Here is a 144,179-nt window from a genome sequence, read left to right as displayed (position 1 = left end):
TGATTCATCTTGGTGGTGTGTTAAGTGGTTTTCTGATTGAAAATCAATGGAAAACAAATATATTTTTATATTCCCCAGGAAATTAAGGCAGGCAAATGTTTTGTTATCTTCTCATAATGTATTATGAAAAAAAAATTCCAGGAATTGGAGATGTGTGGGATGCATGAGTTTTCCTATTTCATTAAAAATCATGTAAACCTCTAAAATAGAGTTCCCAGTTTAAAATAAAAAAAAAATTATCTTCAAAATGCCATTAATACCATACGCTTATTTTCAGTACCTTCTAAATGTAAGCATTTTCTTTATACAGAGCTGGCTCTGTTTTTAGTATATGTTCTCCCAATTGCCTATTTCTTAGAGACGTTAGAAGTCAGAAGACAATACACTTCTGAACCAGACTAAATCATTTCCCTTCATATTTTGAAGATGGATCTCAAGTTCAGAAAGATTAATTACCAAGTTTATGAAATAATGCCTTGGCATATTTTACCCAAAAGCTATCTTTTTCAGTGCATGAATAAATTAATATTATTTAATTCTTTCATAATTGGCATGGAATACATTTTTGCTCTTGATCCTTCTGTTGGTTAAAGACCCAATGCTAAGTCTCTACCCTTTTGCCACGATGTAATATATTTTGAATAGAGGTGTAAAGCCACTCTATGTGAACAATGACCTTCATATCTTGGTTTGTGCAGTCAGCATGAATTGTAGAGACATAATTGTAGATAGAGCATCTTGATGCTATGGGTTTCTTATACTTTATGTTTTCCACCATTTTTAACAAACATAATTTTGCACATTTATTTCATTTGAACTTTCAGATAACTCTGTGAGAGGTATACAGAACAGCTATTATGAGAGAACAGAATTTGTGGGGTTACAAAACCTGGGAGGAATTTAGGAATGCATTTTCAGATACTCTCAAAGTTTCTTTTTCTCTTTTATTCTTTGAAAAAGCAGAAACATATTTTATGTAGAAGTATATTTATTATACTTGTATGTGTGTACGTAAGGTGTGGACATTAAGAATGTGCAAATCCCAGCCTGGCCAACAATGATGAAACCCCCATCTCTACTAAAAGTACAAAAATTAGCCGGGCTTGGTGGCCTGTAATCCCAGCTACTCAGGAGGCTGAGGCGTGAGAATAGCTTGAACCTGAGAGGCAGATGTTGCAGTGAGTCAAGATCACACTACTGCACTCCAGCCTGGGTGACAAAAGTGAGACTCCATCTCAAAAACAAACAAACAAACAACAACAAAAAGGGGCAAATCCCTTTTATAATGAGCTATTTGCCACAAGTATTCAATATGTCCAACATGTTTATAAGCCTCTTATAGGAGCTTGTTTATGACAATCTACATGGTCTACCAAGATATATCATAATCCAAGAGAACCGAGAAACACTGTTGATAATGCAAGTTTTGGAAGAGAGGACTAGCTTTGCCCAAAGCATGAAGACAAAACAGATTTGTTCATCTCCAGTGATTTGTGTCTCAGTGCCTTTGGAGAAAATTTGCTAGAAAATAAAGCAAAACAAAAAGAAAACAAAACCTAATGTAACTGTTGTCACCCAAGAGTCTTCTTTAAAGCGATTATTTCCCTTTCATGAGGCACCAACGATGATAGCATCCAGGAACCTTGTAGTAGCAATGCCATCAAGAGTGCCTGGATGCATTCAGGGATTCCTGTTGAGCTAGTGGGCACCACTAGGGTTGGTTTTATGTTTAGGGAATTTCTTGCTGATCAGTAGAAACACAAGAGGCCACAGAGTTTGAGAAAACTTGTCCATGGAACACAGGAAACATCTACAAATCAAGTGAAAATGATTTTTAAGACAGTTTCAAGTCCTACACCGAAAGGCAGAGGCTAGAGCCAGCTGACTCATGTAATTATTAATAAAATTTAGCCTTGTTTTGTCTCTTATTGCAGTAGCGTAAAGATAGTGAAGCTCAGTATATCCTAAATACAATAGATAAGAATAGCTTCAAAAATACATTACAAAGCACTTTTTCATGCTTTCCTCTATTTAATCATATAACATTACAACATAGAGGACAACTATCTTAATACATTTTAAAAGATAAAGAAAACAAGCTTCCAAGAACACATTGACATAGTTGACACATAAATGGTAAATAATGAAGCATGGATTTAAAACAAGAATTGAAGTCAGAAAACTTCATTTCTGATTCTTAATTTACTACTTTTCCAATTTTGTAAACTCTACTACATCAAAAATCATAAGCTTAGCATTAGCAATTTTATATTTTTTAACAAGATGTAATTTTTATACAACTCAGTTTTAAAAACCATGGGGTAATTAAACACATTTAGTGTACAAAATTCAATTTTTGAAATTCATAAAAACCATAGTTTTTTCCATTATAAACATCATTAACATCATATAACATCATATAAATTATATTATGTATATATTAACATCATGTAACATCATATAAACATCATTATAGCATCATTATAAACATATAAACATCATACAAAGATTCCAAACCATATGGGAAGATTATATATTGAAAAGTAAGAGAGCCAAAGCACCACAAACTTCAGAAAGGACTTAAACAGTCTATTGTGGATTTGTGCAAAGTGTGTTTTATGCACAGGCAATTGTATTTTAACACATTATCAATCAAACATTGTGTTACCTTTTTTTCTATTTAACAATTTAACAAATAATCATAGACATATTTCCATATACATATTTATTGATGCATGTTTATGTATATATTTTTCTACTTTAGAGAATGTTGTATTCAGAATTGCTCTATATGATTTCAATGGAAGTATAATCAATCATAGAATAAACTCGTCAAGGTAGAATTTTTGGGTCCAAGGGAATGTGTGTTTTAAGTTTTGGTAGTTATTGACAAAAGTCACTCCAATTATGTTTAAATTTCATCCACAGAATATGAGAGCAGTTTTTTTCTTTAAAACATCTTGTGTATATATGTGTATATATACATATGTATGTACATGCATGTAATTATATACATACATAAAGTTAATATTTTATTAATATACTATGAATGTATTTAATGGTAAGTCAAGTCTCAAACAAACAGAGCATCTTTTGATGATATTTTGGGCATTCGTCCTTTTCCCTGTGAAGTACATGATATAAACCTTGAACAAACACACCCCCAACCTATTTATTTAGAATGGATATTTTTGTTTTTATATTTATGAGTTTTGCGTTATATAATAAAAGTTTTGTGTATATTATTTTTTTCAAATAACAATCATAATTTTCTTTAAACATTGTGAAGATGAAAGTGCTATTGCTTTAATTTATCCACTTATTTAAAAATAATAAAGTCGACTTTATATTTGGTAATCTACTTTTTATTGTTTTCTTTTTATTCAGTAGCTTCTGAGTCTTTAGAGGCACATTTACTCCTTTAAGTGTTACAAAAAATACAGTAGAATCCTTGTGTCTTTCCAGTATTTTATATTTTATGTTTAAATCTTTGGTCTATCTGAAATTTTACTTTTCAGTTAAAAAAAAATAAGGTAGGGGATACAACTTTTCTCCTAATGTTCTCTCAATATATTATATCTTTGCAACTTCACCATGAGTAGAACAAACCAAACAGTTGTGTCTTTCAAGTAGTAATCATCTATTTGGAAGTACCAAAGCTCATAATTTCATTTGTGTAACTCACTCAGAAAATGTACTCCAATTTTGCATTCTTGTCATGTGAAACTGACAACCAAACCTTTGCCTAATAGGCTTTTTTCACTGAAATAGCACCATCATTTTTATATCTAGTTTATTTTCATATTTTTATTTTTTGTTTTATGTTTGATTGATAAATAACTATATGTATGTATTTTACTGTGCAATGTGATATTTTGATACATATATACTTTTTTTTATTATTACACTTTAAGTTCTAGGGTACTTGTGCACAACGTGCAGGTTTGTTACATATATATATATACATGTGCCATGTTGGTGTGCCACACCCATTAACTCGTCATTTACATTAGGTATATCTCCTCATGCTATCCCTCCCCCCTCCCCCATCTCCACAATAGGACCTGGTGTGTGATGTTCCCCTTCCTGTGTCCAAGTGATCTCATTGTTCAATTCCCACCTATGAGTGAGAACATGCGGTATTTGCTTTTCTGTTCTTGCGATAGTTTGCTGAGAATGATGGTTTTAACTCTTGATCTGACATCACTACATCATTGAAATGTAAACTTCATTCATCCTTCCTGTTTTTTTCTTTCCTTGCTAGTTGTTGTTTTAATCTGATTCATTCTTTAGAAAGCACTTTTAGAAGTTCTAAGATTCCTCATCTTCCTAACACTGAAAAACATATGCATTTAGAGAATGGAAGTGATTTTAAGCTAGAAATAAATGTAGATAAGTACCTATACAATAAAGACACATAGAATGTCACCATGATTCTTACCGCTTTTTAGGCATAGACTGAACAAAAATATGTATTTGTGAACTTCATAATTCTAGACCTGTTTGGAATAGCCCTATCACCTGGACCTACTTGGTAGGATATGAATGCAAGCTGAGGCTCAGGTGATTTAACTTATTTCATTTTTGCTTTTCTCACCCATCATTGCGTTACAAAGGATTTACTGGGCTCTCAAGAAGACTTCCTTTGGTGAGATAGAGGTGTCATACATTATAATACTGCCTCTGTCATTTCCTATAAGAGTCTTTTCCCCATCCTAGAGAAGAGTATGCCTTCTTGACTTTTTCACACATTTTTCACAAATCCAATAAGTAAGTGGGCGATCAGAATGGCTATAAAGACATGCACCTCAAAATGCTCAGTCTCACAGACTACACATGCAGGAAGTTTAGAAGCAGGAAACACATCCCAGTGTGTGGTTCACCTATCCTCTATAAAAACACAAGCTGTGGTGCTTGTTGGAAAGCGGGGCAACTTTAGCTGAACTTGAAGTGCATTGTACTTTTTAATACAATGAAGTGGTTTTTGTTTTGTTTTGTTTTGTTTTTTCGTACAAGTCTGGTGAAAGAACATTTATTATAGCCAGATAAGAAGTAATGCGTTGGCTGTGATTCAGATGGATTTGAAAAGTATGATTTTCTTGGAATAAAAATGAATCCCTTAACTGTTTTTTCCTGCCACCACCACAGCACTAACAGTGATTTACAGCAGCATGTTGCCTCATGTTCCATCTGCATATTATTTGGAAGGGAAAAATTATGGTAATGCAATGGGCAAATGAATTAAAGCAGAATTTGTTTGCTTTCTTTCCTGCCTACACAATAATCAAGGTTTTCTTATGTGCAATGCACAGAATCTCTTTGGTTAGTGTATAAGCTATGTTTCACTATGAGTTCCAGTGTCTTTCAGAACCAAGTCACTTAGGAAATTTTTAAGTATGTATTTTAGGTAAAACACCAGGAGAAAGCATGTAAGGTAGGTAAAATGAATGGCAGCTTATTAACTATTCTGTCAGAACAGTCAAAGGCTCTTATATTCTAGACAGTGAATATGGGGGAAAGTCCTGTGATTATGTCAATGTAGATTGTAGTAAGAATAGAAAGTAATTTTCTAAGTTAGTAGGTTTTAGCCTCTCAAGGATTTGGAAAGTAGAACAAAGAGGGTGGGGTTGTTTCTTCAATAACCAACTCTTCAATTAGATAGGTTCCTCTTTTCTCTCTTTCATGTATTGGAAACAACTTTTGTGTACATTTGTCTGTTTTTCCTTTAAAAATTGTAAAAACTATTATTATAGATGCAATAACTAAAATCATAGACCAAGCATAGAGGTGAAGTCAGCCTGCATTAGGATTTTTAAAGAAATACCAACCTCAGAATGTGAGGGCCAGGTCTGTACAGCATGCACCCTCTTAAATTAATGCTACCAATAAAGAGAAAATATTCATCAGCATAATACAATCCCCATCTTTATTTGGAGATACAATTATGAGTCATTTGACATTTAGTCCTAAAAGTGGCAGTTTTTCTGATGCAACAAAGAAACAATGCTAAATGAAAAGAAGTTGAATTCTACTCATGTCTTTGTATCCCATTTTTTTATGATGAAAATAATATTGTGGGCAGGTTGAATAATAATTAGTGCTTTATATTTAATAAGTTATTTTCTTAAAGTCTTACACATAATTATTTACTTCATGTCTTTTTGTAAGATTAGTAAATAATATAAGAAAGAGGTAAATTAGATATTATGTATTTGAAAAATAGAATTCCATTGAGTGAGAAAGTATCTGGTAACCTCATTTTGCTGTACTGCCTTAATTAGCAGCCAATTTCAGAATTATTTGTTTTAGCTCTGGATACAGCCTGTCATAATCAAACAATTTTTATGCCAAGTGTTCTGCTGCCTAATGGAGACTTCACTTGTGAGAGAGCCCCCTGGCTTGCTGGAAAGGGGATATGGCACTTCAATATTTCTGCAAAGTCTTCAGTAATTGATATACAATGTTGCATATGTGTGCTGCCTACATGGCCTCATTTCACATACGCTGCAAAGGCAAAAGGTATAACTACTGTATGGAAACTAGAATTATTGGCACAGAATCACATTTATTGTCTTTAATTTAAGGAAAGGTGATTTTGGCTTGCAAAGTAACTAGAAATGACAAAGTGTTGACATTGGTTGTATTTTAGCAGAAAAGTTGGCAGTTTATTCACTCAGAGTTTTCTGAGGTATTGCTGATTTTCATTATTTTTTCCTAAGAGTCCATTTGATTTTTTTGTTCTTGTGGATGCAGTTAGTCCTGCAGCTCTGTAAAATCCATCTAAACCTACTAGCTACATTATGAATAAAAAGAATAAAATAACACTGCCTTATCCCAGTTCTCCAGTCCAGTATATTACCCTTTTACAGATATGCCAAAGCATTGGGGAAGTGTGTTGGTCTCTGGTGAAGCCTTCTGGAGCCAGGAACATGTCAGGGAATGTGATCAATGGTTGATCTAGGGATACATGAGTCCTGGTTCATCTGCCTGATACATCAATGGATAAAGGCTATCTCTTCCATTTGGCTTTATAATATATGAATAAATTCTAAGTAGTTTTTCTGTCTCAGATCTGCATGGTTAACATTAAAACAGCTAATATTGTATCTAGACAATACCATCATTTGTAAACTTAGAATTTAACATCTCAAGCATAGACTATACTCTGAATTGTTTGAGATTCATAATAATAAAATTATAACCAAATTGTATTTTTTTGTGAAGAAATTAAACTTGAGCTTGGCTAAATCAATCAAATAATTTTATGTTGCATATCTAAATATTCAGGGAGAAATTCCCTTAAACAGGAGTTCTTAGCCTAAGATACAAAGATGTAATTCAATGAGCTCACAAAACTTCCAAAATAAAAACTTCATGTATATGTTGTATATTTTGTTCCTTCCTTAAAGGAAGAGACCGTGGTTTTTATTAGCACTTCCTTTTCACATGGCTAAAAAACCACTGATCACTGAATTGTAATGATTCTATCATTATCATTAGCAGTAGTACCAGTAGTAAAATTTTGCTGGTGAATCAAAATGGAAATTTATAAAACAAATTACTTAATAACAACAGGCATTTTCAAGTTTATGACAATTGTAAAAAGAGTCTCAACATATTATCCCATCTGACACATATCAAGATTACAACATACATTCCAAAATATTCCCAAGGCAATCAAATGTTTCCCCAAGGCTTTGTGTGCTTTATCTCCTTGTTTTTCTTTTTTTCCAATTGGTAATCAGCAGGACAAAATGTCTATTAGACAAGAGAGAAGACAAGGTTCTAAAGATATGAAATGATAGCAATAACAATGTTACATAGTGATTCCTCGTTTTCTGACACTATTTCACATGTTTTACACATTTCACATAATTTAATCCCCCAAGTAATATTATAAATTAGGTACTATTATTTTCATGCCAGTTTTACACATGATGAAACCCACACAGAGTAATTTGTATACAATACCTACATTCAAAGAGTTAGTAAGTAGTCTGACTTTAGAGTTTACAAATTACCGATGTAGCTATGCCACCTTAAGAATCAAAGATAACATATAAAGAACAGAACATATTTCAAGGTTCATGTCTTGGACTGAAGTGACACTGAGACCCCTTTAACATTTTCTTCCTATCGGCAATCTCAGATTCTCCCAACTCCTATTTCCACGGTAGATCTCAATCTCTCAGTCACATCAGCAACTTTCATGATGTGGAGTATGTTTCACTGCCTCCACCTTTTTCCTCAATCTTTTCTCCAGAATAAAAAGTATTCTTCAGTCAACGTTATAAATTACAGTGGTAATCAAGTGTAAACTGATACTTCATTCTTGTTTCCCTTAAGCTGTGGCAGGAGGGGACACCATACTCTGTGTTTCATAGTTCAAACCACAACAAACATACCTGAAATATACCGTTGTGGGAAATTCAGCTTACATTCTAACTTTTGCAAGTTAACTTTGGTAACTGATTAATGGGCAGAAAATAGAAAAAGTAGAGTAGCTGTATTATTTAATGATGTCACATTAATCATGTCCCTATATCTGTTTCCTGGGGAATAGAAATTCAGTCCGACTACATTCGAAAGTAATTATTCACACCAAGGAGAATAGAAGATTTTTTGCTCTCCATCGCTGCAGTGTGGTTAAGAATACAGATTAATTGCAAAAGAGTCAAATAACAGACAGGCTGAGTCTTCCAAACTCAGCTTGCATACTTCTCTAGTGAAAAAATGAAATAGGCATCCAGGAATTGACAAGTCATACTGAAATAAATTAAAGCCTCTTTAAAATTTGAATATAGAGGCTTTTCTTTGTGTTATGATGACTTTCCAATTATCAGATAAGAGTATATATACACAAACACTTTCAGCAATTGCTTTAGCAAAACTTGAGGACCACATGAAAACGTTAAAAAGACCGTTGGGACAAGGAGTGATAATTCTCAGTACATCTGGCATGAAGGAGAAAATGCGTCATACACAGAAATGAAGGGGAGTTGGAGGCTGATGTAAGAACATCTTACTCTATCTTAGTGTGTTTTTTGTATTTGAATTTTGTTATGTACTTTAGAGAACACAAAATGTAATCTGTGGTCATTTAAGTCAAAACTATAATAATACTTGATTTGTACTAAGTCAAGAAACATGTCCTTTGTAAAACTGATCTATTTTAATCACAAAAGCAAAGATCTCTTGATAATTAAAGAAAACTAAATATATGTTATATTGACAGTATAATTAACATAGTTATAGATTTGTATAAAGGTATTTTATAAACTGCTTCCAGATTGCTCAATTTATATCAATAATCTAAATTATCAATGACTATTTTGTAACAGCTGATATGTAAGACATTTCTCTCAGTGTGACTTTTTGTTACTGTGAAGATAATGCTTGAAGATACCGATGATGTATGCCATCAATACAATGTTAGCAAAAAGTTTTGACATAAAATTTCATTTGCATATGTAAGAAATTAAATATATGCACAATTATATATGAATAGATTCACATAATTTTCAAATTCAGGTCCTCAGAAAGGACATCTACAATGCAAGCCAGAATATCAATAATGCTTTGAGAAATTCTAAAGCAATGCAAATGTAGTCCATGCATCAATTATACTTTCAGGCAATAAGTAAAGGAGATAGGAGTATGAGATGTGTGTCAATTATTGTTTATGTGTTGTTATTTCTAAATAATCTGTATTAAAAACTCATGAGATTGTTATAGTAAAATGAAGATAGATTACTTAGAAATTTAAAAAATAATAATTGACACACTTCTCATACTGCTAACTCCTTTACTTGTTGCATGAAAGTGTAATGGATTGCCTTTACATTGCTTTATATCTTGGACTTTAGAGAATTTACTATGGTTTTGCTGTGTTTTTGACACACCAGATTGATGCTTAAAGAAAGCAGGAATCTCCATGGCAACATGTGTAAAATTATTCCTAATATTAAACTTTTATTTTCAAAAATGCTTAATAAAAATCATAGCAGAAGTTGCTTTCTGTTAATATTGAGCATCATATCAAATCCAGTATTTTAATATACATAGATCTGCATGTATAATATACCACCACATGGGTTTATTTCATGGCTACAATTATTGTGGAATAGGGCTTTCCACTTCAGTATGTACTAAATATTTATATATATATACACAAAAAATATTATAAATGCTGTATTATTAAATGTTACATATATATTATTTTGTATATATATATTTACAAATAAAACCTTTAGTACATACTGAAGTGGAAAGCCATGCTATTCCACAATAATTGTAGTTATGAAATAAACCTGTATGGTGGTATATTATACATACAGATCTATCTATCTATCTATGTATCTACCTATCTAAATATACATATATAAATAGATATCTATCTATAACTATCTATATATGTATGTGTGTGTATATCTTATTACTAAGTTTATCACTCAGTATGATGTAATATACTGTTTTGCCAAACATTCAATTTTTAAAATATTGAATTGAGGAAAATATGAGTTTTTTTATCCCCCATTTTAGCTAAACACTTGGATGCAAATCAGTCTGGATAGAATTCTGTACAAAATGTTCCTGATGACCTAGAATTTTAATGTTTGGACAGTAATTTTTCTGTAGTTACATTAGCTTTAAGGTTGGTACACTGAGGTTTTGAAAACAGATGGAAGGGACTACTTTTATAGATACTTGTCTCTGTGCTCATATGAAGAATCAGTTCAATAGTGTATGAAAGCAAGCCACTGGATGGATAAGGAGGGTAAATAATTATAGGGGTCCAGGGCCATTATAAGAAGATTATGTGAGCAAAAGACGAAGCAGCCTGGGAGAAACAACCCAGACTGAATTCATAACATAAAATGTTAGCTATTAATAACAACAAGAACTACTATTTAAAAACAGATGCAAGACTCAGCCTTAAAATAAGCAGCAATAATTATAATGCTATTTACAAAGTATATATATTTGATCATCACTAGAAATTTTGCTTATCTTAGCAAGAAAGTATTATATATATATAAAATAAAATATCATTTTCTATTCTAAATTAAAAACCTCAAAATTAATTAGGCATATAAACATAACTTATGGGAATAGAATTAGAGCCATAAGTATTGCTCCATATTCTAGATACATTTGTAATTTACTAAGCACATATACACACATACATGCACCAACCTTACAATGCGGCAAGTCATTGACCAAATATTTCTAAATATAGATTATCTTTTCAAGCATCAGGTTTAACTTAAATGTAACCACACCTATCCTTAAAATACATTTTTATACTAAATTAGATTCTGACTCTCAGAGAATTTTCTGTATCAAATGCATGCATATGTAACACATTGCAAAAGAATAGACTTGCCTTTTAAGGAGAAACCAAAATCCAGAATGCTGTGTCTACTCTATTGCTTATAATTCACAAAGCATGCTAAAAACCAATAAGTAAAACTCAAAACCTGGATTATCCTACTGAGAAAAAACTGGATAGCTACAAACAATCAGAAATATCCATACCATATGAATATCAAATTGATGTTCAGAGAAGATAATACACGTATAAGAAATGATGTGATTCTACTTAGTCATAATTAAAAACACTGCAGAAATCATCCATAAAAGGTATGTGGTAACAAGGTTTGTGGTAACATGAGATGGCTCACTTGGAGAACTATCATAATTCAGGTTTGGCATTTGGCCTTGTGTTGGTCACCAAGTCTGTTCTAGGTTGTTATTGCACACTGTAAGTACTGAGTTGCAGCAATGATAGAAGCCAGTTTCCGTATTAGTGCTAATTGACCATTGGCTTGGGATGTACCCTAGATCCTATTAAAAAATGACCTTATATGGACCACTGGATTTGTATCATCAAAAGATTTTACTTTCTTTTGCTGATCTCATCAGCTTGAGCATGCATACACACACATACACAAAGCAGGAAGCTTGCCAAAACACTCTAAAATAATACCCCTAATTAAAGTAAGTCACCTTTATCATTTAATATACAAACTGTTTCTTTTACAAGGTATATTAAAAAGAGATTATATATTAAATATCAAAGTGAATTTTCTTATTCTGAGCTCAGATGGTATTTTGGGATTTTATGTTGGCATTGTAGATGGTGTGGAATGGGTGTGTTTGATCTTTTTATATCTTTGGATCTTTGGATAATTTACAGTTATTGATGCTGACAAACCACAAAATAATGTGAAAATACCAACTTCAGGACTAAGCTAAGCTAATTCGGTTTAGTCTCATTTTCATTTTTACTTTTTAAATGCACTCTAATGTATTTTTCCCGATCTTGAACTTAAATTTATATTAAAATGTTGAGTTTCATTTCTTTAAGTTACATAGCCTAAGAATGCAGTGGTATATATATGTTTTATATCTAACGATGACTATTAAATGACTCGCTGCTATTCCAAATCAGATGTCTTATGGAAACTTCTTTTTCATACATATGTTGTATATTAAATGATAAATTTCTAAACATGATTTAGATTCAAGCCATGTATTAATATGCTCTGTGTTATGGTACAATGGACTTTCTATTGAGTCTGCATTTGGCACTACATTATCTATACAGCATTGTCTTGAGGTAAAGATTGACTCTAGTGGCAGGCACTTTTTCAATTCCATGATCATGTAAAGGTTAGATGATTTTTTGTTTTAATCAGATAACAGAAATTACAGTCTGCTACTTATGATTACTACCCATATTTACAAGTGATAACTAAATTTTTAAAACTACTTTAAATTAAATATTGCAAGCAGATATTGAGAACCTAAATAAAAAAAAACCATTTGCTATAAAATGAAACCCCGTCTCTACAAAATATTGTAGATGGATGACAGCATGTGTACCTGTAGTACCAGCTACTCAGAAGGCTGAGGCAGGAGAATTGCTTGAACCCGTGAGGTAGAGGTTGCAGTGAGCTGAGATTGTGCCACTGCACTCCAGCCTGGGTGACAGAGCAAGACTCTGTCTCAAAAAAAATAAAAAAATTGTCTATTTTAATACTTTAAAATTGCTTAAAAAGATAACAATAAGAAGTACTTGAAAGATATGTCTAAGAGAGTGTTTCTCAAATTTTATTCTGCTTTAAATTTTGTTTATATATGTAAATCACATCTGAACAAAACACTTCTCATTATTTTCAGAAATGATCAGTAATGGGAAAGTGTGAAGTGCGATGATGTTTCCTTTGGACATGTAAAAATACCAAAGCAAAATTATAAGTCACTACTCCTCTCCAAAAGATGATAATACAAAACATTACAGTGCCATTACTTTTCCTGGCCCTGACCTTGAAATAATCTATTCGTGAGGAATATTCAAAGTGTTAAGTAAATATATCCAATGTGATAAGCAAAAATTGTATTTCTGACTCAGATTAGCCAATTATCAAGAAATTATAATATATAAGTATGCCTCAAATATTATCAAAAGTATTGATGCAAGATTTTTCTCGGCCACTTTGCTGACCAAGGGCCTCCCCAGCCAGCAATGGCCACTTCACCTGGGTCTCACTCAGCCTCAGGCCTCCTGCTGGAGGCACCCACCCACTTTTCCTGCCTGTGTCAAACCTGGCTTGTGCACTGGCTCACCCATGGCTGGGCCAGGCATGCTCCAGCTCATCTGTGTCTTAGCTTCTACCTGCCTTCTGTGGTTCCTAAAATGTTGTCCTATGTCAAAAAAGAATGAGGTTAAGCTGACAATTTGAAGGGTAAGGAGAGTGGAGAAGAATTTTATTGAGTGACAAAACAGCTCTCAGCAGAGAGGGGGTGGGGGGAGGGGTCCCCTACCCCCACAGTCAGTTGGTTTCTCTGTCAGTGTGGCTGAGTCCAGGGCTTTTATGGGCTCAGAATAGGGAAGTGCATACTGATTGGTTTGTGAGTATTCAAAGAAAGACTAAAGCAAAGGCACCACTCAAAGGTGGGTGCAGTAGTATAGAAAAACAATTAGTAAAGGATAGGTATATGTAAAATAGGTGAAGGGTGAGAAGCAATCAGAGAAAAGCATGCCAAATGGGAAGACAGGTTCTTAATCTGATCTGTGGATTTGACTTGTAGGTTGGCTTTCAGGCTTGTCTTCAGCTTATAGGTGGGATTTCACCCTATCTGCCTAGGGATTTGTCTGCCTCCTGCTCTCAGTATTCCAGTTCTGAGTGTGATAGAGTAATCATACTCAACCCTGCCATTCTGACACAATGAAGCCAAAAATCCTAAACATAAAAAATACATGTGGGCTCCAAAAAGTAAATCGCAAAGTATCTGGGCTGAACAACCATGGTTGGAGGTAACACTAAATCAGTAGTGAAGTCACCTATATATTTTTTCTCCAGGATTTGTTGGTCTGGAATCAAGGACACCTACAACGGAAGGGGACATTGGCACATGTAGAGCCTACTTCAGGAGTTGCTGTCTAGTTCAGGCCTGAGGAGACATAAAGAGGTTTCCTAGAAGCCAAAAAGGCAACAAGAACTGTGGGAGGTGGACATTCTTCTGATGGGAGTAGCTATAATCTCAAGTGTTTATGGCAATGTTCTGTTAATCTTTTCTATTTCTGTCCACCTGACATTGGCCATAAATGCAGGCACAATGACAAGGAATGAACAGCAGTACACAGTGTATAAAATCCCAGCAATCTAGCTAGAAGATTAAAAAGGTGACTTGCAGAACATTAGAAGGTCATAAGGATATCACAGAGAGAAACTTGAGAAAACCAATCTATAAAGGTAATTTAAAAGTCCTGGGATTTCCCCTCTCTTGGCCCCAAGGTATGCACACATGTCTTAAACAGCAAACCAAAAACCTTGAGAATTAAACTAAGAGACAGATAACCACCCAGTTCCCAGACAATTTCAGTGTCTAGCACACATTGGAAATAGACAACAAAATTATACTGAAAACACAATTCAGATAGTTGGTTGGAAATTGTGCCATAAATCCAGTCAAAGTTATTGTCTATAAAGAAGTTAAAAATCCACCAATTTTTTTAGAAGAGGTAAGTCTCATAACACAATATTCAAAACTTTCAAGATGCATTAAAATTATTCATTATACAAAAAACAAGGAAAATACCAACAAATATATGATATAATAATCAGTGTATATCAATGATGAGATGACACACGTGTTGGAATTATCTGACAAGACTCTAAAATAGCTATTAAAAACATTCCAACAAATAGTAAAAGTGGACATTCTTGAAATGAGTAGAAAACTAGAAAACATCAGCAAATTAATAGAATACATAAACAAGGATCAAATAGAAATCTCATAACTAAAAAATACAATAACATACATTTTAAAACCCCCTACTGGGTAGGCTTAATTGCATAATGGAATTGACATAGAAAAGAGAAAGTGAACTTGATGTAGATGAATAGAAATTATCCAAGCAGAGACAAAGTATATTAGGAAAAAATGCTCAGTGCCTAAGGAGCATGTGAGATAATAATAAATGGATTCAGAAGAAGACAAGGAAAAGTATAGTGCAGGAAAAATATTTGAAGAAATATTGACTGAGTACTTTTTCAATTTTTTGAAAGAAATAAATCTACAGATTCAAGAAACTCATCAAATTTCCAACAGAATAAACCCTAAGAAATCTGCATTTACACCAGTTGTAATTAAAGTACTGGAAGTTAAAGATGAAGAAAAAATATTTCAAATTAGCCAGAATAAGTAACATGTTCATTGTAGGAGAATAATAATTTGAAGATTGACAAATGTGTCCTCAGAAATAATTTATAAAATAATTAATGAAACAAAAATGTTAAAGTTTTGAATAAATAAATAAACTTTTAGTTTGTAATTCTATATCCAGTGAAAATATTATTTAGGAGTGAAGGAGAAACACATTTTCAGATAAAGTAAAAACAAGAGAAGTTGTGACCATCAGATGTGCACAAAAAGACCTACTAAAAGAAGCTTTTCAGTCAGGACACCGGAAATAAACTTGGAATATCAAGGATGAAGGAGCATCGGCAGCAGAAATAATAAGTGAGGCAGTGCTCCTTTCATGGGGGCATTAGCTGTGGGGAGGACTGTTCCTGCAAACCCGTGATTCGGCGATGGATGCATAAAACATACACTGACACACAGATATTCTGCTCTGCCAGTCCAGCTGAGGGTCTGAGCCGCTTATGGGCTCCAAGCTGAGTTCTGTAAACAGTTGCAACTAGGCCTGATCAGATAGTCAGGCTTGCATTTATTCAGTAAGACTAATGAACAAAAGTTGTGAGTAAACACCACTAAAGGATAAAGATTAAAGGTTAGGTTCCCAGGCCTAAAGCAAACACCATTGGTGGGTAATAAACTTCTGTGGGCCCCGACCCCTCCCCACAGTAGGAGGCAGTAAAGTACCTGTGGTAGGACAAAGGTTAGTCTTAAGCCCATATAAGTAAACAGGTTAGTAAGAGAAAATTCCCTTTGTTTACTACTCTAATCTATTTAATTAAAGGTAATGGGACCAGGCTGCCTTCAGCCGGGTTTATTACGGAAGTCATGTGAAAACCCTCAGGCCTTCCAAAAGGGTTTTGTGGCTATCATAACTAATAGTTTTTCCACCAGCCTGATCGAATCCCAACATCTTCCCCTTTTTTGTTTTCTACATTAATTTTTTTTTTTTTTTTTTTTTTTTTTTTTTTTTTTTTTTTTTTTTTTTTTTTTTTTTTTTTTTGAGATGGAGTCTCACGCTGTTGCCCAGGCTGGAGTGCAGTGGCGCGATCTCGGCTCACTGCAAGCTCCGCCTCCTGGGTTCACGCCATTCTGCAGGAGAATTTTTTTTTTTTTTGATTGGAGAACGCAGGTATGTGTAGCCATGGGTTTGTTAGTTGATGAAGAGTCACTGCTCTTAATACAGTTTTGCATCCTAGGATTAGCAAACAACATAAAACAACCATGAGCACAATTAGCAACATTATTTTCCAGTCAAAGAGTGACCACCAGGAATGGGTATCTAACCAGGAGAGATGATCTTGTGCACCCTTCCATATGACTGTTCGTTGGGTGTGCAGATCTATGGTGTGAAGGGATTCTAAAATTTTAGTTTTAGGTTGCTTCACGTCTGCTGTTAAATTGTCATGAAAGGTTCTCCAGAGGTGTTGTTTCACCTCATCTCAGCTATGTATTGATTGATTCCATGGTAGAGAAGTGACACACATATGTTTATGTTCCCAGTCACAGTTTAATTGTTGACAGAATGCTACTGCACCCTGTCGCTTTCCCACATATTCTAAAGCAGCCTCGAGGGCTTGCAGATGTGCAATAATTTTTTGATATATACCTTGCTGTAAGAGAAGTTCATTAGACACATTTTTGGCCAGATTATCTACAAAAGAAGCTGCTTGTGCTGATTCAGTAATAGATGCAACAGCAACGCTAGCAGTTGCCAGGATGACTATGGCTGAGACTATAAAGGCCATAAGTGTAAACATGAATCTTTTGTGTCTGACCTGGGACAGGGCACATTATAAGGTGGCAAGGTCAACGGAACCTTGCCAATCACGTGTCAAACTGACAGGTAGAAATACCTCAGATTTTTTCCTTAATACCATGACACTAGCAATGTTTAAATTAGATATATTGTGATTAGTGAGTGATACATGAGGCCAACCAAGCCTGTCCCCGAACCTGGGTTATAAACATGAGTTTCAGGGTGTAATGGAAATGTTAACACCCATAAGGAAAGCATATGGATGGGTAGTGAAAATCAGACACAGATCAGTGTGATTATGAATAAAGGTTATAGTATAGTTGTGACTGGAATTATGATATGTCTCATGCCAGGTGTTAAGGGAGGTGTTAAGATGTCCTAGGCACCATAAGGTGCCTTGGGTTGGCATGGACTTTAATCGAGGTCTGGGATATCCCATCCCTCCTCGGCCCAAATTATAGGGGAAAAAGATGTGGCTACGAAACTCTGATTGATGATATGATGGACGAAGACATAAGTAAGACTGCCTTGCAATTGACCGTGGAGCCTCCAATCTAAGATGTTATAATTGCCAAAATGGAGGCTATGGGCTTATTTCCTGCAACAGATGTCCCAGCTAAATTGGAATCCATTACTTTCTCAGCTTTGTTCTTTAGCACGGGAAGGAATGTTTGGGAAGGCAGCATGGACTGTATTGTCCGGTTTGAGGCTACCTGCAGCTAAAAATGTTAAGACATTTTATTTGATATGATTTAGGCACAGTTGTCTTTGAGCAGGTACACAGTAAGGGTTAGAGCCTTTATAACTTACACACAGTGGGAGGATAGTGGAGTGATATGTGGTGTTATCTGAAACTTTAGTCCAATGTATGCCATTATTGAGGGACACCGCTGGGGGTAAATCTATCCCTCTTAGCCAAGCAGTCACATTATTATAGGCTTGGAAGGGAGTGTCTGCCCAGGAGACGGGGTGAAAGAAAGGTGGGTTAAAGATACGAGCCCAATAGAGCATAACAAGTACAGGTTGCAGACAAATCGAGAGCGTAAAAGGGATTAATACCCTACATGAGTTGCCATGTACAACAGAAAGCATAGCAAGAAACAAATTATCTGGAATAAATGGTGTCTGTGTCCAGAGCAGGATTTGTTTAGCCTCTTGAGTTGTCCTTTTCAGCATCCCTCAGGTAATGTCTGGAGCTTGTGTTGTTCGTGGAAGCCACATCCTTTGGGACTGTGAGTCTTGCAGGGTTAATGCCTTCATTTCTGATACTGGGTTGGATCCTAGCCATGCCATGGTATGGTTTGATGCATCATGCTAGAATCCAAAGAGGACCTGAGGGGAGTAAACAGAAGCATACACTCTTCCCCACATTAATAATTCACTAGGACCACACCATTCATTACTGTTTACATCTTTCCATAAAACTGCAGGTTTTATGCCTTGCGAGGTTTTAGCAAATTGCTTTTCAATCACTGATTGAAATTTATCATCTAAACTTTAAAAACTGAGGGTAAATAAGGCTTGTGCCAGTAGTGTTGCAGGGTCCTTACCTATATTCCCCTTATCTGTTTCTTTTTTTTTTTTTTTTTGAGCATATTTTTAAGGGTGAAGTGCGCTCATTCTACTATTTCCTGTCCTTGGGGGTTATATGGGATGCCTGTAGAATGCTGAATATTCCACATGTGACAAAATTGTTGAAATTGTAAGCTGGTATAAGCTGGACCATTATCAGTCTTAATTTTTGTGGGTCACCCCATAAATGCAAGTTAAAAGAAAATGTTTAATGACGTATCGAGTAGACTCTCCGGGCAAAGCATGTGCACTAATTAAATGAGTGTTGGTATCAATGGATACATGCACATATCTTAGTTTCCCAAATTCAGAGATGTGTGCAACATCTGTTTGCCATAACTGATTAGGTTCTAGTCCTCTAGGGTTGACACCTGTAGAAGGAGGGGATGTGCCTGTGAGCTGGCAATCTGAGCATTGTAAGATAATTTGTTTAGCCAGCCTCTGGGTAAGTTGAAATTGTTTAGATAAATATCTCCAATTTTGGTGGAAAAATTGATGCGATTGGGTGACTTGGTTAAACAATGATGTCATAACCGGAAGGTCTGCTTGATCATTGCCATAAGCCAATAGGCCAGGCAGTGAGCTGTGGGCTCGAATGTGTGTAATAAAAATGGGATGTGTACGTTGATCTAGCAATTGCTGAAGTCGGAGAAAGAGAGTAAACAGGGCAGTCTCCAAAGTTGACTTAATTAAAGCTGTTTCAAAGTTTTGTAATAAATAAACAGAGTATGCAGCGTCGCTAACAATAGTGGAAAAAGTTTCCAAGGCCAGAATCAGAGCCCCAATTTCAGCTCTCTGAGTGCTAGTAAACCCAGATCAAGTGATTGAATTGTGTGGTCTCTGTCACAAGCGTCCGTGTGAGAAGACCACCAAACAGGCTTTGTGTGAGCAATAAAGCTTTTTAATCACCTGGGGGCAGGTGGGCTGAGTCCAAAAAGAGAGTCAGCAAAGAAAGATAGGGGTGGGGCCATTTTACAGGATTTGGGTAAGTAGTGGAAAATTACAGTCAAAGGGGGTTGTTCTCTGGCGGGCAGGGGCAGGGGTCACAAGGTGCTCAGTAGGGGAGATTCTGAGCCAAGAGAAGGAATTTCACAAGGTAATGTCATCAGTTAAGGCAGGAACCGGCCATTTTCACTTATTTTGTGATTCTTCAGTTACTTCAGGCCATCTGGATGTATACATGCAGGCTTGGGCTCAGAGGCCTGACAGTCTCCACCAGACTGTCGCTTTCCCATGTTTACCAGACCCATCAGTAAACAGTGTTAAAGCATTAGGTATGGGGCAGTAAACTATTTTTGTAGGCAATATTACTGGAGTGTGAGATAAGAATTTAAGAAGTTTATCAGTAGGGAGGACATGCTCTATTTGCCCTGTGTAATCAGAGAAACCTGTCTGAACATCTAATGACAAAGGTAATACTGTTTTGAATTGCTTTTTACTTAAAGGAATGATGATGACATCAGGGTCATAACCTAGTATCTGATTGCAACATTTACAACCTCAATAGATGACTTTATCAAATAACTGAATATAGGGAGATGGTGTTTTAGTCCTGGTGTGTGAGGAAAAAAACCCGTTCAAAGAAGTGTAGCCAGGGAGTTATTTGTCCTATTAACCCTGTGGGGAGTGTTTGGTGGGAAAGATAAACAGCTGAATTGAATACCATGGATCAATGCAATCTACCTGCCTCTGAGAGATGGCTTGCTTGATTTCCTTGATTTCCATTTTTGCTGCAGGGGTTAAATATCTGGGAGAATCTAGGGCTGGATTGCCCTTTAAGATAAGAAATAAGTTTTGTAGTTTATTAGTAGGGTTTCCCAAAATGTGATGCAGCCAATTGATATCTCCCAGCAATTTTTGATAATCATTTAAGTGTGTAAGTTGCTAGTACCTATTTTAACCATTTGAGGTCTTACTGACTGGGAGATTAACAAATAGCCAGGATATTTCCAAGGAAAGGACATTTATACTTTTTCAGGTGCAATGACTGTAAACCTCTTTGCTGGGTATTCTTTACAACAGAGGTAAACAAATTTAAAAGTATTGGCTCTGTTGGGGCTACTAGTAGAATATTATCTATAAAATGAATAATTTTACAGTCAGGAAATTCTTTTCTACTAGGGATCAAAGCTTGATTTACATGATACTGACACATGGTGGGACTGTTTAGCATTCCTTGAGGAAGCATTTTCTAATAAAATCGAGAAGCTGGCTTTTCATTATTTATAGCTGGTATTGTAAGCACAAATTTTTCTCTGTCCTGTTATGCTAGAGGAATCATATAGAAACAATCTTTTAAGTCTGTAACAATTATAGGCCAATCTTTAAGAATTGTGTCCAGAATTTGTTCCTTCTGGTGGGTTCGTGGTCTTGCTGACTTCAGGAATGAAGTCATGGACCTTCTCGGTGAGTGTTACAGCTTTTATAGGTGGTTCGGACCCAAAGAGTGGGCAGCAGCAAGATTTATCATGGAGAGCAAAAGAACAAAGCTTCCACAGCATGGAAGGGGACCCAAGTGGATTGCTGCTGCTCGCTGGGGTGACCAACTTTTATTCCCTTATTTGTCCCTGCCCATGTCCTGCTGTTTGGTCCATTTTACAAACCTCTAGCTAGCTACAGAGCGCTGATCAGTGCGTTTTTACAGAACATTGATTGGTGCATTTTACAAACCTCTTGTAAGACAGAAAATTCTCTAAGTCCCCAGTCAACCCAAGAAGTCCAGCTGGCCTCACCTCTCAATCCCCCCTCTAAATAGGACACCCCAACTGCTATTGAGAATTGGGCAATGACTGCTTTAGCTACTTACTGCTGGATAGGGATGAAGAAGGGGTCCTGCAGTGGTACTGTCCTCCAGAGGGGAACTCTCTAGACCAAAGGTCCAGTGCGTTGATCCAGGGGTCCTCAGTAGAAGTTGTGAGTTGATTTCATTTGGGGTTCCATTTGTAAGACCATTTGTAGCTTGATGGCATCAATCTTGGAGAAAACAAATTTGACTAGGAGGCTAAAAACACAGGGCTCAAAGGCAAGTAATAGCAAGATGGCTGTCATGGGACCTAGAAAGGGGAGAAGCTGTGTCGCCCAACTTCAGAGGTTGGTATGAGTTTGAAAGGTGTTGTCTAATTTCATAATCCTTTTCCTGTAAATGCTGGGTGGTGTCTCATACTATCCCTGACAGGTTAGTGTAAAAGCAACACTCTTCACCTAAGAAGGTGCAGTCCTCCTTTCTCAGCAGTGAGGAGGTCTAGGCCTCGGCAGTTTTGGAGAGTCACTGCACCAAATAGTCTATTTGGGATTGTAGAGTAAGGATAGATTTTGTTATTTCTTGTAAACTGTCCAAGAAATCCTTTGAGAGTGTATGGTAGGAGGATGGCGAAGTAGATAAACTGGTTATTCCAGTTCCTGCAGCGGTGGCCATTCCTAAGCCTATAAGTAGAGGTATTAGTTGTATGGCTCTGTGCTGGACAGACTTGAGCTTTGAGGGGCACTGATAGGATCTGATTTCCACAAGATTAGAAGTTAGGATAATGCATGTTACACTGTTAACTTTTAGCAAAATTTACATTTGTTGAAAACCTTGTAAGTTTGGGATTTCAATTATTCTTTGCTATTAATAAGACCTCGTTCAGTCCATATTAACTTAGAATTGGTATAGATGGCTCCTTCCTGATTCTATAAGTACTTTAAGGTTCGGTTTAGTGCAAACAACTTGCATGTTTGAGCAGAGCAATTATTAGGCAATTTTAATACCTACCATGTGCCGGGAAGGAATCATCTATCTCCTGTCCTGAAGGGAGATCCTCCTAGGTCTAGTCAGACCTTTGTATGGCAATTAAGATTTAAAGCCCCCGTGAGGAAACCTGCTGGGTTAAGGATTTTTGATAGGAAAGCTGCGGGTTGTCAGTGGCCTCAGTGCTTTCGGGCTATGCCTTTGTTTACACTGACAAAAGGTGGTATTGGAGTGTTATAGGGTTATGGAGAAGACCTTCAATTATCAATTATAGGTTTTAAAGGTACCCTGGCTTTTAAAGGAATAGGGTACACTATTTTTTCTTTACTACTTCTCTCTCTTTCTTTGAATTTCTGTCTTTCTCTTTCTTTCTTTGACTCGCCCTTTGTCTCTCTGTCTCTTCCTCTCTCTCTCTCTCTCTCTCTCTCTCTCACTCTCTCTCTGCCCCTCCTCTCTGATTGTCTTTCCCTGCCTTTGCCAGCCACTTATGCTGCTGGTCTCCCCTCTCCTTCCCCTTTTTGATGACTTCAGCACTGTAAGACTGCTACCTCCTTGAGTTTTTGCACTGCATGCAATAACTCCATGATTTCCTTGAGGTATTTAATGGGGGTCCCCCAGAGGTTAGGAACTGCCTTTCTTTCCATATTGCAGCATTGGCATGTAGGATTATACAAGCATCCTTGCTATCTGTATACACATTTTTTCTCTTCTCCTTTCCCAGTTTTAAGGCTCAGGTAAGCACCACTAGTTCTACTAACTGGGCACTGGTCCCTGAGGGAAGAGACTTACTTTCAAGTACTGTTACATCACTAACTATGGCATAACCTGCCCTTTGTATCCCATTCTCCACAAATCAACTTCCATCAGTATATAGGTTAAGGTCAGGATTGGCTAATGAGACTTCGAAGACATCCTCTTGGGCGGCATAAGCCTAGACTATAATTTGTTGGTAGTCATGCTCGATTGGTTCCCCATCCTTTGGGAGAAAAGTGGCAGAGTTGAGGGCCACACACATGCGTATTTGAAGAACCATTCTATCAAGGAGTAGCACCTGGTATCTAGGCAGGTGGTTGTCTGATATCCATAAACTTCCTTTGGCACCTAGTATGCCATTTACATCATGAGTAGTCCAGACAGTGAGATCCTTTCCTTGTATTATTTTGGTAGTCTCTGACACTAAGACAGCCACCGCCACAACTACCTGTAAACAGTGAGGCCAGCCTTTTGCTACTATATCAATTTCCTTACTTAGATATGCCACTGGTTGTGGGGTTGTCCCATGAGTCTGAGTAAGGACTCCAAGAGCTATTCCTGCCCTCTCTGTGACGTATAAAGAGAAATTTTGTCCTGTGGGAAGGCTTAAGATTGGAGCTTATACTAGGGTCTGCTTTAAGGTTTTGAAGGCTGTTTCTGCCTCTGGTTCCCATTCCACTAGATGAGTATTTGTCCTCTGGGTCTCCTTGATTAGAGTGCAGAGGGGCCTGGCCATCTCACTGTATCCAGGGATCCACAGTCAGCAAAATCTGGTGATTCCAAGGAACCCCCGCAAATGTTTTAATGTATTAAGGTGAGGATAAGCCAATATAGGCTGTATTTATTCCTTGCTGAGGGCCCTGGTTCCTTTTGATAAGATTAGGCCTAGATATATGACTTCTTGTAGGCAGAGTTGGGCCTTCAATTTAGAAGCCTTGTACCCTTGACTAGCTAGAAGGTTTAAGAGATCTAGAGTAACCTGCTAGCATGAGGCTTCCGAACTGGTAGCCAAAAGTAAATCATCCATATACTGAAGGACGAGAGTGCCTGTACTTGAGAAGTGGCCTAGATCTTGGGTCAGTGCCTGACCAAACAGATGAGGGCTATCCCTAAACCCTTGGGGCAAGACCGTTTTACATAAGTTGGGACGTGTGGTCTGTAGTATCCTCAAAGGCAAAGAGAAACTGGGAGTCAAAGTGCAGAGGAATACCGAAGAAGGCATCCTTGAGGTCCAGAACCAGGAACCATTCTGCTTCCTCTGGTATTTGAGAGAGCAGAGTATGGGGGTTGGATACTACTGGATATAGAGGAATTACTGCCTCATTGATGAGTCTAAGATCTTGCACTAGCCTCCACTGACCATTTGGTTTTTGTCAGTCTGGAATTTGTTCCTTCTGGTGGGTCCGTGGTCTTGCTGATGGGGCAGCTTGTTTCTTGTTGGACAATCTTTTTTAAAGTGTCCTTGCAAACAACACTGATAACAAGCTCCACTGCGTGGTTGGCCTGCTCCATTTTCTGTCCTCTTTGAACCACCAAGATTTGTTTGTCTGAAGGTCATGACTAAGGCTGTGACCTTTCTCTGATCTCACTTTTCCTTTATGGCCTGTTCCTCTTGGTACTTATTATAGAATACCAAGGTTGCCAGGTTGGGGTGTTGCAGGGACTGCTGCATTTTCTTACTAAGACTTGAGCTTTTAAATGTCTAACAATATCCTATAATCCTTTATGAGCTTCAGGCCTTAGGGGATATAGCCTTTGATAAGGAAAAGTGGTGGGGTCTTTTAGCCTGATTTGGACTGGGTGGGCATTTTTTGCGCTTCCGAATTGTCCTTCCCATACCCAGACTTCAGAGTTGATTCCCTCCTCAAGCAGGAGACAACAAATGGGTAACTTGTTCCCCATATTCATGTAGATAATAGCTCCAGGTTTGGCTAATAGGTCCCTCCCTAATAAGGGTGTGGGACTTTCAGGCATAACACGAAAGTCATGTGAAAAGAGCAAAGTCTCCCAATTACAACTGAGGAGGTGGGAGAAATACCTGGTTACAGGTTGTCCCAGGATTCCTCAGATGGTAATAATGGACCTTGAGTACAGCTGTCCAGGACAGGAGATTAACAGTGAGAAAGCCATGCCAGTGTCCAGGAGGAAGTCAATTTCCTGGCCCTTAATGATTGAACGTACCTGGGCCTCAGTGAGGGTGATAACATGAGCTGGCACTTGCTCTGGGCACTGTCAGTCCTGTTGTTGGATCATCTTGCTGGGGGCTTCTGGCCCAGAGAACCTTTGTCCTCTGGAGCAGTGCACCTTCCAGTGATTGCCTCAGCATAGTGGACATGAGTGAGGGGGCAGGTCGCTTCTTGTTGGACAATCTTTTTTAAAGTGTCCTTGCAAATGACACGGATAACAAGCCCCACTGGGTGGTTGGCCTGCTCCATTTTCTGTCCTCTTTGAACCACCAAGGTTTGTTTGTCTGTGGGCCATGACTAAGCCTGTGGCTTTTCTCTGATCTCACTTTTCCTTTTCGGCCTATTCCTCTTGGTCCCTATTATAGAACACCAAGGTTTTCAGGTTTAGTAATGCCTCCAGATTTTGTTCAGGGCCCAGGGCTTGCTTTTGGAGCTTTCTCCTGATAACTGTGGCTGATTGGGTAATAGACTTATCTTTTAGTATCAACTGATCCTCTAGGGAGTCAGATGACAGGGGAGTATATTTTCTTAGGACCTCCCATAGCTGCTCGAGGAAGTCGGAAGGATTTTCTTCTTTTCCCTGAGTTATTGTGGACATCATTGAATAGTTCATGGACTTTTTCCTAATTCTACTTAGTCCTTCTAGAACACATGTCAACAGATGTTTGTGACTCCAGTCTCCATGATCTGAGTCAAGGTCCCAGTGGGGATCCATACTAGGGATGGCTTGCTGACCAGTAGGGAATTTGTCCCTTTCTTTGGCTGTCATTCTATCATTAACTTGACTAAGATACCAGGTATTTCCAAACTCTTCGACTGCAGCTAAAGCTGCATTCTTTTCATTAAAGGCCAGGGTTTGATCTAACAATAGCAAGACATCTCTCCAAGTGAGGTTGAAGGTTTGCCCTAGACCCTGTAGGACATATATGTACCTATCTGTATCATCTGAAAACTTCCCCAGGTCTACCTTGATCTGCTTTAATCAGAGAGGGAGAAGGGGACATGTACCTGGATTGCACCAAATTCCCCTCCCCCTGCAGCTTGAAGTGGACATAACCGATAGCTCAGGGGTTTTTGTGGTCCCTTGGAGATTTCTTTGCATGTTTCCTTCTGAGCAGCGGAGATTAGAGGAGGCTTATTTTTCATAGGAAGTGGAGCTATGGGGAGGCTAGAATATGGGGGCAGCTGAGAGGTCCTCTTGTGGGATGTAAATTGCAAGCTTTGCATAGTTGTGGATTCTCCTTCAATGAAAAGAAAGCTTGGACATAAGGTATTTCACTACTTTTGCCTTCCTCTTAAAGAAAATGTCAAGCTGCAGGATAGTATTGTAATTTATATTTCCCTTAGGTGACCATTTTTCCCCCTCTGAGAGAGAATATTGGGGCCAGGCCACGGTGCAGAAAAAAAAATGAGCCACCTATTTTTCAGGGTTTCCAGGTTAAATTGGTCCCAGTGGCTTAGGATGCATTTCAAAGGTAAGCATGTTGATACCTGAGTGTTTCCCATCTGAAAGAAAAAAAATGGCCTTGGTTTTGGTTTGTTTCGTTTTACCCCACTGCCCAAGTACCCACAATGGTCCCAGGACCTTACTGATTGGAATAGTTGTGCTCACCAATGCAGCAGCAGATCCCCCTTCTTGCCCAAGAACCTGCAACAGTCCCTGGATCCTGCTGATTGGAATAGTTGCACTCACTGAAGCAGCAACAGAAACACTAGTTTTCCTCCTAGACCAAAAAGAGGACTGAGAAAGGTCAGATTTAGTGGCCTTAACTGATGCATTCTCGAAAACCTGCACCCTTGCCTTTTCTCTTAGACCACAAAGAGGACCAAGAAAAATCGGATTTAGTGTCCCTTACTGATGCATTCTCAAAAACCTGTTAGAGTCCTAAGCATTTTCTCCTGTTAGCATTGGGACCTTACCCCTGCCTTTAAAGAAGATATGCCCCAAAAATGGAGTGGAGGGCCATACCCTGAGGGAGGAAAGCGATCTCCAGGGTTGGAAGAGTGATGACTTTTGTCCTCACTTCTCATCATATGAATAGGAAGGATATAATTTCTGAAGCTCCCCATATCCTAGTTTCAGGAATAGCCTTTGTTAGGCCTGCTAGTCTGAGGAGAGATCCTAAAAGGATAGATGGTCACCCCTCTGACGGGGCTTTGGGCAAAAATTATGTCTTTCTGTTTGGTGAGCTGGGTGCCTAAGGAAAGGAACAGAGTCCCAAAATTTATACTAGAAACCATTCTTATAGGAGAAACTAGAAGAGCACTAGAGACAGGGAGTAGTTTTTAGAAGTGGGACTAGCCTCGGAGAAGAGAGGCAGGAGGAAGTTTGTTTGACAGGCATTAGGACCCAGGAGGCAAGGGTCAGGATAGATAGGATAGATGGGTGAGTCTTGATTGGGCGACATGACTTTGAGAGTTCTGCTCATGGCTGCAGGGTCAACCAACTTTTTGTTGGGACCCTGGAGCTGAATGGCTTTCCTCTCTGTCAACCCTTGGCTCAGCCTGGAAGTACAGGAAAAATGCAAGCTGGTTCCAGGCAAACCGATGCTCCCAACTCTTTAGCCCCCAAATTCTAACGAAAAATAGGACAGAATAGCATAGCAAGACAAGCACCCAAGATGTGTCCAGAGTCTGTTCCTTCCAGTTAGTTCATGGTCTCGTTGACTTCAGGAATGAAGATGTGGACCTTCACAGTGAGTGTTACAGTTCTTAAAGCAGGTGTGGACCCAAAGAGTGAGCAGCAGCAATATTTATTGTGGAGTGTGAAAGAACAAAGCTTCCATGCGTGGAAGGGGACCTGAGAGGGTTGCTACTGCTGGCTGTGGTGACCAGCTTTTATTCCCTTATTTGTTCACACCCATGTCCTGCTGATTGGTCCATTTTACAGAGTGCTGATTGGTCCATTTTACAAACCTCTAGCTAGCTACAGAGCGCTGATTGGTGCGTTTTTACAGAGCACGATTGCTGCATTTTACAAACCTCTAGCTAGCTATAGGGTGCCAATTGTGAGTTTTTACAGAGCACTGATTGGTGCATTTTACAAACCTCTTACAAGACAGAAAAGTTCTCTCAGTCCCCACTTGACCCAGGAAGTCCTGCTGTGCTCATCTCTCAGAATTGCCTTGGGGGAGGGGAGGCCCTGTTAAAGGGGTCCCAGGGTCTGTAAATTAGCATTAATAGTATGTAAGTCATATAAAAGCCTCCACTTCTCAGACTTTTTGGGAAAAATGAAAATAGACTAATTTCAGGGGCTGGTAGAACATTCAAGATGTCCAGCCTTTAACTGTTCTTCAGCTAACTCATGATCCCTCTGTAATTTCTCTCCCTTCAGAGGTCACTGTTCTACCCAGACCAGATCTTGATAGAGCTACATCAGAGATAGGGGAGGAATAAGAAAAATGGCCATTGTTAGCAAGGTGTCTTCAGAATAACCCCCCATTGGGCTAATAGATCCTGTCCCCAAAGATTAACAGGGATGGGCATGATTAGAGGTTGTATAACTGCCTTTGTTCCTTCTAAATCACAGCATTTTAGGTGGCATGTGCTCTGTTTGTCTCTGTACACTTTCCCAATGCTGACAATCTTCTGTTTCTGATTGACCCAAGGCCAAGGTTCTGGCTAATTCTGATCACTAATGATTGAAATGTCTACCCCTGTGTCCAATAAACCAGTAAAATTATTTCCAATTTTTAATGTAATCATGGGTCTCTGATCAGTGATTAATTTATTCCAATATATTCCTGTGGCTCCTGTGCTTACAAAACTTTCCTTTCTTCTTTCCTTCCCATGGGCATTGGGGATCCAGTATGGTAAAATCAGTAACTGAATTATCTTTGATCCAGGGGGAAGAATATGCAGACCTTTACATTTCATCTTAAGCAATATCTCACTTTGATAATCACTATTGATTACCCTAGGTAGCACATTAATTCCATTAATGGATAGACTAGATCTCCCCAGGACTAATCCTATGGTTCCTGGAGGCAAGAGGCCCCAGATCCTGGTTACAACCCTTTTAGGGTCCTCTCTTTCTTTTATCACTAATTCATGGAGCAGAGTAAGTCCAGTCCGTGCTCCCAGTAGTGACCACTCTGAGAGAGAGGACTGTGGGATTTCCACCTGACCAAGGAAAGCCATTGGCATTGCTCCAGTTGGGAGCAGGGACTGGGGCTGACCCCTCAAGAAGTTTCCAGACTGATTTCCTATGCGGTTGTCATTTTTATCAAATTTAGACTTTCTTTAATTTGCCCAGTGTTTCCCCTTTCTACATTGGGTACATATATAAGGGAGTTCTTTCTCTGAGTTATCTTGGTCTCCACTATGGGAGCATTCCCTCTTCATATGACCTGGCTCTCCACATAGAATACACTTTTGGTTTCTCTCCCTTTTCACTTCAGGAGGCCTTAATGCCATAGCTAATATTCTGGCCTTGTGTATCTCAGTTCCTACCAGTTGACATGCTCTTATCAGCTCCCCAAACATGGTTTCCTTTCCTCTGATTGCATACATTGCCTGCTGGCAATCCACATTAGGTTTTCAAAAGCCAATTGCAACAGTAAGATATTAGCAGCTTGGGCCTAACTAATTTGTCTCTTAATAGTCTGAATTAACTGATTGATAAACTCAACAAATGGCTCCTGAGGCACTTGTCGAACATTTACAACAGACCCATGCTCAACTCCACTCTCAGAAATTCGGTCCCAAGCTCTGAGAGTGCACAAAGACACTTGAGCATAGGCCTAGGGATTAAAATTTAGTTGTACATCGGCATGAGGATCACTCCCCTGGAACGTAGCAGCTGTTATATTTTGCCCTGCCACCTGATTCTAGTTGGCTTGTGGTTCACACAATTCATCATATTCTGCCTTCCAGAGGAGGTGTTGGCTAGGCTCCAGAGTTGTTTTAGCCAGCATTGACCAGTCCCATGGGGTCATACAGAAGTGGTCTGCTAAGGCCTCAATTATTTCTTTTGTAAATAGGCTAGCAGCTCCGTTTTCTTTAATGCTTTTTCTTAGTCCTTTAAAAGTATCAAATGAAACAGGTTCATGTACTTGATTACCATGTCAGTCTTGCATTACCAGGCAGGCTAAGAGCTCCCCTTCTAATGCTGCTTGCTAAAGACAAGGTCCCATAGCTGAAGTATGTTTCTTGTCTTTTTTCTTACTTATTGTAGGAGGGGGTTCAGGCAAACCCTCCATTCCCTCTTTGTTATCTTGACCTGGTGATAGCCAGATTGAGGGAAGAGGAGGTGATAAGGCAGGTGACATTTCCTCCTCCTTCCCCCTTTTAGGCTCTTCTGTGTATAATGGGACTAAAGCCATCCTTCCTGAAGCCCATAGTATTAAAGCTGAGGCTGAGACCTATTGCCTTTGCATGTAATATTGTTTAAGATTTCACCCTACTTGTTCCTAGAGTTCTACCTCTAGTGTTCCTTCTTCTGGGAGCCACAAATTATAAAAGACCACATTTCGCCTTAGTTCCCTTAATTGAGCCTGCGAAACTGGTACTCTGCTAGCCTAAAGCAAGTGTCTTAACATTTTTATATACCATTTCTGTTGAGCTGATAACTGTTGTCCCATGATGAAACCTCAGCTTGACCCAATTTCCCCTAGAACTTGGTAACCTTGAATGGGCACCAATGACTTACTGATTACTCACTGACTTGACTGCATGGTTCCTTTCTTCACCTTTGTTTTCAGGGGGTCAGTCATGTTTCTCATGCTTCTTTCACATCTTTCCTCACTTTGCAGCTCTCCTCACACTTTCTTTGCAGCTTGTCTTACGAGGGGCTCCAACTGTGTGGGGGGGTCTGTTTCTGACTGTCTTCACACGGGTTTCCTCACCCTAGGGCACCAGTTGAGGCAACGCTTCTTTCACAGGGGCACTAGCTGTGGGGGAATCTATTCCTGCAGACCCCTGATTAGGTGACGGATGAATAAAACATACACTGACACACAGATATTCTGCTCTGCCAGTCCAGCTGAGGGTCTGAGCCCCTTACTGGCTCCAAGCTGAGTTCTGTAAACAGTTGCCACTAGGCCTGATCAGATAGTCAGGCTTGCATTTATTCAGTAAGACTAATTAGCAAAAGTTGTGAGTAAACACCACTAGAGGGTAAAGATTAAAGTTTAGGTTCCCAGGCCTAAAGCAAACACCATTTGTGGGTAATAAACTTCTTCTGACCCCCTCCCCATGCCCCCAAGTAGGAGGCAGTAAAGTACCCCTGGTAGGACAAAGGTTAGTTTTAAGCCCATGTAAGTAAACAGATTAGTAAAATAAACTTCCTACATTCCTTTGTTTACTACTCTAATCTATTTAACTAAAGGTAATGGGACCAGGCCACCTTTGGCCAGGTTTGTTACTGAAGTCAGGTGAAAACCCTCAGGCCTTCCAAAAGGGTTTTGTGGCTATCCTAACTAATATTTTTCCCACCAGCCTGATCAAATCTTAACAGATAAGTAGTTGGGTAAATATACTAGATTATTCATCTCTGTTTGTGTTCTTTAAAATATATCTGATGGCTGAAAGAAAACTAATAACATTATCGGATGAAATGTGAATGCATGTAAGGTTAACATATGATACATTTATTGTAAGGGGAGAGGTAAAGCAAAGTATTTTTTGCTAAGATTTTTATTTTCACTGGAGGTAATAAAACATTATTTCTAAGTAGAATGCAAAAAGGCAAGTATATAAGTTGTAAATCCCTAGGATAATCCCTAAAATAAGTATGCAAAGATATAAAGAAAAACATGAAATAAGTTTAAATAAAATACAAAGATGTTCAAGTAACTCAAAAGGAGACAGGGAGGGGAAATAGGAAGAAGTAAACAACAACAAAATGCTAGACCTAAATTGAAAGATATCAATAACTGCAGTGAATTCAAATTCCCTAAACATGCCAATAAAGAGGGTGTCAGAATATATTTTCAATATGCAAAAAAAATTAGATTCTGCCTGTAAAAAGTCACTTAACGTAAAATGATATAAGGACAGCGATTCCAGAATGGTAGTATGAGTTGTATCATGGAACTTCTCAATGAAACAACCATAAATAGTGAAAACAACAATTTGAAGTCTGAAAAAAAGTCTTAAGGAATTTCAGCAAGTGGATAAATGATTCAATGAAATATACTAAATCTTAGTGTGAAAAATGAGTCTCTGACACTTGACTCACTAACTCTTTCCCCACCAACTATCAGTCTAGAAATTACTGTTTCTACCTAGCCATCATCGTTTCTCATCTCCCTGACTTGATCTAGTTAGGTATGTGTCACAGAAGCTGTATTCCAGGCAAGTACCGCCAAAATGTCTGGTGCTTCATTTCCTACCAAGTCCCCACTCTTACAGATGAAGCTATATATAAGATATGGTAGGCTGAGAATACTCTGCCCCAATCATTCTAGCACCAGCTGACATTTAGAGCTGAGTTTCCACACTATGAGAAGTAAGCCAGAGGAAGGGATACCATTGTTGACAAGCACCCCATCCATAGCTCAGAATTGTCACTTCAAGAAAAGTGGTTGTGCAAAAGGAGGGGCATGAGGGTTCTGCCCAAGAGCAGAGACAGGTCATAAAAACAGAGAGTTCTGTAGCTTTCCTAAGGAAACTATGTAGATGATCCCAGATGATAAATCAAATCCATAGGAAGAAAAAGAAATCAGAAATTATAAATAAGATGCTTAATATGACAAACTGTATAAATATACACTATTTCTCTTTTCTTCTGTCAGTTTCTTTGAAAGACACAAAATTATATAAAGCAATAATTATAACAATGTATTGTTGATTTTTTTAGAAGATGTACACATAATATGCATAACAAAAAGCACCCGAACAAGGAGAGAAAGGAGTAGCCCTATAGGAGTATAGGAGTAGCATTTTCTATAACTAAGTGGAATAAAGTTAGTATAATTCTGAAGCAGATTCTGATAATAGGCACATTGAAAGCTGCAGAGAGACCAAGGAGAAAACTCAAAAACACAGTAAAAGAATCATTAAATGAATTAAAATGTTACACCAAAAAATATGCAATTAATAAAATAAAAACAAAAACAAAAGAAAGCACAGGTTACTAAAATGCATATGAAACATAAAAAAATTTAAAAAATAACTAACAGAAATCCAATCATAATAAAAGCATTACATGTAAATAGATGAAACAATTCAATCAATGATGGTTATTTTTTTTTTCCTATCTATGCTTTTTAAAAATAATTATTTTTTAAGGCAAGGTATAAGTGTAGTAAATAGTATGAAATTCTGTTATGACCTTTAAAAATTATATGCAAGTTTATTTATCTGAAGTTAATAGAAACAATAACAACAAAAAATGAACTAACCAAATCACAAAATAATGCATGCTAGTTTCAATTTGTATAATCTCAAGTGTAAATAGTTACAAATATTTCCAGGTTTTACATATTTTCCTTCAACTGGACTTTTTTTATTATTATACTTTAAGTTCTGGGGTACATGTGCAGAATGTGCAGGTTTGTTACATATTTATACACATGCCATGGTGGTTTGCTACACTCATCAACCTGTCATCTACATTAGGTATTTCTCTTAATGCTATCTCTCCCCTAGTTCCTCACCCCACTACAGGCTCCAGTGTGTGATGTTCTCTTCCCAGTGTGCATGTGTTCTCATGGTTCAACTCCCACTTATGAGTGAGAACATGTGGTGTTTAGTTTTCTGTTCTTGTGTTAGTTTGCTGAGAATGATGGTTTCCAGCTTCACCCTTGTCCCTTCAAAGGACATGAACTCATTCTTTTTTATTGCTGCATAGTACTCCATGGTGTATATGTGCCACATTTTCTTTATCCAGTCTATCATTGATGGGCATTTGGGTTGGTTCCAAGTCTTTGCTATCATGAACAGTGCCACAATAAACACACGTGTGCATGTTTCTTCATAGTAGAATGATCTATAATCCTTTGGATATATATCCAGTAATGGGATTGCTGGGTCAAATGGTATTTCTGGTTCTAGACCCTTGAGGAGTTGCCACACTGTCTTCTACAAGGGTTGAACTAATTTACACTCCTACCAACAGTGTAAAAGTTTTCCTATTTCTCCACATCCTCTCCAGCATCTGTTGTTTCCTTAATTTTTAATGATCACCATTCTAACTGGTGTGAATTGGTATCTCATTGTGATTTTAATTTGCATTTCTCTAATGACCAGTGATGATGAGCTTTTTTTCATATATTTGTTGGCTGCATGCCAAGGCCAGCTTGGTCATCGAGATCCTAACCCAGTGCCACTAGAGGAATTAAAGACACACACACAAATATAGGATGTGGAGTGGGAAAATAGGGGTCTCACAGTCTTCAGAGCTGAAAGCCCCAAACAGAGATTTATCCACATATTTATTGACAGCAAGCCAGTGATAAGCATTGTTTCTAAAGATTATAGATTTACTATAAGTATTCCTTACAGGAAACAAAGGGATGGGCTGAAACAAAGGGATGGGCTCTGGCTATTTATCTGCAGCAGGAACATGTCCTTAAGGCACAGATCGCTCATGCTATTGTTTGTGGCTTAGGAATGCCTTTATGTGGTTTTCCATCTGGGTGGGCCAGGTGTTCCTTGGGCTCATTTCAGTAAACCCACAACCTTCAAGCGTGGGCATCATGGCCATCACGAACATGTCACAGTGCTGCAGAGATTTTGTTTCTGGCCAATTTTGGGGCCAGCTTATGGCCAGATTTAGGGGCCCATCCCCAGCATGTCCCTCTTCTTGTTTTTTTTCAGGGCAATAAAAGTAAAGGCAGCTTTATCACAGCGAGCTACTTTTCACAGGAGTTGGGATATGCATCTGCAAACTACATGAAGACAAACAACACAGATTAATAACATAATCATCATCGAAATCACAGAGCTTCCAAGTGTTTTTTAATCTATTTTAATGGGTTACTAGCTGCTAATCTGTCTGAAGCTCCTTCAAGCACTCCACTTCCTGGCATTAAGGTCAGGTGTGCCTGGGATGCTATAAATATTTGTTCTTTTAATTTTGCAATATCTGAAGGCAAGTTTGTAGAGTGTCCTTCTAGATGCTTTTTATTCTTTCCCAAATTTTGATCTTATTAAGAGCCATAATAGTTTCCACAAATCCTTATGTTTAGCTCCTACAGCAGGCCATATCATATGAAGTTGAGGTGCCATTGTACTGCCATGTTTACAGATAATAGGAACTCTTGTCATATTTTCTAGTATTTCTACCATCTGACCATTTTGTTTAGACCAACTGAGCACAGTGTGGCCATGCCATGCAGACTGAGAGGTGCAATTCAAGCTAAACATCCCTTTAGGGGACCAATCAATAATGATTCCATAGGAATCATTGCCCAGAACCTCTGCCTGTTCTGCAATGCTATCTTTCCAAACAAGTATGTTCATTATTTCTGGCCAGGTCCAATTCTGTTTACTAATAGGTTTTTGAGGGTAGTATTCCTCAATTATAGGAGCAGATTTATTATGGTAAATACTAAGATCAGAAAGCATGTGTAACTGTCATAGAGTGATTACATCCAAACATTATTGCCAGCCAAGATTGATAATTATACCCAATAAGTATAATTGCTCTCTGTGTCAGCCCTTTTTGAAGAAATACTCATGGCAATGGTGATCAGCACTATCATAGCTATCATTACATTACTCATTATGACTGGTTATCCCACTTTCCTCAGATTTTCTTCACAAAATCTCTTCTTCAGCATCTGGCTCATGATAAGATTTCAGGTGTCTTGATGATATCCAAATCAGCTGTTTGCTCTGGCCTGGAGAAACACAAGCATAACCTCTACCCCAAGTTATTATTTTACCTATTTCCCAACTTTTTGTTATCGGATCTCTCCACTAAACCAGTTGTTCTGCTTCTGTCTTTGAAGCTGGTTTCTGTAGATGCTGTTTAGCTGCTGATAGCATCCGACCTTTAGGCAAGCTCAAAAAATTTAAAGTCAATAATGCTAGATTCAGTTGTACATGAGGTGTCTCGTAATCCCTGTTTCCCCCTTTTTGCTTTTGCAACTGCTGTTTCAGGGAGAGATTAATCTTTCTATAACATCTTGTCCTTGAGAATTATATGGGATGCCAGTAATGTGTTTAATATTCCATATAGAGAAAAATGGAGCTAGAGCTTGGCTAGCATAGCCTGGGGCTTTAACCATTTTAATAGAAGTTGGAATGCCCCCACTGCAAAATACTGCAAAAGGGGATGTTTAACACAGGCAGAAGACTCTCCTGACTGCCATGAAGCCCAGGCAAAGTGAGAAAAGGTACCCCTACATATATTTTCATAAGCTAGTCTCCCAAACAAGGGAACGTGTGTGACATCCATTTGTCAAAGAGAATTAGGTTCCAATCCTTGAGGATTAACTCCTCCTGTAAAAGATGAGGAATGCACCATTGGGCATCACTGGATAACAGCTTCAGCTTCATTCCAGGTAAATGTCATATCTGCTTTGAGACCAGAGGCATTAACATGGGTTAAATTGTGAAAGTGTCTAGCATTAGATATTGCTTAGCAACTAGGTGATCAGCCATTTGATTCCCTGCAGTCAAAGGTCCTGGAAGAGGGTATGAGTCCTAATGTGAGTGATGTAAAAAGGGTGCATTCTACTCCTGACTGCTGTTTGCAACTGGGTAAATAAAGTCATCAGTTGTTCATGTGTATGAAATTGTAACTGATCATTTCAGTTAATTGTGTGGATTGAACCATGTATGAAGAATCAGAAATCACATTAATAGGTATACTAAGAGCAGTCAATACCTCAATTAGAGCTACAAGCTCGGCTTTTTGAGCTGACGCATAGTGCATCTGAAAAACTCGCACCTTTCAAGCCAGAATAAGAAGCTTTACCATTACTAGACCCATCTGTAAAAACATTCTCAGCACCTTCAATTGGTTTAAATTTAGTTATTTTAGGGAGAATTAGTTAATTACAGAAATTGAAATAATTTCATTTTAGAAAAATGATTATCAAGAATACCCACAAAGTCAGCTAAATGGGTTGGCCAAGTGAGACTATTTATAAAAGCTTACTGTATTTGTGCCTTCATGAGAGGGACAATAATTTTTCCAGGATCATATCCATGTAATTTAACAATCCAACTTCTACCATTTCCTATCATAGTAGCTATTTGATCCAAATAAAGAGTTAGAGTCCATGACTTAATATGTGGAAGAAAAAGCCATTCAACTAAGCCTTGTTCTTGGACAATAACACCAGTAGGTGAATGATGAGTTGAAAAAATTAGCAAATCTAGAGTCTTCTCTGGATCTATTCTATTTATTTGGGCTTAATGGACTTGCTTCTCAATTAGCTTTAATTCTACCTTGGCCTCCTTTGTTAATTCTGAGGGCTAGTGAGACTAGGATCTCCTCTAAGGATAGAAAATAGATTACTCAGGGCATAGGTAGGAAAGCCTAGAGCAGCTCTTTTCCAGTTAATGTACCCTAGTAATTTTCAAAAGTCATTTAATGTTTTCAATTTATCCCTACATATGGTTACTTTCTGTGGCACAATGATAGTGTCATTTACTAAGGTCCCCAAGTAGGAGTAAGGAGTAGTAGTCTGAATTTTGTCAGGAGCTATAATTAAACCAGCATGAGAAGTTGAATTTTGCAAGTGATTGTAACATTGGAGTAATATTTCTTGAGTGGGGGCAGAACAAAGGATATCATCCATATAATAAATAATGTAACATTGTGAAAAAGTTTTATGAGTAAGTTCAATTGCTTGCCTTACATATGTCTGGAAGATCATTGGACTGTGTGACATGCTTGTGGCAACACTTCCCAATGAAAATGCTTAGCAGGCTGCAGGTTGTTTACTGTAGGAATTGTAAATGCAAACTGTTCACAGTCTCGCTCAGCTAAGGGGATAGTAAATAAACAGTCTTTTAAATCTGTGACTATTAAAGCCCAAGTTTTTGGAATCATAACAGGAGAAGGTAGTCCTGGCTGCAATGTCCCCATAGGTTGTATAACTGAATTAATGACTCTTAAGTCAGTTAACATTCTCCACTTACCTGATTTTGTTCTTAATTATGACAACTGGAGAATTCCAAGGGGAAATGTTGGAGCTGTTTCCTTTTTCTAATTGTTCAGTAACTAAGTCCTCCAAAGCCTCCAGTTTCTCTTTACTCAGCGGCCATTGTTCTATCCAAATTGGCTTATCTGTTAACTATTTTAAAGGTATAGGTTCTGGAGGCTTAACAATGGCCACATCAAAAATGATATCCTAAATCTTAGCAGGAACTTTGTCTTTCTGCTTGAAGTGGTTCCTTTAAACCTTGCAAATTTTTCCTAGTCCCATACCAGGGACATACCCCATTTCATGCATCATTTGTTGACTTTGAGGGCTATATAATTGTTCTGTAATTAAAGCTTGTGCTCCCCATTGTTGTAATAAATCTCTTCCCCATAAATTTATAGTTATGGATGTTGTAATTGGTTGAATAGTCCCAGGATGTCCATCAGGCCCTTCACAATGCAAAATATAACTACTTTGATATACTTCAAGGGCTTTATCAACTTCAACTATGTTAAATTGAGCAGATTGAATTGGCCATGCAGACAACTAGTGCTGTAGAGAAATGATTGAAATGTCCACTCCTGTATCTACCAAACCTTTAAATTTCTTTTCCTGAATAGTTATTTCACAGGTAAGACATTTGTCAGTAATTTGATTCACCCAATAAGCTGCTTTGCCTTGTTTACTTCTGTTTTAAAATCCTCCTGTTCTTTTAATTTCACTTTCCCCATTTCCACATATGACACAATCAGGAGTTGTGCTATACACTCTCCTAGCTCTGCTTTCCAGGGAACAGAAGTAGATATAACAATTTGAATTTCCCCATTGTAATCTGAATCAATGACTCCTGTTTGTACTTCTACTACTTTTAAATTTAAATTAGGACTGCCTAGAAGTAATCCTATCGTCCCTGCTGGCAAGGGTCCACAGACCCCCATTGGAACTTCTTGCAGGGGTTCCCCAGGCAGAAGGCTCACAGCTTTTGTGTAGCATAGATCTACTGTGGCACTACCAGCTGTGGCAGGGGACAAATATTGTACAGGGGTGAGGGAATTGTCTGAGCTGGAAATGCCCTGCTTTGAAATGGGTCCTGGGACGGGCCCACCATGGTGTTTCCTGAATTTAAAATGAAAAGGCTCAAATGTAGCTATAATATTTCCCTGCTGATCTGGGGGGTGTATCCTAAAAGGGAACTGCCAAACCTCTAAATCACCCCCTCTTCTAGCTTGCTGGAATCCTGCCTGAATAGAACTAAGAGTGGTCACTTGAGGCACTGCTCAGTCACTGGGCCAACTACTTTTTGCCCAGTGTCCTCCAGAAAAGAAAGATCTGCAGGGTCAGGCCACTCTTTTACTTCAAAATAAGGAGGGGGGTGCAGAAGGGTAGGGATGAACCTCTCCCTCTTTTATAGCTTCAGCTTTAGCTGGCAAACAAACATGCCCTGTCACCTCTTCTGTTCCTTCATTATACAATCCTTCCTCCTCATCATTATTGTGAAAAGTTTCCAAAGTGGAATGAACCAGAGCCCACACTTGTCCCATTGTTACCCTGGTGCTTCCAAGCTTCCCTTCTTACTCACCACGGGGATGGCTTAAGAGTAGTTGGTTGTCCTCCAGCTTAGTTCCACATTCCCCAACCATTGCCCCAGTGACCCTTTGACCTGGGTTAGAGCCCCACATATGGGCACCACTTGCCGAGACCAGTTCAGTCATGGAGACCCTAACCCAGTGGTGCTAGAGGAATTAAAGTCACACACAAAGAAATATAGGGTGTGGAGTGGGAAATCAGGGGTTTCACAGCCTTCAGAGCTGAGAGCCCTGAACAGAAATTTACCCACATATTTATTGACAGCAAACCAGTGATAGGCATTGCTTCTATAGATTATAGATTTACTAAAAATATTCCTTACAGGAAACAAAGGGATGGGCTGAAACAAAGGGATGGGCTCTGGCTAGTTATCCACAACAGGAACATATTCTCAAGGCACAGATTGCTCATGCTATTGTTTGTGGCTTAGAAATGCCTTTAAGCAGTTTTCCACCCTGGGTGGGCCAGGGGTTCCTTGCCCTCATTCTGGTAAACCCACAACCTTCACCATGGGCATCATGGCCATAACGAACATGTCACAGTGCTGCAAAGATTTTGTTTATGGCCAGTTTGGGGGCCAGTTTATGGCCAGATTTGGGGGTCTATCCCCAGTACTGCATAAGTGTCTTCCTTTGAGAAGTGTCTGTTCATATCCTTCACCCACTTTTTGATGGGGTTGTTTGTTTTATTTCTGGTAAATTTGTTTAACTTCTTTGTAGATTCTGTATATTAGCCCTTTGTCAGATGGATAGACTGCAAAAATTTTCTCCTGTTCTGTAGGTTGCCTGTTCACTCTGATGATAGATTATTTTGCTGTGCAGGAGATCTTTGGTTTAATTAGATCCAATTTGTCAATTTTGGCTTTTGTTGCCATTGCCTTTGGTGTTTTAGTAATGAAGCCTTTACTCAGGAAATATATTTAATATATTTTATCTAAAACAGTAGGTATTTAAAATTACAATGTTCATATGCTTAAACTATGAGAATTTTTACTTTCTAATTCTACAAAACTCTTCTAGGATTCTTTTTTTGTTTTGTTTTGTTAGGGGTAGGGGAAATGTCTTTGTATATGTGTGAACTCTTGCTTCATAAATTTCCCTTTCCACAAGTAATGGAATAGAGATGCCCTCTCCTGCATATCACTCTAAAATTTTACCAAAGTTTGTGTTTATCTATATATTTACAAGGTATGAATTTTTTGGAATACTAAGAAAAAATTACTCATCTTTTAGAATAATTACATTTATGATTTAAGGCCTTAGATTTAATACAGAAATATGAGGTACATTTTGTGAATGCATGAGCTGTGCATAAAAAACAATTAGAGACAGTAAATATTCAAAATAAATTATCTGCCATTTTACAAAGTAAAATATTTAATTCATTTGTTTTGGTATCTGATTGAAATTATGCTGACAAGATAATTCATTTTCTGTATCAAATGTATTTGGCCTTATTTTATTGCCTTTTATTTTATCCCCGCACTCCCAGATATTATGATTCAAAACACAGTGAGGTGGACACCCACACCTCATGATATGGGGAGTAATATCACCCCCATCTCTCCCCCTGGATATTATGATCCAAATCCCAGGCGGGTGGACAACCCCGTGATATAGGGAGTAATATCACCACCCTCAGCCCCCTGGATATTAAGATCCACATGGCAAGAGGGTGGACAACTACCCTGCGATGTAGGTAACAATATCAACCCCCTTTCCCCGCTGGATATTATGATCCACATTGCAGGGGGGGTGGACACCCCCATCCTATGATATAGGGAATAATAACACCCACCTCTCCCCCTTTGGATATCATGACCCCCGTTACATGGGACTGAACCCACCCACGCTGTGATATGGGGAGTAATATCACCCCCTTTCCCCCCCTTGAATATTAGGATCCACATTGCTGGGAGGTGGACACCCTCACCTTAGGATATGAGGAGTAATATCACCCCATCTTCCCCCATAGATATTATGATCCACATCACAGGGGGGTGGACACTCCCACGCAACATGGAGAGTAATATCACCCTCCTTCTCTCCCCCTGGATATTACAGTCCACATCACAGTGGGGTGGACAGCCCCCCAGGGATGTGTGCAGTAATATCACTCCCTCACCACCCCTGGATATTACGAACCACATCACAGAGGGGTGGACTTTCCCCAGCAATGCGGGAAGTAACATCAACCCCTCACCATCCCTGGATATTACAATCCACATAGCAGGGGAGTGAATGTCCCACGCCCCCCCAGCAATGTGGCGAGTAATATCATCCTCCTCTCCTCACCTGGATATTATCATCAACATCACAGGGGGATGGATAACCCACCCCCTCCCCCCGACAATATGGGGAGATATATCACCTCCCTCTCCTCTCCTGGATATTATGATGAACAATTCAAGGGGGTGAACACCCACCAGCAATATGGGGAGTAATATCACCCCCCATCTTCCCCACTGGATACAAAGATCCACCTTGCAGGGAGGTGGACACCTCCCACAATATGGGGAGTAATATCACCTCCCTTTTTCACCATGGATATTATGATCCACATCACAGGGTGGTGGACACCCCCAGTGATATGGGGAGTAATATCACCCTCCTCTCCCCTCCGGATATACGATCCACATTGCAGGGGGGTGAACAGACCCCACGATATGAGGAGTAATATCAAACCCCTTCCCCCACCCTGGATATTACAATCCACATCGCCCCTGTGATATGGGGATTAATATCACCCCCCTTTTCCCCCACCTGGATATTAAAATCCACATCGCAGGGGGTGGACATCCCCGTGATATGGGGAGTAATATCACCCTCCTCTCCCCCCGTGGATATTATGATCCACATCGCAGGGTGGTGGACATGCCTCCAGCGATATGCGGAGTAATGTCACCCCTCTCTCCCCTCCTGGATATTATGATCCACATCGCAGGGGGTGGACACCCCCCATTGATGTGGGGAGTAATATCACCCCTGTCTCCTCCCTGGATATTACAACCCAAATCGCAGAAAGATAGACACCGCCCCCGCCCCAGGGATCTGGGGAGTAATATCCCCTCCTCCGCCACTGGATATTACAATCTACATCGCAGGAGGGTGGACACACCCCCAGCGATGTGGGGAGGACTAATAGCACCCTCTCCACCCCTGGATATTACAATCCACATTGCAGGGGGTGGATACCTGCAATGTTGGGAGCGATGTTGGGGGTAATATCACCACCCTCACCCCCTGGATATTATGATCCACATCACTGGGAGGGTGCACAACCCCCCAAGGATGTGGGGAGTAATATCACTCCACTCGCCTACCCTGGATGTTAAGATCCACATCACCATAGCGATGTGAAGAGTAATAACACATCCCTTCCCCACCCCCGCATATTATGATCCACATTGCAGGGTGATGGACACACCCACTGCGCGATTTGTGAAGAACTATCATCCCACTCTTTCCTCCTGGATATTACAATCCATATCACAGGGGTGTAGACACCCTCACCCCATGATATGCGGAGTAATATCACCCCCCTCTGCCCCTCTGGATATTAGGATCCACATTGCAAGGGGGTAGACACCCCCCTGCAATATGGGGAGTAATATCACCTTCCTCCTTCACGTGGATATTACGATCCACATTGCAGGAAGGTGGACATACCCCGTGATATGTGGAGTAATATCAACCCCTTTCATCCCCTGGATATTAAGATCCACATGGCAGGAGGGTGGACACCCCCCCGTGATAGGGGGAGTAATATCCCTCCCCACTCCCTGGATATTACAGTCCACATCACAGGGGGATGGACACCCCCTGCGATATGGGGAGTACAATCCATGGAGGACACACAGCGTATTTATGATATTGTTAATAATATATTCTCCCCCTCTGTAGATTACGAACAATATCGCAAACGGGTGTACAACCTCTGCAATATTGGGAGTAATATCCTTTCCCCCCAGGATATTAGGAACAATATTACAGGTGTGTTTATATTTCCCGATGGGAATAATATCATCCTCTCCCACCTTGAAAATTAGAAAAAAATCACTGGGGGCGTGTACTATCCCTGAAATATTGAAAGTAGTATCTTACTCTTCCCTCCTCCATCATGGGAACAGTATCACTGGAAGGTGTACACTTTCTGCGATATTGGGAGTAATATCATCCTTTCCGCCTTTAAATATTAAGGAAAATATCACGGGGGGATGTGTACACCCCCTGAGATATTGGGAATAACATTATCCTCTCCCCTCCCTGCATATTAGCTAAGATATCACAGGGTGGGTATACATGTCCTTCGACATGGGGAGTAATGTCATCTTCTCCCCTCTAGGTATTAGGAACAATATCACAAGAGGGTGTACACTTTTGGCGATACTGGGACTAGTGTCAAACTCTCTGCTTTTGAATATTAAGAACATCACAGGGTGGATGTACACTTCCTGCGATATTGGAAGTCATATCAGCATCTCTGCCCCCTAGATATTAGGAACAATATCCCTTCTGCTATGTGGGGAGTAATATCATCCTCTCCTTTCCTGGATATTAGGAACAATATCACAGGGTGGGTGTACATGGCCTGTGATATTGGGAGTAATATCATCCTCTTCTCCTCCAGATATTAAAAACAATACCACAGGGGTGTATACACCCACTGCAGTGTTGAAACTAATATTATTTTCTACCCCCTGGATATTAGGAGCAATATAACAGGCGGGAGTGTACACTCTCTGCGATATTGTAAGTAATATCATCATCTTTCCTCATGGATATTAGGAAAAATATCACAGGAGGTGTGTACATCCCCTGTGCTATTGGGAGTAATATCCTCCTCTCCCCCACTTATATGATGAACAATATCAGGGGTGTACACACACTGCGCTGTTGGGAGTAATATCATTCTCTGGTCCTCTGCATATTAGGAACAATATCACAGGCGGGGTGTACACAACCTGCGATTTTGCTTATATCTTTCTTTTACAACCTGGATATTAGGAACAATATAACAGGGGGGATGTACACCCTCTGCGATATGGGGAGTAATATTACCTTCTTCCCACCTTGATATTAGGACCAATATAACCCCCTAAGATGTAGCTCATATTATCCAGGTGAGAGAGGGTAGTGGTAGTACTCCCCATATCGCGGATTGTGTCTGCCCTTCTGCCATGTGGATCATAATATTCAGCGGGCGAGATGGAAGTGATATTACTCCCTCTTCTCACCTCCTCAGAGGTGTTCTTTCTCTGTGATACGATTCTTAATATCCAAAGGGGGAGATGATACTACTCTCAAAACGGCAAGGGTAGTACACTTTCTGGGATACTGGGCATATTGTCATCCTCTCTGCCTTTGAATATTAAGAAAAATATCACTGGGGGGGTGTAACCCTCTGCGATATTGGGGGCAATATCATCCTCTCCCCCGCTATATATTAGGAACAATATCACAGGGTGGGTGTACACAGCCTGCGATATTGGGAATAGTATTATCCTCTTCCCCTCCGGATATTAGGAGTAATATCACAGAAGGGGTATACGCTCCCTGCGATATTGGGAGTAATATAATTCTCTTCTGTGAATGTAGGAGCAATTTCACCGGCTCAAGGTACACCCATTGCTATATTGTTAGTAATGTCATACTCTACCACCTGGATATTAGGATCAATATCACAGGTGGGTGTACACCCCTTGTGGTATTAAGAGTAATATTATCTTCTCTTCTCTTAGCTATTAGGATCAATATCACAGGGTGGAGGGGTGTACACTCCCTGCACTATTAGGAGTAATATCATTCTCTCTTTTTCTGGATACTATGATCCACATTGCAGGGTGGTGGACACCCCCGCGGTATTGGGAGTAGTATCACCCTCATCTTCCTCCCTGGATATTACGATCCACATCGCAGAGGGTTGGACATCCCAGAGATATGGGGAATAGTATCACCCCCGTCTCCCCTCTTGGTTTTTAAAATCCACGTCGCGGGGGTGTGGACCCTCCCACGATATGGGGAGTAGTATCACCCCCCTTTCCCCCACTGGATATTATGATCCACATCACGGGGGTTGGGGGGAAAGCCCAGAGATATGGGGAGTAGTATCACCCCCCTACCCCTCTGGATATTGCGATCAACATTGCAGGAGTGGGGGTTGGACACCCCTGGCGATACGGGGAGAAGTATCACCCACCTATGCCCTCCTGAATATTATGATCCACATCGCGGGAGGGTGGACACCCTTGCAATATGGTTAGTAGTATCACCCCCCTCTCCTGCCCTGGATATTATTATCCATATCCCAGAAGGTGTCCACCCCCCAACAGCCTCCCCCCGCCCGCAATATGAGGTGTAGTATCACCCCCTGTCCCCCTCTGGATATTACGATCCATATTGCGGGGGTGTTGGATACCTCCACGATATGGGGAGTAGTATCACCCCTGTCTCCCCCCTTGGTTAAGAACCACATCGTGGGGGGGGTCCACACCCCCCGCGATATGGCGAGTAGTATCACCCCCCACATACTGGATATTACAATCCACATCATGGGGGGTGGACAGCCCCGTGATACAGGGAGTAATATCACCCCCACTCCCCGCCTGGATCTTACAATCCACATCCTAGGGGTATGGACACCCCTGCCATATGGGGAGTGGTGTCACCTACCCCTCCCCCACTGTATATTACCATCCGCATCATAAGGGGTTGGACACTCCCCCATGATATGAGGAGTTGGGAAGTAGTAGTATTAGCCCCCCACCAAGGTATCCAAACCAGGAGTATCCCAGCGTTTTATCTCTTCTCTGAGTTTATGACATCTTTGAGGATAATATCTGTGAAGTACTTTTAGAAGATCCCATTTTCCCTAGTGCTCCATAGGTTCTCAATAAATAATTGATAATTAATGAATAATAATAAAAAGAAAGTGAATGCAGGGCATTCCTACACATAACAAATGAAAAGATTAGGGCAAAAGCTTCAGAAGTTCTGTACTGGAAGAACAATTTAAACATGATTCTTATACCTGTATAAGCTACAGTACTAAACAAAAGAAAGCACCCTCCTCATCATCACTAAGTAGGAGAAAATAAGACTGCTGAGTCTCTACTGAATTGTAGAGAAGGGATAGACTCTGATGGGGTGGCTGGAAGAATAACTGCTGAGCTAAACGGGAATCCTGACTGTTTAAGGTAAAATGGATAAAGATCCACATTATAAAGTGGTACAGTTGTGGTTTACTACTGCTTTGGGACTTTGGGTCTCTACATGAAGATTCCTCACATGAAAGAGTTTCTTGGAATATAAATAACTTGTTTCTCATTGTAACAGCAGCAATATCTGTTTTGCTTGTTAATGTTTTCAAAGGACCTTCATGAGTTAGTTTAGCTCATCCTCAATATAATATGTAATTAATAGGCTTGTGTAATACTTATCTCTAGAGGAAAGTTTTAAAGGTGGAGGAGAGTGTTTTTAGAACTGTAACATGAAACAAATAATCATATTACCTAATAAGTATTGTTTCTATATGTATACCAGAGTAAAAATGGGAAATGTCATATGAATAAGAGCTCTACGTTAATGGTTTTCCATGAACAAATCTATGCTGAGATTTTCATGTGGCAGCAGTAACAAGAATGGGCAAAACAACAACAACAAAAGATCCATCCTTCATTCTAAGCTCTGTCTTGTCTTTACTTAGAGGTCAGTGGTAGGTGGTAGGGGTTAAAATATTCTTTCAATCCATAACAGCCTTTTTTTGTAATGGAAGAAATGGTGTGTGAAAAAAAATTTCAGCAGGAATATAAATAAATTTCTGCTGAATACCCATACAGTGGCCTGTCAGAATGAAAAAAAAAAAAAAACTGATAGCTTCAACAAAGTAAATGAATCTCAAAGATATAATGTTGAATAACAAACAAGAGAGAGAAAAATAAAAGCTGAGACCATTTAGATAAAAGTTTAAAAGCAAAAGTAAGAAGTCCTAGCCAGAGCAATCAGTCAAGGGAAAGAAACAAAGGCATCCAAGTAGGAAAATAATAAGTCAAACTACCTCTCTTCACAGAGAATATGATTCTATACTTAGAAAACCTCAAAGACTCCTCCAAAAGGCTCCTGGGGCTGATAAGCAATTTTAGTAAAGTTTCAGGAAACAAAATCAAAGTACAAAAATCAGTAACATTTCTTGTACACCAACAACATTCAAGGTGAGAGACAAATCAAGAATGCAAACCTATTTACAATAGCCCCCCAAAAAAGAAAATGCTTATGAATACATGTAACCAAATAGGTGAATGATCTCTACAAGGAGAACTACAAAACACTGATAAAAAAAAATTAGATGACACAAATGAGTGGAACAACATGCCATGCTCATGGATTGGAAGAATCAATATAATTTGGTCATACTGCCTAAAGCAATTTGCAGATTCAATGCTATTCCTATCAAAATACCAATGACATTCTTTGCAGAATTTGAAAAAAAATTTTCTAACATCAATGTGGAGCCCAAAAAAGAGCCCACATAGCCAATGCAATCCTGAGCAAAAAGGACAAAGATGGAAGCATCACATTACCCAACTTCAAAGTATACTACAAGGCTATAGTTTACAAAACAACATGGTACCGTTAAAAAATGAATAAATAAAGACACATAGACCAATGGAAAGGAATTGAGAATCCATAAATAAAATCACACACCTATAGCCATCTGATTCTCTGTAAAGTCAACTAAAATAAGCAATGAGGGAAGGACTCCCTATTCAATATATGGTGCTGGGATAGCTGGCTAGCCATATGCAGAAGAATGAAACTGAACACTTAAATTTCACCTTATACATAAATTAACTCAAGATAATTAAACATTTAATTTTAAGGCCTCAAACTACAAGAATGCTAGAAGACAACCTAGGAAACATAATTCTAGACATTGCACTTGGGAAGAAATTTATGACTAAGTCCTCAAAAACAGTTGAAACAAAACCAAAAATTGACAAATGGGACTGAATTAAACTAAAGAACTTCTTCAAAGTGAAATAAATAATCCCATCCTGGCTAACATGGTGAAACCCCGTCTTTACTAAAAATACAAAAAAATTAGCCGGGCTTGGTGGTGGGCTGTTGTAGTCCCAGCTACTCAGGAGGCTGAGGCAGGAGAATGGCGTGAACCCAGGAGGCGGAGCTTGAAGTGAGCTGAGATCGTGCCACTGCACTCCAGCCTAGGTGACAGATGGAGACTCTGTCTCAAAAAAAAAAAAAAAAAAAAAAAAAAAAAAAGCAAGCAAGCAAGCAAGCAAGCAAGCAAGCAAGCAAGAAAGAAAGAAAGAAAGAAAGAAAGAAAGAAAGAAAGAAAGAAAAGAAATAATAAAGTAAACAGACAACAAACTACAAAATGGGAGAAAATATTTGCAAACTCTACATCTGACAAATGTTTAATATGCAGAATTTGTTAGAAACTTAACTCAATAGGTAAAAAACAACTCTGTTAAAAATTGAGCCAAGGTCATAACAGAATAACAGACACTTCTCAAAATAAGATCTACAAGTGGCTTACACACATTTGAAAAAAATGCTCAACATCACTTATCATCAGAGAAATGCAAATCAAAACTACAATGAGATAGCATCTCATACCAGTCAGAATGGCTATTATTAAAATGGCAATAACAGATGCTGGCAAGGCTATGGAGAAAAAGAAATGCTTATACATAGTTGGTGGGAATGGAAATTACTTCAGCCACTGTGGAAAGGCAGCTTGGATATTTCTCAAAGAACATAAAACAGAGCTACCATTCAACCCAGAAATCCTATTACTGGGTATTTGTCCAAAAGAAAATAAATTGCTCTACCAAAAAGACACATGCACTTGCATGTTCATCACATGTCAGCTCTCTAAATTTCTTCGGTAAGATTTTCAGTTCCTTTAACCCTGACATTTGGCAATCTCTGCCCACAGTATGTTTTTTGAAAAAACTAATTTAGAACAGGTTAAGTTCACGATAAAATTAAGAGGAAAGTACAGAGATTTCCCCTGTATCTCCTGCCCCGCATATATGTAGCCTCCCACATAATCAAAATCTCCCATCAGAGTGCTATGTTTACTACATTAATAAACCTACATTTATATAATGTAATTATCCAAAGCCCATAGTTCACATTAGGGTTCACTCTTGGTGTTGTATGTTCTATGGGTTTGGACAAATGTATCAATCATTACATTTATAAATATTGATTTTACTGCCTTAAAAATCCTCTGTGATCCACCTACTTACTCCTCCTTCCCCTCAACCCTTGGTAACCACAGAGTTTGTTATTGTCTCAATAGTTTTGCCTTTCCTGGAATGTTGGAATCATAGAGTAGGTAGGCTTTCAAACTGCTTCTCTCATTTAGCAATAAGCACTTACATTTTCTTCATGCCTTTTCATGGCTTATTAACATATCTGGTAAATGGTAAACAATATTCTATTATCTGGATATATCACAGTTTATTTATTCAACTAGTAAAGGACACTTTGGTTGCTTCTAAGTTTTGGCAACTATGAAACAAGTTGCTATAAACATCTGTGCACAGGTTTGTGTGTGGATACAAGTTTTAATTCCTTTGGGTAAATATCGTGGAGCATGATTATTGCATCATATGGTAAGAATGTGTTTAGTTTTGTAAGAAACTACCAAACTGTCTTCTGAAGTGACTATACTACTTTGCATTCTCACCAGCAATGAGTGAGAGTTCCTGCTACTTCACATCGTTGTTAGCATTTGTTATTGTCAGTATTCCACATTTTGGCTATTCTAATAGGTGTGTATTGGTATCTCATTGTTGTTTTAACTTTCAGTTCCCTGATGACATGATGTGGAACATCTTTTCACATGACTATTTACCATGGTATGTCTTTTTTAATGGGTTGTCTGTTAAGGTCTTTGGTCTTAATTGGGTTCTTCATTTTCTTATTGTGGGGTTTTAAGAGTTCTTTGTACGTTTGGATAACAATCTTTTATCATATGTGTCTTTTGGAAATATTTACTCCTAGTCTGTATCTTGTCCCTTTATTCTCTTGAGATTGTCTTTCACAGAGCAGAAGTTTTTAATTTTCATAAAGTCCAGCATATTAATTATTTTTCTCATTGATCATGGCTTTAGATGTTATATTTAAAAATGTATCACCACATCCAAAGTCATCTAGGTTTTTCTCTAATGTTATCTTCCAGGAGTTTTATAATTTTGCATTTTACATTTTAGGTCTATGCCCTATTTTAAATGTTTGTGAATAATGTAAAGTGTTTGTCTAAATTCATTTTTTAAAAATTTTGTATCAGATGTCCAGTCGAACCAACATTGTTTGTTGAAAAGACTAACTTTTATCTGTTGTATTGGCTTTACTCCTTTAGCAAAAATCAGTTGACTATATTTGTGGAGTGGTCGATATTTAGACCCCCAATTCTGTTCCATTTATCCATTTTTCTATTATTTTACCTATGCTGCAATTGTCATGATTACTATAGCTTTATAGTACGTAAGTAGGGTCAGACCTCCAACTTTGTTTTTCTTCAGTGTGTCAGCTATTCTGGGTCTCTTGCCTCTCCATATAAACTTTACTTTGTCAATATCCACAAAATTACTTTCAGGGATTTTGTTTAGACTACTTTGCATGTATTGATCAAGTTGGAAATACCAGACTTCTTGACAATATGGAGTTTTCCTATCTATGAACATGGAGTAGCTCCCCATTGATTTAGTCCTTTGACTTTATTTATCAGAGTTTTGTAGTTTTCCTCATAGAGATTTGTATATATTTTATTAGATTTATAAGTTAGTAGTTTATCTGGGGGTTACTAATATAAATGAGGTTGTGTTTTTTATTTCAAATTAAAATTATTCATTGTTGGTATACTGGAAAGATATTAAGCTCTATATATAAACTTTGTATTCTTAAACTTTGCTTTAATTGGTTATTAGTCTCTCTAAAGAAAAATCCCTTTTTTTTTTGCTTTAATTTTTTAGATTTTCTGCAAAGATGATAATGTCATCTGTCACCAAACTTAAGTATCTTTTTAGAGAAACCAATCTTCCTGGCACATTTTGTTTTTTAACAAAGGTTTGTATTTTTAAAATAACAGTTTCATTACATCATTATAATTAATCATGTTTTAAATAAAATATTTTTGATTAGACAAGTCAATTAATTTTAAATCAACTAATTAAATAACAGACTTAATACCCATGCAATTAGTGCTCTAAATAAACTGACTTTTGTTTGTGCACTGATATTAATAGCTTTAACTGAAACTATTAAGACCCATCAGTAATAGCAAACTCCAGCTAAACCAAAATGACAATGCCACCTGCACACATCTCTTCATAAAATAACAGTCCAGCTTTTTTAATGAGGGAAAATTCTGTTTCCAATTCTGGAAACATAAAAATGACCATAAAAGTAACCATAATTCTTAGAAACTTTATAAAATTTTCTCTCTTTTTTTACTTTTAAAGACAGGATCTCACTCTGCCACGCAGGTTGAACTGCAGTGATGCAATCACAGCTCACTGCAGCCTAAATCTCATGGGCTCAACCAATCCTACTGCCTCAGCCTCCCAAGTAGCTAGGACTACAGGCACACACAACAATTTCTGGCTAATTTTTAATTTTTTTGTAGAGTTCAAGGTCTCTCTATGTTGCCCAGGCTGGTCTCAAACTGCTGGTCTCAAGTGATTCTACTGCTTCAGCATCCCAAAGAGCTGGGATTACAGTGTGAGACACACTCTGCCCAACCACTCTCTCTACTTTTCCATTATTTTTCATTCTCTGTTCTTTCTAATTTCTATGTCAATTAACTGTAATAATTATTACTTGGGGATAAAGAAATTAACAAAGGCATTTTCTCTTTCTTTGAATGGAAAAATATAAGGACATTATTAGCTTAAAATCATTTTTTCAAAGGTTTTGAAAGTTTTTTGACATTTAATTAAAGCTTTATTTTCTTTTGCAAGTTTACATATGTTATTATATACACATAATGAAAGTTTTTGAAGCAGTTGCCTGCTATAGATCTTTTCTGTTTGTTTTCTTGGGCAAAACGAATACATCATGACTCTCTGAGCCAACCTCAGAAGGAGAACCCTGTAGGGAAGTCATGAAGTCAAAGCATATCTTCTTGGCCAAGGAAGTCCACAGGAAATCCTTGACAAGCACTGTGCATAAAAAATAATAGTGCAGATGCTCCTCAACATACGATGGGGCTATGTCCCAGTAAACCCTTGTATGTCAAGGAATGTACTAAGTATTACTTTTGTGCCATCATAAGGTCAAAACATCAAAAAGAGCTCAGGGACTATCTGCGTATACATTTTAAAAGATGATTGATAGAATAAACAATGATGAGAGGCCCAGTGAAATTTTGTCATTAAACCAAAAGCATTATCTCCCGCAGAAGAGAAGTTTAAGATAGTTTTATTATTAACGCTAAGTGGAAGACGAATATCACAATCCCTAAGTGGCACACAAGGTGTTAAAAGGAAATACTATCAACTCATTAACTCTCATTCACATAACTGAGACGGTGCCCTGTTATTCTTCCATAATCAGTATTTTGTGATATGATATATATAAATAATATATATATTTAATAAAAAGTTTTGATTGAACAAGTCAATTAATTTGGAAAGATATATATACATATATATCTTTCGGACCATTTGATTCTCCTTTTAAAGTGATTTTTCCTTCCCCTTTTATGATAAGCTTTGCTTGCATATTATAGGAAAAGGGCTTATATAACTTAATCATTTGAGTTCTTGCAGTAAACAGAACCATTTGATAAATGTAGATTATTCTAATTCAAAACTAAGATAAATCTTTGCAGACATGCAGGAACTTCTGGACTCTAATATTAATGGGAGTATTTAATGAGAATTAGAAAATCAAAACACTTCTCTGGCCTGCTGGATTACAGAGCATCCCAATATTAAAACCAATTTATTTTCCAATTGGAAGAATTTAACACAAAGTTCCTCGTTTGGATGGTTGGACTGGAAGTGTGCACCTGGCCCATTAAAAATAGATTAAATTCTAATGTTTTATAGCACTATAGGGTGACTATAGTTAAAAATAATTTATTGTATATTTTGAAATAATTAGGAGGGAGAATTTTGAATGTTCTCAACACAAATAAATGAAAAATATTTGAGGTGATAGATATAATTATCATGATTTGATTGCTACATGTCATATACATGTATCAAAATAACGTTCAGTTCCCCATGAATATGTGCAATTATTATGTATCTAACTAAAAATAAAATTTAAAAAATCAGTTTACAAAAAGTCACGCATTTCTAATATCTGCTTTTAGACTTCTCTACTTTTATTTTTCCTGACTCTGTTTCCACTTCCTGATTACATCTTTGTTACATATCATTCTGAGTTCTTGGTAGCTGCAACACACATTCATAATACTACACCTCATTTTTATTCTGTAATTCCAATCTCAGTTTCATGTTCTGCATCTACCCTTTTCTAACCCTACTATTACTGCACTCATATACTGGACCTCCCTCCACATTGTGTTTTCACCATCTTAATGCTCCCCATTATGGAAGGTAAAGAAGTTCGGGTTCTCCAAAGACTGTTGGAATTATGCATTCCAATTTTCTTTATTATAAATTAGACATATGTATTACAAATAAGCTGAAAAACAGGCTCAAGATCATAGAGTTAATTAATGGAAAGATAACTAGAAATAATTATTTGCGTTATGACTCCTAGTCCAGTGCTGTTTCTACCCAGTTAGACGTATAGATTTATCACTTAAAAAAAGTTAAAATATTATTAAATTTTTGTGTTCCTTTATAGAGCTACTATTTCCAGTTTTTAGTATTCTTTTGCATTATTTATGATTACTTCAGTCACTACACAAGTTTTAAGAAAAACGATACAAGGCTATAAATGTCGTATTTCCTTGAACTCAGCTGGAAGTACTACATTCAGGCACTGATTTCACTGTTTTCAAAATACAAACCTACAACAGCCCCTCTCTTCACTTATGTACTGACTCCTGACTTACTAATATAGAATTTTATGAGCTAAGTTCAATTTACTAGTAATTTTTAAATGAAATTGATAAATGGCAAAACGGTGTGTCTCCCTTTTCTTACTCTAAGAAATCTTAATTGAAAAATAAAATCATTTAAGATTGTTGAGTTTTGCCTTTGATTTCTTCCCTCACCTTGTTTTCAAACTTTGCTTCCCTAAACTCACAAGCAAATGTTTCCTTGAAGAGGCCTTAGATTATTTTGCAAGACTTGTATCTTTTTGGTGGTCCTGATCAATTTTGCCTTTTTCTTTTCAAAATGACATAGACTTACAGTGGTATTTAAAACAATGACTACTAAGGAGGAATTATTGTAGTATCAAATATTATAGTTACTGTAAATGCAAAGATTATTTAAAAATAAATTATCTCATTGTTTATAATTTTAAAGAAAAAGCTTATATATGCCTAGGTTTGTAATTTTGTATTTTTTCCAGATTTGAGGATAAAACCCCTCAGATAAAAGTATATATGTATAGAAAGTTTGATTTCAGTGGTAATTCTAGAATATACATATTAGAACCATTCAATCTAATCAGACTAACCACAGAAATGAATTTTTGCTCTTATGAAATTCTACTTACGTGCACACAGTCTGATTTATTTGCTTTTAGAATTTTCTGGCAATAGTTTGCCTCTGTGGCTTACATGTCTTTCATTTGGCTACAGGATTTATTCCCATTTCTACCATCAACCCAATAAAGGGTTTCAACTAAGGTCACTGTGTTCCAGTATTTCTTATTCAAGTCCACAATTTCAAGTCCAATTGCTGATTAAGAAGTAAACACTATAAGCCCCAACAGGCCTCCAATTAAATAGTATATCAACACAACTCTTGTTCTTTTTCTCTTTGAAACTTCACAGTCATTTGGATGGATGCTATTTTTGATTAAACATAGCAAATCGTGTAAAAACTAAGTTTGTTTAATATGATTGATATAATTTTTTGTCATATTTTTATATATTTCTTCCTTAGGGGATTAATAATCCTATATTAGCAACACATATAGCAAATGAAAATTACTGAGCATATACAACTTTTTCATCATGATATAGCCATTAGTTAGACAAAAATAAACCTTGCTCAGATGGTTACCTCTTTTCTGCCTCATAGTTATTAAATAAACCAGGAGTTTGACTTACATCATAGTGGTTTGTGGGAACTGCATTTACAGAATAAATGTTTAGAAGATAAATCCTTGAAAGGTCATTGTAAACATTTTTTAACCATGGATTTAAATACTTTATTTTTCTTCTGTTTATGTGTAACTTTTTAACTTTCAAAAATATTACCTCAATTATTAGACTTTATGAAAGTTGTACAATTCCTTCTTCCTAAGTATTTTAGTCCAATTTTACTGTACAATGTAGAGTATAAAATTTAGTAATGAAATTATATATCTATATGTAACAATTCCATTGTTACATGGAGTTATCTCATTACATATGGATATAGATGAAACAATACATGTATATTGTTACATATACTTAACAATATATGTCACCTGTCACCCAGATAATGTACATTGTACCCATAGGCAATGTTGTATCCCTTACCCACCTCCCACCTTCACCACTTCTGGGGCCTCAATGTCCATTATACCACTCTGTATACCTTTGCACACACATAGCTCTCACTTATATATGAGAGTATGCTGTATGTGGTTTTCTGTTCCTAAGTTACTTTACTTAAGATAATGGCATCCAGTCCCATCAAAGTTGCTGCAAAATACATTATTTTATTTTTCTATGGCTGAATAGTATTCCTTGGTAAATACATATCACATTTTATTTATTCACTCATCAGGAGATGTACACTTACGTTGATTTCATATCTTTACAATAGTGTATTGTGCTGCAATAAACATACGAATACAGATATGTTTTTGATATAATGACATATTTTCCTATGGACATCATAGGAAATTCCTACAGAAGTAGGAAATCCCAGTAGTGGGATTGCTGGATCGATGGGTAGATCTACTTTCAGTTTTTTGAGCAATCTCCATACTATTTTCCATAGAGTTTGTATTAAGTTAAATTCCCACCAGCAGTGTAGAAGCATTTCTTTTTTACCACACTTACAAAAAAAAGTAAGTGCCAACACCTACTTTTTTTAACTTTTTAATAATTGCTATTCTGGCTGTTGAAAGGTGGTATCTTATTGTGGCTTTAATTTACATTTCCCTGATGATTAGTGGTGTTGAGCATTTTTTCATATGTTTGTTGGCCATTTGTATATCTTTTTTTGAGAAATATCAGTTCATGTTGCTCGTCTATTTTTTAATGAAATTATTTGTTTTTTTCTTCAGGATTTGTTTGAGTTCCTTGTGGATTCTCGATAACCTACAGATTCTGGTTAACCTATAGGTTTACAGAACCTATACCCTATAGGTTCTGAAAGTTCTCCAGGCTCTTTCTATAGGTTCTATAGATTCAGAACCTTCATTCTTTGTTGAATGTATAGTATGCAAATATTTTCTCTCATTCTGTAAGCTGTCTGTTTACTCTGAAGAAGCCTTTAGTTTAATTAGGTCCTACTTATTTGTTTCCGTTTTTGTTGCATTTGCTTTTTCAGTCTTACTTGTAAATAATTTCCTAGGCTAATGTCCAGAACAGTTTACCCAGGGATTCTGCTTGAATTTTTATAGTTTTAAGTCTTATGTTTAAGTCTTTAATCAATCTTGAGTTAATTTTTATATATGGTGAGTGATGACGATCCAGTTTTATTCTTTTTTATGTAGCTATCCAATTTTCCTAGCACTTTTAATTGAATAGGGTGTCCTTTCACCAGTGTATGTTTTTGTCTGCTTGGGCAAAGATCTGTTAGTTGTAAGTATTTGGCTTTATTTGTGGAATCCCCATTCTATTCCATTGGAGTGTCTACTTTTATACTAGTAATATGCTTTTTTGGATAATATAGCCTTGTAGTATGGTTTGAAGTCAGGCAATGTGATGTCTCCTGATTTATTCATTTTGCTTAGGACTGCTTTGGCTATTTGGATACTCTTTTGGTTACATGTGAATTTTAGGATTGTTTTTCTAATTGTGTGAAAAACAACATTTATATTCTGATAGGAATAGCATCGAATCTGTAGATTGCTTTGATCAGTATGGTCATTTTCATAGGATTGTTTCTTCCAGTCCATGAGAATGGGATGTTTTTCCACTTATGTCATTTATGATTTCTTTCTTTTTTTTTTTTTTTTTTTTTTTTTTTTTGCATTTTATGTATTTTAAAATTATTTTTAAAACTTCTAGTTTAGTTTTAGGGGTACATGTGAAGGTTTGTTATATAGATAAATTACGTGTTGTGGGGGTTTGGTGAACAGATTATTTCGTTACCCAGCTAATAAGCATAGTGGCTTTGATTTGCATTTCTTAAATGACTAGTGACGTTGAGCTTTTTTTCATATGCATTACAGCCATGTGTATATCTTGTTTTGAGAGGTGTCTGTTTATGTTCTTTGCCCACTTTTTAATGGAATTGTTTGTTTTTTGCTTGTTAATTCATTGAAGTCCCTTATAGATTGTGAATATTAGACCTTTGTTAGATGAGTAGGTTGCAAATATGTTCTCCCATTTTGTAGGTTGTCTATTTGCTCTGTTGATAGTTTCTTTTGCTGTTCAGAAGATCTTTAGTTTAATTAGGTCCCATTTATCAACTATTGTTTTTGTTTCAGTTGCTTTTAATGTCTTCATCATGAAATATTTCCCAGGGCCTATGTCCAGAGAGGTAATTAATAGATTTTCTTCCAGGGTTTTACAGTTTTAAGTTGTACATTTAAGATTTAATCCATCTTGATTTGACCTTTGTGTATGGTGCAAGGAAGGGGTCTAGTTTGAATATTCTGTATATGGCAGTTCAGTTATTATAGCACCATTGGTTGAACAGGGAGTCCTTTCTCTATAGCTTCGGTTTGTAATTTTTGTCAAATATCAAATGGTTGTAGATGTGCAACTTTATGTCTTGGCTGTCTATTCTATCTCATTTTTGTATGTGTCTGTTTTTATACCAGTACTTTGCTGTTTTCATTACTGTAGTCTTGTAGAATACTTTAAATTCAGGTAATGTGATGATTCTAGTTTTGTTCTTTTTGCTTAGGATAACTTTGGCTATTTGTTCTCTTTTTCATTCCTAATTAATTTCAGAATACTTTTTTTTTTTTTATAATTCTGTGAAGAGTGTAATTGGTAGTTTGATAGAAGTAGCATTGAATCTGTAAATTGCTTTAGACATGGCCATTTTAACAATATTGATTCTTCCAATCCATAAGCATGGATTTTTTTTCCATTTGTTTGTGTCATCTCTGATTTCTTTGAGAACTATTTTTAAATCGTCATTGTAAAGAACTTTTATCTTCCTGGTTAGCTGTATTTCTAAATTTGTGTATGTGAGTGTGTGTGAGTGTGTGTGTGTGTGGCTGTTCTGAATGGGATTGTGTTTTTGATTTGGCAATCAATTTGGATGCTGTTGGTGTATAGAAATGCGACTAATTTTGGACCTTGGTTTTGTATCCCGAAATTTTTCTGAAGTTGTTAATCAGATCTAGAATCTTTTCCTCAGAAAATATGGGATTTTCTAGGTATTAAATCATATTGTCTGCAAACAGAGATAGTCTGACTTCCTCTTTTCCTATTTTGATTCCTTTTATTTCTTTCTCTTGCCTGATTGCTCAACCTGAGACTTCCAGGTCTATGTTGAACAGGACTGGTAAGAGTGGGCAACCTTGTCTCGTTCCAGTTCTCAGGTGGAATGGCACCATATTTTGCCCATTCAGTAAGATGTTTTAGGTCTTACATTTAAGTGTTTAATCTATCTTCAGTTAACTTTTGTATGAGATGTAAGGAAGGGGTTCAGTTTCAGTTTTCTGCATATGGCTAGCCAGTTTTCCCAACACTATTTATCAAATAGTTAATCCTTTCTCTGTTGCTTGTTTTTATCAGGACTGGCAAAGATCAGATGGTTGTAGATGTGTGGCATTATTCCTGAGGCCTCTGTTTTGTTCTGTTGGTCTATTTATCTGTTTTGGTACCAGTATCATGCTGTTTTGGTTAGTGTAGCATTGCAGTATAGTTTGAAGTCAGGTAGTGTGATGCCTCAGCTTTGTTCTTTTTGCTTAGGATTGTCTTGGCTATGCTGGCTCTTTTTTGGTTCCATATGAAATGTAAAGTAGTTGTTTCCTAATTCTGTGAAGAAAGTCAATGGTAGTTTGATAGGGATAGCATTGAATCTATAAATTACTTTGCGGATTGTGGCCATTTTCACAATATTGATTCTTCCTATCCATGAGCATGGAATGTTTTTCCATTTGTTTGTGTTCTCTCTTATTTCCTTGAACAGTGGTTTGTAGTTCTCCTTGAAAAGGCCCTTCACATCCCTTGAAAGTTGTATTCCTAGGTATTTTATCTCTTTGTAGCTATTGTGAAGGGGAGATCACTCATGATTTGGCTCTCTGTTTGTCTACCATTGGTGTATAGCGATGCTTGTGGTTTTTGAATATTGATTTTGTGTCCTGAGACTTTGCTGAAGTTGCTTATCAGCTTGAGGAGATTTTGGGCTGAGACAATGGGATTTTCTAAATATACAATCATGTCATCTGCAAACAGAGACAATTTGTCTTCCTCTTTTTCTACTCGAATACCCTTTCTTTCTTTCTCTTGCCTGATTGCCCTGGCCAGAACCTCCAATGCTATGTTGAATACGAGTGGTGAGAAAGTACATCTTTGTCTTCTGCCATTTTTCAAAGGGAATGCTTCCAGCTTTTGTCCATTCCATATGATGTGGGTTTGTCATAAACAGTTATTATTTTGAGATACATTCCATCAATACCTAGTTTATTGAGAGTTTTTAGCATGAAAGGGTGTTGAATTTTATCAAATGCCTTTTCTGCATCTATTGAGATAATCATGTGGTTTTTATCATTGGTCCTGTTTATTTGATGGGTTACATTTATTGATCTATGTATGTTTAACCAGCCTTGCATCTCAGAGATGAAGCTGACTTTATCATAGTGGATAAGCTTTTTGATATGCTGCTGAATTTGGTTTGCTAGTATGTTATTGAGGATTTTCACATTGATGTTCATCAGGGATATTGGCCTGAAATTTTCTTTTTTTGTTGTTTTTCCACCAGGTGTTGGTATCAGGATGATGCTGGCCTCATGAAACGAGTTAGGAAGGAGTCTCTCTTTTTCTGCTGTTTGGAATAGTTTCAGAAGGAGTGGTACCAGCTCCTCTTTGTACCTCTGGTAGAATTTGGCTGTGAGTCCATCTGGTCTTGGTTTTTTTTTTTTTTTTTTTTTTTTTTTTGGTTGATAGGTTATTAATTACTGCCTCAATTTCAGAACCTGTTATTGGTCTATTCAAGGATTTGACTTATTCCTGGTTTAGTCTTAGGAGGGTATATATGTCCAGGAATTTATCAATTTCTTCTAGATTTTCTACTTTATTTGCATAGAGGTGTTTATAGTATTCTCTGATGGTAGTTTGAATTTCTGTGAGATCAATGGCGACATCCCCTTTATCACCTTTTATTGTGTCTATTAGATTCTTCTCTCTTTTCTTCTTTGTTAGTTTGTCTAGCAGTCTTTCTATTTTGTTAATCTTTTCAAAAAACCACCTCCTGGGTTCATTGATCTTTTGAAGGGTTTTTTGTGTCTCTATCTCCTTCAGTTCTGCTCTGATATTATTTATTTCTTTTCTTCTGCTAGCTTTTGAATTTGTTTGCTCTTGTTTCTCTAGTTCTTTTAATTGTGATGTTAAGGTGTTGATTTTAGATCTTTCCCACTTTCTCTGTGGGCATTTAGTGCTATAAATTTCCCTCTAAACACTGCTTTAGCTATGCCCCAGAGATTCTGTTACATTGTGTCTTTGTTCTCACTGGTTTCAAAGGACTTATTTATTTCTATCTTAATTTCAGTATTTACCCAGTAGTCACTCGGAAGCAGGTTGTTCAGTTTCCATGTTATTGTGTGGTTTTGAGTGTGTTTCTTAATTCTGAGTTCTAATTTGATTGCACTGTGCTCTGAGAGACTATTAGTTATAATTCGTGTTCTTTTGCATTTGCTGAGGAGTGTTTTACTTCCAATTATATGGTCAATTTTAGAATAAGTATGATGGGGTGGTGAGAAGAATGTATATTCTGTTGATTTGGGGTGGAGAGTTCTGTGGATGTCTATTAGGTCCACTTGGTCCAGAGCTGAATTCAAGTCCTGAATATCCTTGTTAATTTTCTGCATCACTGATCTGTCTAATATTGACAGTGGAGTGTTAAAGTCTCCCACTATTCTTTTGTGGAAGTCTAAGTCTTTGTAGGTATCTAAGAACTTGCTTTATGAATCTGGGTGCTTCTATATTGGGTGCATATATATTTAGGATAGTTAGCTCTGTTGCATTGATCCCTTTACCATTACGTAATGCCCTTCTTTGTCTTTTTTTTACCTCTGTTGGTTTAAAGTCTGTTTTATCAGAGACTAGGATTGCAACCACTGCTCTTTTTTTTTTTTTTTTTTTTTTTTTTTTTTTTGGCTTTTTGCTTTCAATTTTCTTGGTAAATATTCTTCCATCCCTTTATTTTAAGCCTATATGTGTCTTTGCACGTGGTACAGGTCTCTTGAATACAACACACCAATGAGTCTTGACTCTTTATCCAGGTTGCCAGTGTGTGTCTTTTAATTGGGGCATTTAGCTCATTTACATTTAAGGTTAATATTGTTATGTATGAATTTGATCCTGTCACTCTGATGCTAGCTGGCTATTTTGCCCATTAGTTGATGCAGTTTCTTCATATTGTCAATGGTCTTTACAATTTGTTATGTTTTTGCATTGGCTGGTAACTGTTTTTCCTTTCCATATTTAGTGCTTCCTTCAGGAGCTCCTGTAAGGCAGGCCTCATGGTTCAATGTTGAGGTTTAGCATCATAAATGTTCCTCTTAACACTGTGTTAGCTGTGTCCCAGAGATTTTGGTAGGTTTTATCTTTGTTCTCATTAGTTTCATGGATTTTTTCATTTTTGTCTTAATTTTATTTTTTACTCAAAAGTCACTTAGGAGCAGGCCATTTAATTTCTATGTAATTGTATGGTTTTGAGTGATTTTCTTCCTGTCAATTTCTATTTTTATTGCACTGTAATCTGAGAGTGTGGCTGGTATGATTTCCATTTGTTTTTGTTGTTTGTTTTGTTTTGCTGATAATTTTTTATGGCTTATATTATGGTCAATTTTAGAGTATGTGCTATCTGCAGGTAAGAAGAATATATTTTCTGCTTTCATTTGGTGGAGAGTTCTGAAGATGTCTATTAGAACCATTTAGACAAGTGTCAAGTTCGGGTCCTGAATATCTTTGTTGTTTTTCTGCCTTGATCCAACACTGTGAGTGAGTTGTTGACGTCTCCTGCTATTCTGTGGTTGTCTAAGTCTCCTTGGAGGTCTCTAAGAACTTGCTTTAGGAATCTGGGTGCTCTTGTGTTGAGTGCAAATATATATAGCATGGTTAGGTTTTGTTTAATGGAATACTTTACCATTATGCAATGCCCTTCTTTGTCTTTTTTTTATCATTGTTGGGTTAAAGTCTGATTTGTCTGAAATTAGGATAGCAGCCCCTGCTTTTTTTCTGTTTTCCATTTGGTTGGTAGATTTCTTTCCATCTGATTACTTTGAGACTACCAGTTTTATTGCATGTGAGATATTTATCCTGAAGACAGCATACAGTTGGGTCTTTCTTCTTTACCAAACTTGCCACTCTGTGCATTTCAATTGTGGCATTCAGCCCATCCCATTAAAGGTTAATATTGATATGTGCAAATTTGATTCTGTCTTTGTGTTGTTAATTGGTTATTATGTAGATTTGCTTGTGTGCTGGCTTAATAGTGTCTTCATACTTAAGTGTGTTTTTGTGATGGCTGGTAATAATCTTTACACTCTGTATTTAAAACTTCTTACAGGATGTCCTGTAAGGCAAGTCTGGTGGTAACGAATTTCCTTAACATTTGCTTTTCTGAATAAGATCTTATTTCTCTTTCACTTATGAAGTTTAGTTTGGCTGGATATGAAATTCTTCATTGGAATTTATTTTCTTTAATAATACTGAATAGAGGTCCCCAATCTCTTCTGACTTGTAAGGTTTTGGCTGAAATGTCCACTGTTAGCCTAATGGGATTCTCTTTATAGGTAATCTGCCCCTTCTCTCTAGCTGCCTTTAACATTTTCTTTCATTTCAACCTGGGAAAATCTGATGAGTATGTGTCTAGGGGATGGCCGTCTTGTGTAGCGTCTTTCAGGAAGTCTCTACATTTGCTGAATTTGAATGTTCTCTGGTGAGGTTGGGAAATTTTCATAGACTATGTCCTCAAATATGTTTTCCAAGTTGCTTGCTTTATCTCTTTCCTTTCAGGGACAACAACGAATTGCAGATTTGGACTCTTTACATAATCCCATATTTCTTGGAGGTTTTGTTCATATTTTTAAATTTTATTTTTATCTGACTGAGTTATTTCAGAGAACCAGTCTTAGAGCTCTGAGAGTCTTCTCTCAAGTTGGTTGATTCTGCTGTTAATACTTGAGATTATATGTAAAATTCCTGAAATGATATTCTCAGCTCTATCAGATTAAATTGGCTTTCTTGAAATAGTCATTCCGTCTTACATCACCTGTATGGTTTTATTGTATTCCTTAGAATCATTGGATTGGGTTTTTACTTTCTCCCAAATCTCAATGATCTTTCTTCCTATCCATATTATGAATTCTACATCAGTCATTTCAGCCATTTCAGCCTGGTGCCATTGCTAGGGAACTAGTGCAGTGTTTGGGAAGTAAGAAGACATTCTGGATTTTTGAATTTCCAGAGTTCTTGTGCTGGTTCTTTCTTATTTGTGGGGATGTTGTTCCTTTACTCTTTGAAGTTGAGGTCCATTGCATAGGATTTTTTGTCTTTATCTTTTTTGATGTGCTTGGAGGTTTAATTGGTTTAATCGACTGGCTTGTTCTGTCGATTGGTTTTGTTTCTGTAAGATTTCAGGTGGTCAAAGCTCATCTCAGCATTCCTAGGCTGCATATTCTAATTTAGGGGGTTGATAACAGGCCCCTGGCTTTGTTCTCTGGTTCTTTGGGGCTAGGAATCTGCTAGACTGAAGGGGCCAAGGTGTTTCCAGTCTGCTGGCCTCAATATTCTATTGGAGGTTGCCCGCCAGAGTGCTTCATCGGGACATGGCAGTGCGATCCGTGGTCACTAGCGCCGTGTCAGCAACTGCAGCAGTGGTGTGAGGCGCATGTGCGTTGGTTAGGGTGGGGCTCTGGGAGGAACTTTTGCCTTAGTTTTCATAGGCACTATAAGCAAGCAAATTATTTTGGCATTGTATTTTGGGCTGCAATCCAGCAGGTGGCGCTTAAGAGTGTTAGTCAGCAGAGAGGTTCTTAGTACACTGTATGGCTCTTTTGTGTTTTGGTGCCGTTGGCAGTAGTGGTACGTTGTGAGGAGGGAAAGAGATGACCCCCTCACCTGGTCTACTCCTGGGCCTTGGAGGTGCCCCCTCCGATTATAGGCACCGTGCTTGCTTTTCTTTTGTTGGGCATTCTGGTCTACAAGTCTCCTTCAGGCAGGGGCCACATTTGGCAGACAGGTCGTATCCTTGTCAGGTGGGCCCTGTAGAGGGAGGCACACCTCGCTCTTCCACCAGCCTAGGAACCCAGGTGTCACATTTCACGGTGATGAGAATGAGGGCTCCTACCTGCTTTGGCATTGCCCCCACCCTCAAGTCCTGCTGAGTTAGGAACTGCCTGGGTGGGTGGATTCACCTGTTCTGCTATCTAGATGCTTCCGTGGGCAGGCAGTGGAGGGTCCGAGGGGAGAAGGTGGTGTGCCTTCCTGCAGAGTTCAGGCAGAAGTGGAACCACTGAGCTAAAACCTTTAGCAGGTGTGGCCTGCCTGACTACAGATGTGGGGGTGGTTTGAGTCAAACCACCACCACTCCCCGCCCCCGCCCCCGCCATTCAGGTGTTTCCAGGGACAACAGGAGGCTTTGCCCACTGGTTGAGTTCAGACAGAGGCAAAACCACGGAGCTGGAACCTCTGGCAAGCGTTCACAGCTTGACTACCAGTGACGTGGGTGCCCCCGCCCCCCGCCATCTGGGTGGGCACCCCATCCCTTGCCGTCTGGGTGCTTCTCGGGACAACAGGAGGTTGCATGTGCTGATTGAGTTCAGGCAGAAGTGAGATGGCTGGGGTGGAAGCTCTAGTAGGCATTGGCCACCTGGTTACCAGCAGTGGGAGTGGGTGGAGTCACCCTCCCTGTTGTCCAAGTACTTCCTGAACAACAGGAGGCTGAGCCCCCTGGCTGAGTTCAGGCAGGAGCTGAACCACTGGAGTAAAAGCTCCAGAAGTGGTGGAGGTGAGTGGGGTCATCAACCCTGCCCTTTGGGTGTTTCTTGGGACAGCAGGAGGCTGTGCCTGGCTGTCCTGTTGGGCTAGAAGCTCAATCAGGCAACAATGCCTAACAATGCCTAACAATGGTGGGGGTGGGTGGGGTTGCCTTCCCTGCCATCAGGGCATTCCGGGCAACAAGAGGCTGTGGGAGCAGCTGAGTTTGGATAGAAGTGGGAGGGCTTGGCCAGAAGCTCCACTGATCTTTGTCTGGCAAAGACAAGGCAGTTAGAGGAATCTTACTGCTCCCAGGCACTCTGACTGCAGCCTCTACTGGGGCTATGGTGCTGGTGAAGGTCTATTTCCAGGTTCAAGGATTGTAGAGGTTGAGAGTTTGGAGTTACCTCTGCAAAGTATCTGGGTGAGTCTCTGCCTCAGTTTAGAAGCACAGTCCCTGTGAAGAGCATGAATCCCTCTGAGGCTCTCAGTCACTCCCTCATGTTTTCCATGTGTGGAGCTTTTCCTGGATTCACATTGATTCCAGATTGGCTGCTGCCCAGATTTGCTCCTCTTTGCTCTCTACATTCACTTGTTGCCGTGATAGTTTCCGATGTGGTTTCTTTGATTATCAGTGTATAGGGTCAGTGTTCAATAGCCCTTTTGATTTCTTTCCGTGAGAGCAGCACAGGTAATCTGTTTTCAGTCTGCCATCTTGACAACTCACCCCTATCTATGATTTGTTTCATTAGTGTTTTTATAGTTCTTTTTGTTGAGATCTTTCACTTCCTCATTTAAGTATATTCCTAGGTATTTTATTTATTTTGTAACTGTTGAACTGTAAATGGGATTGAGTTCTTGATTTGATTCTCAGTTTGGTCATTGGTGTGTAGCAGTGCTACTGATTTGTGTACATTAATTTTGTAATCTGAGAGTTTACTGAATTCATTTATTAAATCTAGAAGTGTTTTACTACCTTGAATGGAAGCAGTGAAAGTGAACATCTTTGTCTTGTTCCAGTTCTGAGCGGAATGTTTTCTACTTTTCCTCATTCAGCATGATATTGGCTGTGGGTTTATCATATATGGCTTTTATTATTTTGGGATATGTTCCTTTCATCCTTAGTTTATTCAGGGCTTTTATTACAACGAGATGCTAAATTTTATCAAATGCTTTTTCTGCATCTATTGAAATGATCATTTGGTTTTCATTTTTATTCTGTTTATGTGGTGATCACATTTACTGCCTAGCTTATATTGAACCACCCCTGCATCCCTGAGAAGAAACCTACTTAATCATGGTGAATTATCTTTTTGATGTACTTTTGGATTCAGTTTGCTAATATTTTATTGAGGATTTTTACATCTGTGTTCACTGGGAATATTAATCTGTAGTTTTCTCCCTCTTTTTTTTTTTTCTTTATGTCCTTTCCTGGCTTTAATATTATGATGATACTGTTTTTGTAGAATGAGGTAGGGAGGATTCCCTTCTTCTTAATTTTTTGGACTAGTTTTAATAAGGTTGGTACAAGTTCTTCTTTGGATGTCTGATATAATTCAGCTGTAAATCTGTCTGGTCATGGACTTTTGTTGTTGGAAGATATATTTTTATTATTACTGATTCAATCTCACTGCTAGTTATTGGCCACTTAAGGATTTCTATTTATTCCTAATTTATGCTTAGCAGGTTGTATGTTTCTAGCAATTTATTCATTTACTTTAGACTTTCTATTTTGTATGTGTAAAAGTATTCATAGTAACCTCAAATAATCTTTTATATTTCTGTGATATCAGTTGTAATGTCTCCATTTTCATTCTTGATTGAGCTTAACTGAATCTTTTCTTGATTAATCAAGCTAGTGGTTTATTACTTTTGTTTAACTTTTAAAGCACCATTTTGATCCTTTTTATTTGGGGGGTTCAATTTTATTTAGTTCTGTTCTGATATTTCTTACTTCTTTTCATCTTCTAGCTTTGCGTTTTTGTTTTTTTTTTTTCTCATTTCTCTAGTTCCTTGAAGTGTGAAGTCAGGTTGTCAATTTGTGGTATTTGTGTCTTTTTGATGTAGGAATTTAGTGCTGGAAACTTTCATCTTAGTATTGTTTTTGCTGAATCCCAGAGATTTTAATAACTTGTGTCACTGTTATTATTCATTGTGAATTTTTTAAAAAAATTTCATCTTGATTTCATTGTTGACACAAAGATTACTCAGGAGCACATTGTTTAATTTTCATTTATTCGTATGTTTTTTAGGTTTCCTCTTGAAATTAATTTCTAGTGTTATTTTGCTTGATTGTAGAATATACTTAATATGATTTTGATTATTTAAAACTTATAGAGACTTGTTTCTTTTGCCTGTCATATGATCTATCTTGGAAAATTTCTATGTCCTGTTGAGAAGACTCTATTCTGCAGTTTTGTCATAGAAAATTCTGTTTAACTGTCTGTTGGGTCCATTTATTCTAGAGTCTAGTGTTTTTTTTTTTTTTTTAATTTATTTATTATTATTATACTTTAAGTTGTAGGGTACATGTGCATAACGTGCAGGTTTGTTACATATGTATACTTGTGCCATGTTGGTGTGCTGCACCCATCAACTCGTCATTTACATCAGGTATAACTCCCAATGCAATCCCTCCCGCCTCCCTAGTGTTTTTTGTTGACTTTTGTCCTTAGTGATCTGTTTATTACTGTCCATATAGTGTTGAAGTCCTCCACTATTATTGTTTTGATGTTTATCTCTTTTCTTATATCTAGTATTAATTGTTTTATGAACCTGGGAGCTCTGGAGTTAATGAATACATATTTAGTATTGTTATATCTTCCGGTTAAGTTGATTTTTAAATTATTATATAATAATAATTATCTTTGCCTTTATTTTACTATTGTTTCTTTAAAGTCATCTTTATCTGATGTAAGAATAGCTACTCCTATTCACATTTGGTTTCTATTTGTGTTAAGCATTTTTTTTCACCCCTTTACCTAGAGTTTATAAAAATGTTTATGACTTAGATGGGTGTATTGAAGACAGCAGATACTTGGTTTTGGTTTTTTAATTCATTCCGCTAATCCATGTCTTTTAAGTGGATAATTTAGACCATTTAGAGTCAACATTAATATTGTTATGTTAGGTAGAGTTACAATCATCCTGTTGATTGTTATTTAGTGGCTTTATTTTCTCAATGTGTTACTATTTTATAATTCCTGTGAGCTTTATGCTTTCATGTGTTTTTATACTGGTGCATATTCACCTTTGGCTTTAATCTTTAGAACTCCATTTAGCACTTTTTGTAAGGTTGGACTAATGATGACAAATACTACCAGCATTGGCTTGTCCAAGAAGGCTTTATTTATCCTTCAATTATGAAATATAGTTTTGCTGGATATAAAATTATTGACTGACAGTTACTCTGCTTGAGGAGACTAAAGATAGGTCCCCAAACATGTCTAGCTTGTGAAGTTTCTACAAAGAAGTCTGCTGTTATTCTGATAGAGCTGTAAGATACAATACAATTCCTCTTCAAAGGTTCAGCCAGTTAATTTCCTTGTTCTTTGTTCTCAAACCTAACTTTTTTGTTCTCCATACCTCCTTGCCCCTAGTTACTGTAAACAATCTTCCCGTCAGAACTAATCAATAACTCACATCTGTTCCCTTGGTTACTCACTCTGTACCCATTCCTCCCACCAAAACTTTACATCCCACCACTGTAACTCACCTTCCTCTTCCCCCTTCCTTATTTAGGAAAAAATATTTGCAAGTAGCCAATAGGGTCAGCTTAGATTGTGCAGTTTGACCCCAACCCCTGGGAGAGTGACACAGAGGTAGGGAACCACGCCTCAGAGATAAAAAGCCTTTCCCTCCTTTGTTCAGTGTGCTTTTGCAATTATAATTGACATGGGTAGCATCCTTCTGCAAAAGTAAATTGCCTTGAGAAAATACTTTTCCCTGAGTGCTGGTTTTACTTTGTGACACCGAGCATTTACTTCTAACAGTTTCTTGGGGCTTGTCCAGTATTCCCATTCTCCCCTGGGGAAGGGGTCTATAGTCACCTCTCGTGACAAGGCACGTCCCACTGCCTCATTGTGGTGGCCTCAAGGTGAGGGATTGGGTCCCCCCACTAACTGGTGCGAAAAATAAACCCAGACTCTCAACAATTTGGGGAGGAAAAGGCTTGCAACACCATGGTGACCAGGTAACTCTGTGCACAGAACAAGGTAAGAAACGTTACAAGGGTAACCAAGTATTTCCTTGGTGGTCAGGATATTCTGGAGGTTGAAAGTGTGTGTGAATGATCACAAGCACTACTGCTTGTGGTTCTTGTGTGAATGGTTCTAAGCACTAATGCTCTGCAGAGTGAGTGGGTCCTATCAGTAGTCCCGTGGTCACCTCATATGGCTTAGGGCGGATCCTGCCATGGGATTTATATAGGCATACCAATGCCAAGAGGCACTTAAATTCCCCTTGAGGAAGTGGCCAGAGTGGACAAAGCAAAAGAAATGTGCAAGGAGCCTCCAGCAGGTGGGGCTAAAGGATAGGCAAGAAATCTCTAATATGAGGAATTGAGCCTTAACAAGCCCCAAGGGAATAGGCAAGAAATCTCTAATAGGAGGGATTGAGCAAGCCTTCAGAGATGAATAGGCAATTAATCTCTAGCATGAGGGATTTAGCCTAACTAGGACCCAATATGGGAAATACCCCTAAGCAAGATGGAATAAAAAGGATAAAGATAGTAATAAATATATTTCCCCTGATAGTCCCCTAGGCCTCATGTTCAAAAATTGGAAAGATAATGAGAGAACTAAACATAAGAAAAAGCAACAGATGATAAAATATTACTGTTTTATTTGGATTCAGGGACTCATCCTCAAACCTTCAATCTTGTGGCCAAAGTTTGGGTCAAATGAGGATGTAATGTGCTAACTTCTAATTCAACGTGTAGATGATAAAAGTCCCGTTTCTCAAGAATAATTGGACTGTGCTCTTTGTTGGAGGCAGGGGCCTATCTTCCTTTTTCCCTTAAAGAAAATTAGGGAAAAATTAAATCAAGAACCCCAAAATTAAGAGTAAAAAAAGCCAATTCCTGTGCCTAAAGACTCCAGCACATGGGATCCCCCAGACCATCTCTCTCTGCTCAGTGCTCCTAACCCTTCCCCTCAGGCAGCCGTTGCTGTCCCGGTTCAAACTTAAGATCCCGCCCCTGCTCACATTATTCCTCCTCTGTACAACCCAGATTGTTGAGAATCTTATACCATGAACCTATTTCTTCTTGGCCCAAGTACTCTTCCCCAAAAGACTCCAGCATGGGATAGAACAATGTAAAAATGATATTCAAAATTTCCCACTTCCCTCCACACCTAAGGAGTGAGCCTCAACTCTCTTCCCCTTAGAAGAGGTGCCAAAAAGAGGAGGAGCTATTGGCTTTGTGAATGCTCCCTTAACCAGTTCAAGTTTAAAAAAGGAACTTAAGCCATTGTTGGATGACACTTATGGAGTGGCAGATTAGGTTTATCAATTGTTGGAACCTCAGTTATACACTTGGGTCGAGTTAATGTTCATCCTAGACATCTTCTTTTCAGGGGAGGAAAGAAGCATGATCCGTAGGACTGCTATGGCACTTTGGGAATGTGAACACCCTCCCGGTAAAAACATTCCTACTGCAGAACAAAAGTTTCCCATACACGACCCCTGGTGGGACAATAATAATGCAGCTCGACAGGAAAATATGTAAGACCTAAGGGAAGTAATAGTGAAGAGAATTAGGGAATCAGTACCCCAAACCTAAAACCTCTCTAAAGCACTTGATATATAACAGGAAAAAGATAAAGGGCCTATGAAATTTCTAGACAGACTAACAGATCAAATGAAACAAAATGTAGACCTAAATTTGAAAGATCCCCTTGGACAGGGAATGTTAAAGCTCCACTTTGTAACTAAAAGTTGGCCAGATATTTCAAAAAAGTTACAAAAATTAGAAGATTGGGGAAACTGACTTCTAAGTGAACTTCTCAGAGAAGCTCAAAAAGTGTATGTGAGAAAAGACAAAGAGAAGCAGAAACAAAAGACAAAACTTATGGTATCCACTTTCCAACAGGTGATTCCAAACCCACATGCTTCTAAACAAAGCTTCCAGGGGGCCAGAAACTATAAAGGGTCCAGACTCCGATTTAAAGGCCCCAAGCCTCTGTCTAGAGGACCCAGGCCCTCTTCTACCAGACCCTCTACAGAAAATGGGGGGGGAGGGCAAAATGGCAGAATCCCAGAACTGAGAGAGAAGAACAGGATAGGTGCTACAAATGTAGAAGGACAGGCCATTTCAAGAGAGCATATCCTGAATTAGAAAAGAAAAGGAAACCTTTCCACTCAGGACTTTTGGGGAAGAATAGGGGGGTCAGGGGCTCTGTTTCTTTTACCTTGAGTCCTACCAAGAGCCCTTGATAAATTTAGAGGTGGGACCCAAACATGAGCTTATCACCTTTTTAGTTGATTCAGGGGTGGCTCACTCCTCTGTTTGTTTCCCTCCATCCAACATTGCCTGCTCTTCAGAAGAACTTTTAGTCTCTGGGTTAAAAGAACAAGGATTTAAAGCAAAAGTCATAGAAAGTACAGAAGTTAAATACCAAGATCGATTAACTCATATCCAGTTTTTGTTGATTCCTGAAACAGGAATTAATCTATTAGGAAGAGAGTTAAATGCCAAAGTTAGGTATAGGTCTACAAGTTAGCCCTAAATGATTCCTTACTTCATTAAACCTACTCACCACTGCAGATGAAAAATATATTAACCCCAATGTCTGGTCAAGGGAAGGAAACTGTGGGATACTCTGAATCCCTGCAATCCACATCAAGCTAAAATTCCCTGGGGAAGTGGTAAGGAAGAAACAATACCCAATTCCCTAGAGGAAAGAATAGGGTTAAAGGCCATAATTGAAAGGCTTATCAAAGATGAGCTCCTTGAACCCTATATGTCCCCTTATAACACTCCAATATTGCCAGTCAAGAAATCAGACCTGTCATACTGGTACAAGATCTTAGAGCCCTCAATCAAATAGTCCAAACTAGAAATCCTGGTATCGCCAACCCATACACCATTCTCAGCAAAATTCCACATCAGCATCAGTGGTTTACAGTAATCGATTGAAAAGATGCTTTCTGGGCATGCCCCTTGGCTGAAGACAGTTAAGATATTTGCTTTCAAGTAGGAGGATCCCCATTCAGGGCATAAACAACAGTATTGATGGACAGTTTTACCTCAAGGGTTTACAGACTTTCCAAACCTTTTCAGTGAAATTTTAAAACAAGTGTTGAAAAAAGTGATTATCCCAAAGCAAATATGTCTGCTCCAGTATGTGGATGGTATTCCCATATCTGGTGAGGATGCAGAGAAAGCAGCTGGCTTCTCTACACATATTCTTAACTATCTGGAGTTCAAGGGGTTATGGGTTTCAAAGGGAAAGCTTCAGTATGTGGAGCTCAAAGTTAAATACTTAGGCCACTTAATAAGTGCAGGTAAGCGAAGAATAGGGCCTGAATGAGTTGAAGGCATCGTGTCCTCACTCTTGCCCCAAACTAAGCAAGAACTCAGAAAATTTTTAGGGTTAGTTGGGTACTGCCACTTATGGATTGACTCATCTGCACTAAACAGTAAACTTCTAAACCAAAAACTTGCCCAGGAACAACCTGACTATCCCCTGTGGATGTCTGAGGAAGTCGATCAGGTTGAAGAGCTAAAAGAAAAGCTCATAACCGTCTCTGCTCTAGCCTTACCTTCCCTAGAAAAACCATTCCACATTTTTGTTAAAGTAAATAATGGAGTAGCTTTGGGAGTGCTTACCCAAGAACACAGTGGCTGCTGGCAGCCTGTAGCTTTCCTATCAAGAGTTTTGGGCCCAGTCACATGTGGATGGGTTCAATGCATCCAGTCCATTGAGCTACAGAAATATTAATTGAAGAAAGTAGAAAATTAACTTTTTGGGGGAAATTGACTATAAACACACCCCACCAAATTAGAACAATTATAAATAAAAAAGCAGAAAGGTGACTCACTGTCTCCAGAGTCTTAAAATATGAGGCCATTTTACTAGAAAAAGATAATTTAACTTTGACTACCGGTAATTCACTCAATCCAGCAGGTTTCTTGACAGGAGACCCAAATCTAAAAAGAGATTACTTATGTCTAGATTTAATTGACTACCAAACAAAGGTCAGGCCAGATCTAGGAGAAACTCCTTTCAAAACAAGGTGACACTTATTTATAGATGATTCCTCCCAAGTAAATAAAGGAGAAAGACATAATGGCTATTCAGTAATTGATGGAGAAACTATTGAAAAAATAGAATCAAAGAGGTTGCCCAACAGTTGATCTGCCCAATCTTGTGCATTATTTGCATTCAGCCAGGCTTTAAAATGCTTACAAAACAAGGAAGGAAGCATTTATACTGATTCTAAGTATGTTTTTCGAGTAGCACATACATTTGGAAAAATTTGGGCTGAGTGAGGTCTTATTAATAGTAAAGGCCAAAATGTTGCTCATGAAGTGTTAATTGTCCATGTTTTAAACCATCTTCAGCTGTCAGAAGAAATGGCCATTGTACATGTCCCTGGACACCAGAAAGACTTTTCCTTTACAAGTTGAGGAAATAACCTTGCAGATAAAGTAGCCAAACGGGCTGCCATTTCATCTCAAACACCTATCTCTCACTTAACTCCTTGTCTTCCTTCCCTGGCTGCAACCCCTATCTTCTCTGCTGCAGAAAAGGAAAAATTAATAAGAATAGGAGCAAAAAAAAAAAAAAATCAGAAGGAAAATGAGTGTTACCAGATCAAAGAGAAATGCTATCCAAACCCGTCATGAGAGAAATCTTGTCTCACCTGCATCAAGGGACACACTGGGGACCCCAAGCCATGTGTGATGCAATTTTCAGGGTTTGTAGGTATACAGGAATTTACACCCTAGCCAAACAAGTTACGGGCAGTTGCTTAATATGTAAGAAAACCAACAAACAAGTTATTAAAAAGTCACCCCTGGAGGGAGAGATCCAGGGCTAAGACCATTCAAAAGTATTCAAATTGGCTACACTGAAAGGCCCCCTAAAAGTTTGTCTAAAGTACTTATTAGTGATAGTAGATCACCTCACTCACTGGGTTGAAGCTATTCCCTTTTCAAATGCAACAGCCAATAATGTAGTTAAAGCATTAACTGAAAATATAGTACCCAGGTTTGGACTAATAGAAAATATTGACTCAGATAATAGAACCCATTTCACAGTGTATGTCATTAAAAAGCTACCCCAAGCGCTAGACATTAGATGAGAATATCATACTCCTTGGCACCCACCTTCATCAGGGAGAGTAGAAAGGATGAATCAAACCTTTAAAAACCGCATAACCAAATTAGTTCTAGAGACTTGGTTGTCGTGGACAAAATGTCTTCCTACTGCCTTCTTAAGAATCCAAACTGCCCCTCAGAAAGATATTGGCCTCTCTCCTCATGAGATGCTCTATGGATTGCCTTATTTATACTCCACTGCTGACATTTCTACATTTAAAATGAAAGATCAATTCCTCAGGAATTACATACTGGGTCTCTCCTCTACTTTCTCTTTTCTTAAAACTAAAGGTCTCCTAGTACAGCCGCCACCCATGGAATTTCCGGTGCATCAACATCAGCTTGGGGACCACATCCTTATCAAAAGGTGGAAAGAGGAAAAACTTGAGCTGACCTGGGAAGGGCCTTACCTGGTACTTATAACCACTGAAACCGCAGTCCGGACAGCAGGAAAAGGATGGACCCCATCACACCCAAGTCAAGAAAGCACCACCACCTCAGGAGTCATGGGCCATTATCCCAGGGGAATACTCCCTCAAACTAAAGCTAAAAAAGTTTAACACTCTACCATCTATTCTATTACTTTTTCTTCTTTGCCCATTCTATTGCTGACCACCTTGTTATTAATGTAACTAAATCAAACTCACACCAAGTTATTATGTTTGATGCTTGTTTAGTCATAACCTATAGAGATCTCCAAAGTCAAAGGCAACCCTCAGCATCAGAAAAGTGTCTCTGCCCCTTTAAAATAACTGACTCCCTTTACCAAGACTCTTGCTCCTTAAAAAATGTAGGAAAACAGATCTGTCATAGCTGGAATGATGTTCTATGGACAACCGAATATCAAAGCTGGGCCTCATCGACAGGTGGTTGTATATCCTTAAAACCATACATTCACTTTACTAAAGAAAGCATTCCCCTCATTTGCCAGTATAACTAATATAGTCCAGTGCAAGTTTCTATTCTCATTCCCACCTCTACCGACCCTAGCCCTACTATGAGTCACTTCTATGGCATAGGAGCCAACTTTGCTGGCACAGACCTCATAGGGTCTTTTGAAATGTGTTTTTATTAATCCCTCATCCTCATTGCCCCCTTCTCTCTCTTCTCCTTCTGTGCTTTCTTCTAATCAGACTGCCATCCCTTCTATACCCAATGATAATACTAAAGCAAATATTGTAGAAGTAAATTATCTAAGGCAAGCTTTAACAATTGAAACAGGATATCAAAATATAAATGCCTGGTTGGAATGGATCAAATATTCTGTCCACATATTAAACAAAAGCAATTGTTATTCTTGTGCACATGGCCTCCAGAGGCCCAGATTATCCCCTTTCCACTTGGATGGTCTCCCAGTAGACCAGGCATGGACTGCATGAAAGCTGTCTTCCAGGATTCTATGGCTTGGGACAATAAATCATGCCAAGCTCTCTCTCTGGACCCAAAGTCCAACACCTTGTGGGTCAGTCCCTGAGGGCCATCCAGCTTCTGTATCCCAATACCAATTTCACCTCATGTCTCTCACGACAAGGGGAGAAGTTGGTGTTCTTTGAAAGCTTAATGAGATGTAATGAGCTTAAGCCCTCCCAAGAGCTTACCCATAAGTCTACCCTTAGATGTCCTCAGACAGATGTATGGCGGTATTGTGGTAGACCCTTACTGGACACTCTGTGAGGTAACTGGAGCGACACTTGCATTCTTGTCCAATTGACTATCCCTTTCACCCTGATATTTCATCAGCCAGAAAAAGAAAAATCACAACACTGTAAAATAAGAGAAGCCCTTATGGATCTTTTGACTCTGAAGTTTATTTGGATGCAATTGGAGTCCCGTGGGGAGTACTTGATAAATTCAAAGCCTGAGACCAAATAGCTGCAGGATTTGAATCATTATTTCCATAGGTAACTATTAATAAACATATAGATTGGATAAATTACATCTATTATAACCAACAGTGATTTATTAATTACACTAGAGATGCTGTCAAAGTAACAGCTGAGCAATTAGGGCCTACTAGCCAAATGGCTTGGGAAAACACAATAGCCCTAGAAATGATGTTAGCTGAAAAAGATGGAGTTTGCATTATGATTAAAACTCAGTGTTGTACCTTCATCCCAAACAACACTGCCCCCGATGAAAACATAACAAAGGCTTCACGAGGACTTACCACTTTATCCAATGAACTAGCCAGAAATTCTGGAGTTGATAACCCTTTTCAGGATGACTAGAAAAATGGTTTGGTAATGGAAAGGAATAGTGGCTTCAATTCTCACTTCTCTTGAAGTCATTCTTGTTGGGTGTTGTATCATACCATATACCCGTGGGCTAGTACAAAGGCTTATAGAAACCACACTTACTAAAACTTCCCTTAGTTCTCCTCCACCTTATTCAGATAAGCTTTTCTTTTAGAGGATCAAGTTGAACAACAAAGCAAAGATATGTTTAAAAGGGTTGAAGAGGAAGAACTGTAAAAATGAAAAGGGAGGAATTCTAAGATACAACAAAATTCCTCTTCAAAGGTTCATCTTGTTAACTTCCTTGTTCTTTGTTCTCGAACCTAACATTCTTGTTCTCCATGCCTCCTTGCCCCTAGTTACTGTAAACAACCTTCCCATCCGTGCTAATCAATAACTCACATCTGTAGCTTGGTTATTCACTGTGTACCCATTCCTCCGGCCAAAACCACAGATCCCACCACTGTAACTCACGTTCTCTTTCCCACTTCCTTATTTGGGAAAAATATTCACAAATAGCCAATAGGGTCAGCTTAGATCGTGTGGTTTAACCCCAGGGCATGGGGGAGTAACACAGATGTAGGAACTACACCTCAGAGATAAAAAACTCTTCCCTCCTTTGTTCAGTGTGCTCTTGTTATCATGATTGACACAGGAAGCATCCTTCTGCAGAAGTAAATTGCCTTTCTGAAAAAGAACTTTTGCCTAAGTGCTGGTTTGACTTTGTGGCATTCAGCATTTACTTCCAACTGAGCTTCCTTTATAAGTTATCTGATGTTTTTTCTCACTGTTCTTATAACTCATTCCTTCACATTGACTTTAGATAACCTGATGATATATACTTTGGTGATGTCATTTGTGCAATGAATCTCCTAGGAGTTCTTTGAGTTTCTTGTATTTGCATGTCTGAATCTCTAGCAAGACCAAATAATTTTTTCTTAGTTTCTGAAATAGGTTTTGCAGACATTTTGCTTTATCTTCTCCTTCAGGAAGACCTATGATCTTAGGTTTGGACATTTTACATAATCTCACATTTTTTGTAGACTTTGTTCACTTCTTTGAATTCTTTTCTCTTTATTTTCGTCTGATCAGGTTAATTTGAAAGCCTTGCCTTCAAGCTTTGAAATTATTTATTCTCCTTGGTTTAGTGTACTGTTAAAACTTTCCAATATATTTTGTAATCCCCAAAATGTATCTTTCATTTCCAGAAGTTCTGATTTTTCATATTGCTGGTTACTTCTTATTTGAGTAGACTATTTCTTATTTTTTTAACTTTATTTTTGATATGACTGGGTTTTTTAAAAAATGTTTTTTCCTTTGAAGATGTTACTTTAATGTACAGTTTATGTTGACCTAACTTTGGCTCTGAGTGCTTTCCATGGTAAATACTCTGTATTAATTCCTTGGTTATAGATAATCATTGTGTGATGGCTTTCTTTGATGCTGGTTGTATTAACAATGTCCTTGGTGTGTGAGCAGGCTCACTGTCTCTTGTGGGGCTGGAAAGGCAGAGGTGTCATGAAGCTTATCTTATCCCCCAGTGGTGTACAATTTTAAAACTTTTTTCTAGTTTAGTTTTCACCAGGTTGACAAGTTTGGAAGACCAAACTTGTCAACCTGGTGAAAACTAAACTAGAAACCAGTCTGTGGTTTAATAAGAGGTGGCCAAGGCTAAAATTTTGTTGTGGCTGAAGCAGGTGGATATATTCAATACCTCAGTGGTGGGAAAAGTTCACAGCCTTGACAGTGGTGGTTGGGAGACCACTCAGTGAAATGCATTCAAGTCTTTCTGAGGGGAAGGGAGAAAGCCACTTCCTCTCCCCTTTCAGAATAGCAAGAAAGCTGTCTTTCTCCACAATATGTGCTTGTATCATTGTTCTGGCTATTCGTATCAGATAGGTGCCTCTTTCCATATTCAGGAATGCTGATGTTCTTTGTAGAGCAAGATTGTTATTCTACCCCTCATGCCAGCCTGAATCTGGAGGGCACTCATGTTGTGGGGATGCAGTCACCTCAAAGTGCTCCAGAAAGGCTATCTACAGGCAACCCATGCCAAGTTCCCATGGGAGAGACCACAGCTGTGTACACAGTGGTGGGTGAGGAGGAGATAAAGTCTCCTCCAAATTTCTTCATGAGTACTTGGGCTGCCCAACTACTGGGTGGAACTGCAGTCCTTTCTCAATGAGACCAGCACTGCAGTTGTGCCTCTGCTGAAAGAAACTTCCCACAAGCAGAAAGTTCTGGGACTCAAGGCCTGCACTCTGGTTTTTTTTGTGCCACAAGGTGCTCCCTTAATGTGATGCACTCCCACTTCTCCTGGGATTGGTGGTCCCTGAGGGCCAGACTACTGTGAATGCTGCTGTTCTTCTGAGTCTAGGTGCCTGGTAGAACTTCCATATTCCAGGTGGTGCTGGTGAATATCTACAAAGCATCCAATGTTATTACAGTATAAGGGTTGAATGTCCTTGAGTAGAACAATGTCCCTCAGTGAGAGTGCATTCAGTATGGTGTACGCTATTACAGCTTAGATCCAGAGGGAAAGGGAAAAAACATTGGGTAAGCAAAAGTAAAGTGCCCTCAGGAAGTCCCCAAATTGTAGCCCACTCTAATTCTTCTGCTCACAAAAGCAAAGAAGCTGTCATTGAGCTCATATATCAGCGGTCTACTGCAAGAGCTACAGAGGTCAAGAACACTCTCGTCTATCCTTTCCATGGATTACTAAGTTTTTCAGGGTTTGATCTCTGCGAGTTTGTTACTTTCCTTTGTGTATGTGTTTGTTGTAGATTCTTCCAGTGAACTTGCCTATAGAGTCTAGCACTCTCCCTTTACCAATTCATTTGGACTCTGATTATTCACTTGTAATTCGGTTCTGCCTTCTGAGGAGAATTGGTCACTAGCATCTCTTGCTAGTCAACTGGGGAAGCTCTCTGTTGCCTCAGGCTGTGGAGAGGTTTGCAGGATGTGCAGTGGCTGGGTTCTGCTCTTAGCTCCAGAGAGAGGCAATGTTGGGTGGAGCTGGATCAAGTTTTCTTGTCCTCTGGTTTCCTCACCGTCAGTGCAAGCACTAACTCTGATGGGGGTGGCAGAGTGATGATATTAACTCTATGATTTTCTTCTTTCTGTCTGTGACCGCCACCCGAGTGAGCTGGACGACTTCTGCAAGGTCAGGAATGGCTTCCCTCTTTCCCCACTGGGATCTGGGAGTGCATACAAAGAATTTTCGGATGCAGCTCCTTCTCATGTGTTCCCGACTGCTCACCAACTATGCTCCAGTGCTGGGTAGGGTTGAGGAGCTCCCCTGTGACCTGGATTGCCCACCTCCGAGGCCGAAGTGAGCATAGCAGAGACAGTCTCTCCTCATTTCATGCTCTGGACAGAAAGTTTTCTGCCTGACTCACTGCTGCCCATCACTTCTTTCAAAGTGTCTGTTGTTGTTTCTTTCAGGTTTCTGTTGAGTCTCTGTGTTGCTTCTTAGATAAATGTTCACAGTGTGAATCTCTACACACTGTTTTGCTCTTTCTAAGCAGGTGAGGCATGCTAAAAAAACCTCCAGTCCACCATCTTGGAGTTAAAACAAACAAACCAACAACATGTGCTTTTCTAGCAGCTAGTGTAACATTATCTAGTTAATAGTGTTGAAAGTTGGTCTCATGGAGAACACTTTGTCTCTTTTTCTGAAAATACCCATTTAAATTTATTATGGGACATCAGCAGTAAACAAGTAATTTCTTTGGATGCTTGGGAGAAAGTGTAGTCTAACAATCCATTCTTTCATTTTTCTTTGTTAACAAAACACAGATTTTTGCCCTGGAGGGCAATGAGCTCAACCAGAAATTACTGTTCTTTTCCTTTGCTCTTACAAGGGGGCATGTGATGAATTCCTAATCAGAGGGGCAGAATTGGAGAACTGCAGCATGTTTCTAAAAAATCTTTTAATTTTTTCTGGTAAATAAAAAAGATAAGTCGGCACTAGCCTTCTTACTGTCTTGAGTACTGTACTTTACTGTACTGTCTTGAGATGGACAAGTATTCTAAGCTCCAATAGCCTTGTTGTCTATTAACCAAGTTTCCTTCATCTAGATGGATAGGTAATTGATATGAAGAATGTGGCTTCCTTTATCTTTCTCTACTCAGCCAAGTTAATAGATGCTTATTGAACTGATTCGAGGCCTTAGAATTCAGAGAATGTGACTCTGTTTATTTAGGCTTAATATCTAGACAAGAACCTCAGCACACTTTTTTCTAACACTTAAAAATGTATTTTGTGTTTTGTTTTGTTTTGATCAAGTTACTTAGGTAGGACAAGGACAACAGACAACAGGCAGCAAAGGGGAAGCAATTTTTAAAATATTTGTTTGGACAAGAACTGACTGACTTCCTCACACATTATTTCTTTCAGATTTTCATACTTTCATACATCAAAGGATGTATATGGCCAGTGGAAGGGGAAAAAAGTAAAATACAAAGAAAGATGAGTCAAAAGATAACGATAACTGCCTAACAAATGTGTATGTCTTTATCATGATCTTAATAAAACTTACAATGTAGATAACATGTAGTATAGAATTGTCGTGATACAATTACTATGATTGAAAATACTATGATTTCTTGCCTGAAACCATGACTTTTACTTTCCATCTCTTTGTGAGGTTCCACTTCACATATACACACAATCTCAATACTTAATCAAACATATCAAAGATATAACACTGCTGCTACTTCTACTATTTATAAGTTTACTGTTCATACATTATTTTTCCATCTAGTGTTTTACTTAATCTTGTCAACAACTCATGTAAAAACGATAAATCTCACAAGTTCAAAAATTAGGAGTACAAAGTACATGTATTTATAAATAAAAATTCTGATATTCCAGTTGGACTTTAAATAAAACTTCAGAAGATAATTCATAATTTAAATAACACAATCAATAAATTTGTAAGGCTATACAATAACTAAAAACTGAATAAGCAACGCTGACATTTTCCAGAGTGTCAAATGATGCTGATGAAAATTTTTGGCTTTCATGAATTTTAGTTGGCCAAAGAAGGGAGTGAGCCTTTTTTTTTTTTGAGAAAGAATCTTGTTCTGTCACCCAGGTTGGAGTGCAGTGGCACGATCTCAGTGGAAGTGAGTCCTTTTTAAGTATCAGGAGCAATGCCAGTAGCTTTGAGGGAATATGAGTATTGTTTGTGCTGCAGAATGTCTGTAATATGTACGAGGGTTGTTTGAGGAGTCAGCATGTTGATATTTCATTGTAAAAGACATGAATTGAATAGAAGAGGGAAAGCTAACAATCTGAATGCCTACAAAACCAATCCAATTTTTGAAAATGGAAACTATGCTAAGATATGTGTGTCCTCTGATGAGCCAAATTTCAGTTATTTGTTACACTCTGCTTATTGTAGAATTTGGATAATCCATTGACACTAGCTGGGCATTCTTCCAGCAACAACTTTATTGAAGTAAACAGCAATAAGAAAACTCTTTCTTATTAAATCATGGTCATTACTGACATCAAAATACTGGCTTCCAAAAATTAGAACTTGAAGCAGTACCATCTTGAAATACTTACATGTACTCCTGATCATTCTCTATATCAGGATTAATTTGGTGTGACTTTCCAAAAAGAAAACATTTCTACAAATTCATCTCTATTTTGACTAAAGAATAGAAGTAAAGACAATGTTACACATCTCTACATGTTTTTGTTAATATATTAATAGAGAAAAAAATTGGGGGAATGGTAAAAGAAGGCTAATGCATGGCTTCTTTTCCGCTGTTTTGGTAGTCACAAACCTCAGGGAGAAAAACTGATTTTATAATGCTTTTTTTTTTGTTTTCTTTCCTAGAGGGCATATGTATCCAGGTAAGAATTAACTAAATTCTTTGGTCCAGGACTCAAGGCATAACAAAGTATTTGTATTTAAATGTTTATTACACATGAGTTTTTACACAAAGCATTGTATATGTATTATTTAATTTGATTGTACAACTGTAAGATATATTTAATTCACTGGTGCAGGATCTGAAGCCAGAGAAATCATACAATAGTATGCAATAAATAAATTAAACCCCACTTTGTCTTTACATGAAAGCTCCTGCTGCCTGAATGATTCTCTAGTTCCAGTGTCACAATTATGTGTTGTCTATAGAAACTACAATCCCAACTAGCTGAAATCACACTGCCTGGGCAGAATGCCAGAGCACACACACATTTTCTGGACCTCTTTTATTATTATTATTATTATTATTATTAACAATGCAAATACAGTTGACCCTTGAAGAATGCAGGTGTTAGGCATACTGACCTCTGGTGCAGTAGAAAATTTGTCTATACCTTTTGATTTTCAAGAAACTTGTTTACTAACAGCTTACTGTTGACTGGAAGACTTACCAATAACACAGACAATTGACATATATTGTATATGTTATGTGTGTTTTATACTGTATTCTTACAATAAAGTAAACCAGAAAAAAAATCATTAAGAAAATCATAAGGAAGATAAAATATATTCATTATTTATTAAGTGGAAATGGATCATCATAAAGGTCATCCTCTTCGTCTTCATGTTGAATAGCCTGAGAAGGAGCAGAAAAAGAATGGTTAACTTTGCTGCCTCAGAAGTGGCAGAGGCAGAGGAAAATCCACTTATGAGTGGACCCACACAGTTCAGGCCCATGCTGTTCAAGGGTCAACTACAATTAAAACCTATTCCCTGTGACTTCATCAAAAAAGAGGTAGACTTTGGGAAAACTACTAAGGGAACCAGTGGAAAAGAGTCTTCTCTGAATAATTCACTAATGGATCATTTCCAATGAATGAGATTTTCAAATTTTAACATATATTAAGAAGGATTACCCCCGTATTAGTTTTCTATTGCTCTTGTAACAAATTGCCACAAACACGGTAGCTTAAAACAACAGAAATTTATCTTACAGTCCTAGAGGTCAGAAGTTTGAAACAGGTCTTACTGAACTAAAAGTCAAGGTCATCAGGTTCGTGTTCCTTTCTGGAGGCATTTTAGGTTAAGGTGTTTCTTTGCCATTTTCAGCTTCTTGATGCTGCCAACATCTCTTGGATTGTAGCCTCCTTTCATCATCATCAAAGTTAGCAATGGGAGGCCATGTTTTTCTCACATCTCATCACTCTGACACTGGCTTTCCTGTCTCCTGCTTCCACATATAATCACACTTGTGACCTTCTATTCAGCGATCAAATGATTAGCAATCTTACTTAGTGAAATCTTAATTCCCCTTTGCCATATAACACAATATATTCACAGATTGCAAGGATTAAGATGTAAACATATTTTGAGACTATTACCTTGTCTGCTACATCACCACCTTAAAAAAATGGAAAATAAAAAATGGTAGTACAGATAAATGGTCAAATCTCATCAAGATCTCAAACTGCTTAGGTCCACATTCTGGGCACTGCAAATTAGTGAATGATTCTGGAAGGTGCATAAGAACAAATACAAAAATCTTATATGACTTCTTGGGTTTTCAGAAACAAAATGGAAGTATGGTTCTTAATCTAATGTCTTAAAATTGTATGATCTTTAGCAAATCTTATATATATGTAAATGTTTATGTTAGATCTGGAATTTCTCATATTCAAAATAATAGGTTAAAACTAGACGATCTCTCATGTCATATCCAGAAGATACAGTATTATCTTTTGAAAGGGGGTTTGTAATGAGGACACGAAATTAGGATAGAAATGTGCATACCAGTTACTTGAAACAGAGCAGACTCTTACAACAAAACATGGCAATTAACACTGTTACTTTTAGAAATGTGCAAATCTGACACTAATAGCACAGAAAATAGTGTAATTGTGAGCAAAGAGCTGTATTTTTTCTTAGAGTTTGCAGATAATAAAGGATAGCTTTAGACGCATTTTGATCAAAGTAAATACATATTACTTTCAGTTTATTTTATAGAAATTATTTTTATTTGACTTAGCTATTAATTGTATTCATTGTCAAGGGAAATAAATATTAATTCAAATACAAATAGATAACAACATAAAAAGACCTTTTTTAGAGTTAAGAACAATTACATTGAAACATGATTAATAGGCCAGTGAAAGCAGTGGTCTTAATACAAAAAAGTATTAATGACATGGAAAAGCGAAACAATCTCATATTTATGACATTTCAGATAATGCTAAATTAAGATTTATATTTCATGTTATGTCTCATATTTCAAAACTAAAATACAAATTTAATTCCAGTTACTTAAAGTAGAATACAAAATGATATAGTACAAAATGATATAAATTGATAAAGTACAAAAGTACTTTCTAATATCAAATATTGAAAATCATTTTAAAAATCATATTACTCAAATTTATCTTGTAAATACACACAGGCCTTTCTCTTTACCTTAAATAAAAGCATATACATGTGATTCAAGTATAATTTTGTGAGTGATGATTTTATAATAGGCTAGAAGGTGCTGAAATGCTAAAGAAGACATCTTGTACCTAGAAAAGGAAAAATAAACTCCAAGGAAAATCAGATGGGGATAAGACAGAACTATAAGACAAATGAGAAAAAGACATTCCAAAATTTGTCAACTTGGACATGTGTTTAATCCCTATAGTCCTTTTTTTATTATTCATAAGATATATAAATTTCCCCTATTTATCAAATATATGGTTCTATAAAAAATGGACTGAAAGATTCTAGGAGACTCAAATACCACCTGTAAAATGAAAATTGCTCAATGTTAAAAAGAGTAAGAACATTCTAGACAAAGGCTGAAGAAAAAAGACTCTCACAGAAAATGACTGAACTGACAGTGGGGTGAGAGGCACTGCTGGATGGAGTCAGGGACAGTTATAGGTGAAAAGATGTTCTCTTACTGGGAATTTGAGACTGGAGGAATTAGCCAAAAAATGTAAAGAATCATTAGTGTAATTTAGGCCTGGGATTATTCGGAAATATATGGTATGATTGTTTTTACAAAGGGCCAGATAGAACAATGAGGTTTCAACAGGGCTGATACTGAGGTAGAAACAGCTTGAAAAGGAAACCGGGAGATAGACAAATTGTCATCTGTGGCTAAAATGTGAACTAATACAGAGTGATATTCAGTAATATGTTGCCCATCTTTATTTTACACAGCTACATACAGTTTGTACCACCAAATGACTGGAATTAAAAAGATTGTATATTCAATCTGCCCAAGAATCTTATAACTAAGTTCTTTTCTGCTAGGAAGGCTATAGCAAAACCTGAAAATTTAAAGATGATTCAGATCTAATGAGGGAAAATTCTAAATAAAAAATACTTATTGGGTTTCCACCTTGTTAATGGATTACATTAGATATTGGAGAAAGAAAAGAGCACTATAATAGAGTAGCAAAAAATTTTTGTTTATGTCAAGTTTTACATAGCTCAGTATCTCTTATATGATGAACATTTAATAAATGTTAGTTATCATCATCATTATTCTCATTACTACATAACAAATCAGAAAACTTGATGTTAGTTTAGTCCTACTACTTACTAGATATGATTCCTTCTTCAAGTTTTTTAAGCTCTTTTAGATCTCAGTTTCCATATTTATTAATTTAAAAAACCTATTAAACACTTATTGGACAGAATTGTTGTGAAAAGAAATTGAGATAATATAGCTCTATACATATACATATAAATACATATGAATGCTTTTTGTAAACACTAAAAAATAATAAAAAATTGTAGGCCTAAGTCAAAGACTTGTCTTTACTGAGATTATAAGCAAAAAAATTGGAGATGTAATGCATATACAAGGGCTATAAGAATGCATACAATATGCATACGATATGATGACTGCATGCAAAAGAGTTTTTTTTTTGTTTACAGAAATACATTAGTGAAGGATTATAATATAATATTAACATCAGTTGACTCAATGGATTTGACAGAATGGATCAGAGTAGATAAAAGGAAACATTTACTAAAGGTTAGTAAAGATACTGTGTATAAATGTTCCTTTTACAGAGCATATAAACAGTTGCATCCTTAATACTGTATTTAGTCACCTCCAGCCTCTACCCTGACCTTTTATATAGATTCTGTTTAAAACCATATTAGGCTGTTAAAGCCTTACACACACTTCAGCACAATGGCATACGTTGATAAATAAAACAATTATTTGAAACATTGCAAAGAAAATGTCAAAAACTGCTTTTGGTTTTTATCCAAGAGTATAATATTATGTATCCTTTGGAAGAGAAGAAATGTCTTACAATGGTATAAAAAATACATATATTTGGTTGAATATAGAAAAAAACACAAAGAAATTAACATTAAATTTTAGGGAAACCACAAAAAAATGATCAGATTATAGGATTATCTCCCTGGGGAAGCAAAAGAAACCTTGTGACTACTAAAACTAGATGAGGTTAAATGAGAAAGGGTGGATACAATAAAAAAATTCTAAACCTAAAGGAAAGAGGATAGATGACCTTTCACTTTTTTCTACAGCATTCTTGGACCCTAAACTGCTCTGAAACAGTAACATTTTTTTAATTAACTGTAAATACATCAGAAAGATATATATTCAAATTTTGCATTCTGGAAATGATTCTGATCACCCTAATCAGGTGGGGAAAATTATTGTTAAATTCCAGATGTTTTCAATTCACCAAGCCATGTACAAAGGTCATGTTTATAAGGATAGGTGTAGTTGATTAAAAACAAAATGAAAAGCAACAAATAAATGCAGTGAGGCATCTGAGGATGTGTCTCTCTAATAATAGTTTGTCTATGCCTTAACCAGTCACCTCCTTTGAGCAAAATATACTCTAGGTTGACAGAAAGTACTTTTGACACAAAATGCTCCGCATTGATTTCCAGGATTCTGTTGTGGCCTTTCTTCAGCAGATTCCCGCTGGACTTAACAGGAAAACCACTTTGATACATAATTCAATGGAAACCCCAATGTAACTTTTCAAACTTACAACTGACAACTGGGAAGATGAAGAATGACATTCCATCTTTCTTCCTGGAATTTCAAGCACGATGAATAAAATTTTTCAGTCCAAAGGGCATACTCTGCATCAGTAGCCATATCACTGGGAGAAACAAACCAAGAATGATCCAAGTATTTTTCCCCACGATTACCTCTTTTTATTTGTTATTATTATTATTATTGTGTTATATGTATTTTTTATTTTTATAGATTTAGAGGATAAAAGTGCAGTTTTGATACATGGATTTACTGCGTAGTGGTAAAGATTCAGCTTCTAGATTAATCATCACTACAATAGTGTACATTGTCTCATTAGGTAATTTCTCATCCTTACCTACTCTCTCACTTTTCCAAGTCTCCAATGTTTATGTTTCCACTCTCTATGTCCCTCAGATAGTAAAAGAATCGGGGCATAGGTACAGCTAGTATTGGCTTTTCATCATATTCTCCACCTCAAAAGAAAATATTCCTTCTGGATATTAAGATTAAGTACTTTTGTGTCACAAAAGGCAGTATGATGATGTTTCTTGAAGCAATTTTTAGTCTCAATTTAATGTGACCGGATTTGATACTTTATCTTGAAGTAAAAACAAACAAACCAACAACAACAACAACAAAAAAAAAAGAATATGTTTTTCCGGCACATTTTCATGACATTTAGTTACAGATTTCCCTTAAAAAAATCATAATTTACCTTCAAAAAGGATTTAGATACCATTTCTTTAGTAAAATGCACAAATCACTATTTCCAAAGCATCACTGCTATAAATTTCATAATGCTTATATTCCTAAATTCCAAAATACCTAATTACAATAAAATGCTATATTTTTATCATCTTATAGTATTACTCTCTCCAATTTACACATTTAATAAAATTTATTCAAATCTTGATTACTCTGAAATTTGTAAAAAAAATAAAAATCTGTAGCTTCTCTGGGGATTGCTGATAGCTTCATTACAACGTTTTACCTGAGATAAAATGAAATCTGGGAGAGATTTATGTTAATTATATCTTAAGTTTGCTTGATAAACTTCTCAATTCTAAAATAACTGAACCTATTTCATGATTAAGAAGGATATCAGGGTTATGACTTTTGTCAATTATTCAGTTATTTTATATTTTTGAAACTAAAATGTTTACAAACAAAATTATTTCAAAACATGTTAAGTAGTGTTATTTGCTAACAGTCTCTTAAGTTTAATCTGTTGCTTATGTTGAAATACATACTAAGACTGTTTTATATATTTATGTATGCATTATAATACACAACATCTATAATAGATACAACTTTTGTAACATAAACATAAATATATGTTTATTAACATAAACATATTTATACAATTCACCAATGGTTCAAAAATGCCAGGATCTTTGATAATTGGCTATACTTTTAGGCTTTGGAGATGTAATTAATTATGGGTCGGAGCTGATGTCACACATCAATATGTTTAACTTTCCATTTTTTGATCAGTCAACTCTAGCTTTAAAAATATGAAATCAGAGACACTTAAAATTTTTCCTTTTACTGCATTTTCCAATTTACAGAGAAATATTAATCCAACTCAAGTCACAGTTCATGAGGGCGCTTTTAAAAAAAAGAGGAGAAAAGGTTTATAATGTTTAGAAATGTCATAGTTTTATGTCCAATATTTTATTTTACTTACCAACCTTAGTCCAGCACAAACTTACTAGAGTCAGGTTAAATCAATGATTTTCAACTAATTGAATTCCAAGTGTACATAAAATAAGAACTGATAATAGTGAGGATCATATTTTGGTATCTTCCCCTCTCATATAGGCCCATTGGGGGAAAGCTGTAAAAATAAACAGTGGTCTGTCCAAAAGGTAGGAGCACAAACATGACTGGCTCTGTGGTATTATTTCCTGAATGGCCCAAGTTATGTTTTGAAGAGTATTTTTCTAGGCTAAATTACAGAATCATAGAATCATGAATTTTTAGAACTAGAGAAAGTTTTAGTGACATTTAGACATTTAGGGTGACATTTAGTAAACTTTCCTTTGAATGTTCAAAATAATACGCAAAAGAGTGAATGTAGCTTCTTAAGAACCTCCTGTCCTCAAAGTTGGCTTTCTATACTTATTAGAATGTTGGAAAAAATGTGCCTTATAGCTTCACCATGTTGTGTTTTGGCTTAGTGATGATAAAGTTGGTTTCTGTAGGATTATATTCAAGGAGGTTTGTCATGGATATAAAAGGGTTTCATTGGCATAGTTATCTAACCATACAACATAACAGAAACCCAGAAAATATTACCAGGATAAATTTTCAGTTTGTAAGAAGGCATGCTACCAACTAAAATCTGCATGATGTAGCAGGAAATTTTAGCCTAGTTCATCATCTCTAAAGTTAGATTACAGTATATTAAGAGATTACAATTTGGGGCTAAAGTTTATGAGTTATACTTCTGTAACTTATATGGAACCTAGTATTATACTTAGTAGGAAACTAATATTTATATATTTTTAGATTTTTAAATATTTTGGGTGATACCTGTTTCAAAAACAAAACAAAACTAAATAATCCTTTTAGAGAATCAGAGGGATATCCACAGCTTGTCATTTATTTTATTAAAATTATTAGGGAACAACACTTAATTATGCTTAAAGTAGATTATCTCATTTAAGTCTCAGAGAAACCAACTTTATAAGTGAGGAGAGGAGACCTGTTAGAGAGGTCTACTCATTCATTTCAAAGGAAGGGTAATAATTATTGGAAAAGTTATTTTAAATAACCAAATATAGTCATTCTAATTCTTGTATCTAAGGGAAAATATTAAACTGAAATATCCCATGTAATTCTAATCAAAGAGGAAAACAAAACAAAATCATTTCTCTCAGATATCTTTCCTTCACCCTTACTCAGGATTTCTTCATATTAAAAAAAGAAAACAACAATATAGAATTCCCTAGAATAAAATCAATGCCTGCAAAGCATACTTCTTCGAATGGGATTGACTCAGTTCCTCTTCAGTATGCACTCCTCTCAACCTACCCCTGAGCTTAGTGTGTAAGTAGTCATGATGATAACTCATGGAGAGAGTACATGCTTGCATAGTCTGTGGATGCATCCGTGTCTGTATATTCCCTGTAATGTTACCTCTTTGTACATTTTCCCTACTCTAACGTTTAATCACACACAGATCTGATAAATCATTTCAAAGTGCTCAACTTTTTACAATTTTTACTCTTTATATGATGAGCTTTTGCTTTTCAAGCATTCTATTAAACAGTTACTATTTCTCTCTGAAATTCATTTTATGTAAACTGAGAACCACAAAAACAACTTTTAACTTATAGATTGGCACAATTTTAAACTATGCTTACCAACAGTTCATATTAAAAATCCATTTTCTTTATTTTCTCTTTCATTCAGATTTTTCTGCAATGTTGTGGGAGTTTCGAAGGTCACTGGATACCTTTATCTTTATTAGGTGTCATGGATATTTCATTAGAAAAATTAAGCGCTCCACTGAAAATAAATCAAAATACTGGGTGGGCTTGTGAAGTTCCAAAATTATTTTTAAGTCATATTTAGCTGCCAAAATTGATATAACTTATCCACTTGCATTTCCAAAGAAATTTTCAATTATTTGAATATGACTTTTAAAAGTAGACCAGGACATGACTCCCCTCTATATTTAGCAATTTTTAAGTATTGTGTTCCTTTTGGCTATTTTTTAACTTGGCTGGATAAAAATTGCAGATAGCATAGCAGAAAATTAAAGAGATGTTAATAATCTAATGTAAGAATTGATGCCATCTGAGCCCAGTGCTACTATAGTATGTAAATTCCTTTCTATGCCTTAAGGTTAATGTGTAACTCATGAGCAGTAATCAACAAAAAAGACTCAAATTTTAAGAAGTAATTGTTATATCTCAACATTATATTTAATGAACTATATTTTACTAAGTAAATGAACAACATTCTTAATCTGCATTCATTACATCCAATTATCCAATACATCTTGTAAAGGTTTCCATTATAATGGTTACAATGCTTTCATACAAAGAGGGAGAAAAAGAAGAAGCAAGAAGAATGTAAAATTTTATAAGACAAAATTTTGCTTGTTGTTTAAATAACCCTTTATCTCAACTCCAAAATTGTTAGATTTTATACATTTGCTAACATATTCAATTTTATTTTAGCAAGTTTTAACCGTGCTTTCAAAATGCAGCTGATAGAGAGCCTATTTCTTAGCAAAAACTCTTTCTGTTTTTTACCCGATAGTGTGACTCACTGTTTCTTCTGTGCTATGTGTGACACAATACATTTTCAGCTGGCAATCACACCTTGTTGTTTTGTAATTTTAAGTATTTATGCCAGCCTTTCCTCTTAGAATGAATTTGTAAGCAAAAGGTTACTTTTGTCTCACCTTTTCATGTTCTCTTCTTGACACTCTTTCTTAATACAGAAGATGAACTAGAATGCAAGTCTCCACTAACAGAAGCTGCATTAGAACAGGACTTTAAGTGTTTGTTCCTCCATGTGTCATGGTTACCTAGAAGAATACATGGCATATAGGAAACAATGAAAGTGTTCATTGTATATATAAGGTTTTATTGAATTAATCAAATTAGTATCCTAACATATCTAATCATGAAAATTATTATTTGCCTTTGTATTAGTTACTCTGAATTTCATACTGTATATTTTACAACTTTGACAAGTTTATACCTCAATACACATTTTAGCCATCAAGATAACAGAAAGACTTATCTGCCTGGTCAAATTGTAGCCCTGCCTGCCCTTCTGATGCAATTACTATCTAACACATGTGCATTAGAACTTCCAGGCCTGGACCTCTCATCAGAAGCTTTAAGCAAACTGTCTGAATCTTAGCACTGAAAATGGGGTGGAAACATTGCTGTACAGTCTCATGTATGATATTTCTGGCACTCTTTAGGTCATTTCATGCCAAATAATTGCAAGAGACCACATTAGATTTCAGAAATACTGTCTCCTGCCAGAAACAGGAAGATAAGTGAACATGATGAAACTCTCACAGGTTAGCAATAATTGCAACAACATATTTTCAAGCCCTCTGTTTGCCAATCTCCCGTTTCCAGTCTTTAATTTTAATTGCTCCATTCACATTGAATTAAATGTGAACTAGTAAAATTTAACTTGTTATTTATTTTTGAAAGCACTGGACTGTGAAAATCAAGAGACCCAGATTCATATACCAACTGAATCATTAACAATCTGTGTATCTTTGGCAAGTCACCTCTGTTTTCTTATTCTTAGGATCTCAAACTGAGAAAACAGGAGATTGGGTTGTATAATGTTTGAAGTCCCTTCAGGCTCTAAAATTCTAAGTTTTCTTTTTGTTTTTTGTTTTGTTTTGTTTTGTTTTGTTTTTGAGACAGGGTCTTGTTCTGTCACCCAGTCTACAGTGCAGTGGCGGGATCATGGCTCTCTGCAATCTCCATCCTCCCACTTCAGCCCCCGAGTAGCTGGGAACAGAGGTGTGTGCCAGGATACCATGCCAGGCTAATTATTTGTTTTTTTGGTGTGGGGACAGAGTCTCGCTCTGTCGCCAGGCTGGTGTGCAGTGGCGAGATCTTGGCTCACTGCAATCTCTACCTCCCGGCTTCAAGCGATTCTCCTGCCTCAGCCTCCCGAGTAGCTGGGACTACAGGCATGAGCCACCATACCCAGCGAATTTGTGGATTTTTAGTAGAGACGGGGTTTCATCATGTTGTCCAGGGTGGTCTCAATCTCCTGACCTCGTGATCTGCCCACCTCGGCCTCCCAAAGTGCTGTGAGTACAGACGTGAGCCACCTTGCCCCGCCGCCGTGCTAACTTCTAAAAATTTGTGTAGAGATCGGGTCTCACTCTGTTGCCCAGGCTGATCTCAACCTCCTGGGCTCAAGCAATCCTCCTGCCTTGGCCTCCCAAAGTGCTAGGATTAAAGGCCTGAACCACCATACTCAGACCAAGATTCTTTTAATTTATCCCCAGACACTGGTGTTCCCAAATTTTCATTCATATCATTGTACTTCTTTATATTTCCTTAGTGTTGAAGACCGTCCACCCTATCCCTGCCTTTTCAAATCATGATGAATTTGCAAGGCTAAGTCTACTTCAGATTTTTAACAGGAAACCTTCCCTTATTGCTCATCTTCTCATTGATTTTCCCCCCCTCTGATCTCTTACATCATTCAATGGGGAGTATAATATAGCCATATTAATATACTATTTTGTCAAATATGTTTTTAATAGTCAACTATAGTTATGCATATGTTAGTCTTATATTTCTAAGCAGATTGACATCTTCTTATAAGAGATATAAGAGCTAACAGCTCTGACATTTAGTAATGTTCCAAGTATTTGTGAACTTTAAAAAAAAATTAAGAAGCACTTCCTTGACTGCTTGCTTACTTGATTTCAGAAGAAAACAAAGGTTGTACAATTAATTACACAAATAGATTTTATTTTTTTGCATAAAATGTTAAACTATGAATACATTTTCCATTCTATTGGTAGTGTTGCTGTTTGCAAAGTCTTTTACTCTCTGATCCATATATCTTTGATGTTCCTGAGAATCAGTTTGTCTATGGAGTCAAAAAAGGCCTTTGGTTAAACCTCTGTGTGTGTTCAAGTAGTGGGAAAAGATACCATTCCAGATGATTAACTTCAACTAAAATATTTTCCTGCATCATCTAAGGAATGAAACAGAATTCTGATTAAAGAAAACCAAGTTTTAGTACCAACATTGTCAGGAAATCCCTGGATAACAAAAATAATAAGTTAATAAGTCTGTACTCAGTTTTCCAATTATATATATAATCCAGTATTATTCTCCTGATTAGTTTAACAGATCAGATATACATAAAGTGAGAAAATGTTTCAAAAACTTTGAAATATATAAACAACATACAAATGTTAGGATATTACTATTTTCAGTTTGTTTCTTCTCCATCATCAATTCATGCCTTTCTTAACTATTACATTTATTGGGATTCTGTTTGAATTTGGGAGTAAAACTCCCACAGAAAACTGATACGTGAAGCTGGACTCTACTTTCGGCAGCAAATTGAAATAGCCAGAAGCAATGGATGTGAGATCCATCTAAATTGCTAGCGTGGGAAATAACAGATTTATACAAATTTGTTTCCTATTTTCTGATAAAGAAATTTCCTATACAAAATATATTTAGTATAGTTTACTTTTTATTTGTGGCACATAAGACATTTGACTTGTACGATGAATAAATTTGCTGAAAATTGTGTCTGGAGATTGATCCAATGGTTAATTCCTATTCTTCTTCTTGAGTTCCTTGGTGGCCCAGGAAACTGTTAAAACATGTTGGAATGCTCGTTAGTGTGTGTTGCATTAATATTGAAGTTCTCTATTAATTTACAAGGAAACACTAAAACCTTTTAAAAGAAGACTATAATTATACAGTTTTCTGATATACAACAAATGTCAACAGATAGCAAATGAATTTTCTGGGTTTTCTCCTGAGAAACTGTATGATTTCTTCTAATTTATTCAGGTTTAATAAGATTTGTTTTACATGGTTAAATTCTTATTTCTTTTTATATCCTTTTCTGCTTTTTTTCTTTTGGTTTATTAATTACATATATTCAAGGCTAATTTTAATTTACAAAGATACATTTATTATACCATTTAATCTTTGTAATAAATCTATGAGGTAGGTAACATTGCTACCTTTATTTAAATAAAGACAAAATTAAGTTTTAGAAACATGAAATAACCCGTCTAAGTCCATAGCCAGTTAATCACTAAGTTTATAATAAAATCCAAGTCTTTCTGAATCTGAAGTAGATGCTCTTAACCCTAATCCGTTCTATCTTAGTCTCACTACCATTATATGGCTCGTTGGTTTTTAATTCCTATTCCCTGAAGAAGTCCATAATCATTTATCTTTAGAAATATTTTTTACATTTAAAATTTACAATCAGAATAAAAAGTTTAACTTTTCTTCCTACATTTGCCTTTATGTAAATATTTAAGCTATATTACATAGTAATATATATAAGATATTTTAACAGAAACAATTATAATAAAATCATAGAATGAGCATTTATTATATATCACACAACTCTATATACAAAACACATAATATGTAAGCTAGATTGGTTGATTTTCAATACAAGACATTTATTTATTCGTTTAACCAAAATTCTCTTTCATTTAAGGTCAGGAGAAACAAGGAAAGACTGAGAAATGGTTACTATCTGAAGAGACTAAGGAGAGATGATGACTAAATGCAGTATGGTATGCTGGAAGGGATCATACAACAGAAGAAATGACATTAATGCATAAACTGATGAAAATCAAATAAAGTCTTTAGTTAACAGCGTCTTAGTTTTGACTAAAGCACCATGGTACTCATTCTGCTATCGTTAGGGAAAGCCGAATGGAAAGTGTACTTTCTTTCAACTATCTTTGCAAACATTTTATAAATTTTAAACTATTCAAGATGAAAAGTTTAAAGTAAAAAAAGATTTATTGAGTATCAGTCTTGTGCTAAACTGTGCTAAGGAGTAGTCAAGAGGCAAAAATCCTTCTGAAAGAAAGATAGCTCCTATTCTCAATGAGTTAATAGTCTAATTAGGTTTGTAATACAGACTGTAAACCAGTATGACCTGCGTGTCTATAAATATGAGCAGAGGGCAAATGGGCACATGAAAAAGAGAAAACCAACTCTACTTGGCTGAGAAAAAGGAGAATACTTAGGGATTCAGGAAATACTTCACAAATGCATTATATTATCTTAATTTTCAGTGTGAGGCAATAAAAATGAATGCTATCTGTAGACATATATCCTATACGATTAATGGATAATATTGAAACAAATTTGTATACAACTAATCTTTAAAAAAAATTAAATTTATATTTTGTAAATTTATTATATTATATAAGATAATAATTTTATATTAAGTAAAAATTATATTTGTATTTATGAATAACAGGTAAGGTTTTATATTGATAGATAAATAGATGTAGATATATACATTTTTTCTTAATTATAATAAATGTTATTACTTTAATGATATGCAATTTGGTTTATCTATTCCAGACACAAATGGTTTTGAATTAGCAAGAGATCCAAGAATAATCATAATATTTTAAACATTTCAGTTGAAATTGACAATATATAGGTAACAATCTCTATCACAATATACTTCTACATACTATTATAGTTAAATTTGTAGAAATGCTTGCTTTTTTTAAGAAACAAAAACTGACACCTGGAGTTTGGTTAAGTCTGTCTAAAATGATATCTATCATATTTCAAGTGGGAAAATTTACTCTAATTTGCTCCTCAATTATATTCAGTTACATTTACTGTATTAAATAGGATTATGAAAACTAATTTGATCATTGCATTTGATAAGTCTTATGTTAATATTCACAAACATCGTATACTTTAGCGAATACTTATGAATCAATATAGAATCTTCTTTTGTAGCAAATTATTTGGAAACCTATTAATAGGAGGTTCTGTGAACAGATGAAATACTGTGAATGTCAGTGTATGTTTTGATACTGTAAATGCTTTGTTGGAAAGGCTTTATGAATGTTTAACTATATTTTAGCTAACATCCTACAGTCCATTTTTTATCAGCAAAATGCCTAAGAGTTTCCACTTGAGTTTCAAGAAATCCAGATGGACCACATTACCGTTTGGCTTCTTCAAACAGTGTGAAAACTTAACCTTGTTTCTCACAAAAGTACTCAGTTTGATGTTAGTGTTAAGTGCTATAATATCTCTAAGCTTTTAACTTAATTCAACCTGTTCAAAATAGAATATTTTATTTTGCTGTCAAATGAAAATTTAACTCATGATAATACTGGCCAATTTTCAATAAGTAATGGAACCTAACATAAATATACAATCAAGGCTGGGCTCAGTGGCTCACGCGTGTAATCCTAGCAGTTTGGGAGGCTGAGGCGGGTGGATGACCTGAGGTCAGAAGTTCGAGAACAGCCTGGCCAACATGGCAAAACCTCATCTCTACTAAAAGTACAGAAATTAGCTGAGTGTGGTGGCGGGCACCTGTAATCCCAGCTACTAAGGAGGCTGAGGCAGGAGAATCGCATGAACCTGGGGGCAGAGTTTGCAGTGAGCCGAGATCGCGCCACTTCACTCCAGCCTGGGCAAAAGAGCAAAACAATAGCTAGCATCATGATGCCATTTTACATATATAAAGTCAACCCTTCTGACACACCAACAGAAGTATATGAACTTTCATTTGTTTTTCTGGAAGTGGTAATACACTTGACTCAATCCATCTCATTTTATTTTCTGGTTTTTCATGTGACTTATGTTTTACATTTGCGTTTTGGTTTTCACAGTTCTCAGATACAGTAAATCACACTGTATTGAAGTCATAAAGTTTGTTTTCAGCTCCCTGGCCTTTACTTTCTGTACATTTCACCTCTCTTGCTTACTCAAACTTTAGGTATTCTCTCAAGAAATGCTCTCAGAGTAATAGCTGATGACCTCATTTACATTTCGGCTAACAAACAAAAACACTTACGTCAACTTCCCCACTGGAATTTATTTTTTGGCAGTTGAAAGGCCTATTCAAGGAGAGGATACACAAAGGCAATTCTGTAACGTCAGGTACAAATAGGACTTGTGTGAGTTCTGCTTGGAAGGAAGGATGAACCTTTCATTACCCTAATATACACAATATGTGGGAAACTTATGTCCAACTTTGCTTGGAACAGATCTAGACCAGGTCTGCCACTCTGGTAAGTTAGGAATATCATCCCATTTCATTCTCAAAACTGTCCCAATTTGATTATTGAATTGTGTGGTTACTTAGCCATATGAAAGGCCTTGTCCACAAAGAGACCCAGATTTTGTCCGTAACAAAGATACTTGGTAAGTGATAACTATGTGTATAAATAGACTAATTGATGTACATATGTTTCAAGTTCTTTTAAACTATTTAATAAACTATAATCATTGATATCATGTTACTTTAACTTTTTTGTTTTTTAAGCGTTTACTTATCTTTTATTGTCCTAAGTGCTACAAAGAGTAGAGTCAAAGTGATAGACAGAAAAAGTAGTCAGCATAAATTTTCTGATAACAAATCTAATATCTCATATCTGATTCAAATCTTTGTAGGTGTGATGAGCATAGAGATGATTGTCAAAAATACTGTGTTTGGCTCAAGATCTAAGACCTAAAATTTGCAGGTGTTCCAACAAGACTAAAAATATTTTAGTCTTGTTGCTCCAGAAAAATTGATTTATATCACATTCGTCATTATTTAAAAATGCATTTTTACAAAGCACAGTTGGCAACATATAGACCCAATTAATAAAATCCTTGGAGGAGTGGAATGGCTCAGAAATTCTGTAATGTGATATGCTTTTAAAAATGCTGTTAGGTCGCTGGTTCTCATTACATTTACAACACAAGTCATGTTTTTGCTAAAAATCTGTGAAACATCTTCCATGCCAACAGCTGACAATCTCCAAAGGCAGCTTAGACATCAGAATTGGAGTAGAAAGATCATCTTGTTACACACTTTATTTAATTAGGTCAAACATTTTGCAATAGTCTAGAGCATAGTTTCAAGGTATTTCTGTTGTATCTTCTTTCTGAGTTTTTCTCAGTTTTCAGATATTACTCTTTAGAATATATATAACTAATTAATATATATTTGTAAATTTGATTTTAAAATCAGAAAAAGAAACGTTTAGTAAATTTTTGTTTAAACTATATGACAAAATGAGTACCTAAAATATCACAATAATTTTATAGAAAATAATACATTATTAATTAGATTAAGATGATGACAAAGGTATATATTTTTATTTAGAGCTGCATTAGCAATAAATATACCTCAATACAGATTCTTAATTATGAAAATAAATAATTAGTGTTTTTTCTATCCGTTGCTGATAACTTATTATAAATATGTATAGTCATAGGCAGAAAAATAAAAGCTCTTGAGACTTAAAGATTTATTTCTTAAATATAATTGAATAATTAAATATATATTTTTAAATGGAATATTTTACATAAATATATAAATTTTTAGTATTTAAAAAATCTAAATTCCTCTTTAGATATGATGTGCTTTCTTCAATTTAAAATAATCATTTATACTTCTCATCATTCTTACTTTGATCTTTGTCATTTCTGTAGAGTTTATCTGCCTATGCTGGATAGGCTAAGCTGGTATTCAGCATAGTATCTTTCTTTCCCTATACTGGCTGAAAAACTTTGTAAAAATTGCTTTCCCACACTTTTTTGAAGTTAGAGAGACTAGAAAACTTAAAATCTACTTTTCCACGTTCCTTAGAACTCAAGTTCTAGATGTGACTTTGGTGCTAGCAATTGCCAAACTCAGTTGAGATTTAGAAGACAGAAGTGTTTCTGCTTTGAACAGTATCCTGGAGATGTGGGTGTTTATTCACAGTTACGTTGGTGGACACAGCATTGCAGTAACTAGTAACCTGCTATTGAGCCAGGCGTACTAACATAAGTTTTATCAACTGAAGCTTCCTGAGCTCTGAAGTGACAATAGCAATAGCAATCCCTTGATCTATCAGTTCCAATCATTCTGCAACTGTAAGAGTGAATCTAATTCCCTGAAATCAATCTTTTCTCTCTTGAAATAACTGAAAAGGTCTCTTTTATTTTCTGATATTGTTCTTTTAGCAATCTATATTGCAAGAGGAAGTCACTTAACTGGTCATTATTTTGAAAGAATTACTAGAATCAACCCTCTTAGTTGTATAGCTATAAATTAAACTGTCACTGATTATCAAATAAGAAAGATGTAACAGAATATTTAGGTAATTAAGACTTTTCCAATACCCAATATTAGCAAACACAAATGCTCTTAGGCTGTAGGTTAAATATTTGAATGATCAAATGTATTTGAGGGAGAGAATATCAAGGCTTTATCCTTCTCCCTTTTTAGTTTCATAAACAGCAGAAACTCTGTAATGTGTCCATATGTTCCCAACTGATAGATGCTTGTAAGAAAGGATGTCAAGGGGCACCCTCACCCAGAGAAAGGGAAACTTACTGAGATGGAATAACAAGTCTGGAATTAGGATTTAACTTGTCAATAGGAAGGCTCATTCTTAAACAAAGTGGTTGACATTGGATACCTGTACCCCAAATCCAAAACAGTCATTCTAACATGGCCTGCCTGTTTTGAGAGCAATGACTAAGGATATAGGGGTAAATTGAGCAGTAGGAGAGTCCACTTCAACCTCTAAAGGTATTTGACTACAAAGGTTTTTATTTTTTGGCCAATTCCATGAAGAGGGAAAGAGAGATACTAATTTTCTGCTAAACTAGTTAGTTGTTGTTGGAGCTAGTCTTCCTATGATAATATTTAAACATAAAGTTGTTGGAGAGATTCCTACTGGTGCGTTTACCTGGAGAATGAGAATAGTTATTCTCTCCCAAATCTTCTCCTTCATGCTCTTGTCCCTCAATGATTTACATGATTCAGTTCAATACTTATATTGCTAGCAGCCTAGTCAATCTGTGTGACTTATCTCAAACCACAATAGGAGCCCCATATTGGTCTGCTACCTGCAGTTTCTCCTCATTACCCACACCTATGGCAGATTAATCATCACACTGCTCACAAACATTAGAGAGTTTCTGACATCTTGGAACATGAACTCTGTCACTCTTTTGAATGTTGGATATATGTGTTTATAAATAAAACATATGCAAGTTAAAATGTGTATGTCAAAAGCAATTTCTCCAAAAGAATAATTGGTAAAAGAATCCATTTCATTTCCAGTATAGTGGAAGCAGTAGCCAGTGATTCGTCTCTATAGTGACATTAATAGAAGCTGAAGCAAAAAGCTCTTCACTCTACAAAGGGAAAAATTTACTATCATACGTGGCATACTCAGGAGATAAAAAGCTGCTGCTCGCTAGTCCCATAGAAGGAAGGTCATCAAGCCAGCCACTCTCCAGTTCCGCAAGCCCTGAGAAAGGTCAGTATTCCAAGTGAAGATCTTTTTTTGTGATTTCCAGACATTGATGCTTATAATAACGAAGGAGTTTCCCTGTCATAAAGGACAACGTCGCACATGGCAAACAGACCAAAATTATAATTGTAGTAGAGATGCACATAGAACATCATAAATGCAATAAAAATGTGGGGAACTCTGTGGGTAAGAAGATTTTATTTCCTGTTCCCATCAGGGACCTGCAACGATGTTTGTTGATGTTAGAGTGCTGTGATGGCACTGTAAGGTGGCACTTCTGACAAAATGTGACACAAGTTATTCTGATAAGTTATGTTTCTATGTTGACTCGAGTTTTAAACAATAAACACACAACAAGGCACACTGACATAGACCAAAATTTCACATCTAATTTTATATATGAGAATGGAAAAGCCTCTCTAATTTCTTTCTTCCTACTCTTTATCCTCAAAGTCTACAAGCTGTTTTCTATATAGTTAATACATTGAACTGCCTTAGCACATTTGGTCATGATCCTACTGAAACATCAAATCCGCATGTATGAGTTCAATCTGAAGACATAATCACCTACTTTATGCCATTATGTGATTCTGTAGAGGCACGATAAATACAAACTTCCTCTACTATCAAAAAGTTTACATTCTAAGTAGAAGAGAGAGAAATGTAAGCATACAATTGCAAGACAATATAACACATGCTAATCATCAAGTTATATTGGGGACAGTAAATTTGGAACTTGGCCAACAATTAGAAAATATTATTTGCTAATAACCTAAACAGCAAAAATATTGATTGCAATTCATCAAGAGGAAGCACGTGTATGTCATAAGAAGATTTGAGACTTCCAAAGAGTCTTGAAGAGAGAAAACCATGCCCTGTTTGACTGCTGTCCAATCACAGCAATTAATTTACTATAGAACAATTACTTACTGCAGAACTATTTCCACACATATCTAAAAATGGACTAGGAAAGAACAGATAATTATTTTCTGAAAAACAAAGTAATGAGAGGAAAGAATATGAAGCTGAGAAAAAAGAGGAAAACACAAAATTATCCAAGTTTTATTAAAAATTTTACATTGCAGGATTTGAGACGATTGACAGAAAACAAAATGAAAACTTAGTGAAAAAAAGGGGAATTGGTATGATGCAGTGGCATTTCCCTGATTCACACATATGATGCCCCACAAATGATGTGCTTTAGTCTACTATATGCCAGCTGAGCAGATGCTTCCTGGTGGCCATTTCACTATTTAGAAGGCTTTAATTGTCAAAGTGGTGTTCGGATCTTATTGTTACTGAAGGTTTTTCCTAACAGTGTTCCCATAGCACAGCTGTCAAAAATATAACCATCAAGTTTAAATAATCAGTATGACATTTTACAAATGAATAAAAGCCAAGAAATTCAAAGTTCAGAAAACTTATCCCCAACTAACATTTTTAATTGTCTCAACTTTTTAAAACTGAAAACAAGCCCATGTTACTGGTAAGCTTTTCAAAATGGTCTCAGTATAGTTTTATGTAACTAATTACCTTTAAAAATGAGTTTTCAGAAAGCTAATAAAAGACATTCATAAGAAAAACTTAAATGAGTCCTGTCAAGTGGTCAAAATCTTGGACCATATATACCTGTCCTTGGTTGTTTTTCTATTCAACCTTATGAAGTCACTGAAGTGTTCAATTTTCCCATCTGCAAAAAGATGATAAAAATTCATTTACCCCGGGATCCTGATAGAAATCAGTTAATAAATTAGAAAAAGTTACTCTGAAAATTTTAAAATCTCTTCATAAAATCCAATGATCAGTTATGCTTCCAGAACTTTCCTATTTTTTCTCAAGGGCATTTGCACTAAATTAAATATATAGTATGTATAATTAAACTGTTATGTTTCTTCTTATGTACAACCAGATGTGTAAGCAAATGTTTAGAACTAAGGAAGCAAGAGATTTTTACTAATGTGTATTCTTCCAGACCAAAAAAAAAAAAAAAAAAAAAAAAAACAACAATTCAGCAAAAAAGTAACTATGCAAAATGAAAACTATACTATATAGGATCTGTATTGAGAAAATATCTGTGCATAATAAAAAGAATAATGATCAATTTCCTAATTCTAAAACACACATTTTTTAAGTTAAAAAATGATATAAGTCTCTGGAATTGTGATGTGTTTTATTATTTCTGGGATTTCACAGTTTATTGATAATTTTTGTCTTTTTTAGTATAGGAAAAAGTAAATGATTTATCTTAGATTAGACAAAAATATGCACAGTGTATTTGAACAGCACTGTGCCTTTTTTAAGAATTTAAACTGGGGGCCGGGCATAGTGGCTCATGCCTGTAATCCCAACACTTCGGGAAGCTGACGCGGGCGGGATTATGAGATCAGGAGTTCGAGACCATCCTGACCAACATAGTGAAACCCCGTCTTTACTGAAAATATGCAAAATTAGCCGGGCGTGGTGGCAGTTGTCTATAATCCCAGCTACTCGGAAAGCTGAGGCAGGAGAATAGCTTGAACAGGGAGTCAGAGGATGCAGGATGCAATGAGACAAGATCACGTCATTGTACTCCAGTCTGAGCGACGGTGAGAGACTCAGTCTCAAAAAAATAAAATAAAATAAAAAAAGAATTTAAACTGAAATCCTACACAATCAGCAAAATGAATTTTTTCCTACATTTTATGAATATAAAAATCTAAGACCAGGATTATAAATCATGCTGCTATAAAGACACATGCACACGTATGTTTACTGCAGCACTATTCACAATAGCAAAGACTTGGAACCAACCCAAATGTCCATCAATGATAGACTGGATTAAGAAAATGTGGCACAAATATACCATGGAATACTATGCAGCCATAAAAAAGGATGAGTTCATGTCCTTTGTAGGGACATGGATGAAGCTGGAAACCATAATTCTGAACAAACTATTGCAAGGACAGAAAACCAAACACCGTATGTTCTCACTCATAGGTGGGAATTGAACAATGAGAACACTTGGACACAGGAAGTGGAACATCACACACTGGGGCCTGTCATGGGGTGGGGGCAGGGGAGAGGTATAGCATTAGGAGTTATACCTAATGTAAATGACGAGTTAATGGGTGCATCACACTCACATGGCACATGCATATATATGTAACAAACCTGCACATTGTGCACATGTACCCTAGTACTTAAAGTATTTAAAAAAAAAAAAATCCAAGACCAGACTACAGTAAGAGCAACTGTGTGTTACTTCATGCCTCCAAAGAGAGATGCAAAATGAAATTATACATCAAAAACATTTAATGAGCAGTATTTGAGAGATCCTTCAAATCTTGATAATGATGTGACTCCTGTGAGTCATAAGGAGAGAGAGGAATAATAATCGTATTAAACTAGTTTATTACTACACCCATGATGTGCATATCATAAGATTAAGTCTCCAAATGGAGGATTTCCACATCTCGCTGTGGTGGGCCTGCCTTATTTAGTACCTGACATGCTAGGCAATTGACTGAACACTTCAGAGGTGAAATGTAGTCGTGGCATGACTATGGTGGGCTATCCAAAGGGGTAGGGAATGGAACCTTTGGTTAATTGTGCGTCTTACAGCTGGATATGTGATCTGCGTGTTTTCATGGTAACCATACTGGTGGTGATACAGCATATAAGCGGAGAAATTGTTTCCTTTCTATGATGAAGCCTTTTTTATTTTTTGTCGTAAATAAGAAAGAAATATGTTCTATCAGTAAATTAGACTCTATTTTTTATCACATATGAGTTTTTCTTGCATACATATTAAAAGTTTAATTTTATAGAAAACCCAATAGTTCACTCCTATACAAACCCAACATAAAAAATTGCGTGTGCAAATTTTTTCACACTCAGGTATTTAGTTGTGTATTTATCCATGACCTACAAATCTCTCACCTGTTAATTAACAGCATCGTGAAATGGAATGAACTCCAACTGAGGATTCAGGAGAACTAGCATTTGTCATTTTTCTGCCTTTAAACATTCTCTTCTCCCTCTCTCCCCCTACCATGACCTTTGGCAAATTATTTAACCTCCTCCCATCACAAATTCCCTATAAACAAAATAAAGGCATTTGAAGTACTTATCCAAGCTCAACCAATTGACTAATGAATTTAGAGGTAATTCTAGGTCGACATTAACAATGCTAGTAGAATACTGAATTCTGCAGAAGCTGGAAAAAAAACCCTGCATGTTGAGTACAATGTACACTACGTGGGTGATGGGTTCATTAAAATCTCAGACTTTGTCACTATATAATTCATCCATGTAACCACAAACCACTTGTACTTCAGAAGCTTTTGAAATAAAAAAATTAAAAAAAAAAGGAAAAAAAGGAAAGGAAAAACAAAAAGAAAATGAAGAATTTGGACAAGGTTAAGGAAACACACTAGGCTGATTCTATCATTTTCAATCCAAGCCAGATCTGTGGTTTCTAAAGCAAACTTAGTTACATTGTTATTCTAAGGACTCATCCATTGTGGCATTACCTATGAATAATACTGAATTTGTGTGAACTGTTAGGTTTCATAAAGGGAAATATGCCTCTAATCTGTGATTTAAATATATATCTATACATTTGTACAAAATGTGAAACAGTAAAAATTGGTTCAAAGAGCATAGCTTCTTATGATTTCAAGATGGAATTTTGGAAAAATCCATCAACTTTTTTAAGGTAACTGTTGACTAAAGCCAGAAGTCCATTGAGTAAAGGAGAACTTAAAAAAAAAAAAAAAAAAAAAAAAAGCTGAAAATAATGAATGGACTGTAAGAAAGTTTCATTGTATCTCTAACCCCTGGTTTTAAGACATCTTTGAACTTTCATAATTTAGGAATAAGTTGGACAATATTATGGTGAGGTTACAAATAATACAAAGGAAAGATTTTGTGACTTTAAAATTACATTGTATATATATGTGTGTGTATATATACATGCATTCTTTTTTCTCTTCAAGTTACTAAAATGGGCATTAAAACTTAATATGCCTTTTCAATCTCTATTGAGATAACTACATGCTGTTTCTTTTTTGACTCATTAACATGATGAACAGTGCACTCCTTCTACAATTAATTTGTTGAGAGATTTTAACATTAATAATATTTATTGAATTTAGTTAAATGCTTTCTCTGTATCCATAGAGAAGAACATACAATTTATATTTTTAATTCTGTTTATAGGTTGTATCATATTGATTGATTTGCATAGGTTGAGCTACTCTTATATCCCAGGAATAAATCCCATTTGATCAAGGTGCATGATCCTTTTAATGAACTCTTAAATTTAGTTTGCTAGTACTTTCTTAAGATTTTTACATCTCTGTTCATCAGAGATATTGGTCTGTAATTTGTTTTTCTTTAGTGTCGTTGTCTGGCTTTGATATCAAGGTAATGCTGCCCTTATAAAATAAATTTGGAAATGTTATGAACTTTTCAATTTTTTAGAAGAGTTAGAGAATAAATATCAATAATTCTTTAAATATTTGGTAGAATTCAACAGTGAAGCCTTCTGGTCCTGTGCTTTTCTTTGCGGGAAAATTTTTGATTACCGATTCAATGTTCTTACTTGTTACTGGTCTGTTCGGATTTTCAATTTCTTCATGACAGTCTTGTTATAGGAAAGGGGTCCCGATCCAGACCCCAAGAGAGGGTTCTTGGATCTCATGCAAGAAAAAATTCAGAGTGAGTTCCCAGTGCAAAACAAAAGCAAGTTTATTAGGAAAGAAAAGTAGTCAAAGTACAGCGAATCCACACACAGAGTGGGACGTTCCCAAAAGTAAAAGGAGGAAGGAGTCCGGCACACGATACTCGTTTATGTAGGATTAAAAAAAAAAAAAGATTACAGGGAGATATGCTCTGCTACAGGGATTTGTGATAAAGGATTAATTTTCTTAATGATTATATTTTGCAAGAATCAATTTTATCTTTAAAGCAAAATTAGGAATGCTTCTGTTCTCAAGATACCGGATATAAGGACACTCCCAAGTCTGGGTCTGTTTAGCAAACATTATCAATCTGTTCCCTTAACTGTAAACATCTAGAGGCTAGGGATACCTAACTTTCTGGGAATGCAGCCCAGGAAGTCCCAGCATCACTTTTCTAGCCCTCACTCAAGATGGAGTCACTCTGGCTGGAACGTTTCTGACAGTCTTGGTAGATTGTGTATCTCTAGGAATTTGCCCATTTACTCTAGTTTATCTAATTTGTAAACATGTCATTATTCAAAGTAGCCTCTTATGATCCTTTGTACTTCTGTGCTATAAGTTGTAATGTTCCTCTTTTTTATTTCTGATTGTATTTATTTGGAGCTCCTCTTCCTTTTTTTCTTAACCTAGCAGGAAGTTTGTCTATTTTGTTTACTTTTTCAAAAAAATCAACTCTTCGTTTCATTGACCTACTACTGTTCTAGTTGTATTTCATTTATTTCTGCTCTGATCTTTATTATTTTCTTTTTCCTGCTAACTTTAGACTTAGCTGATATATTTTTCTTAATTCCTAGAGGTATAAAGTTAGGTTGTTTATTTGAGATTTCTCTTTTTCTTAAGGTAGCCATTTATTGCTGTAAACTTCTGTTTTAGAAATGCTTTTCCTGCATCCCATATATTTGATATGTTGTGTTTTCATTTTTGTTTCTCTTAAGATAATTTTTTCATTTCCATTTTGATTTATTCTTTGACCTACTGATTATTTAGGAGTGTGTGGATTAACTTTCACATATTTGTGAATTTTCCACTTCTCCTCCTGTTATTGATTTCTAGTTGTATACTATAGAGTTGGAAAAGATACGTGATGTGATTTCAATCTCCTTAAATTTGTAAGTCTTATTTTGTGACCTAACATATGATATATCATAGAGAATGTTCCATGTGCACTTGGGAATAATGCACACTCTGTTGCTATTGTTCTGTATTTGTCTTTTTAGGTCCTTTTGGTTGGAAGTGTAGTTCAAGTCTGATATCGGGAGCTCTTTTTATTGAGTACTATGTCACTTTTACACTACCCACGTTTTGGGGGTAATCATTTCCTTACTTTCTGTTCTCGACCCACCTTGTCTGTTTCCTGCTCAGATCTCCTATGTTCTAGACCCATCTTGTATATTTCCTGCTCAAACTTATTATCAGGCATTTCCCTAAGGAACCTGGGCCTCTTATTACATAATTGTATTACAAATGAACCTCTGATTGCTAGTGGTAATCTTTGCTACATTTGTGAAATTGCTTCTTGGCCCTCTAACTGGACAAAGAAAAGAGATATATTTGTATATACTAACCTTTGTACATATACATATGTATAAATATTATCATAGCTGTTAATATGTCTCTATATTCAACTAAACCTGAGTATACACTGATGTTACCAACTTTAATCCATTACCAAATGGGTTTTTTCTGCTTCTTCCCTTTCCTTATCTGAAAGCCTCACTCCAACAGGGAGAAACCAGGCTACTACCACCCAATTCCATTTACTAAATTATTCAATTACCGTACACATGTATACTTGTTTCCAAATTGTTAAATATGCTCCAAGGAAAATAATTTTGTTAACTAGAATTTAATGTGTGTGTACAGTGTATTGTTATTGCTTTTGCCTTTGGTCTTAAACATTACACTCATTTTCAAAGTTATTTAGGTGAGACCCTTTACCCCAACCCCTTTCAGTTAGCTTGCTCCATTGAGGCATTGAAAGAAAGATATATCAATTTTCAAACCAGGATACCAAATACTCAAGCTTTTAAAGAGATATAATAAGAAAAACAAAACCAAATTCCTGAGAAGATAAGAAATGTTGAATAGATTTCTAAAACTGTGAGAGTATAGTAAACACATTTCTATAGGGTATCGTAATACTCATCTTTATTTTATAGATTTGAAACATCTTTTATATATTAAAGTTTTAGTAGTTTTTCTGTAAATATTTTTATATTACAGGTATTTTCTCAACATTTTACACTTTTTACATGCAATCATTTATATCTTTGTAATGTTACATTTGACAATTGTTTCTTAAGGTTATCTGAATTTTTTGTTAGGCTTACAAAGGCTTTTTCCATCTCCAAAATAATAATTTTCTATTATTTTGATGGTTTTAATGTTTACATTTAGAGCTTTAGTCCATTGGTGAAGTTGGTAACATCTATTCCTATTTTCAAATCATTTTTTATGAAATAAATAATGTATTAAGTCAAGACCTTTGAAAACTGAGTTTAAACAATCTTATAATTAAGTTCTGTTTCCAAATATGCTTTTATTAGGATTTTGTAAGAGACAGTGTCAGAGGTTAGCACAGATTTCATTTTTCAATGAAAGTCTTCATTTTCATTTTTCATGTAGAAAATATTGAGTTGTTTCCTGTTTCTATTTTTTAAAATAAACATTATATTTGTCATCGGAGTAATTTTTGTAATCATAAAATGAACAACCAGAAAGCAAAACATAACAACAAGATGTAAGAAGGGATCAAATAATTGTAGCAACAATGTCTTTTTAAATTATGCATCCTAGACATCAAACATCTGGAATTACCAGAAATGAAGTTCACATTTTCCCTTCTCCAATCTGTAAAGTGCATGTATTCACAGGCTACAGAGTTTTTATATACTTCATTTCTTTTGCTTCAAAGGCAATTATTTTTGAAGTTATTTCAAAGTTAATTATTTTATAATTGTGGATTATTTTAAATGTTATTTAGTAAGTGTGTTACTTAAAAAGTGGATTGTTATTTAAAATATAACTTTCAGCTTATAACATCCATAAATATTTATAGACATCATATCCATAAAAAACATTTATAGACAATACTAATTTAAATCCTGCTTCATTTAAAACATAGTCTCATGTGTGTTTATGTTGATTTAATAATGAACCTAACATAAGTATTAATAATAATGATAGTACTAGTTATGAATACATATAGTTTTATCATACTGTGCTCAAAAAGGTGTTTATAGTTATAAGAATGCATATGCTACAATAAGTCAATAAGTGAATTGTTAATATAAAAAAGGAAATACAAAATAAAAATAAAGTAAATAAATAAATAAAACATTAAAAAATAAAGGAAATAAATCGAACACAGAGATGAATTCAGTTATTTTAAAAATACAAAAATCAGCCTCACTAGAGAGGTTAATATTATTTAATGCCATAATTGTTTGGGGGTAAATCAAACTAATCTGGTGCTAAGTGATATTTATTTCTCTACTGCATCAATATGGAGCATGGTTAGACTTCAAACAGAGATTGACTAAACTGGCTAAAGTATACTGGTAGAGGATCTGGGTTCAGAAATAAAATAAAGCCAGACAAAGTATATAATCATAGCTATCATTCAAAAGTTAGAAAGCAGTTCCTATCAAAAGAGAGAGTCCTTTATTTAGGTTCTACAAATAACTCAAGTAAGTATCTGGAGAAGCTAAACTAATCAAATCTGAAAGCTAACATTTTGATCTCAATCTCTGAATTGAGGTCGACACAGCCTTTAAATGGGCCTTTCAGTCTAGCAGATGTGCTATTTTTAAGGCAGTTTTTTCACTTTTTTATACCTATAAAGAAGGAATAATAGTATTTTCTGCATTTTGTTTTTTTTTTTTTTTTTTTTTTTTTGAGACGGAGTCTTGCTCTGCCGCCCAGGCTGGAGTGCAGTGGCCGGATCTCAGCTCACTGCAAGCTCCGCTTCCCGGGTTCACGCCATTCTCCTGCCTCAGCCTCCCGAGTAGCTGGGACTACAGGCGCCCGCCACCGCGCCCGGCTAGTTTTTTTGTATTTTTTTTAGTAGAGACGGGGTTTCACCGTGTTAGCCAGGATGGTCTCGATCTCCCGACCGTATTTTCTGTATTTTGAAGCTGTTGTATTATATAAAATAATGCATCTGAAAGCTACTTACATCTTATTTCCTAACTTATTAATAATTTACTTGGAAATATTGGGTGTTAAAAAGTTCAGTCCTCATGTATCCAAAATGAGATTCACAAATATTAAAGGTGTATAGTTATGTCTACCATATTCTGTGGGCTTGGGTTAGATTGAACCTCAGGCTGAAATAAAGAGGACTCCAGCTGAAATAAAGAAAAGCATTTCACAGACCACACCTAATCTCTTATTATAAAATAAACAACTTTTCTGGAATAACTATCCACAATAGTTAGTCTCTATTGACTTCATAATTATCAGAAAATATTGAGGGGTCCCGCATACCACCAGAATACTCACACGATTCCAACAATAATTTTAGTGGGAGAGAAAGACGGTAAATGATTCTTTTGGAGTCAGGCTTGCATATTTATGATGTCAGAGTTAGGGAGTATAATATTTCTATCGAGTTTCTGCTACTGATTCTTAACATATCCACTGTACTTCATTTCTCTACAAAGTTGAGAAACAGTCTTGCCAGAAGGGACCTTCCCTTACATTTATCTCCTGCCTTCTATCCATCATTTGTTTTCGTTTTTTACTCAAAATGTACTGATTGTACATGCCATAACCTTAAGACATAAATCCCTTCCTACAAGGACTAGGATTTAGTTCTAGTTCAAAAACTCAACTCTGTTAATTGTACATTGAATAATTAGTGCTCTGGAAAAAGTTTAAATATATCTATAAATAATATTAAATACATTAAAATTATATGTTACGTGTGTGGATATATATATATATATATAAAATTATATAACATTATAACCATGTACCAAACATTCCTATTCCTAGACTTATATTCACTCCCTGATGAAAGCATGTTTCTTAATTCTCTAGTAGTCAGAATTATTTCCCTTGTAGGTATATACATATTGCATCACTATTCGTTATCTTTTGTCGCTTTCTACTTTAACTAAAAATGCCTAAGCATCTCTTTATGTTTAATAAGCATATGATTCAATGACTTCATCTATTAAATTGAGACCACCTTGTCAAGGCTTAATAAAATATGAGTAAAATGTATAGCAAAGTGCTTTCTAAATATGAGATTATAAATAATAAATAGGGTCTATTCATGGAAGACAGTGAGAAAACAGTGTCTTCTAAAAGTCCTATATTGTTAAACTATTGTCTGATATACAATGAGGAAAGAGAAAAGAAATATTGTTACTTCTATTTTTACTCTGTTTCATACCAATTTGCTCCATTCCATAAACTTCTCATAATATTTCTATATAATTAAACTTAAGGGCATAATTCCAATAACATTAAAGCACATCTAGAAATTCAGTTGCTAGACAATGCTTTTACTTGATTATAACAGATATCAAGTAGCCTAATGGAAAAGAAACTTTGACTGACCTTTTAATGTCATGGAGCTAAAAAACTATCATCATGCTGATATTTCTTTCAGTTAAATGTGTATGCCTCAGATAGGCACGGTCTGAAAACATTGAGGAGAATGAAACTCAAGGAATAAAGCTCTCTGGGCACTGAAACAAACCATTTTTGTTGCCAAAGGAAGATAGAAATGAACCATAATATTAGACAGCCTAAAACTGAAAAATGCCCACTGGCCCATTTTATTCCTTCAGTGCTTGTTTCTGCACATGAAACATTACTCCCCAAAGAATACTACCAAATGCTTTCTTCTCCTGTTAAATGATTCAAATGATGGCCTTTCCACAATGGCTTTCATTTCTACAGTGTGAAAGCCCCAACTTTAGTGTTTTTTAACCACTGAATTTTCTTTTTATTTTGTTTCTATACATCTAAAACCAGGTTAATTCACTTGAGGGTATGCACTGGCCTATAAGTTAGTATGTCTCGCATTTTTCATACCACTAGGATCAGAGTTATTTACCATGAGAGCTGGAATCTATTACCATATTTTTTTTCTATATCCTATCAGAACTTACCCATAGAGGAGCACATATCCACCCTCAGAATTGCTACTCTAAGGAAACAAAGGTAGTATTTGTCTCTTTCTCTTTCCTCATCATATAGTAATATAGAATTTCCTGATTCTTTTAAATACCAAAGGTATCTAAAACCAGAAAATTACTCATTATAATGACTTGCTAGAATGTCTGAAACCCTCAGTGTTAATTCTGTCTTTGGATTAGTGGAGACAAAGAATTTTCTGTTGAAATTTGTTAGCTGGAAGAATTTTCTGTTGAAATTTGTTAGCTGGAAGGATACAAATTTTTTAAGGGTTACCACTTATAAAACCTTAACACAACTAGAATATTAGGATTAGCTAACAAAGAGTGGGACCCTGAGGCATTAGGTCGAGGACCAGGTGGAAAGAGTTTTGAAAGAGTGAACATGAAGGAGAATATCAAGAGTTGGAAAGAAATGGAAAACACATTTTCCAAATGGCATGCCCTTTATGTAATATTGTGCTGTGCAAAATTTTAAAGGTTTGGACTAAGATGTTGTTTTATATGCATACATACACTTACTTGATAATATTTGCATTTATGGTATTAATAAATGAAGATTAAAGAAAATTATGGCCTTCATGTGTGCCTATGGGGAGCCTTGATAGACTTCCCAATAATTACCATCTTTCTGATTAGAGAAGGGAAGTGGAATTTAAAGCAGAACACCAGAGTTTTAATTAAATGTACGAGAGAAAGTTGATACTAATGCACATAAGAGAAAATTACTGAAGCATATCCAATTTGACCAGAAGTCAAGAATTTTCAGCAAAAAGAAAACCTCATAATCATAAGATCTTGTTAATACCAACACACTCATCTTATTCATCTGATAGCTGTAATTTCAAATTTTAATGAGAAGCATCCAAAACCAACATAACTCAAACAATGTTTTCATGGAGCTATTGAATTGCACCCTACCCTCACAAAGTTTTTGACACATATCCAGGATTTATATTACAGGTACATTAACTATAAAAAGGTATTGTTCAAAGCAAAAAGACTGGAAAAAGAAGAAGGAGAAAGGGTGGTAATGGGATTTGGGAATCAAATGAATTGATTTTTTTCAAATTGGCCTAGCTAGGTATATGGCTATTAATTTTCCCAGTAGTTGTTTCTACATAGTAAACTATATGTTTCTTTTGATCTAAAAATAAGTAAATAATTTATTAAGTTCTCTATAATTTTAATAGCACTGTGGGTTTTTAAAATAAATTATAAGGTTGAATGAACAATCCACATTTATTAGCAGCTCTTCATATTATTTCATGGTAAATACTTCACAATGATTATATGCTCTGAGAGACAGAGAGAGAGAGAGAAAGAGTTGAGTTACTAAATAATACATGATATGACTAATAAACATTATAGCCAGCATTCATTCATTTGTTAAACACCAATTGCCTGATTCTTTTGTTTCATACACTGAGTGATCAGGAAGGCAGAAAAAAATTAAAATCCTCCTCTTTCAAAGTTTCTCCTTTTAGGTTATAGGTCAAGTAAGAAATTGAAGAACTGGGTTAGCACTAAGCACGTAGGAAGAAGTACTAAGTAAAGACATGCACCCATTCTGGGGCAGGAAATTGCCTAAATCAGAATCTTCAGGTATATACCCATGATGTTCTAAAATCTTAGAGCAAATAATCTTTTTTAAAAAAGTCTCTCATCTGTGTTAAAACTCTGTACAGAGCTATTACAGAAGCATGATTATATAGAAAGTTAGAGTTTTAAGCCAAAAATAGTAGGAAAAAATGTATCATACAACCGTGTCTGGCAGGTAATTAAGTTAAAAACACATTTTCATTATTTTCTTGGATTTGGTAATGTGTGTAGTATAAACATTATACTTGGTTGGTAAAACACTATTTTTATTGGTTTATGTGTAACCCTTTAAAAAATTATTTTAGTACGAATAGGTGTCTGCCTAAATAGTATACTCTTTGGTGTTCCTTGCATTTAACTTTTTACTTTATTTGTTTATTTTACTGAAATAATTTTACTAGGATAGAAAACCCATCATTTAACTCAAAATTGGAAAAGACACCCGCCCACCCCCCTACACACACCCACACATATAATCAGTAATTCACATCTCCTATTCCTTCTTTCTCTTCCTTTCTTCCCAGCTCTTCTACTGCACAGACAATCACTATTCTGAATTGTGTTATTATTGCCAAGTTTTAAAATTAGTTTTATCACATATACAAATATATTCGAGTCACATATTGTATCTTGTTACTTTTTCAATCTTGTACGTTTCAAAAACAAGACAAAACAAAACTCAGCTGTTTCCAAAATCAAGTACGTACTACTTAAATCATTTTTAAGTGCTCATTGTCTAATTAAGTCTGTTTGAATTGCTTTGGACACCTCCTCTAGCATGGTAAGTGTAAGTTCATCTCTTTCTAAAACTAATACAAACACAACAGTTTGTGGGGACACCAAATTGGAGTACCATTGAAAAAAAAAAAGCCACGTCATTCAAGAAGAATTTTAATTTCTCTAATTTTTTTCATAATCTATTCTTACAATTATTCTATTGTTGTAGCTGTCATCTAAAAAGTATGTCAGAATGACCTGGAGGAATTTTCAAGATACAGGTACAATTTTGAGCCCTACAACCAACACTATGTGGGGAAGATGCCTTAGCTTCCTGGACATTAAAAAGGTACTAGATGATTCTTAATCACTTCATATATTCCCATGCCCAAATATGGGATTAAAAAAACAACAAACAACTTCTAAGGTGGTAAGCTGGTTAAGTTCATCTGAGCATGTCTACCATTTGAGGATCTGCTACTAGGTGAAAGACGATACCTTAAGCCATAGTATAGTATAGGAGTTAGGACTACAGATGCTGGAATCAAGCTGCCTGGATTCAAATTTTCACTATACAAGCTTGGGCAAATCTCCGATCCTCTCTATGCATCAATTTTATTTATTTAATAGAGTTAATATAATTATTGAATCTTCCTTATGAGCTTACAGAAATTAATAATTAAATTAGACAAAAGTGTTTGAAAAGTTCCTGGTAAATGGTAGTTGTTACATTTTATTAGAATTAAGTGCTATCTTTTGTAATGGTTTTAAAGATTTGTTAGCTCAAATTATCACAGATGTTAGTTTGATTTTGTTACTTACGTGATCTAAATCATAACATAACCAAAATAAATATAAATTAATTATTATTTATAAATTGAGGCAGATTCAGTTTTGTGAGGCCTGGAACGTATATGTTTTGTGGGATTCTGTTTAAAAATAAAACTTTATGAATGGAGTTACTGCATGAAAATGAAAATTTATATAAAATGGGAAACTAAATTACAAAAAAGTATTATAACAAACTGACATATACTACGTACATTACAAAATCCAGAAAAAAATAAAAATGTGTTTTTAACTTAATTATCAGTCTGATACAATCATATGATACATTTTATCTTACTATTTTTATTGTAAACATCATTACCCTTTTATATAATAGTGTTTTGTATTAGCTCTATAGAGAAATAGTTGAAGTTTTCTTTTAGCACAGATAAAAGAAATGTTTATAAACGATTATTTAGCTCTAGGATTTTAGGGTCGTGTGTCTATCTGTAGAGGAGAAATTTGTTCTGACCTAAGTGTCAGCCAATGGAAAGACTTTTACAGAGATCAATAAGTAGCTTAATACATTTCATGACAAAAGACAAGTCTTTCATACTGCACTGCAATATGCTCTTTGGCTTTGTATCTCCCTGCCACAATGCAGAACAAGTTGGCACAGCACCTCTAGAAACCTTTGCTAGGAGGAAACCATGAGGAGTAAGTTAACTATGCACAGAAGTGACTACAAATGCAAACAAAAAAGATATTGCACTAAACTCGGACAAGATATGTCTCAAACATGCCCTTAGGTAGATTCCAGAAATGCCCGTGGCTACTTCAAAGCCACTTGACATTGAAGTTGGAGTAAAGAGACAATAATCTCAAGTGATTTTTGTTGAAATAACTTACTTTGGCACATTGTATTGAAAATACAAGAACATGAGAATACATTTCTAGATCCTCTGCAAGGACCCTGGAAGGAGCTCACGCAAGTAAAAAGGCATGGAGTTTAAATCATAATCTTATACAGGTGAAACAGCTTTAAAAATCGGTACTAATATGGCATTAACCGCTGCAAAACATAATATTAGTTGTAAATATAAGAAAAAATATAAGCTTCCTTAGAAGATAACTAAGCAGACTTTTCTTTCAATTTTACCTGATGTTTTGGGGGAAAGTATGTTATTTAATAGATAAGAAGTATGCGTGCTATTTATGTTTTGGTATGTAAAAGTACACTAACAAATTCTCAGGTAGAATTATGTTTTTTCCAGGATACACATCATAAAAACTTTTATGTAAGTCTCATGCTTGCAGTATGTTGCTTTGGTCTGCTCCCTCCAAAATCAAGTGCCATGAATTTATTTTCCTCTTAAAAAGAATCAGTAGGTTATATATTTAAAATATTTATGATGGTTTAACAATAAAGAAAGGCTTTTCATGTTAAGATTTGTTTTTCGTGTCAATAAAATAGAAATCAGTCCAGTAATATTAATACAATATTAAATTTGAAAATACACCAAATTATTTTCAAAATAATTGTTATAAAAAATTATATCATTTTGTTTGGGAACACTTTATTCAAGAAACTTGATTTCATACTACTTCTGATTAAATACATTGACTTCAGATTATTGAACATGATTTCAAAAAACAGTGGCACAATAATAATTCAGGGTTTTCCCATGGTAATAAAATTTTGGAAACAGGATTGCTATTGTCTCATGCAGAAATGTCTTCTCCCAAAACAATTAGCAATTCTCTCATGCAGAAATGTTCTCCGAAAATGAACTGAACACACTCATTGAATGATACATTTTTTCATACATTTCTTTGGAATAAATGAATATATTATTCCAATCACTAATTTATTTATATATATTTGAAAACTGTAAGATTTAAAACTTAGGATAAAGTAAACATAATTATTTTGAGTGCTAGCATTAATTTCAAGTGCTTGATTAACTATTGCTTTTAAAAGCCAGGTGTAGACCATTTTGCATTTTATAAGAGCTAAAAGTATAGAAAAAGCCAGAAACTATAATTTACTAGCCAATAGGCCAAACACTGTATATGGTAGTGAGGATTAATTTTCAAGACCCTGCATCATGCTGTTTTCTGCTATCAGTAAACCCACTGTTTTATCACAGACATGTTAGGAAAAATTTTCCCCAAATAATTAATTTTCTCTTTATGTTCTGAACAAAAATCACTTCCAGGAAAAAAAAGAAAAAAAAAATGTGCTTAAAGCTGCCTGAGGAAAGTTTTCAATAGCCATTTGGTCTTTTTATAGGATAAAATTCCTTTTAGCATTTCAAAACACTCTTCTCACTTTGAAACCAACATAAAATCTGATTATTGTAATAGGACTACCATGTGCTCTTCTCTATCAAAATCTGATTACTGTAATAGGACTACCATGTGCTCTTCTCCATCTATAAATTCCTGCAGTCTCATGTACTGAAGAACCATCTGGATCAGCATCACAGAATGGAGAACAGATGGACAAGAGACATGCAGCATAATTAAGGCAATTACAGAGAACAGGACACATTATCATTCAAAATCAAGCTAAATATTTATTATACATCTTCCTCTACATTATAGAAAAAGGTAATGATGTTTACAACAAAAATAGTAGGACAAAATGTATCACACAATTGTGTCAGGCTGATAATTAAGTTAAAAACACATTTTTATTATTTTTCTGGATTTTGTAACGCATGTAGTATATGTCAGTTTGTTACTTTAATATTTTGGAAAGTAAAAGCTTTCAATAAAAATTTCCATAAACACACTCTCCTTCCACTGGAAAGTGTCATTTGATATTATTATTATAGTTTACCAGTGAAATGGATTATCTCTTGAAGATATAAAAATCACTTAAAGGCATGCACACAATGTATGAAATATGTATAAAGCTACTGTATGAAGCAGGCCATCAGGAGCTAGGTGGATATTAAAGGTGCACTCATTACAGGCCATAGAGTAGGAATGTTAATGGAAAGTGGCTGTTATAAAACATGGGCTGGTGACAACAGGAAAAGGACAAGGGAAAATAAATAAAGGACTTTATTTATTTATTTATTTATTTATGGGATTTCAGCAAAAAATGCCTGAAATCCCAAACTTAATTGGTTGTCTCGGGCTTCTAAAGCGCAGAAGAAGGTTGAGAAAAGGGAGAAACAGGCCACACAAATTAGGTGACTCCTTCTTGAGCTCAGCATTATGTGGAAACATCTAATTGAATAATTCACTTTGTGGGATTACAAATAATTAGACAATTTTTATTCACAGTGTCTCATCATGTAATTATAACCACCTTCTTTTAAAGAAATTACATATTTCAATTTCATAAGGTATGAAATGCCATAGTTGTAAACATGAAACAAAAATTCTCAGACAGGGCCATCAATCACCTTGATTTTAATGTTTTATATGTTTACATGGCAAGGAGAATTATTTTTATTTTTAAGTAACCAGGATATGTTTCCAATATCACATCACATCATTGCATATTCTTTCTATAAGCAAATTTTGTCATTTTTAGAGAATTATTATAATACCATGACATGGCAATAATAATTTGCCTTGTAGATGCTTTTGATATGTTAAACTTCTTAGAAGACATCAGTTTCTCTCTTTTAAATATTAACCCAAGAACCTGAATTCTACTTTTTAGCTATTTTCCTTATAGGTAAACATGGTAAAGGCTTTAAAGCTACATTATTGAATGCAACAACAACAACAAAAAAACACTTCATGTAGGTACTAAAATGCATAATTTTATAAATATTTCATAATGACAATTACATAAAAGTAACCAAATTTTACAAAGTTGACCTAAGTGTTTTACACATACATTCTCAATTCAACGAAATGCTTCTGTGAGGTAGTAATAGATTTTTAATCTCCTTTTTACGCATATGAAAACTGAGCTTGAAGTCAGGTCACACCACTAGTATGTGGGAGAACCCTGAGTTTGAGCTCAGGCAATCAATTTTTAGTAGTGTTATGCTCTCGACCACCCTATTATTCTGCCTTGCTATGATTTTGTGAGTATATTATGTGCCATGAAGCTTTTTGCAGTTTCTTGCTTGCATTAATTCAAACATTCTTTTCTCAACCTTTTTAAATAGGCACCATTATTACATTGATTTTACATATGAGGAAACTGAGGCCCCGAAAGTTGCATAATTTGTCCAATTCTGCTTCTTAGAAAAGAGGAAACATCTAAGACTTCTATAGATAGAAGAAAACTTAGCTGCCTAGCCTACATGTCTAAGTCTAGATGTTTCAAAGCTGGATCCAATGCTGGTTGAATGCAGCATTAAAAGGTGAAGACAGATTGTCTGATTTCAATATAGGGCTTTCTCAATTCTTATTCAATACAGAACACATATCAACTAAGCTAAATCCACCACAAAGAATGCTGTTTGCCTCATTTTCTTAATTTCCACAATGAAATCTTCTATTCCAATTGTAAACTACAGCCCAATTGGCTAGAGATCAATTTGCAAAAATAACTCAACTATTTTATGTATTTACGAGAATTTGGTCCCTTAAAATCTAAAAAAGTATTAGTTTTTCATATAGTTGAGTTAAGTAAGGTAATAATGTATGCAATAACAAATATATACACTGTTTCCTGCTATTAAGTTACATTCAACCTTTTCTCACTAAGAATTGGTGAAATCTTTATGCATCTGTTGGATGTAGAGTATATGGTCTGATTTATTCTCTCTGCCCATTCTTCCCCTATATCTCACATTGCCCACACATCCTCTGTTCTACTTTGGAATGCTCATTTCCTTCTAACATTTTTTTTATTACTAGTTGGATGTAAAGAGATGCTATGATTTGCAATTGTTCAAGTTTTAAACTTTAGATACAGGTTTCATAGAGTGATTAATTAAATATAAATTTTATTTAAAATGCATTGTTTTCTTTCAATTCAGCAAGAACCTTCCTCCAAAATGTCTCTTCATGCAATGGCATGCTTTTCCATTTGTTTCACTTCCCTGTGCAATCTAGGATCTGTCCTTAGTACGGTTTTACTGGCTTTACTGGGAGACATTGATTTCCAGGTTGTATCAGCTATAAGAGAAAGGCAGCTGACATGAACGCCCATAGCACAGTTGGCTAGAATACATAGATTCAGGCAGTATTTAGACAGGGAATGCTATTTTCTTTACAACTGGAGATGTGTAATAAAAATAAATTAATTACTAACTATAAAATGTACCGTAAAACATTTTCAACTAATTAAACACTGCCAAATATAACATAAACACCCATACAGATGGATGAGATATTCACTTAATGAGTATGGAACTAATAATTATGTCAACATAACATTCAATCAAAAGTCAACTTTTACTCACATTCTGTTAGCAGTCACTTTAAGTGCTAAATATATCCCAAGACTCAGTGTGAAGGACCTGACAGTAGCTTGACCTGGCATTTTATATTTGGTAACCCCAGGATGTACAAGGATTTCTCAAATCAAATAATCTTCACAAAAAGTGAAGATCTGCAAAGTTTGTAAAACAAATTTACCTTGTGCTCTAAGAAGTCAATTCACATAACTTGTAAACCAAACAAATTATGGAAGCTTTAGTTTTTACAAAATAATCTTACCCTAAGACCAAATATAGTCTACATATAAAAATGCAAAATCATGCGTGTGTAGAAGGTTACTACAAATGATAGTGTTGTGAGCCTCTACCATTTGTTTCTATTAACCTTTTGTCTTCCCTTTATTTTGCTCCAATTATTCCCTGAGGTTGGTTTCAGTTGGAGGTTAAGAGAGAAGACCTCTAAGATGGAATTAAAATGGAAGCTATTTCCTTAGTTATAGGAATACAGAATCATTTTATAACAATATTTTAATTGTGATGAAATGCCTAGGGAAAAAAAAAAAAAAAGAGTCGCATTACTTGATACATGGGCGCTTACCAGTAGTTTCCTCTTCATCTTTACCAATGTCATGTATTAAATTCTAAATAAAATGGACATAAAGATATTTCCTTTGTTTTTACTGCTAGAAGACATGGCTTAGTTTTCTTCTCAATGCCTAGAATTTTTTTTTAACATGAGTTTCTTTTTTTCCCTTCGTTTCCTCTTTACTACTTGAATTTTTATCCTGTACTATTAATTTAGACCTAGTGAATACATGCGTATCTGTGTATATGTGCATGTTTGCACGTGTGTGGAAAGAGAGAGACAGAGAAAGAAAGATTTATTTATTTATTTATTTATTTATTTATTTTTGAGACGGAGTCTCGCTCTGTCGCCTGGAGTGTCTCTGGCTGGACGGCAGTGGCGTGATCTCCACTCACTGCAAGCTCCACCTCCCGGGTTCACGCCATTCTCCTGCCTCAGCCTCCTGACTAGCTGGTACCACCGGCGCCTCCCACCACGCCGGGCTAATTTTTCTGTATTTTTAGTAGAGACGGGGTTTCACGGTATTAGCCAGGATGGTCTTGATCACCTGACCTCATGATCCACCCGTCTCGGCCTCCCAAAGTGCTGGGATTACAGGCGTGAGCCATCGCGCCCGGCCAAGAAAACTATTTTAAAAGCTCTTTTGGGAAATCTTGTGCATGCTGGTTTAAGAGCTGCTGATCTAGATTGCCAATCTAGTATTCTGTTTACCTTACAATGAAGTGGTGTGACTCAATTGTACTTACATTTAATAAACCGGTTTTGAGTGTCTGCAATAGGTCATGGATTCTGCAATGCTCTATGTACGTGTATATGAGTAAGGGATGATCTCTGTCTTCAAGGAACTCACATTTAATATTTCATCTTAAGTTATTATGTATTATCACATTGACATTTGCAGACTAAGCGTTATGTATTGCATGCTTTCCACCCTCATAAGAGAGCCATCACTGAGAAGAAATCTCTAAACCATTCTTTTGTGATCTCATACACGTTTCAAGATTTTGAAACAAGTACGTCAACAGTTCATTTTGACATGTTTTCTATGAATTTCAGATATACAATTCTGTTTTATGCATTTAGTCCCTGTTTATCTTATCTTTATAGCATATGAGGTTTGAGAGGGTGAGATCAGGAGAATCTCTCCAGTGCCCAGAGATATCACAACTGGTTTATTTCAAATCCTAGTTCAGAAAAGTGGGTTACAGAAATACTCTAGTCTTAAAATTTCAGGGCAAATGTTATTAGAAAACATCATAGCTTCTAATGAATAAAATTGATTTTGATATGCAGACAGCTATGTCAATGATATGTCTGATATAATGTCAAAACAGCATCAGAAAGTTTACACTGCATTTCCCAATCTTACAATTCATAAGAATCCTGGGCAAAATCCTGGCAAACCATTTACTAATTTATTAATCCATGTAAGATTAATTCCAATAACAAGTTTTTAATTAAAAAGAATCAATAAGCAAGGTAGAAGCATTCAAGTTTAGGGCCTGTATTTTTCAAATGTGAAATTTCAGTTTGGGATGTATTCTGTTCTTTAAATTAAAAATGGCTTTCATACTACATTTTATTCAATGTAGTTTATTTACAAGCATGACATTGTGTCCCTTTATGTGACGTTATGAAAAGCAAATTGATTTTTTTTCCACTTCAAACAATTGCTGAATGCCACCATAAACTTTTGTGAAATTTGAGAGAAATCTCTAACTTACCTCAGACACGACCTGTATCACAGATAGGTCTCAGGCCTTCTCTGAGTGCATGTGGAGCACAGCTCATCTGGCATTGTTGAGTTGTGGCCTTATTTCTGGCAAAGCAATCATTTGTGGGAGCCAAGAATAAGAGAATTAAAAGGAACTGCCCGTATATCAGACTAAAAGAAAGTGATGAGTGTATGAAATCTCCCAGTGGGTACAGACTCAATCTTAAATTATTCTGGCTGCCTTTGCAAACACATATAATTCCCTTTCTCTACTTTGTTCTCATTGAGATCTTCAATTTTTACACGGGAGAGCAGCTTCAGTTATATATCCAACTCATTTGAGAAAACATATTTGAACCACAGGCCTTTTGTGAAGGTGCAATTTACCTCATAAACATTCTTTTGAAATTTTTAGATACTTAAATAGTGCCAAATTCAATTTGCTTTTGAATTCACTCAGTAATTCATTTTATAATGAATCTATACTGCCAAGTGTGAAAAGAAGGGTCACAGTGAACTGTTTACTGTGGGTGGAACTTGTTGAAAAAAGAGAGTTACACCACTAGTCGTAATAATAGAGGTAGTAATATAATCATAAACAGCTAATATGTATTACCCTGTGGCAGCAGTTTTAAAGTATATTTTACTTGGATTGTTATTTAATTGTTAAAACAATCTTATAGGTAAGTACTATCATTAGCCTCAGTTTGCTAATTGAAGACATTGAGGTTCAGGCACGTTACAGACATTGAGTAAGCTGACAGAGCTAGGAAATAAATACTTGGGAAGTAAGAGATATTGTATTAATCCACTTTTATTGCTATAAAAAATACCTGAGACTGGGTAATTTATTTAAAAAGGATTTATTTTGGCTCATAGTTCTGCAGGCTATATAAGAGGCATGGTGCTGGTGAGGACCTCAGGAAGTTTGGTGGAAGGTGATGGGGAGCCAGCACATCATATGACAAGAGTGGAGAAAGAGTGGGGCAGGGAGGCACCACACACTTTTAAACAACCATATCTTGTGTGAACTCAGAGCCGGAATTCATTCATTAGCAAGGGGATGATGATAAGTCATTCATGAGAAATCTGCCCCATGAGCCAAACATGTCCCACCAGGCCCCACCTCCAACACTGAAGATTACATTTAGACATGAGATTTGCAGGTCATAAGTATCCAAAACATATCATTCTGCCACTGCCCCCCCCCCAAATTTCACGTCCTTCTCACGTTGTAAATAACAATCATACTTTCTCAATAGTTTCCTAAAAGTCTTAACTTTTTCCAACACTAACTCAAAAGTCCCAAGTCCATAGTTTCATTTAGTGATGAGTTCCTTCCACTTACAAACCTGTGAGATCAAAAACAAGCTATATACTTCCAAGATACAATGGTGGTACAGTCATTGGGCATACATTTCCATTCTAAAAGGGAGAAATCACCCAAGAAAGACACTAGGCCTCACACAAATCTGAAACCAAGCAGAGCAATCATTAAGTATTAAAGCTTCAAAGCAATCTTCTTTGACTTCACGTCCCGTACCCAGGGCAAACTGGTATAAGAGGTAAGCTCCCACAGTTTTAGGCAGCTCTGCCCCTGTGACTTTGCTGGGTACAGCATCTGTGACTGCTCTCAGTTGGAGATGGGTGCCTGCAGCTTTTCAAGCCCCAGGGTGCAAGGTGCCCATGGCTCTACAGTTCTGGGACTAGAGGGCAATGGCACTCTTTCCAGAGATCCACTAGGCAATGCCCTGATGGGGACTCTAAGTGGGGCCTCCAATCCCACATTTCCCTTCTATATTGCCCTAGTAAGGGTTCGTTGTGAGGGCTCCACCGCTGCAACAGGCTTCTTCCTGGGCACTCAGGCCTTCTTATTCATCCTCTGAAATACAGAAAGCAACTGTCAAGCCTCCTTCACTCCTGCATTGTGTGCACCTGCAGACTTAACACCAGGTGGAAGCTACCCAGGCTTATGGCTTGCACCCTGTGGTGTAGCAGCTTAAGCTTTACCCAGAGCCCTTCTAGACAAGGCTGGAGCTTTTCCCTACTGTTTTGCATATTAACACTTCACTCCTTTTCAGTCATGGTAATCTCTCTAGCAAGTAACTACTTGCTCTAAAGCCTGCTTATATTCCCTCTTGAAAATTTTTTCTTCTCTACCACATGGACAGACTGCGAATTTTTCAAACTTTTATGCTGTGCTTCCCTTTTAAATATAACTTTCAACTTTAAATTATTTCTTTGTTTCCACCGCTAATCCTAGGCAGTTAGAAGCAGCCAAGCCACAACATCTTGAATGCTTAGCTGCTTTAAAATTTCTTCTGCCAGATATCCTACGTCATCACTCTTAAGTTCAAAATTCCACAGATCCTAAGGGCATGAACACAATGCAGTTGAGGGTTTATAACATGGGTGATAGGTAAGCTTTACTTCAGTTCCCAATGAGTTCCTTATTTCCATCTGAGATCTCATCAGTCTGGTCATCATTGTCCATATTTGTATCAGCATTTTGGGCACAGCCATTTAACAGGTCTTTAAGAAATTCCATGCTTTCTCCCTTCCTCCTGTCTTCTTCTGAGCCCTCCAAAGTTGTCCAACCTTTACACATTACCCAACCCCAAAGTCACTTCCACATTTTCAGGTGTCTTTGTAGCAATGTCTCGCTCCTTGGTATCAATTTTTGTGTGTTAGTTTGCTTTTGTGTTGCCATTTAACAAAATACCAAGGCTGAGTAACTTAGAAAGAAAATAAGTTTAATTGATTCATGTGTCTCCAGGCTTTGCAGGAAGCATGATGCCAGTATCTGATTCTGGCAAGGCCTCAGGAAGCTTGCAATCATGCTGGCAGGCATCAGGGAGCCAGGATATTACATGATGAGCATAGAAGGGGGGCGAGGGAGGTGCCACACACTTATAAACAAACAGATGTCATGTGAACTTACAGTGAGAACTCACTCATCACCAAGGGGATGGTTCTATGCCATTCACAAGGGACCTGCACCTGTGATCCAAATGCCTCCAACCACGGACTAATCTCCAGCACTGGAGATTAAATTATGACACAAAATTTGGAAGCAACACATATCCAGACCTTATCAGAAACACATTATACTAAATGTCTATGCACATTATCAGAACTAATCCACATACAGACCTTCAGAGAATGATTTTGTACCCATATTTGTTAGGTTCACATCATTATCAAGTTAAATATCTTTCCCAATACTACACACTATGGGATTCTGACTTGAGTCTGGGTTCACTCCAAGGACCACACTCCCTCCACTAAGCTTTAATCAGGTATATTTCTCAGAAGGAGGAGCAGGAGGATTAGAAGGAGGAGCAAGGGATAAAAGGAAGTTACTTAGTTAGAAGGGATTAGAACACTTTTAAATGTACTTTAAACCACATACCAGGTGCTTTACAGTGCTTTGATACAATCATAGTTTTATCATCAAGTTCATAGAAATTTGATGATCATTTTCTCCTGTTTTTATCTAATCAGTTTCTCTAATTTTTCATTCAGTTTTAAACTAATCATGAAACATTTCAATGTCAGTCTGACACTCATTTCATCCCTAAGGAGTAATCTGCAGGATTATTCCATAATGGGAAAAAGCCATATTCACAAAATACTTTTATTCACATATACCTTTATATCCACGTTGAAGGTCATTTTGCCCTATAATTAAGACCACACTTATTTAGTAGAAAGTCATACTGAAGAGAATACTGTTGAGTCAAATAACTAGAAAAAGAATAAGTAAAAATGAACATAATACTAATTATCTCTGTATGTATAGCCAAACCTGACTACTAGCTTGAGAATAAAATGTGCATTGATTTTACACTCATTTTATGCCACATTTATGGATAGCTATTAAAAAACATGCAGTATAAAAATGTGATCTTTAATTACAAATATTTGAGCAGTTGTTTTGTAATCAGAATTATAAAAATATGTTTTAATAAATAAAATTGTTTTTCAACATGTTTAGAAAAATGAATGGCTACTTAATTTTATTACTCACATAAAAACATGCCAAAATCCTTCAGTGTACAAAATGTACCCAAGAAAGAATCTTTCTCACTGATCTTCTTTACTGTTTTAATCCATTGCTATTAGTTCATTTCGGTTGCACTGCTGGTTTGCAATGATTTATTCACTTCCAGGTAGCAGAGTGACATACAGTACATTTAAAAAAAAAAATTCCTGAAGTGTTAAAATTTAAATCACAAGTCTACTTTCTCAAAGTCAGATGCTCCACCTGTAAATGGGGAATTTGGCAGAATTAGGTTGTAAAGTTTTAAGCGTTGCCACAAAATTAGTGAAGACCTGTCTTTCTTAAGAAGGAAGTTTAATTACATTACATTTCACTGTTTGGCTTTTTTTTTTTATTTTTTTTTTGACTGTTAGTTCTTAGAGACTAAAGGGTATAGATTTCATATGATCAATTTCAAATTTGGGGCACATGTCAATATCTTAAAATGAACCCAATTCATTTACACATCAATTTATTTCATATTTTTCACATTCAAATTTTTTGTTAAAGTAATGAAACATTAGACTTACAGTAATTACTACATAAATGCCTAAGTACACATTGATGTTTCTAAAATGTCAATATTGTTCAGATGGGACAGATTAACCTCAAAGTCTGGGCTTGTGCATTTAAATCTCCCAAGGAGCAATGGGTCAAGAGAATGTAATTCACTGTAACAAAACTTTACTTAAAACAGTCCTTTTTCTTCCAAAGCTTTGGAGATTCCCAAACATTTGGATTCACAACACTCTTAATGTCTTAGTAACTTTTCTTTGCGTACACTCTTGGCCAAAAGCAATATCTAACAGTTCCATCTATTTAGTAGTTGAATCCAAACAACTTAATAAATGTTTATGTTCTAACAGTTTGGTAGGCTTTTGGAAAAAATACACATGAATCCAAAGAATGAAATTATATTTTTAATTCATTCTTAAATAACCACAGTACCTTACAAATTAGATGCATGCACCTGTTTGGCACTGTACAACTCCCCAAGCCCTTAAGTCAGATCAAGCATTCTCACATTCATTTCCTTTTCTACATTGATTTCCACATGGCATTTGTTTTTTATCATGCAATAGAAGAAACACATCTTAAGAAGGTATGATGTCATCAAAAGGAATGTAACACAATGCAACTTTGGGACTGTGAATTACCTCAAGCTATTAGTGCACTCAGTGTCTGACAGATGTTTAGTATCACTGTGTTTCCCTTGAAAATTTAAAATATTATGCAGCTACCCCATGAGTATGGTAATGCTTATGAGAGAGTATCTTGGTTCACAGTTTTGGAATTGTGGCTGTAGTCTGTTGATCTCATGGTCATATACACATATCACAAATAACACTAGTGCTTTAAAATTTTTAATTTCACTTCTAGACTCATAACAGTTTCAACTTACCAAACTTTCTTTCTCCTGCCACATGCTCAGAACCGTGGGTGACAGAGGAAGCCATGAAGAGTAGTTTATTCAAATTGGCCTTTATTTGACTGAAATGTGAAAAATGGCAACTGCATCAAGGTGCTGAAACACTGAAGCTGGTCTTTCCATTGATGTTTTTAGAGACTCGCTTTTTAATTTAATATTTTGGTTTTGTAGAATATTGAGGAAATATATTTGGTAGGCCTTTTGCTCTTCAAGAAGAATCTGATTACACAATAAGTAATACCACGTTAAGTGAAGTATCAATGAAGATTCAGAATAATGGGCAAAGAAGAGGTACTGCCTTCTGAGAAGTTTCTGCTTTTCACTTATTGGCCAATCATGATCATGGCAATGTTTGCGGTTTCTAGGCACCATTTCTTCCTGTTAATATTCATGAAGTCTTTGGAGTTATTGTTAGGTATACCATCCTAGGAAATTTTATATTTCCCACCTAGGGAAAAAGGCAGCAATGTTATTCACACTCACATTGCTATGAAACAATATAGAAATTATCACTTCTGCAATTTCTGAATACCAGTTATTTCATATCGATTATGTCATCACTCAGGATTCTGTACTATACTTAGTGTTGCCTATGAATATTGACTTCCAATGATTCTTTCAAAGGTTGTTACATTATGATATTTTGTTGATGATGACTGCAAATGCAAATGTTACCCAGACTATAAATAAGCTTATGAACAATAATTTATTTTCTGGCCATATTAAATTTATCCTTAATCATTTATTAATATAAATGTAGAGTGACACATCCTCTAACTACGACTTTTCAAATAACTAGTCTATAACCAAAGAACTCCTAGAAAACGATCTCTTTTAATGTTATATGTACTCCCACCTTCCACACAGGGGAGGAAGTCAATCAGAAGGTTCTTTCAATCTAACAGAATGATAACATCTAAATGTCTTTGAGGTGATAAATATGACCACCCCCAATCACCGTTTGTCATGTTGTGTGAAACCTATGGAGAGGTAGAGTTATCTGTTGGTTCCAGAAGTGAGGTTTGGGTGGAAAGTAGGACACGGGATAAAAGATGCTTATTAATACCTCCTTCTTCCTCAGGCGTTGTGCTATGAAATAGCACTGTAGTTGAAATATTTTCAAGAACCCATACACTGGCCCCCACATTTGGCTCAGTCTCAAGGTTTGGCAGTAGGTTGTATGGTAGTCCAAATCCCTGAACTTCAATTGAGAATAACCCGGAATCACTGTGTCAGCAACATTCTGTCACCCAATCTTACATGAGCCAGTGAAAGAAATAACATACATACCACCTGTGCCAACACAATAGCAGAAGTGGCAGTCAGTAGTCCCAGAACACTTCTCAGCCCCAGTCAAGTCCTGGAGTAGGGTATCCTTCAAGGAAGGCACTCAAAAGCCCAGGCAACCACTCAGGCAGCCCAGAACAGGAGCATAGCTTGCCCAGGTCTAAAGGTGGTATTAAAAAGGTTATTTACGTATAACTGTACAAATCGTGTGGTGCATCTCTCAGCCGTATAACTTTAAACCAGAATAAAACAGGTAGCAGTACATGGTATCCTAACAGATATATTTTTTTTTTCCTGAAGAAACAGAATAGTTTCAATGGAAAGGCCTTTAGATGCTGACATGTGAGGAACTCCTATCCAAATCTGACCTGCCACCTGACCATTCTAAATTAAAGCCAAAAGTCAACAAGATCCATCTATGCATACAGAACTTTTAGTTGGCTTTCCAGTGCATTCTTTTAAAATATAAATGGATAGCCACAGATTCTCAGGTTATTTGAAGAAAGCCTCTAACTTGATATGGAAAAATAGCATGCAATTAATCCTGGAGAATTCACAATTCAGAAGCAAATATCCAAGTAAATAAATTAATTTCATGGAAATCTTCTAAGAGGTCAAAATATTTGCATCCAACACAAAAACAGCAAAACATGGTGGTATGACAAAAAGATAAACAAGTTAGTAAAAGAAAATTTCGTAAATTTTATAAGAATTGTTGAGACTAATTTGATAAATATGTCAAAAAATAGAACCAAAGAATAAAGAGATGAAATACAGCAGAGAAACTGTTAGAAAATGGCAGAATAAATTCAGGGGTTTCCAGTGCCAACTAATGAGAATTCCAGAAAGAAAGAATCAACAAAAACAAATTTAAACAAATGATTAAAATAACAACAAAAACATTTTTCTCAGAAATTAAGGGCAGTAGGCACCTGGTTTCAGGTGACCACCAAGTGGTCTTAAATGATGAATGTAAAAGAATTACACCAAAGTATGACATGATAAGCTTTTATTAATTTGTTTTTAGAGAAAAAATTCTGAGCAATTCAGAGAAAATTAGAAATCATATGTGAAAAATAAAAAATAAAATGTCAGTGAATTTCTCAAGAACAAGTATGGATTCTGGAAAAAATAGTGCAATTCTGAATTTCACAGTATAAGTGAAAATGATTTTAGCCTGCAATTATATGCTCAGCCTGCCAAAGCAAAGGTATAGAATGAATTTGCAGATACCTATGGGCTCAAATTTTGATTTATTATGTATTCTTTTCTTTAAATCTTTGTTTACTAGAAGCAATGGAGTAAACCAATAAAGAAGACCTGGGATTCAGAGACAAAGTATGGCACAGAGAAGGCAGTGATGGGAAGCCTGGGGCCTACAGAGAGATCAGCATGTGCAGAACAAAATATTTAAAGTGTTCCAAGAGAAAAATCATTAGGCTATAGTCAGAGAAATTAAAATAAGTCATTAGAACATCTGAAAAGTGAAGAAGCCCCATTCCAAGATGGCCGAATAGGAACAGCTCCAGTCTGCAGCTCGCAGTGTGACTGATGCAGAAAATAGGTGATTTATGCATTACCCACTGAAGTAATGCATCTCACTGGGACTGGCTGGAAAGTGGGTGCAGCCCACAGAGGGTGAGCCGAAGCAGGGCAGGGCATCACCTCACCTGGGAAGTGCAAGGGATCGTGGATTTCCCTTTCCTAGTCAAGGGAAGTTGTGACACGCTGTACCAGGAAAATCAGGACACTGACACCTAAACACTGCACTTTTCCAATGGTCTTAGCAAATGAGACATCAAGAGATTATATCCTGCACCTGGCTCCGCGGGTCCCAGGCCCATGGAGCCTTGCTCAGTGCTAGTCCCAGATAGAACTGGGAGGCGGCAAGTCTGGCTGGGGGAGGGGCGTCCGCCACTGCTGAGGCTTGAGTAGGTAAACAAAGTAACTGGGAAGTTTAATCTGTGTGGGGCCCACAGCAGCTCAACGAGGCCAACCTGTCTTTGTAGACTCCACCTCTAGGGGTAGGGCATAGCTGAACAAAAGGCAGCAGAAACTTCTGCAGACTTAAACGTCTGATAGCCCTGAAGAGAGCAGTGGTTCTCCCAGCATGTTGTTTGAGCTCTGAGAATGGACAGACCACCTCCTCAAGTAGTTCCCTGACCCCCAAGTAGCCTAACTTGGAGACATCTCCCAGTAGGGGCCGACTGACATCTCATATAGCCGAGTGCCCCTCTGAGATGAAGCGTCCAGAGGAAGCATCAGGCAGAAATATTTGCTGTTCTGCAATATTTACTGTTCTGCAGTCCCTGCTGGTGAAATCCAGGCAAACAGAATCTGGAGTGGACTTCCAGCAAATTCCAATAGACCTGCAGATGAGGGACCTGACTGTTAGAAGAAAAACGAACAAAGACAAAGGAATAGCATCAACATCAACAAAAAGGACATCCACATCAAAACCCCATCTGTAGCTCACCATCATCAAAGACCAAAGGTAGATAAAACCACAAAGATGAGGAGAAAACAGAGCAGAAAAGCTGAAAATTCTAAAAACCAGAGTGCCGCTTCTTCTCCAAAGGATCGCAGTTCCTTTCCAGGAATGGAATAAAGCAGGATGGAGAATGAATTTGATGAGTTGACAGAAGTAGGCTTCAGAAAGTCGGTAATCACAAAATTCTCCGAGCTAAAAGAGGATGTTCAAACCCAATGCAAGGAAGCTAAAAACCTTGAAAAAAGATTAGATGAATGGCTAACTAGAATAAACAGTGTAGAAAAGACCTTAAATGACGTGATGGAGCTGAAAACCATGGCACGGGAACTACGTGACACATGCACAAGCTTCAGTAGCCAACTCGATCAAGTGGAATAAATGGTATCAGTGTTTGAAGATCAAATGAATGAAACGAGCAAGAAGAGAAGTTTAGAGAAAAAAGGAAAAAGAAATGATCAAAGCCTCTAAGAAATATGGGACTATGTGAAAAGACCAAATCTACGTTGATTGGTGCACCTGAAAGTGACAGGGAGAATGGAACTAAGCTGGAAAACACTCTTCAGGATATTATCCAGGAGCACTTCCCCAACCTAGCAAGGCAGGCCAACAATCAAATTCAGGAAATACAGAGAGCACCACAAAGATACTCCTCGAGAACAGCAACCCCAAGACACATAATTGTCAGATCCACCAAGGTTGAAATGAAGGAAAAAATGCTAAGGGCAGCCAGAAAGAAAGGTAGAGTTATCCACAAAGGGAAGCCCGTCAGACTAACAGTGGATCTCTTATCAGAAACCCTACAAGCCAGAAGAGATTGGGGGCCACTATTCAACATTCTTAAAGAAAAGAACTTCCAAACCAGAATTTCATATCCAGCCAAACTAAGCTTCATAAGTGAAGGATAAATAAAATCCTTTACAGACAAGCAAATATTGAGAGATTTTGTCACCACCAGGCCTGCCTTACAAGAGTTCCTGAATGAAGCACTAAACATGGACAGGAGCAACTGGTACCAGCCACTGCAAAAACATGCCAAATGATAAAGACCAATGATGCTAGGAAGAAACTGCATCAATTAATGGGCAGAATAACCAGCTAACATCATAATGACAGAATCAAATTCACACATAACAATATTAACCTTAAATGTAAATGGGCTAAATGACCCAATTAAAAGACACAGACTGGCAAATTGGATAAAGCATCAAGACCCCTCAGTGTGCTGTATTCAGGAGACCCATCTCATGTGTAGAGATGCACATAGACTCAAAAGAGATGGAGGAAGATTTACCAGGCAAATAGAAAAAAAAAAAAAAAAAAAAAAAAAAAAGGCCAGGGTTGCAATCCAAGTCTCTAATAAAACAGACTTTAAATCAACAAAGATAAAAAGAGATAAAGAAGGCCATTACATAATGGTAAAGGGATCAATTCAACAAGAAGAGCTAACTATCCTTAATATATATGCACCCAATACAGGAGCACCCAGATTCATAAAGCAAGTCCTTAGAGACCTACAAAGAGACTTAAACCTCCACACAATAATAATGGGAGACTTTAACACCCCAGTGTCAATATTAGACAGATCAAAGAGACAGAAGGTTAACAAAGATATCCAGGACTTGAACTCAGCTCTACACCAAGCTGACCTAATAGATATCTACAGAACTCTCCACCCCAAGTCAACAGAATATACATTCTTCTCAGCACCACATCACACTATTCCAAAATTGACCTCATAGTTGGAAGTAAAGCAATCTTCAGCAAATGTAAAAGAATAGAAATCACAACAAACTGTCTCTTAGACCACAGTGCTATCAAATTAGAACTCAGGATTAAGAAACTCACTCAAAACCATATAAAAACATGGAAACTGAACAACCTGCTCCTGAATGACTACTGGATAAATAACGAAATGAAGGCAGAAATAAATATGTTATTTGAAACCAATGAAAACAAAGACACAATGTACCAGAATCTCTGGGACACATGTGTAGAAGGAAATTTATAGCACTAAATGCCCACAAGAGAAAGCAGGAAAGATCTAAAATTGACACCCTAACACCATAATTAAAAGAACTAGAGAAGCAAGAACAAACAAATTCAAAAGCTAGCAGAAGGCAAGAAATAACTAAGATCAGAGCAGAACTGAAGGTGATAGAGACACAAAAAACCCTTCGAAAAAATCAGTGAATCCAGGAATTGGTTTTTTGAAAAGATAAACAAAATTGATAGGGTGTTATCAAGACTACTAAAGAAGAAAAGAGAGAAAAATCAAATAGGCATAATAAAAAATGATAAAAGAGATATCACCACCGATCCCGCAGAAATATAAACTACCATCAGAGAATACTATAAGCACCTCTACACAAATAAACTAGAAAATCTAGAAGAAATTGATAAATTCCTGGACACATACACCTTCCCAAGATTAAACCAGGAAGAAGTTGAATCACTGCATAGACCAGTAGCACGCTCTGAAATTGAAGCAATATTTAATAGCCTACCAACCAAAAAAGTCCAGGACCAGATGGATTCACAGCCAAATTCTACCAGAGGTACAAAAAGAAGCAGATACCATTCCTTCTGAAATTATTCCAATCAATAGAAAAAGAGGGAATCCTCCCTAACTCATTTTATGAGGTCAGCATCATTCTGATACCAAAGCCTGGCAGAGACAAAACAAAAAAAGAGAATTTTAGACCATTTAGACCAATTTCCTTGATGAACATAGATGTGAAAATCCTCAGTAAAATACTGGCAAACCAAATCCAGCAGCACATCAAAAAGTTCATCCACCAAGATCAAGCTGGTTTCATCCCTGGGATGCAAGGCTGGGTCAACATATGCAAATCAATAAATGTAATCCATCACATAAACAGACCCAAAACAAAAACCATATGATTATATCAAGAGATACAGAAAAGGCCTTTGACAAAATTCAACCACGCTTCATGCTAAAAACTCTCAATAAACTAAGTATTGATGGAACTTATCTCAAAATAGTAAAAGCTATTTATGACAAACCCACAGCCAGTATCATAATGAATGGGCAAAAACTGGAAGCATTCCCTTTGAAAACTGGCACAAGACAGGGATGCCCTTTCTCACCACTCCTATTCAACATAGTGTTGGAAGTTCTGGCTAGGGCAATCAGGGCAAGAGAAAGAAATAAAGGATATTCAATTAGGAAAAGAAGAAATCAAATTGTCCCTGTTTGCAGATGACATGATTGTATATTTAGAAAATGCCATCATCTCAGCCAAAAATCTCCTTAAGCTGATAAGCAACTTCAGCAAAGTCCCTGGACACATTATCAATGTGCAAAAATCACAAGCATTCCTATACACCAATAACAGACAGACAGCCAAATCATGAGTGAACTCCCATTCACAATTGCTTCAAAGAGAATAAAATACCTAGGAATCCAACTTACAAGGGATGTGAAGGACCTCTTCAAGGAGAACTACAAACCACTGCTCAATGGAATAAAAGAGGACAAAAACAAATGGAAGAACATTCCATGCTCATGGATAGGAAGAATCAATACTGTGAAAATGGCCATACTGTCCAAGATAGTTTATAGATTCAGTGGCAACTCCATCAAGCTACCAATGACTTTCTTCATAGAATTAGAAAACACTACTTTAAAGTTCATATTCCATGCTCATGGATAGGAAGAATCAATACTGTGAAAATGGCCATACTGTCCAAGATAGTTTATAGATTCAGTGGCAACTCCATCAAGCTACCAATGACTTTCTTCACAGAATTGGAAAACACTACTTTAAAGTTCATATGGAATAACAACAACAAAAAAAATCCCCACATTGCCAAAACAATCCTAAGCCAAAAGAACAAAGCTGGAGGCATCATGCTACCTGACATCAAACTATACTACAAGGCTACAGTAACCAAAACAGCATGATACTGGTACCAAAACAGAGATATAGACAAATGGAACAGAAAAGAGGCCTCAGAAATAACCCTCCACATCTACAGCCATTTTATCTTTGACAAACCTGACAAAAACAAGAAATGGGGAAACGATTCCCTATTTAACAAATGGCTCTGGGAAAACTGGCTGGCCATATGTAGAAAGCTGAAACTGGATCCCTTCCTTACACCTTATACAAAAATTAATTCAAGATGGATTAAAGACTTAAATGTTAGACCTAAAACCATAAAAAACCTAGAAGAAAACCTAGGCAATATCATTCAGGACATAGGCATGGGCAAGGACTTCATGACTAAAACACCAAAAGCAATAGCAACAAAAGCCAAAATAGACAAATGAGATCTAAGTAAACTAAAGAGCTTCTGCACAGCAAAAGAAACTACCATCAGAGTGAACAGGCAACCTACAGAATGAGAGAAAATTTTTGCAATCTATCCATCAGACAAAGGGCTAATATCCAGAACCTACAAAGAACTTAAATTGACAAGAAAAAAACAACCCCATGAGAAAGTGGGCAAAGGATATGAACAGACACTTCTCAAAAGAAGATATTTATGCAGCCAGCAGACACATGAAAAAAAATGCTCATCATCACTAGCCATTAGAGAAATGCAAATCAAAACCACAATAAGATACCATCTCACACCAGTTAGATGACATTCATTAAAAAGTCAGGAAACAACAGGTGCTGTAGACGATGTGGAGAAATAGGAACACTTTTACACTGTTGGTGGGAGTGTAAACTAGTTCAACCATTGTGGAAGACAGTGTGATGATTCCTCAGGGATCTAGAACTAGAAATACCATTTGACCCAGCCATTCCATTACTGGGTATAAACCCAAAGGATTATAAATCATGCTACTATAAAGACACATGCACACGTATGTTTATTGTGGCACTATTCACAGTAGCAAAGACTTGGAACCAACCCAAATGTCCATCAGTGATAGTCTGGATTAAGAAAATGTGGCAATGTACATCATGGAATACTACTCAGCCAGAAAAATGGATGAGTCCATGTCCTTTGTAGCGATATGGATGAAGCTGGAAACCATCATTCTGAGCAAACTATCACAAGGACAGAAAACTGAACACTGTATGTTCTCACTCATAGGTTGGAACTGAACAATGAGAACACTTGGACACACGGTGGGGAATATCACACACTGGGGCCTGTCATGGGATGGGGGGATGGGGGAGGATAGCATTAGCAGAAATACCTAATGCAAATGATGAGTTAATAGGTGCAACAAACCAGCATGGCACATGTATACATATGTAACAAACCTGCACATTGTGAACGTGTACCCTAGAACTTAAAGTATAATAATAAAAAAAAGTGTGAAGATATATGAAATAGAAAGTAATGCTGGAAAATTTGTCATACATAAAACGTTTGGGATAATTTTATAGAAAATAATGCAAATAAAATGAATCAATCATAATCTCAAACGAAGACAAAAAATTGTAGAGAGAGTGACTTGAACCATGAGTGAAAGGTTGGAATAGTCATATTTACATAAATTCTCAAACTCTAAATTTATATGTTGCTCCCTGTCTCCCTGTCTCGTTGTCTCTCAACACACACATACATATATCCATGTAAAATATTTATTATTTACTTAGATAATCCTGTATTGAAGTAAATAAATATGGAACTCAAATGCAATCTAAAGATGATCTTAATATTGGCTCAATGCATATATCTAGGAAATACTTTAGTAAATTTTTGATGGAAAGAATTACAATGGCGAAGTGAGAAAAATAAGCTGCAAGATAATATAAGATTGCAGTATACTTATCTATCATAAAATGAAAAAAAAAATAAAGTAGGTATATTAAAAATAGCAATATAATTTTATAACTTGAAATGTGAAAGTAAAGGGAAAAATAGCTAAAGTGCTGTTACTGATTCCAAAGAGGAGGAGTCAAAAGATACAAAGTCAGTTAGGCAGGTGAACATTTTTCATTATAGACTTGTTAACCAAAAGATTTTATTCTATTGATATTATTTCAACTGATTTGTTTTTAATTTTTTATTCCCATTAAGATAGAAACTAAGACAAATGAGCATTGTAAACTGCCTCAGTTAAACTTGTTTAGAGAGCACTCAATGGGACATTGCAACTTTAAGCTAGCAACACCAGGTCGTGTATGAAAGTGAAATCTGGGTGTGTGGACTTCTGGACTTCTGAGTGGTGAGTGATCTTTCTCCAGTTCTCCAGCAATGACTTAGTCATCCGAAGTAAGCAATGTGCATAGTCCTGGGGCAGACTGTCATACTTTTGAGTATAGTCCTGCCCCTTGGATTTTATTTTTAAAACATTCTCCAAATATATTAGTTTCAAAAGTCAAAAAATACACCTCAAATATTTTCCTTTTAAATTTGGATCTCTACCTGTCATTTGGCAGATCAAAAGTGGGATTTTATAATCTGTTTAGCCCCCCAGTTGTCTGGTGACACAGAGTATGGATGAAAATGGGCATAGGTAACTCTCTATGGAATAAATTCAAACCTGCTATTTTCCAAAATATCATTACCCTGATAGTGACCTGTCACAAAGAAAAGAAAGCAATAGAAGTGGGAAATTATAAATTCTTGCTAGATAAAGACAAGATTTATATGCAATATTCAAATATATGTTATTTCAACAATTATTTTGACAACTATCATGATTTTTTAAAAGTTTTATTTCTCGTTTTTCTGTTGTTGTGTGAATTGGGTTGAAATACTTGACATGAGTCATGCTACAATGAAAAGATAATTTGGCTGTCATGACTCTTGTCTCTAGACCAACTCTCCATTAATTAACTGTATGACCTTGTACAAATCACTGCATTATTGAGCTTCAACTTATCCTGCAAAATAATTAAACCATATAAACTCCAAAGACCCAGCATGTACCAAAATTCTAGATGGTTATGGTTTCAAGTTAATGAATGACTTTGATTTGGGTTGTGTAACCCAAATTTATGTGATTTTGATAATTCCCTTCATATCTATTTATGGATTAAGAATATTAAATTTATCTTAGCTATTCAGAGATCATTAAACATACACAATAACAAAAATTAAAAAATGGAATTGACTTAACATAACTAATATAATTTGTGGTAAATACAAGATTTTTAGCCACATTAAAAGACAGCTGGATCTAAACTTATGTTGGTAAGTCCTGTTACTTTACTTTTCACTCTTACATAGCAAGAAAAGTACCATCTCTTTGTGTCCCATCTAGGTTACCAAAATGTGTCCGGAATTGGTTCCTTCTGGTGGGTTCTTGGTCTTGCTGACTTCAGGAGTGAAGCTGCAGACTTTCACAGTGAGTGTTACAGCTCTTAAAGATGCTGTGGCCAGAGTTTTTACTTTCAGATGTTCAGATGTATCCAGAGTTTCTTCCTTCCGGTGGGTTCGTGGCCTCTCTGACTTCAGGAATGAAGCCACGGACCTTTGCAGTGAGTTTTACAGCTCTTAAAGGTGGTGTGTCAAGGGTGGTTTGTTCCTCCTGGTGGGTTCGTGGTCTTGCTGACTTCAGGAATGAAGCCGCAGACCCTCGTCGTGAGCGTTACAGGTCTTAGAGGTGGTAGGGACCCAGAGTGAGCACCAGCAAGATTTATTGCTAACAGAAAAAGAACAAAGCTTCCACAGTGTAGAAAGGGATCCCAGCGAGTTGCCACTGCTGGCTCAGGTGGCTAGATTTTATTCCCTTATTTGGTCCTTCCCACATCCTGCTGATTGGTCCATTTTACAGAGCACTGATTGGTCCATTTTACAGAGGGCTGATTGGTGCATTTTTACAGAGTGCTGATTGGTGTGTTTACAATCCTTTAGCTAGACAGAAAAGTTCTCCAAGTCCCCACTGGACCCGGACAGTGCAGCTGGCTTCACCTCTCACCTTTATGCTATAAATACTGCTTCACTTGGCAATTAAAACTGTCCAGTTTCATTTATCTATTGATATTTTAATCCTCTTCCAAATGTAACACTTCTTTCTTTATAACTAATGTCAGAAACAAGCAGAATATACAGATTATAAAGAGGCTGGGATGTGCTTTTCTCTCTCTCTGTTTACTCCCTGCCAGGAGCTATCACTATAGACATCACTATTTGAGACTCCGCCAAGGTCAAAAGGGGATAAGAGAGGGACAAAAAAAAAAAAAAAAAAAAAAGTGATGATGGGTTTTTATTTTTGCTTTGTAATCTAATTTCCAGCTGTTGGTGATTCTTCTTTGACTTTGTAATCTAATTTCCAGCTGTTGATGATGTTGAGGTCCTTCACATCCCTTGTAAGTTGTATCTTATTCTCTTCGTAGCAATTGTGAATAGGAGTTCACTCATGATTTGACTCTCTGTTTGTCTGTTATTGGTGTATAGGAATGCTTGTGATTTTTGCACTTTGATTTTGTATCCTGAGAATTTGTTTGCCAAATAAGGGAATAAAACTGAGAAGTTGCTTATCAGCTTAAGGAGATTTTGGGCTGAGATGATGGGGTTTTCTAAATATCCAATCATGTCATCTTCAAGACTAAGTAAATTTAGTCTCTAAATTTACTGTTTAGTCTTAATTTTGTTGGTTTAGTTTTATTATTTTGTGGTGTGTATTAGAAGAAACAATCTACCACCCCAAATCCCTTAATATCTCTGCTTGTATTTGCTGAATGTACCACATTACAAAACTTGTCCTGATTCTGAGAAGTTCCTGTAGCTAGTCACATGGGTGACTAAATAGGTTATGGAGACCACAGAGTGACTTTAGTAAACTTTGCTCCAAAAGGTGGGGAAGCTGGTTAGTTTGTTGTTTGCCACAGTGTTTGTTACTTGCAAAAAGAAAAAAAGAAAATGTACTGAATCTTTGGCCCCCCAAAACAACCTACAGTATGCACAGGTATCATCTGACCCTTCATGTGGTCCTGGGGAAACCGGTGGTCAGAGAAACTGCGTAAGTATTTTGGCAGTTTGAAGGCTATTTTCCATGTAAGTAATAAAGACATCTCTAATTTGAGAGTTTCTGTCTTTTGTCAGTTTGCGTGAAACTGTGGCAAGTTAACTTACCATTT

Source organism: Macaca thibetana, chromosome 3, assembly GCF_024542745.1.
Source record: "Macaca thibetana thibetana isolate TM-01 chromosome 3, ASM2454274v1, whole genome shotgun sequence".
Classification (NCBI taxonomy): domain Eukaryota; kingdom Metazoa; phylum Chordata; class Mammalia; order Primates; family Cercopithecidae; genus Macaca; species Macaca thibetana.
The sequence above is the reverse complement of the archived record's forward strand: the minus strand, read 5'-3'. Positions refer to the sequence as shown.